Source organism: Prinia subflava, chromosome 16 (assembly GCF_021018805.1).
Source record: "Prinia subflava isolate CZ2003 ecotype Zambia chromosome 16, Cam_Psub_1.2, whole genome shotgun sequence".
NCBI classification, from domain to species: Eukaryota; Metazoa; Chordata; class Aves; order Passeriformes; family Cisticolidae; genus Prinia; species Prinia subflava.
This window is the reverse complement of record NC_086262.1, coordinates 15293726-15436902: the sequence shown is the minus strand read 5'-3', so window position 1 is coordinate 15436902 and position 143177 is coordinate 15293726. Positions and strand designations below refer to the sequence as shown.

Sequence of the window (143177 nt, the reverse complement as noted above, 5' to 3'; positions counted from 1 at the left end):
GCCAAATTTTCCAACAATTTATGGATGTAATTATGCACCTAATTTGCACAGTTATTTTAGACTGATGTATAATATTGGCTAACTGCAAGTTCACCTGGGCTAAAGCAGGGCTGGAAGAACCCCAAATGTTCCCTGGTGTGTTTTTCCAGGGGATGATGCCCCATTTAACATAATCTAACTACAGTGAGCAGCAAGTCAACCCTGCTAATAGTTTCACACCAGCTAAAGCCACGTTATTTTTCCAGGTGAGAACATCCATTACTCTCCAGAGAAGAAATCTCCCCTGACTTTGTAATTTAGCAGTAATGGGCACTGGGCAGACAAAACATCACCAGCGCTGAGTAACTGAGCTGCTGCTTTTGAAGTGCAGCTCACAGGAGCAGCACAGCTTGGGAATGGTCATTTGGGTTTTCCACGTGGACAATACCTGTGTCCACTGGCTCAGCAGGGAGGATTTTGGCACATTTTTTCAGAGCCCACAGCCTCTGAAGGGCGCAAAAGGCCCCAGCCTTGGACAGGCGTGGAAATCCATCCTTGTCACGCACAGCACAGGGAAAAAGAAGTGCTGCAGTTCCTGCTGTCACCCTGCCCCAAGCCATGGGGCCAAATCTGATGTTATTGAAGGATTTTCAGGAAGCTGCTTCAATAACTCAAGATGAAACCTCCAGATTTTTGGCTTTTCCCAGTGCCACCCTGGGGAGTTGGAAGCCGGAGGTCTCAGAGGGAGGGGACTCTGGTGCTGTAAAACCCCCAAAGGCCCTGATGGCAACAAGAAAATAGAAATAAATAGAACAGAGCCATTCTAGCACTGTAATGACTCATCTTGGTGGTTACAAAGCACTTCCACAGCTCAGCTGAGCTGAATAGTTCATAAAAGAGACTCATCTGAAGAGGATCCTTATGAAAGTGGGGATTCCAGAGATTTATGGGGAGCCCATATGGCTGTAAATCACTGACAGGGTTCTTGTGTGACTGCATCATGTAACAGAATGATCACATCCCATGGCAAGATAGAAATGACTCATTTCATTTCATGGTAAGAGAAATCCTGGATGAAATTGAAGTTTTAGGAGCTCGAGCCACTTGTACGCATTCGCTTTGGTTCTTCGGTCTTTAAAATCTGTCAAATAGCTTTGAAGTGAGGTTATTTATTAAAAATATAAAACCAAACTAAGTTAAATTCAGACAGTAGCACATAATGGACATACAAATATCTGACCTGAATGAACATTTCACAAATATAATTCAAATAACAAATGAACAGCACAGCACAAAACAACATCATCATGATTATGGAGCTTAAAACTATTTTCTCCAAGCTTGCCTGCCTTCAAAGATATTTAAAACCTGCTTCTCCTCCAGCATGTATTAGTGTCAATCAAAAATAACTCTGCTCAGGTCAATGGATTTACACAATTGCAAAATTAGTATAAGTGAGAGGACAATCAGAGCTTTTGTACACTACAAAAATCTCTCCTAATAGCAACAGCAATAGAGAAGAAGGAGGTGGGAGGTTCCTTTCCAGGACAGGCTGGGTGGATAAACAAGAAAAACCTGCTGAGCTTGTAAGTGAGGCTTTGGAGGAGGAGCTGCAGCATTAATTTAACCATTAATTCACTCCTTTAAAATTTCCCCTTTCCTGTCTTTTCCTTCATCTGACACATTTGGCAGCAGCTGGGCTGTAGGTTTAAAATGAGAGTGCAGAGATGTGGTCTCCATCACACAGGAGAAAGAAAAGAAATATGGAAGTTTAGAGTTACATCCTGGGATGGGAGCAGTGGCTTTGGGTTGGGAGTGGGTGACACAGGTGTCCCTCCACCCTGGGCTCTGCCCAGTCCTGGGCTGCCCTCTGCAGCTCCAGCCCCACCCCTGGAAGCTGCAGGGTGGCTGCAGGGAAAGGCGCCCTCGGGGGGAACATTCCCACCCCCAGATCCACGGGATCAGCCCTTCACATGCGGGGACTTTTCTGCCACAGGACATCAGTCCCCAAACAAGGGGACATCAGGATGTCACTGATGTGAAATCCAAACCAGCTGGGACCCTCTGGCTCCTTCCCTGACTCTCAGGACATGGAAAACCATGGCCAAAAGGGATGGAGAAGACACAGCACTGAGATCCTTCATTTTGTGACTCCACAGACATTCCAGAAGTGGATTTGCTCAATTCTTGTGGCAGATTGGATTCCCAGATCACAGGAACCACTAAAAATTATCACTAAACGCCTTTTGTTGGAAGCCTTGATGGACTCAAAGACAAAAATAAATAGAGATGCGTGGAGAAAATGCTCCTGTTTCCTGCAGAGGGATTTCCCTGGCCACAGCAGGTCCATGTTTGGAGTTGAGAAATGGTTCACTTCCCTATAGAATAGAGATTGCCCCTGCACCAACAGATATTTAAACCTTGCCAGCCAGAGAGGAAAAACCACTCATTCAGGACAAAATATAACTTCCTTAAAACTGCTGGGACTTTGCCAGCAGCTCAAGCCACAAATAATTTACCCAGAGAATATGAAGTCAACAAGCTCTGGAACTGTGGGAACTGCAACTGTTGAATAAATCATTTGTGAATCTCATTTAACTAAGGACAATTATAATATCCCAAAGCAACAGAGGGATCAGAATGTTCCAGATAAACAGGGATCAGGCTCTCAGCTGAGAGCAGAGCAAGGCTTTATTGAAGTCCCTCCGTCACTTTGGGCCAGAGAAGTAGAACAAGCACTTGAGGAGTTTATTCTCTGGTTTGGTCTCTGCTTCTGGATTATTTAGTGGAGTTATTTAGTGGAGCAGAGAGCAGTTGTGTAGGATGTAAAAGCTCCTTTTGAGCTGACAGGAACAAGAAGAGCTCTCCCACAGGAGACAGGCCCTGGCACAGAGGATGCATCCCCCTGTCCTGGCAGTCCTGCCCCAGGAGTGTCTGTCTGTGCTGCCAGAGTCTCTCTGCCAGCCCAGGACTGCCCTGGAGCCACATTTCTGCAGAGCTTCTCTCTGTGGCTGTGCAGAGCCTCCACGAGCTCCCTCCCAGCTGGCTCTGCTTGGATATTTGGCTTCAGGGTTGCAGGAGGCACAAACCCCAGCAGGGCCCTGCTCTGCCCTGCTCCCAGCAGGAATCCAATCCCTCTTCCCGAGGCTCCTGTCCCATCCCTGGCTCGCTGTCACTGCAAACACAACGAGTCACGTCATGACTTTGGCTCACCACCCACCTGAAACCCTTCCTGAGCCTTAGAATAGGAGCTGGTTGAGTTTTTTACTTTTGCCATCCAAGAGAAAAATCAAAAAATAGAAAATAGAAAGCGCTGAGGTTTATTGACATTTTTATTCTGGTTTCACTCCCTCCAAGGCTCCCCTGGGGAGTCTGTCACAGCTCAGTGGGGCATTTTACCTTCTGTCCTGCTCTTGCTGACAAACAACAAGAGTAAATTTGGACACGTCATCCCAGCTCTGAGAGGGTTTCTCATTTCATTTCTCAGCCTCCTGAGGCTCCAGGAGGGAATCCCACCTCCAGACAGCTCATAAAGTCACTGGTGACACAGGATGTCCCAGTTACTATACAGGAATGTTGAAAGCATTTTATTTTCTCCCCTTTGATTTTTATTGGTTGAGCTCCCAGTGCTCTGTGAGTAATTACACCATTTGCTTTATGTCTTGCTTTTCTAATGACTAATACCAAAATATATGTACAAGCAAATGGAAGTGTATTACTGAGTGATTAACAATGGACAATTAGGATTAATTAAGGCAATTATTTTAATAAATAAGAATTAGTAAAATACATCCATAAACAAAGCCGTGGCACATATTTAGCAGGGCTGATGCAGGCTAAAGAAACAGAATTGTGACAACTGGGAGCAGAGGCAAGGAGGAGACAGAGATGATTAAAGAGAAATAGTTGTGTACATAAAAAATGTAATTAGGCATAAGACAGAATGTGCATATCCAGACTGCTCTACCCCTGGCAAGGGTGTTTCATTTCATGTGTTACCACTAGAAATGGGATTTACACACAGCCACTCCTGTGTAACCATGGCCTTAAACTTCCATCCCTTCCACAGTCATGCCAAGAGGTCACCAAGGCATAAGAAACAACAGGAAAATCCTCTCCCACCCCTTTTTAGGACCTCAGTTGTGCTCATATCAGCAACGGGATGATCTGTCCTGGAGATTCTGAGCTAGGAGTGAAATCCTAACTGGTCTAAACAAGATGATGCTCTGACAACGCTGAAAGCAAAGAAAACACAACATTTCTTTTAAGACTTCTGCACCTATTGGTGACATGCTTTAACACTCGAGGTTTTAGCTGATTTGGGGTGAGTTGAAGTTTGTCTGTTGAAGTATTTCATGCTGCCCCAGATTCCCCAGGTCCCGTCACCTCTGGAAAGGACAAAGCCTGGCGTGGCCACACTGGAGGATGATCCTGCTCCCGTGGCACCACAAGTGAGAGTTTTCCCCGGGGCTAATCTGCCCAGTTAAATGGATATGGTTTATTACTGGGCAGTGTTAACCTTTGGCACAATCAGATCAACAGAAAGAAGCCAGCAGAGCTGTAAAATGAAAGCAAACCTCAAGGTTTGATGTCCTAGACCAGTGCCAGCAGCTTTTCTCCCTACAACAAAGTGTTTGAGTACTTTGGAGTGCTTAAATCACAATCAAACACCAGTAAATGGCTGCTAGAGGGTTTTTAATAACCAGAGTTGGAGGGAAGGACAATGAAACCCCCAGAGTGGTGGACTCCAGCCCCAGCAGAGCCTCCTAGAGCAGCCCTGGGCTGACAAATCAAACTGCATTTCTGTGGGTGCTGAAGGTCAGCAGCACACTCACAGCTGAGGAACCAAAACCCCAGCAGAGACCTGATAAAGTCCACAATTATTCCGTTTGTGTGCTTTGTCTGCTCTTTTTGGCCCTGATTAAACAACAGGTTTAGCAGTCCTTTAGGATTTTCCTGAGCAGGTGCCTCGGTTTGTTATTATGCAGCTGAGTTTTTGGTGGTTAGCAAGATTTTCTCTGCTCTGTTATCAAGAGTTGTGGAGGGGAAAAAAATTAAGAAAGAGACCAGAAAAGTGCATCCCATTGCCCCAAGTCCAAGCTGGAGGCCTCCAGATATTTCACTAATTGGAAAACTGCATGATTTGAAGGATAAATAATGTGTTACTTTAGAGATTAAAAAAAAAAAAAAAAAAAGTCTGCTTCAGTCCATTCTCAGGGAACAAAAAAAAAGGCACAAAATCTTCTTTTTTTTTCTTTAGCATGGAAGAACATTAAAATTATAATAATCTCGCTCTGGAGAGAGATGGAATTGAAAGCATTTTAATTCATAAATATCTGGGTTGTTTCTTTTCTGTTTCAGCTGCCTGAGAATCCAGAGAGGACGAGGAGCTCCCGGTTTAAACCAGGCTGGCAAAGCCAGGTAGTGCAGCTCCCTTGCAGCTCCCAGACATGGTTATTCCCAGAAAATATCTTTTCCTGGCTGCTCTGGAGCCCAGCCCTTCCAGCCTGCCCCTGAGCATGTTCTGGCCACTTGATTGAGCCATCATTTTGTCACATGGCTTTTGTAACCTCTCTTGCCTCACTCTCATGCTGCCAATAAATCACAATTTCCCTCTGCCATGTGCAGGTTTGGAGGGGGTTTGGAGGTTTGAAGGGAAGAAGGGGAGCTCAAGCTTTGCAGTTTGGGGTCAGTGCATAATATTTCACTGTGTAAGCAAATACAGGCAGAGTTTTCTGTCCAGGTTTTCAGGCAGAGCAGTCCCACAGGCAATTTCCTGTCCTAAGTAGTGTTATAATTAGGATTGCCACTGGAATGAAACACTCTGTGCCCATATTATGGTGTTACACCATGTTAGCGTTTAATTGTCACATCTGACAGACTTACACACCCCCACATTTGGAGAAGGGAACCTCTCATATGCTGCTTTTCACAGCCTGGCTTTAAATCCCCTGTGGTATTCCCCACTAAATATTCCCATTCACGTGGGTATCAGCAGAGGAGCAGGGATGGTGGATAAATCATCAGAAAATCTTCTGGTTATTTGTTACCTGTACAAAGGCACACACATTTATCAGCATCTTGGCTCCAGCAAAGCAGGAATGTCAAGAGAAAATGTTTGGATTTGGTGATCAAGGGGAAGCTCTGAAATCCAGCTGTGCCAGCCCAGGAATCCTCCTGAGTTCTGTTCATAAAAGTAAAAATAAAAAGTAAATCAGCTGAAGCTGTCCCCAGACACACACCAGGCTTAGGGGATCACAGTTTGTGTTTCCACTCTGGCAAAAATTCACTCCTGACACCAGCAGCAGCATCCATGGGCGGTTTGTCATTCCAGCTTCCCATGGCTGGCCTTTTAGGCTTGCAGGGCAACCAGGGGATGCTGAAAAGAATAAAATTAAGGACAAAATTCAGAATAAACCACGAGCTGAGTGGTGTGTGAGGAGCTGTTTGTGTGTGGATCATTGCAGGAGCCTCCCCAGTTCATCAGGAGCCAACGGAAGCGCTGCAGCCCCAAATTCCTGTCAGAATTTCATCTGCAGAGGAGGCCTCTGGCGTGTAACCAGATCTCTGCCCTGCTTTAGGGCTCCCTGATCTTTGCCTTCAGACTTCTGGCCAGGATTAATTTACATAGGGCTGGAAACAAGCGTGGCTTGAGTTACCCGCAAGGAACACCAATAAACTTCCTGGTGGAGCTAATAAAGGAAATTGGGGAGGAAGGAACAGTCTATCAATTATCAATAGCAGAAGAGTTGCAGGATTGAGAGAATTAAAGTGTGCAAACCAAGTGGTTGAAAGTGGGGATTCAAAAGGGGGCTTGGAGCTGCCTCTCATTTTGAGCAAAATTCCATTTACAGAGTGGTGGTAGAAGAGAAAAATAAGCCCAGAGACAGAGAGAGCAATGGCAGGAGACAGCACATTTTGGAAAGAAAGGAAAAGGGGATGATTTATTCCTAGCTGGGAGAGGTGGAGGTGTGCCACTTTTCATAAAATGTGAGGGGAAAAAAACAGCTTGGAGGGAGGTGGATTTTCTTGAACCATTTGTTTACATCATTGTTTTAGTGCCACTCCTATTTTACTCTGATCACAAATAAATGAAAATTCAAAAGCAATTTTCACTGGAAAATTAATTCCAATGAGAACAGTACCTCCATATTCAGTGCTGAATCTGACCCAGAGAAAAAAACTGGGACAACATGGAAGAAGACAGAACCCTGCCCTCGTGGGGACTTTCCCCATCACCACCCTCCAGTTCATGGGGTTTTTTACCAATAGCTAAATCTGCTCCATTTCTAAGGATCCCATCCTACATCTCAAACACATTCATACTTTCTACCTAGGATCTAAATTTTCTTCCAAATTGGACTTGTTATCCTTTCTGCAACCTATTTCTGCTTGTTTCCTTGTAGTAGTAGTAGTAGCAGTAGTGGTAGTAGTAGTAGTAGTAGTAATAATAATAATAATAATAATAATAATAATAATAATAATAATAATAATAATAATAATGGATTGGTAAATTGCTTTTCTTTGCACATTCAGATTTCACAGCAGCCCACAAGAAAGATTAAGAACAAGATCCAGGAGAGCAAAAACAAATATTTGGTCTTGTAGCATGCTGAGGCCGTGGATCAGAAAAAAACTGGGCCAGAAAGCCCAAAAATGGGACACAGCCTAACCCAGGCCTAACTCTGAGCACTCTGCTAAGTCCCTTTTTGGCACATGGACTGTGCAGAGGGATTTCCTTGGCCAACAAGCTCCTTCCAATTTGTGCTTTTCAGTAGTCGGAGTCAGGATTGGGAAAGTTGTTTATTATTCAAGCATCTCTTCCAAAGCAAGGGAAACACTGTTTATAAGAGGCTTCAAAAGCCTCTGTCACAGCTATCAAGGCTCTACACTCTGTGCCTTTGCCAAGTCAAATTAGGTTATTTTACTTGATATTAAGTTTGACAAGCAAAGAGCCTTGTGAAAACCAGAATCCCAACTGGGCGTGCCTCCCACAACTCGCTCCGTTTTTGAGGGCAAAAATTCCTACAGTAGCCCTATTCTTCACTCTCGTGTTTCTGTCTGTATTTATCTCGTCTGGAAATTCCCCTCACTGTGTCCCAGACATCTTCTGATATTCAGATTCTCCAAGAATGTGACCAACTTTGTCTTGGCAAACCGGTCTCACCACACAGGGATGGCTCTGTGGGCTTTGGTTTCTATTTAGCTCCACAGATGAGAAATTTATTATCATGCTAATTTGCAGGTCCACTGAGTGTATCAGACTTGTGGGCTCCTCCGTCCTATAAAAACACCCTTCTGTTACATCATTTCCTGGCCAGGCCTGTGCCAAGTCAATTTGTGCATGAAGAGCCGTAGATAATGAGGCTATTTTATAGTAATATTAAGTATTAATAACATATTGAGTTTTTAGAAAGCAGGACAAACTCTTTGAGGACAGAGAGAACATGGAAGATATCAGTCCTTAGTGCCTGTCCAGGAAGAGCTTTCACTGATGTGCTTTGACCATGTTGAAAACAGAATCAGGCCTTTGAGACCCCACAATGGTCCAAAATGCATGGAATTATTTAATCAAATCATGCTTGCACTTTACTGAATAAAGCTGTAAATGTTGGTTTCAATGTTTCCAAAAGTCACTGCCATGGATTTCCCCCCATCATTTCAGGAGACCAGCCCCAGCACAGCTCCATCACTGTCTGGTTTAGCATTCTTATTTCAGTGTGGCCACCAGAATTGAAGCAGAATTTCAATATATTCTTCAACAGATTGAAATGTGAATCTGCAATATCGTGGAAACATGAAATAATTGAATCACAGAACAGCCTGGCTTGGAAGGGACCTTAGAGATCACCTAGGTCCAGTCCCCTGCCCTGAGTCATTCCATGGAGAATATTTCTCCCTTCTCAGACAATTCCTTGTGCTCCAGGAGGAGTTGCTGCCAATGGGAAAAGGAGCTCCAGAGGGGCTGGTGGAGCTGTGTGTGAGGAGTTCTGATCTCCTCATGCCCTTTTCTGCCTGCAGCCCAGCAGAGCTGTTCCCACAAGGCTGGGATGAAGCAGCCTGAGGGATCCTGGACTTTTCCAAGCCATCAGAGGGTCGGGGATGTCTCTTTGCTCTCTGACTCGGTGCTGATGGAGGACACCCAAAAAAAGGGTGACCCCACCACTGCACTCTGGGCACAGGCTGGCACTGAGTGTCTGTGTCACTCCACAACCCCCAAACAGGAGCTCTTTCCTTGCCACAGAGGGGGAAGTGAAGGAGAAACACTGCAGGAGAAAAATCTGTGCAAAGTAGGAGACCACAGTTTTTTAAGGGGTCAGGGAGTGTAAATTGAACTGTCACACTCACGTACAATTGAAGTGCACATAAAAAGTCTGGGAATGTCACTCCATGGACCCCTCAGTAAAGGCAGTGTGCACCCCAGGAGAGGCTCTTTTCTCCCACCCTGGGATAATGTCACTGGTTTGGGATTCATAAACGAGCCCTGCACAGGAAGAGGGGATTATGCCAGCAACACGAGAATCCACCACGAGAAATATTTACAAGCTATAAATCCATCTGCTAATTTCAGGTTATCAAATCAAATCATTGCCTCTCAGCTCTCAAACAACATCTCATCATCATCATCATCACCACCATCATCATCATCACACCAGTAATCAGCCACTGCAGGATGAACTCAGAGTGAAGCTGAATTTCCTGAAGTGCATTGTGCTCCTTTCCTTCACTAAACATTGAATCCCAGCCTCAATTAACAAGATATTTCTTGCTTAGGCAGGAGAGGGGGCAGGAGGGGGAGAGGTCTTCAAGAAATACATGCACAGCTTTCAGGAAGCAGGAATGTGTTTGTAATTTGCAACAGGAGGGAAAATAAAAGGCTGAAAAGAAAGATTGATTCCAGTTTTCAGACTATTAAATCAATGTCAACTTATCAAATCCTTGTATTTCCTGGAAGGAGAACAAAGGTAACATAAATGAATACGTTTCCAGATTTGTGATCTGTTTACAGTTATATTGTGCACTTATTAGCAGTATGTCTATTCAACCACAATTAGAGAGACTACCCTTTTTCCTTTGAGTTTCATGTGTAAATTTGTACTCGGAGGAGCGATAAACAAAAATCAATCTCTACAGGAGCTGTTCAGACAAGCACCCTTCAGACTTTACTACCGACAGCTGTGCTGAAACGCTTCCCCAACCACAGGACAGCAGCTGCCAGCTGTTCTAACCCAACACAGAGCTCTGCCTCGCAGCCTTGTCCCACAGCTCCATCTCCCAGCTCTGAGCCTTTGGGGTTGCTTTTTTATAGAAATGCTTTGTGAGGGTGCAATTCTATCACCTTCAGGTGCCCATCCACCCAGGTGAGAGCACAGCCAGAGCCCTACAGGGGATAAAACCCCGTCCCACTGTCAGGATAGTCCCATATCCCAAATCTGCAGAGCAATAAAAAAAGCCTTTTACAGCACAAAACATCTGCAGTGTGGGTTTCAACATGTTCTGAGTTGTGGCAGAGGTAGAGAGTTTGATCTTTTTGGCTTTTTCTCCATCAGTCTTGTTTTCTAATTTTGTACTAATCAGTTTTTATTGTCTCAAGTGACAGGATCTTTATGCATCCCTGGGGATAATGATCTATTGTGCTCTCGAGCTGTCATTTTGATGAGAGATTGACTGGGTTGAATAAACAGGTCAATCCTAACATAAAGATTATCATTAAAAATCAGCTGTCAGAGGCCCTGCTTAATTTATTCTGACCTCATATCACAGAAAGCAACACGAATCCTTCTGGAAATATGAGGATGGCCCTGGCTCAGTGCCAGCACTGACAAAGATATTTTGATCAATGGCTGGGTAGGTTCCTTTTACAATGAAATCAGGCGTGGTGTGTCTTCACCAGAGCCCAACAAATCATTGCATGCTGCTTGTTCTTCTCAGTCCTTCCTCTGAGGAACAGCATCAGCAGATTGAGTTCAGAGTGCAGCAGGGCTGGGGACAGAGTTGGATTTCACACCAAAATCTTCACTGCTCTCTTTCCCACGGCTCTCTGCTCCTCGTGTTTTGCTTCCCCTGTGATGTTTGACAATAAGGTCTCATAAAACACGAGAGGGAAGTGACTGCATCTCTCAAACTCTGCATTTTGGAACCGTCTTTCACTTTCTAGAAACTCTTAATCCATAGGAAAATGGATGCATTTCCCTTGGGTTTTTTTGCAGAACTAATGTGAATTTCCTAAGTTTCTTAGGAAGAGATTAGTGAGAGAGGTACAAATTTCCTGGAACACTCTGACCAACCTGATGTCTCCACTCCTCACAGGACACCATAAAAACCAGGCAACAGATGAGTGCAGCACCATTAAAAGAGAAAACTTTTCCAGGAGAACTCCACTTGGGCAGTTTTAAGGGTTTTTTTAAGGTGGCAAGAACATGAGATTTAATAACAAAGACCTGGGAGTGGGCAGATGTAAAATGCTGTGTCTGGGTGCAGCCATCAGCCTCCAAATGTCTGGGGAGGATGAATATTTCTGTGGAATGACATTTCTGTGAGAGATTTCTCTGTGCCTGCCTCTTCTCCTGGGTTTCTCCTGCTTTCCTCTGAAGCAGCCTGAGTTGCCATGATAACGAGGGGTTGGATTTTCCATGTGCTGGTGTTATTTCCATGGAATCATGGAGCACCTGCCATGTGACACCAGCTGTGCCTTGGTGTTGGAAAAGACACAGCAAAGGAGGGGGAGCTGGGAGGAAAAGTCCCTCAGGCTGCTGAGGAGGGGATTTCTGGTGAGGTGATGATTCAGGATGCACAAGGATTGCCCTGGTTGTGGAGTGGTGCCCGCCCAGGTGCCTCCCTCCACACCTGGGGAGGTGGGAAGAGACAATTCCAGCAGGGATTGGTGCCTTTGTCTCCTCCATCCTGTGCTTCTCCAAACATATTCTGTGGAGCTCCCAGGTCCACAGGTGATGTCTCTGGTTTCTTATCCTTTACAGCAGGAACTGTTGGGGCTTTGCTGTTACAGAAGCTTCCCATGACTTGGAGGCTGAACCAAACTTTGAGTGTCTGGAAATGGAACCAAACCAAGCACCAGGGCTGTAGATCCTGGTCCTTGTGGCTTGTGCCTGGTCCATCCCACCAAACAGGAGGTGTCCCAGCTCCAGCTTCTCCCTGAATGCATCCCTGGGGGCTGCACAGAAAAAAGCAAAGCCCAGCACTGTGCCAAGCCAGCCTGTGGGGGCGGAGGGGGAAGGGAAAGGAAAGAATATTTCAAATAAGCAAATATACATCCCAGGAAAAGCTCTTCCCAAGAATGTGTAGGGAACTGCCTGCAATCAGTTAATCAGCATAATTGTTTCTAATTAGGTTCCAGAGGCACCTCACAAACAGAGGATGGGGTCTGGGGAGTGCAGGGAGGAAAAACCTTGCAGTGCTGTATTAATGACAATCATAACTCCCTGCACAGCCAGGGAGGCTTCTGCTCTAATTAGAACCATTCTTGCTGAAATGGGAGGCGACATGATTTGTGAAAAAGACACCCTCAGCATGTAATTTTCTATGTAACAAATCTAGAAAGATGGATGCTCTTTGATCTCGATTCTCCTGTTATTGCTGTTCACACTGGGAAGGGCTCTTTAATGAAACAATCTCGAGGTAATTTACCGCCTTTGAAGTCCTGAAATGTGCTGCCAACAAAATTTCTGGTTTAGTGGAAGCTGCAGCAGCAGTCACTCAGGGTTGCTTAATGGAGCACCAAAACTGGAACATCAAGACATCAAAGGTGAAGGTGCCATGTGATTAATAAACGGAGCTATTCATTTGTTTCTGCCTCAGAGGCAATCTGACAATTTATTGTCACCGGCTAATTTGCACTTTGTGAGTACTTGCTCTTGCTGGTCATGCTGCCTATAGAACAAGATAAGTGATGTTTACACGGACAGGGGAGGAGAACAGACCCTTTTTACATCGGGGGAAGAGGAGGGAAAGGAAAGGTGTTTTCCAGAACGACGGTGGAAGCAGCCCAGACTGTGGAATTTTATGGAGGGGAAGCTGGGCTGAGGGGGGACTCGTTCCTGCCTGACTCCTGCCCTCCCCCTGCTGCCTTTGACCATCTCCTTGTTTACACGCAGTTGCCAGGAAGCAAATCCCAATTAAAAGTGGATTACAAGGCAATGAAACAGCATTGTTATGAGGGAAGAGTTACACCAATCCATTTCTTTTTAATTTGATGGCTAATCCAGGGGATAGGGAAGGTGGGTCTTGAAAATCTCTGTTGGTGTCTGTGCTCTGGTCCCTTGAGGAGAGGACTTTCCCCTTGGAAGTGTCCAGGTAGGACCTCCACCCAAAGAGAAATGAAACAGCCCCCCAAAAAGGAGAGGAAAAGGTGTTTTCCCAGAGAAAGTAAAAGCTTCATTCACATAATGAAGTCTGATCACCTTTGTGACCAAGTGAAAACAAAATATTTGTCTAAGAATCCCCGGAATGTAATGGGGATGTGAAGTCTGATAATGCTGCTTGCAACAAGGAGGAGTTTGGGGAATCCAAAACATGAAGAGCAGGGAGAAATAGAGTCCAGATTAGATCTGCAGATGAATTCTCCCTCCCTGTTCCTGCACAATCCCCTTTCCATGGCTCTGCCCTGTCAGGGGAGGGCAGCTGGATGCTGATCTCCCTCCCTGTGGGGCAGAGGAGCAAGGGGCATCCTCTGGAGGATGCTCAGCCTCCTCCTCTGGCCTCAGATATGGGAGCAAAACCTTGGGCTACAGGGGGAATCAGACACAAAGAATTTGGTTTGATGGGTGGAAATTGGTGAATAAATTCTATTAAGACACCATCATAAAATTTATATCCAACTTCATGTTTCCATGAGGCCATCTCCCAAGAATTGGAAATGGGCAACTCCAAATCCAGTTTGGATATTTTCAAACTTAAGACAGAAATCTCAGGTCGGAAGAGCCCAGGTTCTGACTAAAGGGCAAGTCTGATCATGTTGTTTTTTTCATTTGGATTTTTTGTGGTGGGTTTGGTTGGGGTTTTTTAATGTTTCTTAAGGATTTGATCTTCTCCTGTGCCACAAGCACAGATTTCCCCACCCCTTCATGGCAGCTTGTCCAGGGAGAGACCCCGAGGTGTTTGTGGGGTGTATGGGCTGCACAGTGCTGTGTCCACAGGGATATTTCCTAAGGCTCACACCCTGGCCAGAGATACCCCACAGCCCTTGAACACAAACCAGAACCCTCCAAAACTTCCACCTTGGGCTGCCCCAGCAGCCGGGGATGTCCTGCCACGCCCAGCACTGAGCAGCCAGCCAAACTGGTTCCACTGGCAGGGTGAGGTGGTCTCGAATTCACAGCACAAATTAATGTGCCAAACCAGTTCAGGGGAAGATCTCTGTGTGCCAGGCCAGGATGTCACAACCACCACGCTCTGTGTGGGCACAGCAAATATTTATAGGCAACCTTTTCATGAACTGGCTGTAAACTGGGTTCACAGGCAAATGTAGGCAGGGCCTTTGGGGCTATTTTTGGGCCTTACAATGAGGCTGGAGATAGGAGCTCCTTCCCTTCCACTGCTGGGGAGAAGGGAGAAGTTCAGAGCCATGCAAAAAACTCAGGAGCAGTAATTAAAAAAATCAGCAGGAGAACTGCTATCAAACCTCTGCAAGGTATTGTTTCATGAGCTGTTGGAGATGGAGGCAGTAATTTGGCTCTTTGTGAACCCCTGACCACTGAAATCTAAATTCTGCTGCACAAAGAATCAAAATGAACCACAAGCTGCTGCACAGCAGAAAACAGTGGTTGGTGGTTTTTTGTTGGGGTTTTTTGTTGGGTTTTTTTTTTAAAAAAAAAAGGGGGAAAAGAAGTCTCATCTCTTTTCTCTCTGGGGGTTAACATGCAGCATCCTGGCTCCTGTCACTAAGAGGCACGATAAGACTTCAAAGAGTACAGTGCAGGGCAGATACAGGCAGGCAACAAGAACTGGGGCTAATAAGAAGCTTGTAAAAAACCAACCAAAAAAAAAAAATCTGCAAAACAACCCCCCAAACAGAAAAGAAACCTTAATGAGATCTTACATGATACAATCATCGTCCATCTTAAATAACCTCTTTTTATTAGCAGGTTTAAAGGACCCCAGACAGCAGCAAAATATTATCTGAGGTCCATAGCCATGGGCATGGAGCAAGGAAAGTGAATTCGAAGACCTCGCTACATCTGGAGTTTATCAGCTCTTTTCCTGGCTAGTATTACAGTAAACAATTATCTGTAGATCAGGAGACAGCAGGGACTTTAAAGACCCAAATTACAGAGAAAGGGAGAGAGAGAAGGAGAATACAAGAGATAAAAAGGAGCCTATGCATCTTATCGTGCTAATGAAATCAACCTGACAGTCACGGCAGGCTGCGGGGGTATTACAGTGTCTGGCATGGAATGAGCACTTCCAGCACAGGCTCCTGTGTCAGGCAGCAAATGGACACGAAAGGGAAGAAAAACGGGCAAGGCGGGGGATTTATGGGCAGCTTTAAACCCTCCTCGGGCGTGCTGTCGGGAGAACAACATATTCAAATGTTGCCATTAGCATTTCAAGGGGCAGGGAGGGTCCTGCAGCTCGGGGAGCCCCAAAAATGAGATTATTGAGGAAATGGGGAGTGCCCGCAGCCGTGGGGCTGTGGAACCATCACCTGCTGCAAGGGCTGCAAGAATCCCGCTGGTTCCCGGGGCAAATTTGGCTAATTCCCACTGCTTCCAGCCTTTCTCTGCTGGAGTGGCTGCAAACAGCAGCTCTCACAGCAAAGGTTTGGCCCCAAAAGGCTGTTTTCTGGAATTCTGGCAGGTAAAATCATGGTTAGAAATGTAGAGGTGTGCTCTGTGTTCATAAGGGATGGATCCATCGCTGCTTTGGAAAGTTTCTTTTTCCCCCCTTTATCCAGGGGCTTTCTGTGTCTTTCAGATGGAAACAACCAAGGCGAATAATTCTCCAGCTGGAAAAGAAAAAAGGGAAAATGGCCTTTGGAGCTGGGAATGAGATGTTGGAATATTTTGCTTAGCAATCCTTCTGGGGCACTGAAGTTTTATTTGTCCAGTTCTACCTTGCACCAAGAGGGTCTGAAACTCAAAAGGTGTTGACAGGAGATCCTCATGTTCATGGTCAAACCTCCTCCAGCAGAGCAGGGCTCCCCATGGCTCGGAGAAAACAGCTCCAAGCAGTAAAAAAATGCACCTGGGGAAAGATTTCCCTCCCCAACACACCCTGAGAGAAACTGTTCTCTATGACCCACCACGGGATCAAGGCAGTCAGTGTGGTCCTGGACACAATTCCTGTGTTACAGCCAGAAAAATGGAATGAAAACTTCAAGAATTTGTGGAGAAATGTTCTACTTCTTTCTATGTGACAGCAAAATCAGTGTCTGAGTGAGCAGAGTTGTGAGAAATCTCACGTGAAACACTGAAAATGTGAAGTAAAGTCAGAAGTGAAGCTCTGAGGTTTGCCTGAGATGGAGTCAAAAATGAATGAAATAGGAAGGGTCTGATGACCAGGGATGGGGGCAGGCAGGCCACAGCTCCTTGCTACAGGCACCAAGGCACTGAAACAACTTTCCTGAGTAATAAATTCTGTAATCCTTTAATTGGCAGCTCCAGATTTGTACCTGTGAGACCGAATGCAGTTTATAAAAAAAAATCAAGTCAAAGCAGGAAAAGCAGGGGCATTAATGACTTGTTTGTGTGGGGAGGCCAGGAAGGAATCGTTCCTTCCCCCAGATGGGGGCTGGAGAGCCCTGCAGGAAGCAGAGCAACCCAGCACCACTTACAGGCAAATATTCATTTTAAATCTGAGTTATTTTGTCCTCTCATCTCCGTTTCCGGAGGAGGTGGGTGCTGATGCCCTTGGGAAGACAGCACAGGCTGATTTCTCCCCACAATGAATCTCCACATCACACTGAGGGCAGGGCAGTGCCCAGAGGTGTCCCTTGGGGCTGGGACAATTTTCTGAGGATGCTCAAGCCTGTTTGGCCCATCCTGGTGATGAATCCCAGGCCAGCTGGGCTGCTTGGAGCAGCTCTGCCTGTGCTTTCCCATCGATCTCCAGCCTGGAGAAGCAGTTCTGGCTTTGTTTGTGTCATGGGAAGATGTCATCTTCATCTCTCTAAGAGGTTTTCAAAGGGTAACATTTTGTTTGAAGGGAAAGAAGAAGAAAAAAAAGCAAGGGACAACACTAAATTAGGGTAACTCACGATGTTTTTATTTGTCCTTCAGATTGGCAGCAAAATGTGTTTCAGCTCCCATTCCTTCCAATAAAATATTTTTTTTAAGTATGGCTATTGTTAGAACGTACTGTTAAAAAATAGATAAGAACACATTAAGGCTTCTTAAAGAACCCACATTATCTAAAGGGTAAGATTATGTCATTTAGACCTCTGTCTAACCTGTGTAGGTCAAAATAATTTAAAACACACTGGAGGAAGAATTTCTCTTTTGCCGAGGGTCACGAATCTGGATGAAGAGTGATGAAATTTGGGATTATTTTCCATCCTATGTGGGAAAAAAAGGGAAAGTGAGGGGGACATGACAGTGACACAGGAGAGGAGAAAGTCGGTGGAATGGGGAATCCTGGAACACGTTTGCTTTGGAGCAGGTTTGTTTTGCCAGGACTGGCCCCAGCTGCTTGGTCAAACACGCTGGGCCAGCTCCTCTCTCTCTGTGAATCACAAAGAATCTGAACTCATCCATTCCATCAGGACTGTGTCTATTTATAGCCAGGGAGGGCTTGATCCAAGACAGGTGTGCCATGAAGTTCATTTTCCAGACAGGTTTTTTAAGTGCTGAATTTGATAGAAGTCATAAATGCTGATAAATGGTGGTAAACAAGGCTTGTTTTGCCCTCCATGGCAGCTACAAATCCTTTTGTACATTAAACAGCACTTGGTGGAGTTGTTTTTCTCAGCCAGTCAGGTCTCTGGAAACAAAAATCCTGTTGCAAATATCTTCTCTTTCCTCCTCTCCCTATAATAAGGTTTCCATCTGTCTCTTTTTTTCCTGTCAGTGCAGTTTTTTGATTTCCCAGGCAGATACACAATCTGGTGAGTGTCACATCTTCCTTCTGACACCATGCCTCTCTAAGGAGATGCATCACCCTGGGGTGGGCAGGGCTGTGGTGAAGGGATTGTGCTTCCTCAGTGATCAGACTTAAATAAAACAGCCTAAAAATAACCTTTATGGTGTCCTCTCCAAAGTGCACAGGTTGGGTGAGGGATGAGGGATTTTCTTTCCTTGTCAGTTCTTCAGCTGAGGAACAGGAGGGGAAGATGGGCAGAGCCAGGCTGGGAAATCCAGCAGCAAAGGCACAGCTTCTCTCACTGCTCCTTTCCAGGAGTAAAATTCACCCAGTTGGGCACAAAGCTCACTGAAAATTTGAATTTTTTTTTAATTTATTAGATCTAAGTTTAGTGTTTGGATTGCTTTTCCTTAGTGGGCTTCTCCTGGGAGCAATCAGGCCTGATCAGCTGTGGTTTTGTTTTAAAAGCGTGGCAGCAATGAAGGCATTTTTGTCTGAATTATCTCATTATCTGAATGAGATAAAAGACCAAAGTTTGTCCATTAAAGTTCTTAAAGCTTCTATGACAGTTTCCTCAGGGTTAACAATAGGAGCCCTGGAGGAGGAAAAGGAGGGGAGTTTGACATTTTCATCAGAATTTAATTAATTAATTCATTAATTTTCATTGCATTCTGCCTGTCCAGGGTGTGATTCACTTCCATTGCTGAAACGTGCTCAGAGGTTGCACCCCAAAAGTGATTTTATTCCAGAAAAAAGTAAAGTGATCCCTCTGTACCTCCTGCACCCATGGATGATGGATGGATGGAGGGATGGATGGATGGATGATGGATGGATGGATGGATGGATGGATGGATGGATGGATGGATGGATGGATGGATGGATGGATGGATGGAGACAGAATCACTCCACAGAACCAGTGGGAAGGTAGGTGCAGGAGCAGAACTCTGCATTGTTTGGAAAATGTGGATTTTACAGCATGCAAGAGCAGGGGAGAGATGAAAAAGAAGAGGGGAATTCACATCAGTAGAGGGCAGGGATGGTTTCAAGCTTCATTAAGTCGTTTGCAGAGCTGAAATTGTGTTTGGTCAGGATGGCAGGGCTGGGGGTGGCTCCTCAAAGTAAAAGGTTCTTTCTTGTGAAGAAAATGAGCCCTTGGCTGTAGCTCTGACTCACACAAAGCCAAACACAAGAACCTGGAGCAGCTGCCCCTCTCTGCTGGGGAGCAGGAATGGAGCCCCCAGACTGGGCTGGGATGAGGCAGGGATGAATCCAGGGGGACAATTCCATCTTTGCCCTGAGCGTTCTGGGGGTTCAGGGGTGGGGAAGGGCAGCTCAGGAGAAATCTCCTCTCTTTTCCAATCAGATACCGTATCAAGGCTTTAACACACAGCCAAAGGGATCCTTTTTTTGGGCTAATGATGGTCAAATCTCAACATGTTCTCAGTGTCAGCTCGACTTAAAAGGATCCTGCCAGCAGTCAGAGACTTCAAACATAGGAAAAATTGCCATATTCCTTGAGGTCTCCCATCCTTCCCTTTACTGGATCTTCTTTCTCCAAGCACCAAATCTGAGAGCCCTGACCTCAAAAAACACCTCACCAGGCAAGGTTCTTCTCCTGCCAGCTGGAGTCAAAACCCAACCCTCCCCAACCCTAGAGGAAACTTTCACCTTGTATATTCCAGCTTCATTTGTTTTCAAGGTTATTTTCACTGCTGCTGGAGCTTAGGGGAGTTTTGTGCATTATTTACTTATCTTTGATCCATTGTTCCCAAGTCAGACGTTCTATTTCTTTCTGTTTTCAGCCTAAATTGTTTTACATCTCTTATTTTCTAAGCCAAGTATTTTGGTTTTGTTTTTCCTTTTTGGCCAGTGGGTTAGGGGGGAAACTTCAAATATAAAATGTATAATTATTTGGTTTAGGAACATTAGGGAAAATGAGGAATGAAAGAGAATTTGTATATTCAAAATTTTTCTTTCTCTCTGTTATAAATTGGGTTTTTTACCTTGAGGCCAATTGCTTAAATCACAAGAACTCCCAAAGCCAAAACAAAATAAAAAAGAGCCTGGTGCAAGGCAAAGCACAGTTAAATGGTCAGAAACAGAAAAATCATTTTCCTGGTTTTTTAGTTGCCAGCAGGGCAAAACTTCTTCTTTACATTTCATTTGAACTGCAGGAGCTCCTCAGCTCCTACTAAATGAACAGTTCAGCTTAATTGCTGCTGAGGAACGCTTGAAAGAAAGAAGTTTGGTCAAGTCATTTGTTCCTTTTGCATCTTTATCTTCAGCCTGACATGGGTTTAACCTCTGCTCCTAATCCCCGTGTCAGGCAGGTTCAGCGTTAATCTCAGCAAGGGAAAGCAGCAGTTTGGGGTTATTTTAAGAGAAATAAAATCTCTAAAGGGGAACACTGGGCTATGGCAGGACAGTGGCAAAAGGGGAGGGGAAGAGGTTTTTCCTGGAGAACCTCTGGAAGGACAGCAGGAGCCAGGGAGGGAGCCTTGGTTTGTTTTTTGAGGAATCCTACCAGGCTTGCAGAGCTTTGTAGAGCTGCTTCTTATTTATTCCTTCCTCTACCTGAAGGCAGAGAACGCTGTCCTGATACTTCAGGGGCTCTGAAGGGTGAAGAGAATTCTTGACATGAATTCTCTCCCTAAATTTAGACTCTTAAAACAGAAGCCCAGCTGCTCCTGGCTTCCCTTTATAGCCAGAAGGGAGACAAAGATGCTTCCAGAGGGAATTTAACCATTGACATTGTGCCATTCATCTCTTTAACCCTCTTCTCCTGTCCCTGGCTGCGTCCAGACTGCCCAGCTGCACCCATTCCTTGACATCTTCTTGTCCATCACATTCATCTGGCCCCAGAGGTGAAATCCCACCAGGATCCCTAAAGCAAATGTACCTTTAGCCCAAGGGAGCTCATTGCCTCGAGGTCTTCCCGAGGCCAGGAGCTTTGGAGGATTCCAAAAGGCATCAGATATTTGTATCAGGAACAAGAATAGCCAGGTATAATAATCAAGGTCGAAAAAAATAAATAAAACTTTTCAGAGAGCAATAAACCTAACATTCTTCAGGGTTTATGTGAACTTCTGACTAATAAGGGCTTGGAATGAGTTTTGTACGATGGAAATTCTCTGGGATTTGTGTTTTAGCTCACTTAGGCACTTCTGAAATCCCACCCCCTGGGTCTGCTGGGCTTCTGATTGATCCAGGATGACATTTGCTGGGAGCATGTGTTTCTAATCATCAAACAATGCACAAATTTGTTTTAAAAAGTAGTGAAAAAAAGGTCCTGGATAATTTAGAGGGGGAAAAGACAACAAGCAAATAAGAAAAGAAAACTTTTCCCAATAAATAGCCACAAATATTTTGCTCAGCAGGATTCCCTTCCTTAGTTCTGATCTCTGCATTGCCTTCCTGTCTGCTTAAAGAAAAACCTTGGCCCTTTCTCACTTTCTGCTTAGTTTGGGGTTTTTCAGATGGCACCAAAAACTTCATGGATGCCTTGGAGTCTGGAGTGATGGTGATGGGCATGGCTGGGAGATCTCCCACTCCACGGAATACAGAATCCAAAGCTAATTATTTTACAAGGTACCTTGGCCATATTTCTCCAAATCTCCAATTAGGAGCACGGTCTAATTTGGGATGCAGCTCATTAGGCGTGCTTTTAATGACTGCTGCACTCTGAGGAAGTACAAAGCTCAGTCCTTAATAGCTGTCATTGAGGAGGAACCTTGGAGCACAGATACTCATCAGGGCACCGTGGCCATCCTCCAAATGCTGATGGAGATGAAGGGAGTCCCTCCAAAGAGATGTTTTCCCTGAGGACGGGTGCAGGGAACCCTCCAGCAGGAGGGGCAGGGACTGAGCCCAGCCAGGATTAAAGGATGCACAGGCTGTAAAAAGAAGGTGATGCCAAAGAGCCGAGCAGCACCTGTACTTAGAGCACACCAAGTCTCTCCTCACCTCGTGTAAATAGATGAGGTCACTGTCAGCTGGAAAGGGAGAAGCCTCAGAAGTCTGAGCAGTTCCTTTGTTTGCAGTTTTCCCCCCTCCCGTGCTTGCAGAGATCACAGCACCTCATATAAAGGTCACCCCACACCCTGCACCAAGGGGTGACAATTAGAGCACCCCCGCGAGCTTCTAGTCATTGCAAAATAATTGCTGTAAATTTTTACAGAAGCCTTTTGTGGGATTTTCTTTTTTCTTTTTCTTTTTTTTTTTTTTCTGGTGGGGTTTTTTTTCCCTCCTTCTTGATCCATGCAGCTGAGTCAGGGAGCTGGAAGGGGCTGAGGGAGCTCCTGTCACTGAGCACCCAGAGCTGCTTTTGTGTCCCTGAAACCACCACACAGGCAGCACTGTTCTGTCACTGGGGCTGCATGTCCATCCCTGGGACTGGAAATGAGCAAATTGCAGCAGCAAGTGGGAGAGAAGACCAACACAGAGGCCCTTTGTGTGCTACAGGCGGCCTTTTTAAATTTACAAAATGTCTTAGAGCTCTCTCTAAAAGCAGCCAGTTAGTCTTTGCTGGCCTTTTATTGGCTTGGCTTTGATCATTTCAATCAAATTTTATAGCTGCCAACGCTGAAGAACAGTTGCCATCCATGCCACGCTTCTTTCAAGTCCCAGAAACAATCCCAAAGAAAAAATTCACTCCAGGGCTGGGTCTTCAGAGAAGAAAAGGGGCCAAATATTAACACAATTGCATCAATTTGGATCTCATGTGCTTTCCCCAGCCACAGAGGAAAGAAGAATTTACATTATTGTGTGGCCTTCTCTGCTCTCCTCTCCCCTGTGTCCCACCCCACAGAACAGCAGCATCCAGATTTCCTTCCCTCACCCGCTGATGTGGCTCTTGGGGATCTAAATGGCAGGAAAATCACCTGAGATGTCCTGAGTGCCTGAGCACTGAGGGGATTTCAGCCTGCAGAGGTCTCGTCTGGCAGATTTGCAGATGATCTTTGATTTTAGAGGGAGAGGGATGTGTCGCTGATGGCAGTGGTGTCAGGGAATTTATTTTAACATATGGTTTAGGGCTGCTGTGCAGCAGGATGGGACCTTTCTGTTTTCTAAAAGACTATTTTCTTTTAATAATCTCTGCCTGTGCTGGTGGTGGAAACTGAGGTCTAAAATCCTAAAAATGGCTTTGTAGACAAGTGGGGCAACCCTTCCTGGATGGACTCTGTTCACTCCAGACATCCAAACTGCACTTCAGGGAGCTGTGGGGCTGCTGCAAAGGGGGAGCCTCTCACAAACCCCAAGGATGATTCTCACAAACCCCAAGGATGATTCTCACAAACCCCAAGGATGATTCCAAGCTCCCCAGCATGATTTCTGAGAGGCTGTAAAGAGCTCTGGATCCCTGCTGGAGCACCCACTGACACCCCTGGACGTGCTGCTCCACCACAGCATTGCCTTTCCCACAAAAAAATTGTGGAAAAGGAGAATTTCTGCTCAGCTTAGATTGTGGAAAGGGAGAATTTCTGCTCGGGGAAGCAGAAGTTGTACAACAAATTGCACCAGAGTCCCTGGTTTTCTCAGGAAACCTGCCTGATTGAACAGCAGTGCAGTCAATCTCTGATTCCTCGCGGGGCCTGGCCACCCTCCCTCTCAGCTGGATGAATCCCTTCCCTCCTGGCAGCCACAGGGGGAATAAAGTGGGGAAATGTGGTGAGAAGATGCTCCAGTGAAGAAGATTTGAGGGATTTTCCCCTCAAATCCCCTGCACCATTCCCTCCACATGGGTAATGCAGGCCATTACTGATCCAGGCCAGCCAAAAATCTGAATATCATTATAAGGCCTGGGTTGTTTATTGGAGGTTTTAACCACAGACTTGGCCTTGCTCACGGCTTCCCTCATCCTGTGTTAAAAATCATCCTATGGAGGCAAAGAATTCAAAGCTCATCCGTCCTCTGTTTTGTCCTGGTTTGATTTATGGTGCACCTCGGTTCCATCCTCTGTGTGCAACCTGTGAAATCACCCGGAGGAGGTGTGAGGATAACACCTGATGGTGAAGCATTTGTTTAAAAACCTGCTGAGGGCAGCCCTGCTGGGATTAGAGATTGGCAGGTGGGGAGATGATAGTTTGATCTTCATTATCTCCTTCTGATTAAACAAAACCAAAGGCACTGTGGGCAGCAAGCAGGCACCTTTTAAATGTTACACTGCAGTAAACACAGATAGTTCAATCAAACCTCTCTGCTGCTTTTCATTTGAGCAGGGCTTGGGCTAATATCCCACAAACCGCTCTTGTCAGCTTTGAAGGACGGGGAACACATAACTTTTTCAGTTTTAAACGTGATTTTTCTCTAATGTGTGGCCCTTTTCCAGTTTTCCTGCCTCAGAGCACCAAAGATGGGTCACACTGTGGTACAGGCAATGTTCAATGATCTGTGCAAGGGAGAGGAGAGAGGCAGCAACCCTGATAACATGAAATAGATGTAAATTAGGCTAAAAGAACTGCTTTGTTTAATATATTGGCCTTTGATGAATGAAGTCGAGGCACGGAGTGAGTCATAAATGTAATGAAAAAGGAGTGAGCGTGTTTGGGTTTGAAGTGTGGCAAACTCCAGGCCACATTCTGATAATCCAGCAGTGCAAGGTGAAGGGGAGAGGCAGAACCAGACTCCTGAAACCTGAACACCTTCAGATGTTGACCTGTTCCACTGACCCACGGCTTTACAAGGGCTGGAGCACAAACCCCTGAGCTTCACCCCTGTGTGAGGAACCCAAACGTCCTCCCAGACTTTACAGTTCTCCTCCTTTAGCACAGCAAAGCTATAAATAATCCCATTTACATCGCAGGGGCTTTGATTTAATTTTCCTCCTTTTTCCTGCAGCTCTTAAGGAGAGGCACTGGGTAATTTTATGATCACTGAGCACTTGCCTTGCTGTTCAGGCCTGGGCACTTGGAAAGGCAGAGCTTTCATGGTGTAATGTGGGATTTCCCTGGGGAAAGAGGAAGCTGTGTCTCCCCTTTGATGGAATGTTGTAGGTTTTGTTTGTACTTCTTATGGGAGGATTGGGACCTGATTCTTATTTCTCTTAGATTTGATTTCTCTGGTGCTGCCCGTGATGCTTTTATCATGAAATGTGATCTGTCTTTCATAACAGACCTGCTGATTGGATCTGACAGTTGCACAAAGGAGGTTGAATTTCTCCCAGGGATGAGAAAGAAGGACAGGAATTTCTAAAATTAAAAAAAAAAAAAAAATTAAAAAAAAAAAATTGCAAAAGGGAGTCTGAAACCATCATTTCTGTGTGTCCAGGGAGCTCAGGGATTATTTTTAAGCCAAGTAATGAATTTTGATTGGTGCTGGAAGTGTCTCAATGTGTTGGGTGGACACTTTGTGCCACATCACCATGTCACACGAGCACAAATTATGTGAGAAATGACCACTGGCTGGGGAGTCCCTCAGTCCCAGGCTGGGACAGGCAGAGCAGGGAGAGCATCCTGAGAGCCAAGACCAGCCAGGGGGGGATCCCTTGGGTGCTCCTGCTGCTACCCTTGGTGGCATCCAAGGGACCCCCCAGGCCTTTGTGCACCCTCCCTGGTGGCACAGGGAGCTTTCCCTGCTCCCAGCAGGAGTGGGCTGTGCCCCCATTCCCACGAGAGGACGTCCTGGGTGGACTGCTGGCCGGAACCGGCACGGCCAAGCCCACGTTGACTTAAAAAACATTAAAATGATAACTTCATCTCGAGTTACTTTCCTATTCATCTATAGAATTTCTCAATTATGTATGACTAATTTTGCACAAAGTCATTATTTGGAGCAATTTGTCTAAGTATGAGAGGCAACACCTTCAACCTTCCTGGATGGTGGGTGGGGAAAATGTCATAATCAGTTCTGCTTTGGCATGAGTTATTAAGCGGTCACAGGAGTTCAAAGGAGAGAAATAATGAACAGGTAAGTCATTACATGCAAAAATTCTTCTTCTATATTATCAAAATACAAATTAATTACAGATAAGATCAGATGAATTTTCTTTAATGTTAGTTTTTTCCCAGAGATGGTAATGAAAGCACAGAGTATGTGGGAGGAGAGGAGTGGAGATGCATGGAAGGGATGTTTTATTAATGTTGGCTTGATTTCACTGGGAAGACATTGCCTGTGAAAGCAGTAAAGGAATCAGGAAAGGCTCTGGGACATGCAAATAAAATCATTTTTATTGCACTTAGTGTGCTAACTCATGCATGATCTCATTCAGCCTCTCAAAGCAATCATAAAACTATCTCCATGCAACAATTACTCCATCAGCCCATGCAATCAGCAGGTAGGGCAGCTGGCAGTCCCTGCCACAGCAGCCTCCTGAATTCATTCCCCTGTGCTCCTGATACCCTCACAAGGCTTCCACCCTTCATTTTGGAGGGGACAACCATCCCTAAAGTGACCATGGGACTCCCCAGAGCCAAAAAAACAAAAGATCCCCCCTCTCCTCCCTGCTTTCCATGCAACACTAATATTCACATGACAACAAACATTTTCAAAATAATAGTCCTATATACTTAAGGCTAATCAGAGCGGGCGCCATCCAACTTGCAAAGGTAGCAATTTTCCTTCATTAAAGGCAAATCAGGAGAGAGAACTTCAGGATTCCTTAGGGCTAATTACAAGGTGTTAATAATAACAATATAATGGCAGCAATTTTCTAGCTTTGCCCAAACCTATAATCTGCCCTGAGTGCCTTATAGGATTGTCTCTGAGTTTATATAAAGCCAAGTGTTAGCCCAGAAATGCTTGAAGTAATTGAATTTTTACATCATGTCTCTTTCCAGCCTGTTTGCAGCCATGCTGTAATTGCTGCTGGAGAAGGCTTTTCGTTGGGGGAGAGGACAAGTAGCAGCACGACAGCTCGGAACAAACCCTCTCCCATCTTCCCAGGGCACATTTTGTACAGCAGAACAGAGATCCCAGCTCAGAGATCCCCAGCTCCAGCCCAGAGGGGTCCCAGCCCCACTGAAGGGAGGGAAGCAGCCGATCATGGAAGAGCTGGAGACAAACAACAAACAGACAAACGTACAAATTATTTTCTCATCCACCTCCTAATTGCTTGCTAAAAAGCCTCTAGGACTGCAGGATCAAATGGGACACGTTGCTGGAACAGGGATGAGTCACTTGTCAAAAATTTCCAGCCTCAACAGCAAATCCCCAGCGCGGGCAGGGCGAGACGTCCTCGAAATCCAGCCTGGAATGGTTGGGCAGGGTGGGTGCAGCAAGGACAGAGCTCACTGACCTGGGGAGGGGTTCCAAGATCTGCTCACAGTCCTGAAAGTTCAACACAAGCACAAAGAAAGCAGAAATCTGGTTCAGAATTATTCCCTTGCTAAATTTCAGCTGGTCCCACCACGGGTCTGGCTGCAGCTCTCAGCCCCGTGGTGATCACTTACCTTGACAATGTAACAACACAGCCCAGTGTAATTTGGAGAAAATTGGCTTTAGTCATAAACAGGAGACATCAGAGACTCTGTTCTAAAGGGGAAAAAATAATAATAATATATTGGTCTTCTTTTTTCTTTACCAGAGAAAAAGTGTTTACCTACAGCCTGTCAAATTTTAGCCTGCAGCAGAATGATTTATGGACAAATTTGAAGCTTCTTCACAGTTGACAAGTTAATTCTCACTGGGGGAAAAAAAAAAAAAGAGAGAGAGAAAAAAAGAGGAATTATGACAACACTGAAGAATGTTAACATGGTACCTACTCTAATTGAATAAAAGACACCTTACAGAGCTGCAGTGCAAGGCCTTATTCATTTCAAAGCTACTTACAGGCTGAGAAGCTTCAAAAAATTTGGTATTACAAATAGTGGAGTCAAATTTCTGCGAGTTGAGAAGCTTATCCACTTCAGACCTTCCAAAGTTAACTGTGAAATCTCAGACAAACAGTTTTGTCTAGAAAATTTCTAGGACTTCTCAGATGGCAAATAGTGTTGGGTTTTCAGGTGAAAACTGAAAGAAATTGAGAAAAGGAGCAAATTGAGCAGCCAGAGTCACCCAACATAAAAGCAGGGAGGGACGGAGGGAGACATGAGTAAAAATAATGGGGGTGAGTAGAAAATAACTTAATTTTTCCTCTTTCCAGCCTCCCCTCTATTTGGAAAGGGGGAAAACAGTGGTAAGAAATGAAGTGCAGGGCTGGAGCTGAGTCAGATGAGTTCAAGCAGTGGCTCTTTGTGTATCTTAGAAGATAACCCTGAGAGAAACAAGCAGCTCCTCTTTCCTGTGCTGTGTCTGCCTCCCCTTTTCAAAAGCCCCACCAGCACTTACTCAAAAGTACTGCAGACTTTGATGTCTGGAGATGAAAAGCGGTTTTGAGGTAAGAAATCACAGTTTAGTCCTAATCTAGAAGAATCAGTGGCTACTAATGATAAGTAATTTAATTTCATGCGAGCAATTTTTGTCTCTTTATGGGTTTGTTTTATGAGGCACTTAGGAGGTCAAACGGTGCAAAGTGAATAAATGAAGAGTATTTCTGGTGGATAAAGTGAGTCAAAATTACCTTTTCCCCTCCCTACCACCACGGCCTTCTCCCAGTTCACAATTATTTAGTGCATTTTCCCCACTTTAGTCAGATGCAAACCCAGCACTGAGAACATTGCACACTTCACACCCGTTCACCGAAGTAAATTTATTCTGATTTTCCTCCTACACTTGTTGAAAGCTGTGCCAAGCTGCATACACAAACCATTTGCTTGGATTGGTTCACATTAATCATATTAATGTATTTGCTTTATTGGCTTTGGGGGGGTTCCAAGTGGAAATGATTGAAGTGGGGTCCAAAACCAGCTTTATTTCGGTGCCAGGTGCTAATGTGAGTCCCACTGGGCTTCTCCTGTCCCTGTCAATGGGCCTGAACTTCCACATCAGGAGCTTTAAGTGGCAGCTCATCATCTTTTTATTTCTGAGAAATGTTATGCTTAATAATTCAATTATTGAAATGTGACAGGAAAGCAAAACCTTGAGCCTGCAAAAAAAACCCAGTGGTGCTCATCCACAGCACTCAGGGGAGCTTGGGGGATCCATGCAGGATGAAAAGCAAGTTACCCACAGAAATATCCAGGAAATATCCAGGAAATAGATGGGAAATGCTGTGCAGTGAAGCAGCAAATTCAGCTGATCCCAGGGGAAGAAGAGATGGCATGAAAGGCTGAAGAAATCCATCCCACAAACATCAGCTTTATCAACATTCTGCAGCAGGGAAATGTTACCCCTTCGAGGGCTGAGCTCCCTGCTCCGCCCAAGTGCAAAACCTAAATGCACAGAGAATATGCAAAAGAACAGAAACAGGAGTTACTGTGATAAATATTTCCTTTCTTCTGCTGCTCCAGCCTTTTCCAGACATCTGAAAAGCCATTTTTGGCTTCCTTGGGCTATTCTGAGCTTTCCCAGCATTGGGTTTGTTTCTGGAGCAGCAGGATCCAGCAGGCTGGGCTTACACAGGCCCCGCTTTGGGATGGAGCAAAACACCTAAAACCCCCCTGGCTCAGGGGTGCAAGTCAGGGCTTGCAGCAAACACAGCTTTAATCCCAGAGAAGCACTGGAGGTGCAATTCCAAGGCAGAGTTGAGGGCACAGATCTCTTGCTGGAGCTCTGCTGAGGGTGGGAAAAACAAACAAGGCAGTCCAGGCATCCCCCTGCACACACCAGACACATTCAGTGATGCTGCTACCAAGCTTTGCTGTAATTTTCTTTTTGCTGTTCCATCTCCAAGTGCTCTGCAGAGGAGTTTCCCCCATGCAGGGATGTCCCTCAGCCTGGATTCCCCCACAGCAGCAGCAGGATCCAGAACAGAGCTGCTCTGGGCCCACACCAGCACTGAGCTGCTCATCATTCTTCTCCCTATAAAACCCTTTTATAAAAAATATCCTTATACTGAGTACAAAGCTTGAGAGGTAGCACCAGTTTTGTGCCTCAAAACGTGCTCATATCCTGGGAAACAAATGAAAACAAAGCCACACATGGATGGTTTTTATAGGAAAGGTTTCAGCCACCTCCACGCCCGTGGCTCTGTCTCTGTGTTCTGGTTCCTGGGACCTGAGAATGAAAAGATTTTGGAGCTGTGCAAGACAACAGAACATCCCCATGTGCAAAATGATCACAGTTTTAAAAAGGTGAATTCAGTGACCTGTCCTTCCCCTGCCAGTCCCTGCCTCTGTGTCTCCCTGCTTTCTGCACACCCATTTCCTTTCCTTTTCTCACGGAGGTGACCGAGATTAAAGGTTTACTGGGGATGATTATTCAGGAAAATCCCACTTTCTAAATCTGCTTCTAATTAAAAAGGGGTGGGAGGGGAGGAAGGGAAAAAACCCCCTCCTTACTGTACACACAGGCAGCCTAATCCATCCTGCTGACTCTCCTAGGCATGAGCTCCTAGCACAGAATTAATAAACTATTTTCCGAGATTTATGTTTCGTAACCCTCGTCACCCCAGGGATTTTTTGGGATGTGAGCCGTGGATGTCACTTCAAGGAAAGATGGGCATCTGACTTGAGCCTGGACATCAGTTTATTTATGAGGGAGGGGGGCAGGAGTTCAAGCCTTGTGTTCATAACAGGGCTAAGCAAACAGCTCCAGCCCAGCCTAAGCCATTCCAAACACACGGAGGAGCTGGAAACCCAACTCCCCTCCCTGGCTGGGGTTCACGTTTGGGTTGGGATTTCACTCCATTCCCAAATGGCACTTTATCCCTGCTTTTCAGGAGCTTATTTTCGAGGATTTATGAAATGTGAGATGACAAACCTGGTGCAATAATGGCGTGGGGATTTTTGCCCTTAGCTCACCCGAGGAAATGCTCTGCACGAATGGTGTGGAGGTGCCTTCCCAGAACAAGCTTATTTCCCCCAGGAAAAGGAAAATCTGAGCTGTGTGTCATTAAGATGAAAAATTCAAAGAGGGTGGGAGGAGATTGAGAAGGGCATTAATCAGAATGGGTAAAAAAAAACTAAAAAAAATGCAAAACTTTTCTTGTCTGGGGAAAAAAAAAAAAAAAAAAGAGATGCAAAAAATGAAAATAGAAATGAACTCAGAGGAGGACAGAGAAGCCCTACCAGGATTTGCCTATAGGCTGCAACCAGACTTGTGCTGCCACCACACAATTTGCCTTTACCAGAGACAAAAAAGTCCCTGTTGCTTCCTTTGTGTCTCTATCCTCATTATTACTAATTTCTGCTAATAATGCAGAGCATCTGAGCTGTGTGTCCATATTCTCCCAGCCCCAGGAAGAGAGGATACTCATGGATTTTCTGTGTGAACTTCAGATCAGGGGTAAGTCAAAGGTTTCACTCATCTCTAGGTAATTTATGTTTAACTGCTGTGATTTGCTGAAGCTTTTAGGCTAGAGACATCACACGAGAATGAAGCAGTTTCTCCCTCCAAATTCCCAGCTGGCCTCCCACAGCAGTTGCCCAATCCTTGGCCTGTTTTCATTTCTGCTTCCTGTGTTACCAAAGCAGAGACCTCCCTAAAATTGTTCCAGGCCATGCTGGACAGGGCTGGAGCAGTCTGGGATCGTGGAAGGTTCGTGGTTCCGTGGCAGGGATGAGCTTTAAAACCCCTCCCAACCCAAACCATTCCATGATTCCTCACAGACAGCAGCACTTCGAGACACAGCAGAGCTTTCAGGAATGCAAATATCTCAAACTTGGGCCAATAAAATTTCCTTTAAATCCATCATAGTCACCTATCCAACATCCTTTTTCTCCTTGGCTCTTTCCAATTTGTTTTTCCATCACTCGCCTCCTTCTTTGAGTCTCAGGTGTTCAGCAGCCCCTGGGATGGCACCTGAAATTCCTGCAGGGAAAGAGGGAATCCCTGCAGCCAGGAGGGAAAGCCTGGAATAAAAAACCTTTATTTCTGGGATCCCTTATGGAGCTGCATGCTCAGAACACTGGATGGGCAAGAACTAAAACTGAAAATCTGCCATGAATTATCATCGGAGTAAACACACAGAGCACAGGGTGCAAACACCAGGACTGAGGGCTTTGTGACCACATGGCAGGAAATAAAAAAAAAGAAAAATAAGGGGGGAGGAAGAAGAAAAAAAGCAGGAAAACAAAAGGAGAAGGGCAAAAAAGATCAAATAATTCATCAGTAAGAATAACAGCAGCATCTTGGTTTCACACACAGCTCGTCCATCTGATGCTTTGCTCGATGCTTTGCAGCCATTCTCTTCTAACACAGCTACAGGAAAATCAAAACTAAAAATATTTGGCCCAAATCTCTTTGCCCCTACTCGAATGGCAAAGTAGTAGTAAGGTGGTAGTAGTAATGTTGTACCAACTCTGAGGTGAGGAGGGGGAAGAGTTCAGTGCAGAGGCAGCAGAGCTGGTGGTTGCACCCCACAACCTTGGACACGTTCGTGTAAAAACAACAAAACAAACGTGGGGATGTTTCCATGCCTCGTGTGTTGGCATAAATATCTGCCTGCATTCATAACCCACCTCTCCCAAAGACACAAAGCTGTCTCTGCTGATTTACACCGTGGATCTGGAATCTCTGCAAGGTCAAAGCAACGGAGCTGAGGTCTGTGGAGCTGCTCCAGATTTACGTGAGTCTAATAAAGATCAAAATCTGGCCCTGGGTATTACCCTTCCTATTCAGCAGAGTATTTTTATGTTTCTGTTATCTCCTGCCTTCCTACATTCCTGAAGAGCTTTCCTCCTAACATACTTGGACTACAGGATTTGCTCTAATCACCTAATCTTGGGTCTTTTTTAAGAGAAGGGAGAGCTGATAGCTGGGTTCCATTGCAAAAATGACAGCCTTTTATGACTGGGACTATCTAAAAACCCCAATCTCATTCTCAGCCACTGCTCAGCATCTCATTATATTCATGATATCCTGCAGAAGTTCCACTTCACTCAAATATTCCACTGAGAAACTAAAAAGGTAAATTATTCAGAGCTGGGGAGGAAACCAGTTCTGTCTGGAAACTGCACTTCCAGCAGTAGCATCCTTCTCTGTGTGTGAGAGATGAACTTGGCATTGTCCTTCAAAGCATGAATAAACCTCAAAATCCTAATGGTCAGTTCTTGCATTAAAAAAAAAAATCCTAGTTGGGGGTTTTGGTTTGGTTTGGTTTTTTGGGGTGTTTTTCCTTTGTTTTTATTGCAGGTGATGCAGGGATCAGCTCGTGCATTCTCCGAGTGCCCTGTTAGCAAATGCAATTTGGGAAGTTTCTGCCATCATTTTTTCCACAAATTCTGAAAGTTATGAAGCAGAACACATGGTCTCTAAAGGAGAAGAGGAACCAAAATCGAGATTTTAGATGTTCCCATTGGAAAATATAACTCACTTGGTATCCAAGGCATAGATGTGACATCCCCAAGGCCTTCAGGGGTTTGGTTCCAGTGGCAGGTTGAGATTCCAAGAGTTGCCAGAGCCTGGGCACTCATCCACTCACTCACTCACCCATTGCACCACTTCATTCCATCTGCAGAAACACTTCTTTGTGCTCTAAAGGTTACTGGAAGCTTTTAACACACCTGATTTTTATAGTTCTTGGAAAGGTTTTAGAGAAAAAAAAATACAAATTCGCTTCCATACTTTGTTTAAGGATATTCTGTTCTGCCTCAGCGCAGGATGATTTCTTTCATTCCACTTTTGCATTCTGCCAATCTGTCCATATCTAAGTGAAATAATTGTGGAAAAGCTCCATTCAGACATAGCCCCTTTCACCACCAAGTTTAAGCCACGGCTGAACCTGAGATATTTCTGCAGTGTTTGTGCTTCCAGGCTGTGAGTGCCAGCTGGCTCCAGGTGGAAAAACTACCCAAGAAGAAGGAACAGAAAAGTTGCAAAATCCTTTTTGAAGAGTCTTCCCCCCACCTGAATCCTGATGAAAGATGTTTTATGAGTACTGAAGGAGCTTTTTAAACACCCGACCTCAGAGTTTGGGCACAAATAAAGGAGGGGAAGGGGAAGCAGATTGATTTGGGTTGATGCACGGCCAAAGGGGAACAAAGCTCCTTCCAGGCTGATGTTCCCAGAGACACAATGAAATAAAAATGTTATCTCCCTTTTAGCTGTAATCTCTGGTTAGAACGTTTAATCAATTAGCATTGCTGTTGTCAAAACTTGCTCCCGACAAAGGATGAGAAAAGCTGCCCGAGGGGGATCCCGATCCCAAAGCTCGCAGGAGGTGGGAGACTCATCCCTGCAGGAAACCTCCTGTTCTGGGTGTCGGGAGAGCCCCGAGCCTGCCTTACCCAGCTCCGGAGCGCCCAGAGAGTGTCAAACAACCCTGCAAGAGGAAAAGCCGAAAGCCAAGAGTTGCGAGTGTCAGATTTCACTAAAAAAGTGTCTTTTTCTTTCCCCATACCCCCTTAGAAAGCAGAGCGCTTGTGATCTTTGGAGAGGGGGCTGTTTAAAAATAAAACCCAAAACACGACGTGTTTGGAGCTGTGAAAAACTTGCTGGGTGTTTTCCTTGCTCCATGAGTCACCTGGGGTTCAGTCTCTCCGAGCTGGCCATTATTGGAATTCCAACAAAAATGACAAGAATTCCTTTCCTTTTTTTTTTTTTTTTTTTTTTTTTTTTTTTTTTTTTTTTTTTTCTCCCCCATGAAGTTTATTATCTCTCTCATTAACACAACCTTTGTGTTATGGAGTTCTCCGAGGTCTTGGACAAGAACAGGATCTCATTGTGCTAAGTACTGTGCAAACATATAATGGCTAAAATAAACAGGCAGGAGAGCAGGAGACAAAGAGGAGCAGGAAGAAAATACAATTGCTCCCATTTCATACACCGGCCCCAGAGAGGTCACAGGACTCTTACAGCAAAGGACAATGTCCAGGGCTTAAAAATTCACCCAGATTTCCCATGGGAGAGCTCCCAGCATTAAGCACAAAAAGGAAATTTCCTTCCCAGCTGCCTAGCTGCTTGAGAAGGCACAGTGCTGAAATCCTGATTGTTTCCTGGAGGGTTTGTCCCTGTCCCTGTCCCTGTCCCTGTCCCTGTCCCTGTCCCTGTCCCTGTCCCTGTCCCTGTCCCTGTCCCTGTCCCTGTGCAGAGCTCACCCATCCCCTGCTCCGTGCAGGAAATGCCCCAGCAGAGAAATCTGTACATTGATTTCTCAGCACCACGGGCACGGCTTGGCTGTGGTGTAATCTTGGGACCAGGCCAGATGGGTGTATAAACCGTGGATGTTTCTTCACAAAATCCACTGTAAGTCATGATAAACAAATGTGCTTGGATGGGGATTATTTCTTTGGGGGCAGAGAGGCTTTTGGTGGGTTGTTTTTTTTTTTTTTCTTCACATTGTTTTATATGAGGCTGCTCCACAGCAAACAAATCACCAATTTAGGACGAGGAGAAAGCATCTCCCCGCCTCGAAGCTGCCAAGGAGCAGGCGGAACCCTGCAACCCCCAGAGGAAAGGAAAGACAAACCCGGGGATTGTTCTCATGTCAGAGCTGCAGAGCAGCGAGATTTAATGTGTTGGAGTTTTTAATGAGTTGCAGAAAGAAGTGGACAGTGAGGTGATGAAATTTCCTCAAGTGCTGACAGCCCAAGACGTTCTGAGTTAGTTATGGGAAATGCTGGAATATGCATGTTAATTGGGATGACTGTTTGGGGCTGGATTGAAGCGCGCAGCGTTCTTGGAAAGAACTGGATTGGTTTCATGTGCACCTTTTTGATGTGGTGTTCATTCCTGAGCCACCACTCCGGCTCCCCAACACTGGAAAAGACAAACAGCCACGGGGAGTGTGGCAAGAGCAAAGCTGGAGAGGCCCAGGCTGGATCAGGAGGGGTCTGAAGGGATCTCTGATGCTTGGAGGAGGTCCTAGGGAAAAACAAGGGAAAGCAGGAGCCACCAGGAGCTGGAGCACTGAGCTCTGAATCCCTCAGCAGAAGGAGTTGACAGCTCCCCTGTTCTTTGCAGAAAGCACCCAAATTTCACACTCAAAATCAGAGTTAAAGCTCTGAACACAGCCCCACGTTGTTTCCTACCATCACATCACTCAGCTCAGTGACTCTTACGTACTAAAAAGAGAAATTAATTAAAACTGGCTGTATATCTGTCAGCGGGATGGGATGAAATCCTGACAAATTTCAATTTCAGCAGAGCAATGGCACAGCCGGGACAGCCAAAGCTGCAGCCTGGACAGGAGCAGCAGGGCAAGCCTGGGATGCCCTGAAATGAAAGATCTGCACGGTAGCACTCCCCAAACAGCCTGGAAAAGTGACAGCCACGCAAAATTAAGCAGAACATGATGGATTAACGCAGGCTGGGCAGTACAGTGGAGTCATTCAGCTGCTCAGAGCTCTCCACAACAACAGTTTGGGGAATGGCTGGCTGGGCTGTGGAAGAAGAAATTGAAAAGGCTAAAACCATAACCAAAAGGCTGGAATTCACACTGGGGATGCAGACTAGGAAAATATTTACTGCTTATTTACTATTTTGTTCGTCGGGGGGTGTTATTCATTCACAATCCTCCAATTCCAGATTGTAAAGATGCAAACAGGCAAAGCAGCTCCTTGAATTGATGTTGTTTTACCATTTTCAAATCAAATATTAAAGTCTCTCAGAATAAGCTGATTGTGCTGCAGAAAGCTTTGTCAGAATTAGGAGCCCAGAGCAGTTTTCTGAAGTGAATCATACCCCAATTTCTGCAGATTTCTGAGAGAGAGGCAACAATCCATTCCTGAAAATCCAGCGTGTCCCCATCCCCATCTTAATGTCAGCATTTCATACATGTAAATCCGAATTTACTGCCAGGCAGCAAAGTTTGAAGGCCCAAGAAATAAACTGAATTAGAGCATTTGTGCTGAATTTGTGCTGAATTAGAGCTGGCAGTGGATGATTAAAAGAGCCACATCCAAACCTCAGTGCCATGTGTTACTCATTCCTCTCCTAGTGCAGAGACTGTTGTGTTAGGAAAGGGTGTAATAAGGACACGTCGTCCTAGACATTGTGTTTCCTAACATTTTGTTAACTGGACACATTTTTGTGGGTTAATAATCTCTCTTGTTTTCTGATGCTTACACTCAATTGCAAAAGCAGCTGAGAGGAAAGAAAAAAAACTGCAAAGAAAGACTGGAAGAAAAGCCAAGAAACCCTTCTGTGGAAGTGTAGGTGTTTGGACATGAGAGCCTTTTGGCAACTTCAGACGTTGGGTTTTTGTTTTTCTAGGTGTTTAAAGAAAAGCAATTACCTCTGTGATGACACTTAATATGCCAAGATTCAGCCTTGAGCAATTTTTTATGGCTGTGTTCTGAGCTGCAGAAAGTACAGAGCACACTGGATCCTCTGAGAGATGTTTCAGTGCAGCAGTTCTGACAGGAAAACTGTGGTCAGGCTGGCATCTGAAAATTCCTGAAAAAAGACAAATAAGAGAGAAAAAAACCACTGGTTTCAGGGGGTGGAAATGCTGCATCACTGGCTGCAGAGGGATAATAAATGGGCTGAGATTCTTGGCCTGTTTGAAGCTTATCTTTGAATTTGGAGGCAGATTTTCCCCCCCTTGGTGTTTGTTTCTTTGAACAGCCAACGTGAGGGGATGGAAGGAGCAGGAGGGGATGGAAGGAGAGGGAGGAGATGTGAGAGAGGCAGAACGTTTGAGGTGTTGGGGTTCCTGCAGACCCTGGGCAGCAGCTCTGAGTGTGGCAGGGGTTTATTGCTGCTCCTGAGCTCAGGTTGGGATCCACAACCCATCCCCACAGTGGGGACACCTGGGACCTCCTGGAGAGGGCTGCACCCCAAATTCCTCCTGGGAAAATCCCAGTGCCTTGTACCTCTTTGATTCCAGAGGGGCCTGGGATGGGTTCCCTTATCCAGCAGCAGCTGGGACAGGATTTTTGGCAGAGCAGGAATGACCCAGCCACAAATCCCAGGTCTCAGGGATATTTTGAGTGGGAATTTTGTGCTGCTGTCAGATTCACCCTGGTGTAGATCAGCATTAAACAGAAAACCATCTAGAGCTGCTTTAGAACATATATATGACATCAGGAGGTTTTGTTAATCAAGGAATTAATCAACAGAAATAAAACTTCAAGATGGTCTAGGAAAAAAAGCAAATAAAAGATGCCAATGCCTGAAGCACGGGGGATACTGGGGAATTTTCCAATAATCTGACATTTACCCTTTTCTTTGTAAACCACAGAAGGGGAATCATCGTGCAAAATCAGGGTTGGGATGGAAATTCCTCCCCCATCCAGCTGGATTTTCCCCTGCACATCCTGATCAATATTTCCCTGCAGTTTCAGTCACTGCGAGCTGTCATTCCCTGAGCCCACAAGTTCCCACATCCAATCCTGTTTCCAGATACGCTCCTGCTGTTTATTTTAAGGCTATGTCTAAATGTAGCCTTCTAATTGCTTCATGGAAAAACAAGTTTACTTTATGGTTTGAGGGTGTAAGGCTGGGGATCGTGTTACTCTGTATTTGTCTTAGAGTGACTCTTTAAATGGCTGTGATAAGCTACCAAACCTGCAGAGCTGCAATTAAGATGTTTCCAGAAGTCAGTGCTGTCAGTCAGCACAAGGTGCAACAGATTTGCTGTGGAAATGCTGCGCTGAGATGTTGGGAAATTTCCAAAAAAAATAAATATTTGGGTTTTTAAATCCGCCCCTTTTTGGTTTTTTCCCAGCATCAAAATATCAGGAGTTTGGTATGGTTGTTTTGTGGGTATTTTCAGTTTATTTTTTATATATGAGTCTCAGCTTTGAATAAAAATATGTTTAGAAATATGATTGAAAGTTTAGAAATATGATTGAAAGTTTAGAAATATGATTGAAAGTTTGATGCTTTAAAAAAGAAAGGGTTTCTTTTAAAGTGCAGTGCTTGTTGAATTGTGTGTTTGAATCCATGTCTATGACTATAGTAAACATAAATACAAAGTGAGAAAAACAAATACAAATTGATTAAGTATTAATACAGAATGATGAAAAATCCTAAATTTTTAAGCAGAATAGAGTCAGCAAAGTGAACGGATATAGGGGTAATGACTGATTCTGTTAAAAAATTTGCAAAATCCAAAAGGAGAATTTATTTTCAGCTTTTCCAGAGTTTGGGATGGGGAGCAGCAGCTCTCGCTCTCGCTCTCGCTCCGCTGCAAATGAAGATATTTATTCCAGGTCGCCAGCAGAGCCGAGGAAGATCCTGAGCCCTGGGCAGGTGATGAACGTATTTATTTTGTGATGTGATGAACACATTCATTTTCTGATGTGATGAACACAATTATTGGTGATGTGATGAACACATTTATTTGTGATGTGATGAACGTATTTATTTTGTGACGTGAGGAACACATTCATTTTCTGATGTGATGAACACAATTATTTGTGATGTGATGAACACATTTATTTGTGATGTGATGAACACATTTATTTGTGATGTGATGAACACATTTATTTGTGATGTGATTAACATATTTATTTGTGATGTGAGGAACACCTTCATTTTCTGATATGATGAATAAATTTATTTTGTGATGCTCGGTGTCAAACACGGCAGAACCACCGGGAGCGGGGCGGGAGCGGCTCCGGTGCCGCTGCCCGGAGGGTCCCGCCCGCAGCTCGGGCCCGGCCCTTTCCCTCCTTCCCTTTGGGGGATTCGGCTGCTGTCGCGATTTGTCGCTTCTCCCGCAGCCCCTGCGAGCCTCGGAGGGTTCTGCCGGCTCCGAGCGGCCGGGCTGGGTCACGCCGGCCTCGCTGAAGGGGAGCCCGGGCTGGATCCTGCATTTCCCCGGGGTGAGGATGGGCAGGTCCGGCTGTGGATGAGGGAGCGCGATCCCAAATCCATCCCATCAAACGGGAGCCAGGGATGCGCAGCCCAGCTTCTGTTCCCACCACTGGTTGCGGCACTAAGGGGAGACAATAATCTTTGGATTCTCTTGTAGTTGTGTTAACCAGCTTTTTAATTAATTAAATAATTTAAATTTTAATTGAGGGCTGTGTCATGTCAGCAGCGGAGGGTGTCTGCACATCCGTGAGCACGGAGAGATGCACGTCCCTCCTAAAAATGTGTCTGGGATCAGATCTCAGGGGTTCCCCTGCCGCTGTTTGATGAAGATAGAACTGGGAGAATATAAAGAGAGATTGTTCGGAGGTAACCAAAGAAACCCTGGCATTACCCGTCTTTGAAATCATCAGCTACCTTGAACACTGGTAATAAAACTCATGAAAACATGTATTTTCAGAGTGCAGCAACTTTCTTTAAAGACATCACTCCCCCCCCGTCCCCCCCCCAAAAAAAAAAAATAAAATCAAAACAACTCTGAATACCCAGAGTGAATTTTAGGGCTGAACAAGTCGTTATCAGCTTCTGGCGTTCCCCTTTAAACACAGGTATGTTTTTCCTTTTAATCGCAGATTGGATTGTTTTCAGATCTCAGTTTTAACAGTCTAGAGACTTCAGTGGAAAACAACAACCTAAAAACTAAAAACATTTTCTCTTGCGCCATTACGAACACCTGCACTCAATAAAACAGAATTTCAATCATCACTCTTTTTTTTTTTTTTTTTTTTTTTTCTCCTTGTACCAAGACATTTTACTTGAATTGTGGAAGTGAAAAACTCACTGTCGTTTGCATTTCTACTTTTTTCATTCCTGGCACCACAAAATCTGAGAGGTGGTGGTGAAGATTTTAATTATATAATTCTTAATTGGAAAACTTAATATCCCTCTGTTTATACTTTCATACATTTTGAATTTTTTTTTACAGAAGTGCTGTTTGTTTGTTTTATAAAATTTGGCCCGAACAAGCCCCTAGAAGAGACAGTTAATGAAATTACTCGGTGTTTATGCTTCTCCCTACAGATTGCACAGAGCAGGCAGGAGAATACACACACGAAGGAGTGCCTGACTCTCTCAAATCCAACTCTGGATGATCTCATGTTTCTCCTGCCTTTTTATATTGTTGTTGGAAGGCTTTGCCGAAAAAAAAAAAAAAAAAAAAGAAGAAGAATCATAAATAAATAATAGAGGAGACAAGAGTTGATTTGCCTTTCTGCCGGAGACACAGAACCTGTGGAGGTTGGGAAGTGCTGCTGTTCTGTGGGGTCTGTGCCAGTGTCACCCCACCAGGGGACAACCTGCAGCACCCACGGCCTGAAACGAGCCGGGGAAGGGATGGAGGGAAACTGCAGGAGGGGGAAGAGGTGGAATTGGCTCTTGGAAAGGCCTTTTTGCTCCCCGTGGTGTCAGAGCAGCCCTTAGAGACAGCCACAGCTCAGCACCGCTCCGAGCCCAGGAGGGACGGGCCGGGAGTGCTTCCCCCGGGAGCCGGCACTGGGATGGGATGGGATGGGATGGGATGGGATGGGATGGGATGGGATGGAATGGGATGGGATGGGATGGGATGGGATGGGATGGGATGGGATGGGATGGGATGGGATGGGATGGGATGGGATGGGATGGGATGGGATGGGATGGGATGGGATGGGATGGGATGGGATGGGATGGGATGGGATGGGATGGGATGGGATGGAAGCTCCCAAGCTCTCCCCTGGCACCCGGGCAGGGCTCCAGCGCCTGCCGAGCCCAGCCCAGGGCTGCAGGCGGGTTCAAAGGGGCACCGGGGGCGGGTGTGGAGCCAGCCCGGCCGGGGGTGCCGGGCAGCGCTGCCGGGGCCGCTCCTCGCACGGTCCCAGCCCTCTGCAGCCCCGGCCGGCGCTGGGGCAGGTGCCGGGCTGGGGGAGCTGCCAGCCGAGGCAGGGACAGGCGGTGTGACAGCCACGGAGCGTCCCCAGCACCGAGGGAAGGGCGGCAGTGATGCTTTAAACACCGCCCGGGTGGGCCCGCAGACCTCAGCCTCGCTTCTCTTCGCAAACCACGGCAAATTCGCATTTGGATTCCCTCTGGCCCCTGCAGCACCTGCGGGGCTGTTCCGAGCTGGATCCCAGCCCCGGGGGGATGCGGGGGTGACCCGAGGACAGCGATGCCCCGTGATTCGCTCGCTGCTGTTTCTGAAGCTGCTTTTCTTGGAGGAGAGAACACTTCGCGTTTTGCTGCGAACCGAGCTGCAGAACGCGAACGCACACACAGAGAAATGGGATTTTGCAAGCTGGCTTTTCCGCCAGGAAAGAAAAGCAAATGGATAATCGCTAACAATAATGTTACACTTGTAAGAAAGAGTTGCTAGAGAGAAAAGCTGCTTGTGTTTCCCAGAAGGCTTCAGCAACTTTCATATTTATTGGGTATAATCTGCCTTTTGCATTATCCTCTTTGAATCCCACCACACCAAATAACTCCTCTAACCGTGCCATGAGCTACTCCCTCCAAGGGCTCCTGCCACTTTCTCCTTTATCATTAACAGGTAGATGCCCATGACAAAGAATTTCCCCTCTTTTCCCATCATCACAGATCTACTTCATCTCTACCTGTTTGAAACATGAAACCGGGAAACCAAAATCCGGCTGAATAAACAAAGAATTTCTACTTGTGAATTATGGATTTACACATAGAAAAAAATGTTTTTAAACAACAAATGGAAGTGCAGAAGAAGCAAAGGGCGCTTTATGTCTGTGCTGCTGTCTGCCCTGTGTTTGGTGGGTTTAGGTGGTACTGGTCGTGCTCCGGTGGGTCTAGAGGGAATTTTGGATCCTGCAAAGCCTTTGTTACCATATTAGAGCTTGGGCTGATCAGGCCAGCTGTAATTGGAGTTTGGCTTCGCTGGCCCTGCCCCAGGAGGATGGAGAGGCAGAGAAATGTTGGCACTGCTCACCAGGGCTGACCCAGCTCCCCTGATTGCCCGAGCTGGAGATTTATCCCTCCACACAAAACTGTTAACCTGATTTTAAGATGATTTTCTTGGCTCTCGTTGTGCCGTAAGGAGCAGCAGCCGCCTCCCGAGCCCTCTCCTGCTCCCCCTGCGCAGAGCAGGGCTCTGGAATCCAAACTCTGCAGATCCGAGCCTTGCCTGGGCTCTTATCTGCTGAGGGCCAAATGAAAATTCATTACTCGGAGCCTCCTGCACGCCGGAGCTCTGGTTGCTGTCTCAGCCTCTGTGTTGTGGCTGAGAACCATCTGGAGTAAATCAAATGAAATAAAACCTCTATTAACTGAACCTTAAATATCCAGAGCTCGCCGTTATCACGGTCAAACACCCTGACACCGCAAAAATCTCTTTGCTGGGTACAAATCTCTTTTTCCCACTACTGTCACCGCTCTCGGGAAGGGACACTGGGCTGCATCCATCCCGAAATGTCCTGCAGCACCCTTTGATGCAGCACGATTGGAGAAGTTGACCAAAACCAAGCCCCTGGCAGGATCAGGGTCCAGCTACAAACCAAACCCTGAAATCCCCAAAACATCACTGGGCATCGTGGTCTTGTTAGCACCACTTTAAAATAAAATAAAATAAACCTAGCAGTGAAAAAAACTATTTGATTTGTCTATAGAATAACCGAGATTTTTGCAGATGAGGAGCAGTGGGGAGGTACTGTCCAAGGAGCATTTCAGTGGAATGAATTCTGGATGTGCAGTCAGAGGAAAATGTAGATTTTTAATAAAAGTGCAAAACACTGAGTCAGTCTTTTACATGGCACAAAATTCCTTACAACAGAGAACAGAAAAACCTTCCCTGAAGTGCTTCCTCCCCAAAATCTCTGCAAGCAGCCACCTCAGATTTGCAGACTTTTAAAATTTTTTATGTCTTAGAGACTACAAATGAAGTTGTTTAAAATGTACTTTGTAAGTGCATAGGCAAAGATGGTTCTTATTTTAGAAAGAGGGTTATTTTCCAGGGGGAAATTACAGAAACATGGCAGACTTGGATATTTCTAACGACCTTACATGTGTAGAAAGACAGAAAATTGTATTAACTTTCTGTTAATATGAATTATTTTCTGTTAACTAGGGATGGAGGAGTTGGAGATTCTTCTCCTCTCTGATTTCTGAGACTCTGTGCTAAATAAATCTGTAAAAGAATCCGCATGGATTTAATTCCATCATTTTCTAAACGAGCATCTACCATCTGTTACATTCTAAAGTATGATTTATTCTGCTAGTTCCAAATACATTTATACACAAATACATTTATGGGCACAAATAAAAATTGTTGTTCTGCTTACAACGACTTGGATCCCACATAATGGGCGGAGGAATTAGGAGCATCCAAATAAATTCCCCAGCCCTGCGGACCGCGGCGGGGACGCCGATGGTTTTCACTCCCGGGCTAATATCAGCTCGAAATGCAATCAGAGGAATTGCGAACGCCGTGAAAGAACCCTGAATGTAATTAAATAAAAGGGGGGAAAAATCCCTGTAACCTTGGAAGGCTGGCTGGAATCCGGGGTGGAACGCAGTGGGCGAGAGGACAGGGATGGATGGAGAGATGGAAAATCAGGGATTTTCGCTCTCTCCGGGTTCCTGCGGGGATCCCCGCGGCTTTGGCTGCAGCCAGCCCTGAGCTCGCAGCCTGCACGGCCGGGGTGTCCCTGCCTGGGGACCCGAGGCACCGCACCCCCGCCAGAGCATCTCCCACACTCAACCGAGCCCCGAACAGCTGCAGAGTCACTCCCCGTCCTCGTTCTACAGCGTAAAAATAATAAAAGTCCTCGATCTCACTTCAACAATATTTTTTGGGGGGAAAAAATACGAAAAATTATATTTTCTTTGAAGAAGTGAGTTTGGGGAAGTAAAGCAATCAGCCGGCTGATCTCAGGGAGTCTGAGATCATCCTCGCAATCAATTTGTACCAAGTCTGAGCCTGTAACTCGGAGCTGTTTATTGATCGCTTTATTGCAGCGTCCAAGATAATAAAAAGAGATGGGAAATTACGGGAGACAAACGGCAGCCGCGAAGCTGCGATCGTTCAGGGGGCTCGGGATGGATTTGGAAAATGAAAAGCAGAATAGGAAAAAATAACTGGCAGGAGAGAATTGTAATTGTGGAATTGCATCCAGCGTTGGACACATCTCCACACCGCGAATGCGCTGCACAAATAACAGGATTTTCATAGGGGCTGCCTTTGGGCAAGGGGCAATTCCGTGTATTTCACATCCCTCGTTCCCTCTGCATTTCCAAGGCTGATGGAAGGCAGCGGGCAAAACACCGAAAACGAATATATCTGAAAACTGATAAATAAAAACAAAACGCGCCCGGGAAAATAAATCCGGCCCTTGTTTGTGCGGGAACGTGGGAATAATCGGCTGCTCCGATCTAAGCCAAAGCAGGAGCTTCGAGTCTCCCTCTGCACGCGTTGTTTCCCCGGCCGAGGTGAATCACGCCGGTTCGTTCATCGCCCAGACAGGCAGGAAGGTGTGTGCGATTATCAGGAATCCTGCAGCGAGTTCAATGGAAACCGTTGGGAAACAGAACGGCAGAGTCCGGGGGAGAAAAGAAAAAAAAAAAATTTAAGGACACGGATAGCGGTGTGGGGTTTTTTGGTTTTGTTTTGTTTTTTGGGTTTTTTTTTTTTGTTTGTTTTGTTTTGTTTTGTTTTGTTTTGTTTTGTTTTTTTGGTTTGGTTTGGTTTGGGGTTTTTTGGGGGTTTTTTTGGTGGGGTTTTTTGTGTGTGTTTTTTTTTCCCCTTTCTTTGCCTCGTAAAAATAAATAAATAAACAAACAAATAAATAAATAAGCAGAAGTCACCCCTGACGTTCCCCCTCTCTGGGAACTCTCGAGGGTTCGTCCCTCTGCCCTCGGGCTGTGGGGGACGGGGCGGGAGGGTGGCACGGGGGTCAAACCCTAAAGTGTTCTGCTCGCATCTTTCCCGGTGGTGGATTGGGGGGATGCTGTGGCGGCTCCAAGCGGTTCCAGCAGGTGCCCGGGGGTTCTCTCCGAGGGCCCCGATCCTGCTCTTTGGGGGAAGCAGCTTTGGGGGCTCAGGGTCCCGCCCTGGCCTCCAGGGGACCCTCCGGGGCCCGGGCTCGCAGGGCAGCCCCGGGGTCCCTCTGCGAGGGGCCCTGCATCACCTCCGAAATCCCCGTCTCCAAGCATCCTTTTGACCACGAGCTCTCTGCATGTAAATTTAACCTCTCTACCAGCGCTTTCCTCCCTCGAACCTTCCCCTTGTGTTTATTTAAAAAGTCATTACCTTGGGGAAAAGAAAAAAAATTGTTTTCAATCCTTCAGGGCAAAACTGTTAATTGCTTTGAGCAGGAAGACATCTGATCTCTCCCAGCTATCCCCTGCCTCTTGCCAAGCAGCACAAATATCTGCTGGTAAATCAAATACCTGCGCAGAGAGAGGCAGAGCACAACCCCGGGCGGGTGCGAGAGGAGCCAGGCGCTGTCCGAACCAGCGGATGGCACCGGGGACCGCTGCAGGGGGACACAGGGGACAATTACAACATGTGGCTGCACTCGGTGCCACTCGGCTCCTCCGCTCCCACCTTCCCCGAGCACCGAGAGCCGGGACAGAGCCCCCGCCCTGCCCGGCTGTGCGGGGGATGCTCGGGAAGGGTCCCCTCGCAAACCGCTCGGAGCTGGCTCGGCAGCCGGGAGCTGTCAGCCAAAAAGGGAATCCAGAGGTGGATCTAGAGCGGGGCGTCCGTAGCCAGCCCTGATCCCTCAGGATCTCTGATGTTCAGCTCGCTTTAATTCCTTCCTAGCGTCTGGAGATAAACGCGCGTTGCTGTGAATACAACGCCTCTCGCTTGGCTCCGGGTCTCATCTGGGGCAAGGCGATGAAACCATAATCTCCCAGCCTCTGACACATCAAACATTCCCTCGTTTCGGGACAAAACTCACACTTGATGCACGCTCTGATCCCATTTTCCTGCCTTTCTTTTTTCCAGTCAAATCGGGACCCTTATTTTCCTTCCCTGAAGGGTGTCCACACGCCAGCCTCGTGGTTAAAACCCCCTCCTGTTTCTAGAAAACGGATTATGAACCAAATCGATCAGAAAAGGAGGGGAAATGCTCGGTTTTCCCTCCCGAGAATAAACTCGCTCCCGCTGCCCAGGGGCGTTTTGTCCCCCCGAGGTGTCTGCGAGGGACAGGGGCTGGTGCTGCACGGGGACTGGGGACACGGGACAGCGTTGGTGTCATGGTCCCGGCGAGTCCCCTCCTGATTTACACCGATAAGGGGAGGGAGGGGGTGCTGGGCAGCCCCCTCCCCCAAATCCAGCACCCCCGGCTATCCTGGGAAAACGCTGCTGTGGAATTTCGTGGCGGGGATGCTGCTCCCGGCTTGGTGGACGCAGGAGCGAGGATGCTGCGGCAGCGCCCGCCCGACACCTCCCTCCGCCCCCAGGCTGGGAAAAGCGAGCGGAGCTGGGCTGGGGGCAGCCGGGAGCCCGGGGGAGGCAGAGGGGGAGGCGGAGCTGGCCGGGACGGGCCGTCGCTGCTGCTGCTGCTGCTGCTGGAGCCGGTCAAACTGCACAGCCACTTCCCCCAGGAGCTTCCCTTTCATCTCCCCGCTCCTGGCGCCTGCCAAACAGCCTCAGTTTGTCTGCAGCGTCTCTCTTCCCCCTGCGCTCCCTCCCTCCCCGCCCCGCTCCAGCTGAGAGCCCCAGGACCCGGAGCCCGCCCCGGCTCACGGGGCTGATGCTGCAGGAGGGCGGGGGGGAGCCAGAGGGGCACGGGGGGCTCGGGGGCTTTCTGGACACCCCCGGGACCCGGCTGGGATCCGTGCAGGCGAGGGGCCGCCCCCAGAGCCGGCTCGGTCCCGCCGAGCCCCGACGGGGACCGCCCGCCCCGGGCCTGGGGTCCCAGCGGGGACACAAGGGGGGAGCCCGGCGCAGGGAAAGCCCCCGATTCCCGCCGTTCCCTCAGGCTGGGAGAATTCCCTGCTAGTCTGAGGCTGGGCGGCCGCTCTGGGATCCTGGGTAGGGGGCAAAGCTTTAATCGCAAGAAATTTCTCTCTCCAAAGCCCGTCCTGGAGAGGTTTCCGTGCGGACATTGAGCGCCGTGCGCGGCTTCATCCTCTGATGTTTGACTGACAGCGGGAGGATGAAGGACGGGAGGGGTGAGGGACGAGAGGAGAGAAATCTCCAAGTTCAGACTTTAGACAGAAAATGCTCCAATTCCGCGATGGACTGAGGCTGAAAAGGGAAAACACCATGAGCAAACCCTGCCATGCTTTGCTATCCCGGGCGCCCCTGTGGCACCCAAAATTCAGCCGGAGCAGGCTGGAGGAGCCTTCACAGCCCCGACAGCAGCTTGTCCCCGGTCCCCTTTCTCCCTCCGGCCTCCCCAGGGATGGCAGCGCACAGGAGCCTCTCCAAGCCCACGGGGACGGAGCTTGCACACCCGGGGACACAACCGAGCACCTGGGGAGAGAACCTGCACCCAAGGGACGTGCTGGGTGTCACCGTGACCCCGAGCTGTCGTTCCCCAGGCGCCCTTCCAGCGGGCATTGACTTTGGGGGCGCGGTGCAATTATCTGCGGCATTTTCAGCAGCCCCACAATGGCTTTCCGCGGGCGGTGCATTGTTCCTGACACGCCGGCATTGTTCCCGCGTGTCCATCAATTCTCATTTACTTGTCACGGTGCAGGAAGCATGGAGAAGGGAAAGGAAGGGGAGGGAGGGGGAGAAGAGGGACAAAATCAAACCCCACGGCAGCAGCAGAGCTTTGCAAGGCCGGGGCTGCCCGGCTGCTGTCTCCTGAGTGTCTCCCAGCAAAGAAAAAGATTCTGCAGGGAAGGAGAAGTGACAAACTGGGGGTAGCAAGAGCAGCTGGAGAGGCATCAGTTTGTGGCATTATTTTCATCCTCGGAGAAAAGCCCCAACCGGGGCCCTGCCGGCTGAAATGTTGCAGCCAGGCCGGCTGGAGTGAGGCACAGCAAAGCAGCATTTCTCCTGGCAGATCTTTAATCCTTAACCCACCGAAGTGTGCAGTAACACTGCCAGCAATCAGCAAGGAGTGTGCAAACCCTGCTATTAGTGCCACTGATGAGCGGGGTTTTGTAACCCGGCTTCTCGTCCGTGTCCTCCCACTCTCCTTCCCACGCGGCAATCCCGTGCCCGGTCCCAATTTGCTCTCCCCGGCACTAGGCGAGATCTTATCAGGGCTGGGGCTGCTCGATCTCTGGGGCTGCTCGATCTTTGGGGAGGGATGAGCAGGGTGGGAAGGGGTCGGGAGCACCCCTGGGCCCAGCGCAGGGCTCTCCCTGCAGCCCCATCCTCCAGCTGCGAAAACTCAATTTGCAGGGCTAGGGACTTCCAAGGCTGCTCCGTGAGCTGGCAGGGAAATCAGGAGTCCAAACCGAGCAAGAGATGAGCTGATTAAACGCTCCGTGTTTTATGGAAGGGATATTATCCAAATGCTCGTGGACAGAGTCCTGCAGCCGTGCAGGACCGAGCCCGTAGCTTTGAGCTGCCCCTGAATTCGGGGCTTGGGGAGAGGAGCTGTGCCTCGCGTCTTCTCAGTGGTTTTTAATGCTTCTAAAAATGACCCTCACTTATAAATTATAACAGCAAAAACAGCTCCCAAACCTTGCGCACCCTGGACGTCAAAACAAAATAAAATTTAAAAAGAAAGAAAAAGAAAAAGAAAAAAAAAACTCTAAACAATTGAGAAAGTTGCGGGCACAGCACGAAATAATGCCCAGCGCAAGATTAAAATAATTATGAAAAGAACAATATGTATTCGCTTTTATCCGCGCTGTAATTATAAAAGCTTTTTAAAGGATACTCGTTATTCATACCACTGGTAGGAAGTCAAAAAGTGAGAGAATCGCTTTCATAGTACTGGTTTGATATGGCTTTTAATTAAGGGCTGCGTGCCCCTAATTTATTAAAGCTCATCTTTTCATCACGTGTGTAATTGACGCTGGAAAAAAAAATAATAATTACAGATCTAACCTCTGCAGAGTGGTTTCGCCCGACTTGGGTCCTGCTGCCGTGGAAACGCAAACAAGAAAAAAAAAATCGGATGGAAAAACAGCGGCGCAAAGAGCGGCGCCCGCGTTTCTCCGGGGGTCCGCACCCCGCATCCCGAACCCCGCATCCCCAGACCCCGCTCCTTCAGGAAAGGGACTCGTGTTTTGGAGAAAGGACTCGTTTTTAGGGGAAAGGGACTCTGTTTGGGGGGGGGAAGACTCGTTTTGAGGGGAAAGAGACTCGTTTTTGGGGAAAAGAGATTCGTTTTTTAGGGAAAGGGACTCGTTTTTTGGGGAGATGGAGGGAAGTAGAGGACAGACCCCGGTCCGGGAGGGTCGGCGGGGCAGGGGACGGGGATGAGCCGGGATGAGCCCGGGGGTGCCGGGATGATCCCCGGAGTGCCGGGATGACCCTGAGGGTACCAGGATGATCCCGGGGGTGCCGTGACGAGCCCAGGGTGCCCCGGGAGGTGCCGCGCCAGCGGCGGATTGGGGGAGCAGAGCCGCGCTCCTCTGAAGTTCCCTCTTCGCCTCATCATCAGCCTTAATTACCGCGGCGGGTTTTTATACATATATTTTTTTTCCCCTCGCTCTGCTGTGATTACAGCCCTGCACGGCTCCTCGGCGGGCCGCCCGTGTCATTAACCCCGTGTCATTAATTGCCACCGGAGCGCGGGGAGGGGGGGGGGCGGGCCGGGAACTCCCCGCGAGCGGCGCCGGCTGGGCCCGCCCCCTCCGCGCCGGCTCGGCCAATGAGACGCGGTTCTGTGTGACGTCACGCGGCAGGGCGGGCGCTGATTGGGCGGCGGGGCGGCTCCCCCGCTCGGCCAAGGAGGACAGCGGCGGGGAGCCCCAGAGGGGGAAAAGGGGGGCGGCCGGGCCCGCTGGCCGCACTCGCCGGGCAGCGCCAGCCCCGCCGCACCGCCATGGCTTCCCCGCACAAGGCCAAGGACGTCTTCTCCTCCGACGAGGAGGGCGCGGCGGCCGGCGCCGAGGAGCCCCGCAAAGTCAAGGTGTCCAGCCTGCCGTTCAGCGTGGAAGCGCTCATGTCCGACAAGAAGCCCCCGCCCAAGGAGCCGCCGCTGCCCGCGGCCGGCGGCAGCGCGGACGGGCCGGCCGCGGGCTCCTCCAGGAACCTGCTGCTGGCGGGCCACGGCTCCCGCGACGCGCACAGCCCGCCCGCGGCGCTTACAAAAACCTTCGACACCGCCTCGGTCAAGTCGGAGAACTCCGAGGACGGCTCGTCCTGGATCCCCGCCGAGGCCGGGAGATATTCCCCGCCGCCGAGTGAGTGCTCCGGGGGCGGGCGGGATGCGCTGCGGCGCCGAGAGGAGGGCGCGGAGATAAATGAATTTAGATCCGATGTTTTATAGCCTGAATTCCCATCGCAGTGCTCGCGGCAGGGTTGGATGGGGCCCTGAAGGGACCGTGTCGTTGCCTAGGGAAGGAGATGGTTTTAAGGTCCTTTCCAACCTAAAATATTCCGCGATTCCGCGATACTTTCATAGGTATTCGTATGCGTGTCGTTTTTAGGTATATGTCACATATTTATTATTATGTATTTATATTATCAGATATTTAGAGAGTTAAATGTTTCCATACATGACTACACGGCTGTCTGTGAACACAGATCGCTTTCAAAGCCTTAGAAAGATCAGAAATCACCAGGGACCGGTTTCGTGTCCCACTCACGGCCCCTGGCAGCCAGCTCGCCAATTTACATTATCCCTTTGCAACAACTGGGATTTCTCCCTGAGCCTTTCTCCCGTCCGCGGTGCGCACCGATCTCTCCAGCTCGGGAATTGTCCCTTCCAGCCCGGAGCTGCGGGTTTGTCCCTCCATCCCTCGTTCCAGAGCCTGCCAGAGTTCCCCGAGCTGCTCCTGACCCCTTTGTCCCCCGCAGGGACACTCGGTGCGGAGGTGACATTCTGAAACCCTTGGCGGTCCGAGCCGCGTTTCGCTTTCGGTGCGAACCCTTATTTTAAAAAACAGGGGAGATAAAAATTTATTTTAAGGGATTCAAAGTCCCAAATCATCCTTCAGAAGAAGGGGAAGGAGCATCCCGGCCGTACACCTGTGGCAGGATTTATCCGCTCTCCTCCGCGCATCCCGAACTTGCCCGGTGGAAATTAAATACTCTGCTTTATTTAAGTTAGAGATTTTACAGCTCAAACTGTCTCACGGAATTTGCTCCTCAATCTAATATTGCCAGAGGAAAGTTTAGAAAGTTTACAGCTTTCCTTATTCTTTTGTTTTAACAATAATTTCGATTTGGCTTTCATCCACTTCTTTTTCTGTATGATAAAGCCGAATTAATTTGATTTCTCTCGTGCTGGGAGAGGACGATAGAAATCAAATCAGGAGGAAGGCATTCCCTGTGCAGCTCCAGTTTTCAATTTTCGTGTATTCCCAAATGTGCTGGAAAAACATGAAAAAAAGCTTTTGCTCCTGCTTGGACCCCATCTCTAAACCTGTCCAAAACCCCAGACGTAGACACGGCCTATGAATCTCCCTCTACATTTTTTTCCCCTTCGAAATTCCTCCTCTTTCTCTTTTAAAACTGTTTGTACTCGGGATCGGCAAAGGAGTTTTGTAAAGGACTTTGGTAGCTGAGAGTTCCCGTGGTTTCAGAGGGATTTGGGGAGAAAACTGAGGATCGGGGAAGGGAAGGAAAGGTCCTTCGGCCTCGAGCATTTTCCTCATTCCCCTCCTCGGCAGGAGGCAGTGACCGCAGGAAAACCCCTGCCCATGGAGAGTTTTGACATTAAAAACAGCCCCGCGATTTATTATTATTAATATTAATATTACGGGTGGGACGAGCTGGGGGAAAAGCTGTAAAAGCTTTTTGAGAAACACGGAGAGAGAGCCCTCTCCAAAAGACGATTTTTTTTTGTCTGATATTGTGCAGGAAAAGGAGGGTAAGGATTAAAAAACCAGCGAAACAAATCAGTGAGGGTTTGGGGACTGGCACGGGATAAACGCAATTCCGGGGGCTGCGGTCCCTGCTGCTTCTCAGAGCCTGCCGGTCCCTCGGGGGCCGCGAGGGAAAGAGCCTGGGAAGGCCGGGATGGGGAAATTCCTCGGGATGGGAAAATTCCTCGGGATGGGAAAATTCCCCGGGATGGGAAAATTCCCCGGGATTTCATGGAAAAACGCGTTGGGAAAAAGGCATTGCTGTTCCCGTGCGTGGCGGGAGCCGGGCCGGGTCGGGCTCACCCCGGAGCCGGGACAGGGAGCCACGGCCACCCCAACCCCGGTCCCTGCTGGAACAGCCGAGTCCTGGCAGGGCTTCGCTCTGGGCAAAGAAAGGACCTGGGTTCAAAAATAGCGGCAGGGAGTTCAGGGTCGGTTTGCTGTAGTTTTAATTTAGTGCAGCTTTAGAAGTGAATCTGCTGTCACGGTGAGCACCTGAATTATTAAAATGTCCTGGTGAGATCACAGGCCAGTATTTGAAAAGCTGTTTCCTAGAAAAGCTTTTGTTTGTTTGTTTGTTTGTTTTCAGTACTTCAGTATTTTGTCTTCTAGAGGAAGAACAATAAGAGAAGTTTGATTATTTTCCGCTGTAACTTTATTCTCCCTTACTTTTCTGAACTTTAGAACAATTCCCTCGTGTGATTTTTTAATTGCATGATACATGCTGAAACAGCTCCTTAGTCTGGTTTCTTTTAAAAAATAAAAGAGAAAAGTGAAACGAGTAGAGAAAACCCAAAGTGCAAATACTGACAAGGGCTTGAAGCAGCCACCACAGTGTGAACAAAATTCAGCAGCCTGAGTGTCACTGTGTGCAGCCAGGGTGACTTGTCCTGTGCCCCAGGAGTGAGCAAAACACAGCCAAATTACCCAGCTTTTGAAGTCAGCCGCCTGCTTTTTAGTTATTCTTTAGATTGCAAAATTGTTAGTGAAGTGCTAAATTAATCTAAAGGCGAGTCAGCGCTCTGCCATCCCGGGAATATTGCCTAACCTGGCTGGGGTTTCAGGCAGGCACAAAAGGTGGTGGATTTTCTGGCTTTTATTGGCAACAAAATGCTGAGGTTTTGTCTGGGGTTTGTTTTCTTTTTTAATTGGCAAATGTTATAAAAGCTGAATGTTGAATTAAAAGAGGGCTGCTTTCTTGTTTGAGTTTTATACCGGTTGATAATCAGGAAACACCCACTGAAAGTCAAAATTAATAAGCAGAGGAAAACCTTGATTTGGAAGAAAAAACAGCGATAAAAAAAAATGTCCAGATAGCAAAACCACAAAAACTGCCAGACCTTCTTCAGCTGCCCCTTGTGCTTAGTGGGGAAGTCCTGGGGCAGGGCTGGGCTCTCCTCTTGCCCCCCTGCCCTTTTGGGAACCTCCTGCTCTTGTGGAGTTTGTGCTGTGCTTTCCTGGAGCTGTGCAGCAGCCGGGGCAGTCGGTCTGTGTGCTCTAGACCCCTGTGAAGCGACTCCCAAAGCGACCTGAGAATTCTCTGTCCCTTTTGAAACCGCTGAGGCAGAATTTCCCTTCCCAGCACGTCAGCTGAAGTGCTGTGAATCGAAGTTTGGTGGGGAAAAGATTTGCAGAGCCCCTGGCCGGAGGATGCCGTGTTTGGAGGGGATCCCCGGGGCACCCCCCAGGCGCAGCACCCTGGGGTGCCCGTGCTGCTGTGATAACCGGCCTCTCCCTTCCTTGCAGGACACCTGAGCCCCACTGCCTGCACCCTGAGGAAGCACAAGACGAACAGGAAGCCCCGAACGCCGTTCACCACCTCGCAGCTGCTGGCCCTGGAGCGCAAGTTCCGCCAGAAGCAGTACCTGTCCATCGCCGAGAGGGCCGAGTTCTCCAGCTCCCTCAACCTCACAGAGACACAGGTCAAAATCTGGTTCCAGAATCGGAGGGCCAAGGCCAAGAGACTGCAGGAGGCCGAGCTGGAGAAGCTCAAGATGGCAGCGAAGCCCATGCTGCCCTCGGGGTTCAGCCTCCCTTTCCCCATCAACTCCCCCATCCAGGCTGCCTCCCTGTACGGCACATCCTACCCTTTTCACAGACCTGTGCTTCCCATCCCGCCCGTTGGACTCTACGCCACTCCCGTTGGATACAGCATGTACCACTTATCCTAAGGAGATCCCACAGACAAAGCCTCAGACAGACAGACAGACTTCCTGGTGGATGCTGTCCAGCCCTGAGAAGGCAGAACCCCAACCAGTGCTGGCCATTCCTTCTGCACGCTTCTATCTGGCATCCTGAGTTGTCTGGGAGTTTGCTACGGGTTGGGCGTCTCCTGAGAGTGCTCTGAGCACTCAGAGTCTGCTCCTCAAAGCAAAAAAAACCCAAAAAAACAAACAAAAAAGGCATAAAAACCAACAAAAAAAAATTTGAGTAAATGTAGGGGTTTTATCCAGTGCAAGTAAAACTAGGTCAAAAAAAAAAGAAAAAAGAACGGGTGAAAAAGCAATTTTATCATATGGAGGCAGAAATTCCCTGACACCTCCCTGGCAGGGCCCAGCACGAAATCAGATGGGTGTGTGCCCTTGAGCCACACTCTGGAGGTGCCATCACCTCACAGGGGGGCAGGGGGGAGGGAAATAAAAAGGTCTGCTCGAAGTTTTGTTGTTTGGTTGTTTTTTTCAAGGCAGCAGAGCCCCTAGCTAGAGACGTGTAAATAGAAACTAGAGCCGGTAGAGTCTCAGTGAAGTTCAGAGCCAGCGAATTCCTGCATTTCTGGGAGGAGGGCAGAGTTTTGCATCCTGAACCTCGGGAGATGAGCAGCATCCCCTAAATGCAGAGCCCAGCTTTCCCCACCGTGGCTCCTGTGATGCCTTTCTTTGTGTAAATAGCTTCAGCCTCTGTAAAGCACTGGCAGGGGAGGTGAAGAGCAAGGGAGGGTTCTTAGGCAGGCTGGTTTTTATCTCTTCCTATTGGCATGCTTAGAAATTTTTGGCTCCAGCCAGGTAATCTTGGCTCTGCGATGCTCTTGGAAAACCAGGAGAGAGGGGAGAAAGTCATGGATTGTTCCCATAAAGGATTGCTGAATTCTTCTGGGGGGTGTTAGGGAGTTTTTATTATTTCTATTTGCCACAGCCTGTGTTAAAGACAAGAACCCCCCGAGTTTTCTTCCATTCTAAGGATGCCAATAGAAGTGACTCGTGCTTTAAGCCCTTCTAGAGAGAGATCCGGGTGTCCCAGTCAGCCCCAGGAGCAGGACAGAGGGGTGGTAGAGACTGTGTGACCTGCCTGTCCCCGTGGGAGCTCTGGCAGCAGCTTCCCCAGGCTTCTCCTTGTAACTCTTGTATTATTTGTATTACTCTTGCTAAACTCTATGAGGAAGTTACTCCCAAGGCTGTGAAGCACTGAAGTCAGAGCTTCTCCTGGATTTATTCTCTTAGCATGCTGTTGTGGAGGAAAGAAACGAAACAAAAAAAAAAATCAGAAAAGAAATGGAAAGAAAAAAAAAAGCCACGAGGTTTTGCTGGTTTTGGTTTGGTTTTGGTTTGTTTTGACCCAGGCATTGATGCCACCTGGGACCCACTAGAGATTAACTTCCTCTCTCCCTTTTCCTCACCCCCGATCTCCCATTATAGGAGAATCCCTTTGAAAGGGATGCCTTGTACAATTTTATATATTTTATTGAAGATTTATTATTTCTTATCTCTTATTTCGAATTAAATTAAAAAAGAAAAAACATGTTTAATCGCGTGTGGCTCTGTTAGTGTTTGGAGTCCTTTGAAAGGTGCCTTCTCTCCGTGTGTGTTTTGCACTGCTGGGTCAAGTTCAAAGGAATGTTTGGGTTGCCTTTATGATGATTTCCCCTTTCTCAATCTGATTTAAAGCCAAATTTGCAGCGCATGAAGGTGAATTACAAGTCAACATTTCGGAGTCAAAAGCCAAAGCTTTTATGAGGTTTCCTTGTTTTTAACAACCGCTTTTAGGCGCCTCTGTTCTTTACAACTCCGTGCTCCGGTGATGTTTCCATCACTTTCAGCTCGTGTGCCTTTCACTTTCCTTTGGAACTCTCCCCTCGACTCCACCTCAGCTCTGTGCTTTAGAGGGAGATGGGCCTGAACTCCCGAAGGATTTGGGGGAAAACTGGGACAGACAAAACCTGGCGGGGCCCTGCAGTGCTCCAGCTGCATTTCAGGGCACCAGGGTGCTGCACTGTCCCCCAGGTTTGGGGCCAGGCTCGGAGAGCAGGTGCTGGAGCTCGGATAAGAGGAGCCGGCGGGACTCTGGCACCTGAATGCCACCACATGGAAATGTCACAGGGGTTAGGAGGGGGCCCGGGGACAAACCAGGTGTGCTTGGCCCTGACTGGGTGTGTTTGCCCCTTCACCAGGTGTGTTTCCCCCTGACCAGCTGTATTTGCCCCTAACCAGGTGTCCTTACCCCTTAACCAGGTGTCTTTGCCCCCCAGCCAGGTGTGTTTTCCCCTGCCCGGGTGTCTTTGCCCCTCCGGGCCCTCCCCCGGGCTCGCTCTCCCGGCTCGGGGCTTGCGGCTCCCGCGGGCCCCGCGCTCCCGGCCCCGCCGCTGGAGCCCCGGGAATTGCCCGGTCCCGCCGGCTCCCGGCCTCATCCCGGGGCCCTCGGCATCCCTCCGGCTCGGGGTGAAAAGGCTCGGGGGATGAGACACTCGGCCAGCTCGCCCTGCTCACCCCTCTCCCGATTCCCAGAAAAACCCCTGGTGACCCTCCCGCTTCGCAAACGTGGGGAACAAAGCTGGGGGAGAGCCCAGTCTCCACGCGGGCTCTTCAAATTAGAATTTACCGCCGCCTAAAAACGGGAGAAAAGCACTTTTTTTTCGCTGATTCCCTTTTCCCGAAGCATCATCCCCAAAATCCATGGCAAGGCGAGGTCCCCTCGGCCCTGCCCTTTCCCGGCCGCTGGTCCCGAGTGCTTCCTTAGCTATAAATAAACCAGCGGTGTTTTTGAACCTTCGGTATAAATCAGCTGTGTCAGGGATTACAGCTAAATCTTTTTGCTGGAAATTCTTTGAGCGCGGGAGCTTTGCGTGTGTTATGCTAGATCCCTAAATGGATACAGATTTATTGCGGCACACGAGAGTGTTGAAGGAAAAGCTTCCAAATCTCGGTTACAACCTCAGCTCTGGGAAAGGCGGGAGGGATCCGTGACACCTTCCCGGAGCCTGCGGATGGCATGACAATTCACCCTGCTCCCATTATTAACTTGTTCCAATTAAAGCCTTCAGAAAGGCCGAGTTAATTGAGTATTATATTTTATTAGGAGGGAGGTGTCAAGCTTTACTCATGAGACTTCATCATCGTCCTAATGGGAGCTGCCCCGCAGGCAGATCTGTAACAGAATAAATTACAGCGAGGCAGGGAAATCAGAACGCTATCATTAAAAGCGATGCACTCACTGAAATTCCTCCCCCACTTTCGCAAGAGGCTGGGGAGGTGTGGCTTTAATTAGTTATTTTAATGCAAAGTTAAATTGTTCCCAAAGTATTTTCTGACACAAAGCAGATGCGATGATTAGAAGTTGAGTGAGACTGAAAGGAGTTGGCATCTGTTCCAGGTACATCTATATATTTTAAATTCCCAATAGAAAGTGAAAAATAATTAGAGCAATAAATAATAAGCATTAAAAACAACGCGATAAATTATCCCGATCCTTAAAATCCGGACTTGCTGAGCGGCGGCTCGGGCACGGCGCGGCTCTGGCGGCACCTCCGCTCACCGGGGATGGATTTGTTGACACAAACATTTGGGATTTTCTGCCTGGCTCCGGCCAAGCGTCCATTACCTAAAGCCGCGGGTGCTCCGAGCCTGCATTTCATGTTGTCACGTTGCCTTGTCAAAGCCCGCAATTCCTGCTTTTTATGGAAAAGGAAGGAAAAGGAGGAAAGACTGGGCTGGCTGCGAGCGGCGAGCCCGGGAGAGCCGGGAATTCTCCCGGCTGCGGGCACCCAGCGAGGCCGGGGATGGGGATGGGGATGGGGATGAGGATGAGGATGAGGATGAGGATGAGGATGAGGATGAGGATGAGGATGAGGATGAGGACGCTCCCGGCCGGGCACTGGCTCCCGGCACCTGCCCCGAGGATTCGGGTCCCCTCCAGGCCGGGCAGAGCAGCATCCCCACAGCAGGAGCAGCATCCCCCCAGCAGCAGCAGGAGCCGGATCCCGGCTCGCAGCCCTGTCCCGAGCCCTTGGCTCCCTTTCCCCGGGGTTCACAAGCCCCCCCGAATCTCCGGGGCGCGGAGCTGGCTGTTCCACACCCCCACACTGCCCGTGCCCCTCACACGAGCGGCACCGGCGCTCCAAAGCCCCGTTCGCGCACACCTGCGGCTCTGCAGGATTTTGGGCTGAGTGCTGGGGATGCCCTGCAGGAGCAGGGGAGCCCAGGGAGGGGATGGATGAGGAAGAACGAGCAGAAAGGGTCAAACTCTGGGGCCCTGAGCCTTCGGAAGAGGCTCCGAGCCCCGCACTGTGCCCTGGCTGCCCACAAGGAGCCGGAGGGTCCGCGGGGGATCCGCTGCCGCCCCTCTCAGAGCTGCTCTGAGGGAGAAGGGAGCATTTTGCTTTCTCTGGAGTGTACTTCCCCTCTCTATTTGTCCCCTATTTAACATCCCCAAAGACTAACGTGGATCTCTTTATTTAAAAAATAATAAAATCATTAAAAACACAAGAAAATAAATCTCCCCAAACAAATAACGCCCAGCATTCCCCAGTGTGTGTCCCTCCCGTTCCTACGCTCACTGTCAGCCACCGAGACTCCAAAATGCCTTTTCCGGGGGTCACTTTTGGAATTAACCTACTTTCGGCAGCGCCCACATTCTTGGCGTAGCAAGCCTCTCTCGCAAAATAAAAACAAAGTGGTTATCCAATCTCTTTTTTTTTTCTTTTCCCTTTTTCCATTCCAGAGCAGAGGGGGCATATTTTTCCAGTGAAAAGCACGAGGGATCTCAGGGAAACTGCGCAGCTCATCCCAGCGCTGCGAAACGCAGGAGGAGCCGCTCCACGGTTCACGCTCCTTTTCGCTGCCGCGGGGAAATTTGGGGTCTTTTGTTGTTGTTATTGTTGATTTTTTTTTATTATTTTGGTTTTTGTTTGAGTCCCCTCGCTGTGCGTTTCCCACCGTAATCCATGGGGCTTTTGGCGGGGGCTACCAGCAGCTCCCAACTGGTTGCACGCAAGGAATAAAAATCTTTCCATCCATTATATTTCAGTCTTTTAACACCCGAGCAATTCTGTCCCTGCTGTTTTAGTGGAAAGACCGGTCTATAAAGCTGCAACTGCAGTATATTTTAAAATGCTACCATTTTTAAAGGGGCTCGGAATAATTCTGCTTTGCTTGGGAAGAAAAAGTCTCGAGCAATGTATGCGCGATTAAGGTTTTATAACACTGTTCAAGGAAATTAAAAACATTCTGTGATGTTCTTGCTGCAAAGGCAAGTCTCTTTTTTTTTGGCAAAATGTTTTGTATATGTATTTCTTAGATTGCTGTGTTTTGAATAAGCAAGAATCTCGTAAAGAGAAAAAAACCCACGTTCCTTAAAAGTATGCGCTACCCGTTTTATTAAACTGATTATGCCAGCGTTCAACTCAAAAGTTTGTTTTAAGTAGGAATATTTTCCCAGACGTGTAATGGATTGCTTGAAAACAGAATTCTTTGCTTTTTAATGACCTGTAATGGCCAATTCACTTCTACTGCGCTTATCAAGGTGCTGTGTTAAATAACAAACCGGTTCTTGAAAACAAAAAAGTCATAATGAAAAATAAGCAGTCAGAATAATCTCCCATCTCCGAGCCAAAAAAATGCAATAAAATTAATTTAAGACTGTCAAAACATCAAAGCTGAGAAAAGGAGCTGCTAAAATAATGTCTCTTGATAAGGAAATAATAAAAACACACCAAAAAATGTCTACTCAATAAACTCCACTGGATTTGGGGGTCTGTGCTATATTTTATTTGGTGATGAAAGCACTTTGATGTCACTGTATTCCAAACAATTATTATTATAATTTTAAACAACCTGGTGTTTTCCATTACTAACGGCTTACGCTTTGAAGTTACACCTCATAATTTCTTAAATTAAATAAATCATTTTAAGTTTGCACTGGGAGCCTTTTAATAGCAGAGAAAGGAATATCATTATCTTATTGAGAGGCAATTGCAGTGGCTCCAGTTTGGCTGTAGCTGGGGGCAAAGTGGTGCACTATAACAGACATACTTTATTAGCCTCCCATAACTCTTGAAAGAACATTTTTATATTTTCTTTGATTCCCCCCCTCCCCCTCTTGTTTTAAAGCTGTCCCAACCTTTAATTACTGCCTAATATGAAAAGCATTATTTTTTAATGCTGTGTAATTTACCAGAGGCAATAGGCCAAGTTAACAATTGTTTATTAGGGTTGCTGTTTCACACAGGGCAAAGAATGCTGTTCCAAACCCAACTTTTCATGGGTGGTTGCACTAATTAATACAGTGTCTGAGGCTCCTAGGGGGTTTTTAATATTAAAGCCTATGGGGCGGAACGGTTTTTAGAAGTCCAGCTCCTGCTGACGTTCCCTCCTCCCCTCCCCGGTGATTTCTGGGGCTTTCAAGGCTGTTTTGATCCGAGGCAAAACTCGGAGGGGAGAGCCCCGGGAGCCGCCCCTGCCCCGCGGTGCCCGGCGGGGGTGGCACCCCCTGCCCCGAGCCCGGCCCGGGGCGCTTCCCCCGAGCTTCCCCCTGCCCCGGCTTGGATCCCTTTTCCCCTTCGCTGGAATTCGGGCTGGGGCGGGCGCTGCCGGCGCGGTGGCTCCGGGAGCAAGGCGGGACCCCGGGGCTGGCACGGCCGGGACCCCGGGGCTGGCACGGCCGGGATCTCAGGGCTGGCACGGCCGGGACCCCGGGGCTGGCACGGCCGGGATCTCAGGGCTGGCACGGCCGGGACCCCGGGGCTGGCACGGCCGGGACCCCGGGGCTGGCACGGCGGGACCCTCGGGTCTGGCACGGCGGGACCCCGGGGCTGGCACGGCCGAAATACCCGGGATTGGCACGAAGGGATCCCGGGGTTGGCATGGCCGAGACCTCGGAACTGGCACGGCCGGGATCTCAGGGCTGGCACGGCCGGACCCTCGGGGCTGGCACGGCCGAGCAGGAGCGACCCCGCACCCCCTCTCCTGCTCCGGACTCGGGCAGGAACCCCTCGGGCACAGGGCGGGTGTGACCCGGGGGCTGCCGCTCCCCAAAACTCCGCACGGCTGATCCATGAGGTGTTCCCGGAGCATCAGCGCAGCCCCGCGACCTCTCCCGGGGCTCTGCCCGGGAGCTCGGAGCATCCCCGGGCCCCCAATCTCCGCTAGGGAGCTCGGCTGCCGGGGCTGCCCGGGGGTGCCCGGGGGTGCCCGGGGGTGCCCGGGGTGCCAGGGGCTGTCCCCGCGCTGGGCGCTGCCCCTGCCGCCCCTGCCCGGGGCAGACCCGCACATCCATCAGGGTGATCGATGGGGGTTACTGGCTCCTGTTCTCCCGCCAGTTTATTTGCTTAAACTACCGGGCAAAAAGCGTAATGACGGAGCAGACAAACACCCTAACAAACAGACGACAGCTTTATGGATGGAGCCGCGCTCCGAGGGCTGAGCGCTCTTAAAATCCGGGCTCCGCCGCCTTCAGACGTTCGCGCTTCGGCTCGGGTCGCTTCAGCCTCTTAAAAAACAAAAAAACCAACAAAACAAAACAAAACACCAAAACAAACAAACAAACAAACAAAAAAACTCCAAAAAAACCCCACAAAAAACCAAAAAACCCCAAACCAAAACAAACAAAAAACTCAACCAAAAAACCAAAAAACAACAAAAAAAAACCCCACAAAACAAAAACAAAAAACTCGAAAACCATCTCCCCCCCAAAAAAACCCACCCCAAAAAAACCCAAAAAAGACCCAGAAACAAAACCCAAACTAAACAAAAACAAAACAAAACAAAAATCAAAAACAAAACAAACAAGAAAAATAAAATTTAAAAAAACCAAAAACAAACAAACAAACAAAACCAGAAAAAAAAAAGTCAAAGTCCAGCCTGGCTGAGTTTTAGAGGAGGAGACACTTAGGGATTGATTTTATGGGCTGAGCAGGGCTGTTCTCCCCGCTCCCTTCGCCGTTAGCTCAGCTCCTTTGCAAATCTAATCTGCTCGGCTCCTTTGCTATTTTTCATGTTGGACCCATGCGTTTCTCCTCTAAGCCTTTCTCCTTTTTGATGTAGCGAGTCAATTGAAGAATGTTGGTCTCGGTTATCAATCACCCAGCTGGGGCTTAAAGGGCTCGGGCTAATCAGATTTAATTGCTCATGTAGCGCCACTCCTGCCCTGGGCCACGACCGACTTGCTCAATTAAACCCCAAATACCTGCAATCAATAAATAAGGAATGACAACACGTTTAAGGGATTTATCCAGCAAAGGAATTGAGCTGGAAAGAGATTACAACAGAAAAAGGCCCTTTTATAGTTAAACGTACACCTCTCACGGGGGGAGAAACTCTGTTTAAGGAAAGAAATAAAAGGAAGAAGAAAGGAAGAAAAGATAAGAAAGAGATCTTGTTCTCTTTGCAAAGAGAGTGATGCGGGCTCTGCCTTCCACGAGGTCGTTCTCGATCGTTTATTCTCTTATTTTTGGCCCAGGAAAATCCGGGATCTGCAGCTCTGTCCCCTCCGGCCGGACGGGTCCTCGCTTTTCCCGTCCTTTCCCTGCCGCCACTGCCTCGGCTTTCCTGTCAAATCCGTGTTTTCTGGTTAAACCCCCAGGCTAACGGAGCGAGGAGTCATCGTTTCTGACGCCGGGAAAATGTTAGTGCCGATTTCCTCAAAAACGGAAAAAGAAAAAAAAAAAAGAAAAAAAAAAAAAAAAAAAAAGAAAAGGGGAAAAAAAAAAAAAAGGAGGGAGAAGATTTCCTTTTGCAGCTTCTTGTTCGGAACACGGTAGTAATTGGCTGAGATCAAATAACACTGAGCGAGCATGAATAATCGTTTTTGGCATATTTGCAACTCCTTTTTTTTTTTTTTTTTAGAACTTCTCTGAAAGTGGGAGATGTAAAAACAGGTTGCAATTATATCAAAACGTGTTCCTTTGGATCATCCAGGAGCGCTCCTGTCCGTGATTTCCGCACCAGCAGCTGCTGTCTTTTATTTGGATTAGGTTGTAAAATCAGATCTGCTGTCAGTGCTGGTGGAAAGAGCACCAAGGGTGCGGGAAGGGTGCGGGAAGGGTGCGGGAAGGGTGCGGGAAGGGTGCGGGAAGGGTGCGGGAAGGGTGCGGGAAGGGTGCGGGAAGGGTGCGGGAAGGGAAGGGAAGGGAAGGGAAGGGAAGGGAAGGGAAGGGAAGGGAAGGGAAGGGAAGGGAAGGGAAGGGAAGGGAAGGGAAGGGAAGGGAAGGGAAGGGAAGGGAAGGGAAGGGAAGGGAAGGGAAGGGAAGGGAAGGGAAGGGAAGGGAAGGGAAGGGAAGGGAAGGGAAGGGAAGGGAAGGGAAGGGAAGGGAGGAGGGATCCGGGCACGCTGCTCTTGCTCTGAGCTCCTGCAGCACCCAGGGGGATGTGCCAAAGGTTTTGGTCTGCAGAGCTGAACTGGGGACCCCTCATGTCTCAGAGCACTCCAGGGGGAGAGCAGGAGCCCAGCAGGGACCAGGGTGAGGTGGGTGCTCCATTCCCCCAGTCCCAGAACCGCAGAGGTGGAGCTGGAACTGCTGCACCACCCAACACAGCAGCTCCGGGCAGGATTTGAGCTGGGTGAGCAGGGAATTGTCCACCCAGGGAATTGCTCTCCCTCTGCTCTCCCATCCGCTGGGAGCTCTGAGCTCTGCTGCAGTCAAACCTGGCTGCTGGGGGCTCCGCTGTGCCCATCCCCTGCCCTGGCTCCCACTGGGGTCCGGGCTGTCCCCAGTGCCAGCAACGGTGCCACTGCAGAGCCACGTTTGGTGGCTGCTGCGTAAGAAAATCTTTGTGGGAAGGGAAGGTAAAAATCTTCATAGAAGTCAAGGTGTTGATTAAAAAAACTCCTCAACTGTCAAGGGGGAATTTCTGTAAGGACTTGTGTTTGTTTGTTCCTTAGCTTGGTTTCCTAAGGAAGCCAGGATTATATGATCAAACTGTTACAGCCTTTTGAACTCCTGGGCCAACTCCAATCAAAATTGACACGGGGGCAGAGGTCTCAGAAATAATCAGGTTGCTGTGATTTTCCTGAAAATAGACTGCTGGATAGCAGGGAGACAGATCCTGTTAAATCCCTGCTAAGGCTGTAACTAGATCTCAGCCCTTAAGAAACACCAGAGAAGCCAAATGGGAGTGGGCACCACATCCAAATACCCCAGCAGCTTTCACCTCGGCTCCCAGAGACACCACGAGTAAGGTGGTTTGTGCTTGAGGGAATTCTCACTGCATTTATTCATCTTTGCCACTTTCTGGACCAATCTTCCCTCTGACTTGGAGAACATCCAAGTCAGATGGCAGCAGAACATCCAAGGGTGGATTTAGGCAGAGTTTTTGGGGCGGTTCCCATGCTGGGGGATGGCAACAGCAGAAACAATCTCAGGGTCTTTGGAGGAAGCCTGAGCTTTGGTCCTGGCCCAGGAGCTTGGGGGGGTGAGTGGCCCATGAGTTTGTACAACAGAGCTTTGCCCTCATTGCTCTCTGTGTTCTCTTTTTTCTGAGTGGAAAGCCAGGTTGTATTTTTAACAGTTTGATCCAAATCCTCTCAAGTAGCGAGGAGAAGAATGATGAAAATCCTCCCAAGTTCTTTGATGAGTCTCAAAGCAGGCTCTAGATATTTTTTTTAAAGTAGCCAAATAGTTCAAGGAACAAATTAAACAGTTTTATTGAAACTCTGCACCTTAAGCTGATAGCTTTGCCTGAAAAGCAGATCTATTAATTCACATTTGACACGACAAATATTCAGCTAGGTGCTGCATGGCATCCTTGCTTTTGAGATTGGGATAATTCCACATTCAGGCAGAGGATGCCAGTGGGAAGGGAGGTGGTACTGGGCAAACAGACCCATCCCTGGGAGTCATTTGACTCCTAATCCAGAGAGAATCATCCTCCACTGCTCCAAGAGAAATGAGGCCTTCCCTGGCAAGCCCAGTGTGGAATGAGACATTTCCTCCCTGCTGATGCCAAGTCCAACTGGGCCAGTTTGGAATCAGCCACGTTGCCAGCTCAGGGCTGTGTCAGAATCTGAGCTGTCATTTATTAAAATAAATGGGTTTGTTGTCATTGAAAAGGCTCCCAACACAACAGATTTTGTGAGCTGGACAAAACTCAGGTCTTACAGCGCCCTGGGGAGAGAGAGGTTTTTTATTGCACTGTTAACTCTAAGGAAGCCTAAGGAAGGATTTCACCAGCCACAGGTGCTCAAGAGCTGAAGAACCTCATGGAATGGCACCTCCCTATAGCATCAGACACTGCCAAATTGGGCATAAACAGAAGGAAAATGTAGGAAAAATAGAACAAGGGAAAACAAATCTGACTGGATTCCTTCCAGCTGCCTACATATACTCCAGTAACCCCCTCTGGCTGATCCTTTTTTCTCAGATTGGACCTTTTTCCTTATTTCAGACTTTCTGTTCATTGGGGAAAGGAAAGGAAAGGAAAGGAAAGGAAAGGAAAGGAAAGAAAGGAAAGGAAAGGAAAGGAAAGGAAAGGAAAGGAAAGGAAAGGAAAGGAAAGGAAAGGAAAGGAAAGGAAAGGAAAGGAAAGGAAAGGAAAGGAAAGGAAGGAAAGGAAAGGAAAGGAAAGGAAAGGAAAAGGAAAGGAAAGGAAAGGAAAGGAAAGGAAAGGAAAGGAAAGAGAAAGGAGAAAGGAAAGGAAAGGAAAGGAAAGGAAAGGAAAGGAAAGGAAAGGAAAGAAAGGAAAGGAAAGGAAAGGAAAGGAAAGGAAAAGGAAAGGAGGTGAAAACAGGGAATGCCATGAAAACCTGTTGTAGGCAAGATTGGAATTATCTAAGAGCTTTGTGCAAATGCAGAAAATGGACGAGAGAGTTGGAAATGCCACATGGAGTTAGCCAAGGGCTGGCCCCACCAGGACATACAGAAATTGGAGTGGGAACAAGTTTAGGAAGGAGTAACAACAGCCAAAGGTCAAATTGGACAATTTGAAAGGGGAGTCACCCACGAATTTAAAGATATAAATTCCCCTCCGTTCCTGAGCTAGGTACTTTATACCTGATTTCTGTCCTCCAGGGCACACAGATGAGAAATTCTGAATATATTACAGCCAGCTTTGGGACTTTCTAATGTAGACTTCACATAAGTTTGTGTGTGATGAGGGAAGGCCCAGTCCTCCCTCTCATTTCAACCCCAAACTGGGCACTGTGAGAGCACAGTACCTGCACAGTGCTGGGTTTGTGTGTCACATCCTCTGACTGAGAGATTTTGCACATTTTAGGAGAGAAGAAACTGTCCATAAAACTGTTTCCCAGCAAGATTTGGCCTGTCCAGAACAGCCAGAACATAAAGAACAGCTACTGGGAAGCACCACGTGCTGATGTTGTCATAGAGGAAAAAATGTCTGCTTAGAAACCCCAATCCACTCTCCTGAAGGGATGTAATTTACTTTTGGGAGCTGGAGGCATGTTTTCTGCTCTGGAGGAGGACAGATCCCTGGAATAAAGTCAGGAGGAATGAAGTTCTTGTATTCCTCCAAGCTCTGGGGATCCCACTTATCAGCAGCCTGTCTGAGGGACCAGGTGCTCCTTTCCTGGGAATAACAGCAAGGTGGATTCCAATCCAAATTCCCGTGAGCTTCTCAAGCCTAGGAAATCAAATCCATTACCAGGGAGAGGCAGAAACCCTGGATTAATTTTCAGTGTGGTCCTGGTCTCACCCTGCCCTCCCTTCTGCCCCGGGAGCAGCCAGGCTCGGCGTGATGGAGCTGCTGGGAGACGTTAGAGCCTCCAGCCTCTGCCCTGCCCTGCTCCCAAAATTTGGCAGGAGGAAAGGAGTGTCTGTGCCTGAGCTGCTGCAGCTCAGGGGCTGGAGAGCACCAAAAGCCAATTAAGCATCGCCTCCAGGAGGGAAAGCACCAAAGGGAGACTGGAGCTGTCTCCTCTGGTGTTTTTAGGAGGATAAATCTGTGTGTGTGTACATTTGCTTTGCTCTTTGTGAAATGAAATACATTAACCTTGAGAAATGCAAAGGGGTTTTCACTCATCCAGGCCTTCAGCTGGTGCTGCTGGGCTTTTCCTCCTGCTGTCACAAGGGCATGGAGTCACCGGGGCTGCTGCAATGGCACTGGCACAGGATATCAAACATTCCTGGTGTGGAATGCTCTGAATTGATGTGACTGTTCCTCATGGAAAAAGGCAGAAGGAATTATAGAAATGACCAGTGCATCACTGATTTCTCTTTGTGGTTTCTCAGAGAGCATCCTCGCAAACAAAGCTTTTTTGGACTAGATTTTAAGGTATTATCAGGCAAGTGACAGAGATAGATGCAGCAGAAAGGAAAGAATATCTTCTTTTTCCAGAAGGCAGCTCCAGCACAAAAAGATTAAAGAGTTCAGGCCAGTCCCATGGAAATCTCTGGCAGAGTCCCACCAGCTCAGTCCTTGCTGGGCTGAACCTTTTGATGGCCAAGCAGACATGCAGGGACCCTCAGTGTGCAAGGTCCTGCATTCTACTGCATGTGAAGCAAACCTCACCTCTCTGCTCTCATTTACTTTCTCCAGACATTCAACAGCAGAAAAGCTGCTGAGAGCCCTTACATTAATTAGAGCTCATTGCTTTTGCTGTAATTGCTTTTTTCTGCACCAGCAGAGCACCAAACCCTAATAATCCAAACAAAAATCAGTCTATGGCATAAAATATAATCCCTCTCTGGTGTTTGAGGAGAGCTATCAATTCATGGACTCAGTCTGGTTCTGCCTGAAGTCAACAGCAAAGCTATTAATAATGGCAGGATCAAGTCAGTTCACTAATTTGCCAAATTCCCCATCATTAGTGTGAATTAATGAGATCCTACTGGAGCTGCCTGTTGGCTGTGGGTGAAACAGAGCACGCCTGGCAGCACATCAGCAGCAGGGGGGAGGCTGGGGAGGAGCAGGAGCGCTTTGGGGGGAGGGAGATGAGCAAATGGAAGAGTCCTAATGCAGTCCAGATGGAAAAAATTGACCCTGACTTCACCAGGCAGGCAATGGCCATAGCCAAGCTGTTTCCTAGTGAGGAGGAAAACGAGAGAGGCTCAAGTAGCAGATGAGAAGTCAGCTCAGATAAAATGAGACAGCCATTCCCTTTGCCCCCCAAATGATCTTTTGCTTAAAACATGAAGAAAAATGTGTGTTTTCCTGCCCCTTCTCAAAGCTGGCCCGTGGTTTTCCTCCTCTTGCTTGCTTTAAAGCTCTTAGAGGCAGCAGTGCCAGTGCAGGGAGTGGAAGGCTGTGCTCACTCTCACAGCCAGTCCCATCCAGAGCTAAAATTGTAACAAAAATCTCATGAAGAAAACAGCTCCGTGAGATTTACAGTGCCAAGAGGGTCATATAAAGTTTGGAAAAGCGTCCAAAGAGATGTCAAATGGAACTTAATTGAACTTGGCTGTCATCGCTGAATAGGACACATCACTTTGAGCTTAATGGGCCCTGCCAAGTCCAACAAGAGATATTGTTGCTGTGTTCCTTGAGCTGGTGATGGGGGTTTAAGTGTCCATGAGTCACCGGGATCGCAGTTATTGCCTGAGAAGAATGTGCAGGGGGGAAAGGATGTTCTTGTCTGCCCCTGTGTCTGCTTTTGGTGCCATTGCACAGACAATGCCAGGCTAATGCTGCACTCTGATCTTTTAGTGGCAGCAGCCCTGTAGAAGCAATTGGGGAATCAGAATATTTTCAAAAATCTCTTTTATTTGTGGTGGCCCAAGAGGCGAATGCAGACACGTCCCTTTGTGGCAGCTGGGAAGCCTGAAATTAATGGCTCAAATGAAAGGCACGGAGCACAACAACAAACCTGGTTTGTCTCATTTGGTGGCGTGATGAGAGTGGTGCAGAGCTTTGATAACACCTTTGCCTTGTTCAAAAAGGACTTTGGGAGCAGCCAGTTCTGAGCTGGGTGCTCATCATCGACCAGTAAAACCCCTGGGGTTGTTTCTGCAGCCTCTTTGGCCAGGAATTCTCTGTGCTTCAGGCTTCAGGGCAGGAATCTCCTCCTGAGCCAGGCCTTACATCAAACCAGCCTCCAGCAGGGTGGGAGCTGTGGGGTCCCTGGGCAGGGGAGATGAACTTTGCAGCCCCCAAAGGCAGCTCAGCCCCGTCAGCCACTGCCACTGGTGACATCAGAGCCACGGCCACAGCCAGCCAAAGGGGAATATTTCATGGAATATTTCATGATGGCAAAACACCAATAAAAAATGGACTGTCATAACCCACTCCTAAATAAATGCTGACTGCCTGGGCTGTGCTCAGCGAGAGAAAACCTCTTAAATATGATCCAGACCCACCAAATCTTGAAATACTCAGTGAATTCCCTTGAAAGCACCAGGGAGTGATCAGCCATGCCAAGGATAAGCAAACACACTCTTTTCCAGTTGTCCCACATTAGAGAACATTAATTATCTTATAGTCAAACAGTGGGGCAGGATGAGATACCTAATTGGGAATCTCACCCATTATTTGAAGCTTCTAATTTGTACATCTGTGCCTGTAGCCATCAGATGACCCTTGTTTGAATTGTTAGTCAAAATAAAACATGTTAATTTTATCAGCATTTTAAAAGGTGTCATTAAATGTCCTCTACTTAAAAGGAAAAATAAAAGAAAGGAAAAAAAGTCTCTGCAGGCAATGAGCTGCAGTCCCAGAGATAAGAAATGCTTCCCATGCTCAATCCCTTTACTTTGTTGTTCACTTCTAATGGGCAGTTTGGTGAAAGGTACTTTCCAACACGCATTTAAAGCGATCCCTTCAAAAGATAAGCAAAGCACAGCTGTTCATTGAACCCAGCACTTCATGTGGTGCTGGAACGTATATTTAACCAGGAAATGCTACTGTAGGCTCTCAGTGTTTGGGGTTTTTGTCGTTGTGATTCATCATCCTTTACAGAAGTGGCCGAAAATTACAGGCCAACCCCGAGAGCAGAGCAGGAGGTGCTTGGGGAAGTGAACACCCAGAGATCACTGAGAGTGTTTTCCACACAGCTCCTCTCTTGTGCTGCTCCTTTTGATCCTTGTTTACAACACAAGCTCCCTTTCAGAGGGAACAAAGCTCCTGCAGGGATGTTATTGTGCAGCTCGTGTGCTGTAGCAGAACTACAAACTTTCTAGGAAGGGTTAAAGTCGGGGCCAAACACGAAGTGTGAGCACACACAGATCCACAGAGAGCCAGAGCTCACCGCTGCCTCTTCAAACTCCGCCAGTGCCAGAGGGAATTCACACATGCAGAACTCTGCAGTCATTTTTGGGTTTAGTCTCACTTTCATGTTCATGGAAACTCTCCTCCTCTTGCCCTGGATGGGATGCTGAGCTTCCTGACAGGACTTTTGGGGCAAATCAGTCAGGTTCTCTGTGCCAAGAAGGAGATGCTTCCTCCTGCCTTACAAAATCCAGCAAGTGTCAGTGTCCTCAGAGGTGATGCAACCCATCTGGGGAGATGGTGTGAGGGAAAGGAAACATTTTTCATGTTATTCAAACTTGAAATCTTGTCCTTCACTACAGCAAAGACCAATTTGTCCCACAGGAAGAGCCAGGTCCTGTGCTTTGCTCAGACTGCTCAGGCCCTTTGGGATGTGAGAATCACACAGAAACCTGATTTTTATGGCAAAATCCCCTCAGTGAGAGGTGCAGGAATGCTGTGGATACCCCAGCACAGGACTGGGATTGTGCCTGTGTAGGTGGAGACAAATGAGTGTGTGGGCTCTGAGCAGGGGCCAGGAGGGGCCTCAGCCCCCAAACAGAAACTCCTCATTTTCTTCACTATTTCTTTCCCCTCCCAACAACATTAACAGCAGTTTTCTGTGTTTCTGTGGATAGTCCAGTCTATTCACCTCTATTCCCAAGGCACAGGGGATGTCACATTCTGGGAGGTGCAAATATTGATTTTCCTGGGATAACTGTGGATCTATTCCATGTCAGAACCCATAAGCTCAAGCTTTTGTTCAGAGCTTCAATCAAACCTGGGCATTTTATAGGTAATTTATCATTTTGTAAACCCCCAATTTTCCATGCTGTTAGCAGCTAAACCAGACTAATTTCAAGCCATATCATATTCCTTTGAAGGATACCTTGAGAAAGGAGTGGGGTTTGTCTTGCCTTATAAGCTTCCTTCTAAAATATTCAATGTTTTTTATTTTTTGACCTTGAAATATCCTAAGATTCAAAGCAAAGCAATGCCATTCTAAGGATACTGCAGCAGTCCACGCTGAGTCCCTGCTTCACCCTCCTGATTCACCTGTTTTTTTAATAACAAAGAATCAGTGAAAAGAAATCACTGAGTGAAAAGAAAACTTGCTGAGAAGAAAGTCCTTCATTTCTGCTGTTCTGCTGCTGTCTGGAGAACAACCCAGAGAAGCTCCACAGCCACCAGTTCTGTGTGACTTTCCTACCAGCAATGAATTTTTCTCTGTGCAGACATAATCTGTATTCATCTCACTTCTTCTGCCTGAGTTTTGAATGTTTAAGGAGGCGCAGAAAAAATGCGACATCACATTTTGGTTGCATTTAATCTGGCCACAATCCCCCACAAGTACAGCTCTGCCTCAGACAGCAGCAGGGGAGAGCAGGGCAGAGCCCACAGCTGACATTTATGGGAATCATTTGCCCTGCAGAAAATAGGATTAGCAGTGCAAGACCCAGAATTAGGGAGGCACGTATGAACCCACAGGGTTCGTGGCAGGGAAAACCCCTCGGGTTCATCTGCAGCTCTGAAAATGATGAAGCAGTTTGGGAGAACAATTGGGTGATGCAAGAGCAGCTCTTGGGAGGTCAGGGTGTCTGGGGCAAGGGGGAGAGAGACAGCAAAGTCTTTCTCCCCAGTGACACTTTTCTGCCACAGTTTGCCCAACAACTGGGCAGGACATTGAGGAGAGAGAGGAGATTTCACAGTAGCTGAGGTTGTGAGAAACTTCTTTACCTGAGTATTTAATCATGGGAAACTCAACTGGAGCTGGGGTTTTGTTGAGAGTTTTAAATAAGTTGAGTTGGTTGACAGGTTCACTGTGATCTGCAGAGTCTGACTGATGGTTCTGTGATTTTAGTGAGTTTTGATCTCAACAACACTGAGGGTTCACCATGAGGACAGCACAGGTGAGGAAGGAAGAAGAGAAATAAAAGACAATTCCCAGGTACTCCTTGCTCATTGAGGAGAATTAAACAGCTTTGTCCAATTTTGCTTTCCAAGTACCAACTTAGCTCTAATTACTGCATCTTTTGTAGGCTCAGTGGGCTTTTGTCACTTTGTTCTTCACCACAGTCCATAAAAAGTCCCTGCAGTTACTACTGAATGGAAAAAAAATCACATGAGGAGCAATGAAGAAGAAATAAATAGACTGAAAATCAAAAGGCTTCCTTTGGTTCCAGTGAACCATGATTACCACGAGCCCTCATGCCAATTAAAACATCAGGTAGAGTATCAGCCACACCTCAGCTGCAGGGATGTAATGTTATCAACAAGATTTTTGCCATCACCTGTAGATTATGTTTATTCCCTTTAAAGCTGTTCCATAGTGTTCTCCATTCAGGAGGACCTCTGAGAGCTTTGGCTCCAGAAAATGCCAGCAGCAGGTGACAAACAGACAGAACACTTGGAATGATCCCTTCCATCCCTTCACGTTCTGGGCCAAGCCTGCTGCTGCCTGTTTGCATCTGTAATTGATTGCAGGAGCTGCTAATCATAGGTGCCTCTGATAAAGTTTAGACATCTCTTTGATTCAAGGATGCCATTAAGGAATTAGGCAGCAGCAGGGGAAGAGTTTGTCTCTGCAATTAATCGCTCCCGGGGTTTTGCAATCCTGGGATTGAGCTGTGGTGCAAAAATCAAAGACTGGCTCAAAAACAAACAAACAAACAACAACAACAACAAGCCCCAGCTCCAGGGTGCCGTGCTCTGCTCATGGTTCATGCGCTGGTGGGGGCTGTGGAGGTTCCTGTTCATTCCTGTTCCATGGGTGCAATTTGGAAACAAATGCTCAGCACCCATTTCAGCTACTGGAGCTTGTACGAGACCCGATGGAAAAGGGATAAGGGAAGCAGCGGGATAATTAGATTTCCCTCCAAGTTACACTCCAACAAGGGCTGGGGAGTGGCTTCACTCGCTCCTAGCTTTGGCCCTGTTGTGATTAAGATCCTGACAAGAATTGCCTGATGCTGTTAAAATCCACCATAAATTTGGATTCTTGTTCTAATCATGTCATCCCTTCAGGCCTGGCATTTCTTTAGAGCTGGTATTTAGAATGTTTGGGCTGAATTTGTTTTGGGGTAAAGCCGGGTGAAGAAAATGTCAGAGGAAAATATTTTTGAGTCTTCAGAGATGGCTTTTCATCTGGAATTGAACTCCAGGAACTGGACTGGGACCTCCTTTGGTTGTCAATGAGAGGTAAAACAAAGTTCTTCTCCAGGTGCACTGGGTTTTTAAAGCTCTTCTGATGTTTGTCATGTGAAAGAATTAAATGCAGCAAGACAAGACAATTCTAATTCAGGCAATTACTTTTCACTTAGGCCAAGCTCCTCCCAGTTATTTAAAGTGAATTTTCAGACTGGAAGGTCTCTGAGGCAGGAGATTGCAGCAACAGTGGGAACTAATTTAATGCGAGTTTTCTCATGTTCTGTGCTGGTTTTTATACAAGGTGCCATTAACCAGCTATTACCTTCCACCCCAGAAATAGATGCATTCCAGCCCAATATAAAATAATTTGCCTTTTTTTTTTTTTTGCAGAGTTCATTGAAATCAAATCCTAACATGTAATGTTGTTGTTGTTCTTGTTATGGGAAATGATCCTGCCCTTTGAGTGCCTTCTCTTGCCCCTGGGGACGTTGCCATCCAGGTGACTGTACCTGCTCCCAGCACCAGCCTGGGAGCAGTGGGGAAAATGGAACACTGAGGTTTTCAAATTCCATTCCGGTGTCTCGCTGCCAAGGGAGCCTGCCGAGCTCAATTCAAGGGCTAATCCATGACCATCACTCCACTCCAATAATTGCAGAACATTAATGAGTCTGTTTCCTTATTACAGAGCTCAAAATAAGAGCATTGGCATTCCGATTTAGCAGGGAACTTTTAAAGTCTTAGCCCAAGGATTGTAAGAGGAATGGATTTTTTTTTTAATTAACTTTGCATTCAAAACTTGTGTTAAACCATCTGTTCTCATGCAAGGAGTGAGGGAGGGGGACCATAGCCACAGATTTTCATCAGCGAGCTGTTAAATTAGTCCCTTTACTTCACAGAGCTTGTTTTATTCAATCTGCCTTTATTAAGAACACAGGTTTGACTCTGCAAAGAACAAATTCTTCTGGTTCTTTAAGGAAAATGGTTTTAAGCAGGGTTTTATTAGGTTGCATTACTGGATAAGCGATACAACATGTTACCAGCGTGAATCATCTGATTTAGAGTGACAAGAAAGGAACTTAAAAAATACCCAGAGCCAAAACATTGCCTGGCAAGGGCCGACAGGGCCAGATTGGATCTACTTTTGCAAAGTTTTGCTGTTGCAATTGGTAGTAACTGTCTTGGGCTTGTAGATATTTTGACTAACCCTCTTTGCCATCCCTAAATTAAGGAGGAATTAGGGCCAAACTAAGCCTAACCAGACTGAGTGGTCCCAGGGCAGTCAGCAGGGCTGCTGGTGGAGTGGAGCATGATCTGGAGAAGGTCCAGCATGATTTCATCCTCAGAGACATCCATGGGTCACCTTTCCCTCACCCTACAGCACACTTGTCCTCTTTGCCTGCCTCAGAACAGCCCCTGTGAACCCCTGGCTGCTTTGTCTGACTTACAAACCTCTGCCTTTGGAATTCCACCCCTTCAGCCACACCAGGGGAGACAGAACCCACCTGAAAGGGACCCCTAAAAATCCTCATCCCATTTCCACTGCCTGCATCAGAGCCTTGTGTCTGCAAACCTCTGATATTCTGTTGAGGGACCTGACAGGTAACTGGGAAGAGGCACAGAGAATATTGATAGAAACAGAAATGGGGTTTCTTAATGAGAAACACCAGCAGAAACCTGGCCCTGAGTCAAATATTCAACTACCATCAGGTCAAAGAGAGTCTTCTGCTTGCACTGGAGACAGAGGGAAGGTGGCACGTGAAGATCTGCAGGTTCAAAGATATCTCAGGTAACCAAAAAGGGAAACTGAATATTCTCACTGAAAATATCATAACGAAATAGAATTATTTCACCTGCCAAACTTGGCAGTTTTCAGTGTAAGGATGTGTCTTAGTTTTGTTGAGAGATCTCTGTCAGGATTGGGCTCTAGCCTAGAATTAGCTCCTTTCCTCTATTGAGGTCCTGAGATTGAAATGAGCTTTTACACCTGAAATAAACTTCTAAAAGGACTCCTGAAATAGATGACTAGAATTGCTAAACCAAAATTCCCAACTAAACCAAAATTTCCCCCTTTTTAAGATGTACAATCCTCTCTGTTGAATTTTCAAACTGCTCCAGACTGTATTGAGAACCCAATACCTCTGTGGTTTCAGTCTCCAAACTGAACTATAGAAGTAGAGGGAAGGTGACTCCCTAAAAATCAATTTATAACCTCACTGCTGTCCTCCTCAGCAGGTTTTCCCCAGTAGGTTCCCCCTGTTTATCCCAACTGAGTCTTTCTGCCAAGAGCCTGCAGAATGCTGGAGCTGGAAAGAAAACTCCATAAATGTTTTGTTCCTCCTTTCACAGCAATGAGAATAAAAGGAGAAGCCAGTTTTGCAGCAGGACTGTTCCTTTGGGATGAAATGAAGGATGCTCATACCACTAACAAGGGTCACTTGTTTAATACCCTCAGCACCTGAGGCTTGGATTTTATTTGTGGAACAAAACCATGGTCAAGCTATGGACTGAGGACTTGTCACTGAAATGATGTTGGGACCTGTCTGGGCAAAAATAAAAAGTCTCAGTATTATCCCTTAGTTGGAGAATTCTCCCAAAATATTGGTTCAAATTAAATCAACACCAACATTTTTAATGCTTAATTTTGCATTCCTGTTGAGAAAACAACCCTTGGAGTGAGATTTTTACATGAAGTTGCATTCAGAATATGACATACATATATTCATGTTTCAGACTCCGTAAGAGAAAGAGAAAAAGGATAAGAAAGGCCAGAGTGCTCCAAGCACAGGGCTTGGATTTTAAGTCTGAGCTCAGGAACTCAGTTTTCTAACACGCAGTGGACAACTGCTGCCTCAGTTTCATGAGCAGCCATGGAGTTTTCCTTTTTGGTGGGTTTTAGTCATTTGGGGTTCTCAGCTCTGCTGCATCCCTTCCCCCAGAGGGAACAGAGGAATCCCATCCCTGCCCCTGGAGTCTGTGCCAGCAGCCCAGGAGTGCCTCAGGAATGAGAGGCTGTTATTAAAGGAGTGATGACTCCTCATTCTGAGAAGCCCTGGACATTTGAATTGCTCCTCTTTTCCCCAGAGTGTGTTGTCCCTCTTGGCACAGGGGAAAACCCTGAGAGCAGCAGGGCTGAGCAGCTCCAGTCTGCCACAGCAGGTTGGACTGGAACCTCCATTTCGGTAGCCATGGGATTCCTGGGAATCTGATGAGCTGGGAATCCTGTGTAAAACCACAAATCCAACCCAAACTCTGCTCCTTTGGCCTCTCCCTCTGCTCCATCCACACCCAGTGCCATCTCCTTGTTCCAATACAGAATAACAAAGGCTGCCAGCCCCCTGGGTTGTTCTAAACATCTGTTGAGGTGGAATTCGAACCTTGCTATGAATAAACCATTAAAATGACATTAATAAACACCGGAAAGCAGTAATGATGTGTTACTGCCAGAGGAGGGCCAGTTAAACGAGTTGAAGGCTGACACAGTTTTCCAAGCTCAGGGTTGCACAATGTGCTTGTTTACCTGGAACATTTCTTCTTTCCCTTTCCCTCCTCAGACACACGCATGGGGGATCAAGGAACAACAGTGAACTGGACTCAGAAATCCCAAATACAGGCTACAGTCTCCATTCCTTGCAGTTTTATCTGTAAGAGCACAACTGTAAATATCTTTTATTTGTAAAGCCTCTGATATTTGAAAATGAGGGTACTTGTGTCTCACCTAGAGTTCCAATCCCCTTGGTTTATCCTCCTTGTGTATATATATTCAGCTCATTTCTCCATTCTAGGACTCATTCCTGTACTTTCCCATGAATCATGAAAGGCTGAAAACAAGTTTTTCTCCCCTAGACTTTGTAAATCTGTCCAGAACTCTTTTGTTCCTCTTCCCACTGAGTCATTTTAGCCCTTTCAGTTTTACCTTGGAAGCTTTCCTTTCTCTTTACTTCATGATGATGACTTCTGCTCTTTAGTTGTGTAATACAGTCAAATGTTGAAAGTCAGGAATTACCCTAAAAACACAGCTGGAATTAGGAATAAAGTTTGAGATGCCTGAAGAGAACAACAGCAGGGTTATGTCTGACTGATCTGATAATTCTTATTCATGACAATTCCTACAGTGCTCTGGAATCAGCTGCTCAGAGAGATCCTGCCTGAATTTGCCCTGTGTTTGGGGAGCAGATCCCTCAGGGTGCTGAAATCATACAGTGGATTCAAGCTAAACTGGTGTTCCAGCTCTTTTTGACAAATCTAAAATCTCTCCACTTCCTTTTTCAAAAGCTGTCTCACCATCCTGATGTGGAAGGGACTATGAACAGAGCAGGAGTAAAGAAATTGCACTTCAAAAAGAACTTACCCTGGCCATCACCTCACACACCTAGACCAAGACAATTCCCAGGGTACAGATCCATCCATACTTTCATATCTTGCCAATTCCAATGAAATGAGGATAATTTCGAAAAGCATAATTATGTTTTAACAGATCAAAGATGAGTGTATTAAGTTGAACTAATTGCAGTGAGGAATTTTGACCTATTTTCTTTGAAGTCTTACAAAAAATGAATTAGGTGAGCCAGTCCCATTTGCACAGGTCAAGTTCAAGATTCTTCATAACATTTTTGCTGCCAATTTATGATTTTGCTATGGACACCAAATAAATTAATTTTTGTTTCAGGATCAAACAATTATTCACATGAGGGGATAGGAGTCCAAATAATAAATATCTTCCTATTTCTGATGATTGCCTGAATCCAACTATTCCTTTCTGCTACTCTTGCTTCAGGTTTTCTCCCACTGATATCCATCTTGAGGTGGATGCAGATCAGCAGCTTCACACAGATTTATTTATTCATTTATTTATTTACTGGTTAGGATCACAGAAGGCTTCTCTCCAATGAAGCAGTGTTTAAGAATCTTTTATAGCTTATAAGATGCAGTTTGGACCTAGACAACAAATGTTATCTTTCCCTCCACAGATTCAATTGCAAACACGTTGAAAAACAAAGGTGATTCTGTGCTTGGGTCCCCTCAGCTCTGTGCCAGAAAATGGGCTGGAAGCTCAGAGGGGAAGAAGAGGAGAAATGAGGCTGTGGAATGGTTTCTGTCTTGTGGACTTGAAAGGAGATTGGATTCATCGTTGTGAGCCCTGTTCACAACTTTCTGAGGTGGCAGTCGCTGAGTATGGGAGTAAAACTCTGCTGTGCAGTTCCTTCCCTGTCCTCTGTGGCAGCTGGTTTTGGAGATTTCTCTTCTTTCTTCACCAAGTCTTCCTCCTAAATCTTAGAAGCAAAATCCAAGCTTCAGCTCAGAAAGTGCCTCTTTTTTCTTGAGGCAGCAGGGAACTACAAAAGGAGAGGGGACAGATGCAGTGATTTATCTGGGCTGTAATTTGCCATATCTCCACAGCAGCTCCGTTCTTTGGCATGAGAGGGACAGAGAGAGGCAAGAGGCACGGCCTGGACCTTCTCTCACAGTTATACCAGGAAAGGATTTGTCTTTAGCCATGGGCACAAACCATTCAAGTTACACAACTCCAAATTCTGGTCCAGTTACACAGAGGGACCATCTCTCCCTCTCTGTTTTCTACCTCATCAAAAAGACTCCAAACTTTTCTACTCCCATTTCCTTCCTCGCCTTCCTTGTCTCCATTCCCTTAGGGTCCTACCTTCTACTGACTGACCTTCACCAACAGCAACAACAATAATTATCCTATAATTAGACACTCTAAGTCACGTTGTTCCTAAAGCTGTCGGTGTGGGAAGGAAGTGAGAAGTGCTCTAGGTAAGAGTTTAAGGGCTCCTTCTTCCTTGTATCACCAGAGGTATTTGTGCCAAGTCCTTGGCACTTCATTAAGTGGCTGTCGGGGTTCTCTTCTAATTGCATCTCCTAAGTAGCTGATTGCAGCTCATGACTCAGTGGTTGTGTCTCCAGACCACAGAGATAGAGAGTGGAGGACACTCAGGGATTCAGATTTCAAGTTCCTGCTGCCAATTAAGGCCAAATTAAATCCTCCAAGGCCATCGTGCCGCCCACGCAGCGTTGGGGGTGCACCTCAGTCTTCTGGGTGTCATCCCAGAGCCTGGAATGCACAGCTTTGGTTCAGGTAAATGTGTGCAGCTTGTGTGAGATCCAAATACCAGCAAATCCTCCTTGGCATTAGAGATCCCTCTGAAACCATAATTCTCACTGTCCCATCAAAACAGGTGGGATTTTGAGATGTTCTTGTCAAAATGTCCCAGCTCTGCCAAGGTTTGGAAGCACAGCCCTGGATTAAAGACACAGAAATTGTTTTATCCCCTCTTTGTGACATGAGCACTCCACTTAAATTCATTAGGAAAACATTGCATACAAATGCAAAGACCTGCATGAAATCCTTACAGCTGGGATGAGGGGCACGTCCACATTTCACTTTTTCTCCTTGTCTTTGGTGTCCTGTGGGATCATCTGTTGCAGAGTAACAAATCCCTCAACCCTGGCTCTGACTTGAAATGTGTACCAGGGTTTCCCTTCTCACTCATTCCATGGCTGTTTCTTCTTCCTCCATTTGCCTAGTTTAAAAAAAAAAAAGAAAAAAAAAAGTATTTTCCTTTTATTCCTTCAGTTCCATTTTCCCTGGGCACAGAAAATGGAGCAGTGCCTGTAGAAATAGACAGGATGGAATATCTGACTTTCCCTCTTTGCTGTCCACATTTCACTGTCTTGCTGCTTGGACTGGTTATCCAAACCTCGGTGCAAACATTACTAATAAAATCACACTTTCCCATAATACTCTACCTCGAATTTCTCCTGACTCTTACTCAGGCTTGGTTATTGATAAGCATCAGGCAAAAGAAGGGTCTCTAGGTTAAATCTATATTGCTTTGAATTTCCCTTCCATGCTTAACATCAGACGCCACCAACACATCTTGAACTGATTTAAGGCCCTGGGGTGTTGCTCGGTGCCATTCAAAACACAGCAAGCCACTTTCCATGTGCTGGGGCCACTAGGGCTCGTTAGAATGGCATTTTTAATAAAACTTAAGTGTAACTACAACATTTTGCGGCTCCACTCTCCAGATAAACCACTACAGACGTCATTCCCAGCTTCACCTCCCCGTTTACACACCCACCAGACTTTTGACCAGCCGGCCAAATTCATTCTGGGTGTAAATCTACAGCAATCAATAACATTCCTTCTGCTTGACACTTCTTGTGGGCAAAAGTTTCCATAGGCTTGTTTGCGTATGTGTCTTTTTTTCACTTCCTATAACAAATTAAGTCTTGAAACAAAGCCCTGAATGTTATTATTCAGGTGAGGCAATGCAGGAGCATTAAAAACACTTTGGGTTTAGATGCAGCTGGTCTATGTTAGAGTTGTTTTCTGATCCAGAAAAGGCTGGGCTGTTATTAATGCTTGAAAAGTTTCCCTTTCATTGCCTAGAATAAGAAAAATATATTTATCCAGTGCAATTTCTTCTAGGGAAGAATATCTTCAGGGTTCAGAAAAGAGCTCTGTGGTGCTGGCTAGGATGTGACAGGCAAAAAGAGCTTAAAGCCAAAGGATGAACTCATTATCTGTGCCACTGGCCAAAATCAGATTCTGAAAAATCATTTACAACTCACAGAGACAATCCTAACCAGCTCAGTCTGAGCAGAGTTTCTTGGGAAGCTTCTCCATGGGAATTGGGGGGAACTGGAGGGGAATGACCCCACCAGGACCTGCAGTTGCTGGAGCAGGAGCCCCTCCAGCAGAGAGTTTTGCACTGGTTGTTGCAGAGGGTCAAGCTCTGCATCTCCTCTGATGACTTCTCTTAGTAAATCCCACTGTGCTTCTGCCTTTAGTTTCCTGCCACACTCTGGTGTCACACCTGGCACAGGAGAATCAATACCTGGATTCCTTGGAAGTGAATCCCCGTGCAGTTTGTGGGATTTGGATAAAGAGCCTGAATCACACTTTCTTCACCTCTGGAGACTCCCATTTCAAGCTCCACAAGCCCCTGGGGAGAGAATTCTGCTGTTCCCAAGTGGATTTTGATCAGCAAAGACCTCTGTGAGATATTTCTCATCCAAGTACCATCTTACTCTTCCTGATGGAAGGCAGGATCATTCCTTTACCTCCATCAGCTCCTGGCAGATCCTGTGGAGTTTTGTTTTTTGGCAAGGGCTGCGTGTGAGAGCACAGACAGCTCCTAGCAGGGTTTTAACCATTACAGGGATCAATATATGAGGCTGATTTTGTGGATGTGTTATTCCCACCTCTTTCCCATCACAGGCCTGTCCCTGCTGAAGGGAAGGGAGGTGTGAAGTGTGTGGCAGTGCACACCCCAGGGCAGCAGCCAGCACCACCAGCCCCAGCTCCCAGCGTCTCCACGCGATGCTGTTTAATACCAGACCAATGAGGTGAATAAAACCTACAAAAGTTTATAGTGTGTAAATTACTGTTGCACCCTGCCCTCTGCCTCTGCGCTGAACTGAGAGGGATAAATGGAAACAGTCCCCTTCCCTGCCATGGCAGGAGGACTTCCAGGAGCTGGAGGAATTCCTGGGCAGTTGTGTAGGGGTGAAAAGCAGTGGGAAATGTCCCAAGCAGTTCTGGCTCTTGACACCTCATCCTCTGAACATCCCACGCCCAGGCACTTGTGGAAAGAGGCTGTGCTGGAGAGCCTTGGCTTGAAGCCACAACTCTCCAGCACCCAGAGCCACAGGGTTGAGCAAAACCGTGACCTTTGAGGGCCAGCAAGGAGGCAAAACAGCAAAGTGGGGTAAAAGCAGCTAATTTGGGATTTGGGCAGGGTACAGAGGGAGCACAGCAAAGCTCTTGGGAGTGGGGCTCTGCTGGAGGCTGGGCACCACCAGTGCTTTTGTTTTGCCTCTTCTTGGCCTTCAAGAATGTCCCTGTTGTGTAACCTGAATAGCTGCTGGCCATCCCGTACCTCACAGATTTGAGAAGACTGGAAAATTCTGTTCCAGGGGATCTAAAAGTGCTGAGGGAACGTGCCATTGGAGACAGGCATCTACAACTCAGCTCAGCACATGAGCAGCCCTGGCAGCTGCCGTGTTATCTTTGGAGCCACTGCTCGCTCTGTCAAACTGAAAACACGACAAAACATTTGAGAGAAGGCTGAAACTTTTATGATCTCTTGGGGGGAAAAAAAGAAGTTTCAGATAGTGTAATCTGATGAGTGTGGAACAGATGGAGAGATAGACAATGCCTGTTAGAAGATGCATCTGCATGTCATAAAATGAGAGAGAGAGAGATCTGGCTCCCTGCTTTACGCTCAGATCTGCGAGCACAGATTCCTTTAACCATTCCTTTAACCGTTCCTTTAACCATTCCTTTAACCATTCCAAACCCTGCTGCTGGAAATAGGACCTGAGCAAGGGGCAGAGGCACTTCCTGAAGCAGCTGCTCATTCTCCACCTGTGTGGGAGAAGCACAAAGTTGACACTGGGTCCTCAATCAGATTTAGCAAATTATTGTCTTTGCACACGTGATTTCATTTTTCTGTGCCTCAGTTTCCCCGTTTGTAAGAGCAAAATCAGTTGCATCATCAAGAGTCTGGTATTGAAAAAATGTTCTATCTAGGGAAGGGTTTCGCTGTTCTCATATTTCTGGGTGCGTAAGAGGTCACTGGAAGTTTAAGGAAGTTTACTGAAGTGTTAGTTAAAAGTAGTTAATGATGAAAAAAAAAACCAAAAACAACTCAGAAACATCCAGGGGCTATGTTTCAAAAACAAACGATGCACAGCCATAGCAAGCAGCAACTTTTGCCTACACTTGCTGAAGCGAGGTGTTTCTAGTGCTACATTTGGGGCTGCTCCTGCTGAATCCAAGGCAATTGTGAGCACTCAGAATGTTCCAGGATCAGAACTTAGATCCATTTATTTCAGTGCAAAGGGAAGGGGAACTCCGGCAGTGGGGACTGCGTGCAAACTCAAGTCTCGCACACAATCCCAGGGTTGTTCTGCTGAAAATGGGCACAGAAACATCAAGTTAAAGGTCATCGCCGAGTCTTTCATTTCCCTCCTCTGCTCTGCCCTGGCTGGAGCCCGGGATTTGGTCTCCAGGCTTTCTGGGAATAGCTCTGGTCGTGTGCCGCGGCACCGGCTGCAGTTTCGCTGATGAGCAAAGCGCTCCTCGTGTAGACACTTTGCACAGCCAATTAGCAAAGTAATTGAGAACTCCTCGGGATGAAAGGTGTAATACACACACACGATTATTCACCATTTTCATTACATGCCGTATCCGGGAAGCTGCTGGAATGGAATGCAGCGAGGTACTCGGATGAGGTAACTGGGAATGACCTGCTTCTCCTCATTTACATCTGACTCAGAGCCATTTGAATCCTCTGCTTTATGTGCGATATTGCCTTCTTACTTCTACAACACCCCGGAGAAGACGAGGAGAGCCAGCAGGTCTCTGCCCTGCAGAGGTTGTTTTATCAGAGAGAAAATGAGTGGAAGGTAATGCACAATAGGGAGGAGATGGGTGGAGAGCGTGAGATGGTTGGACTGCAGCATAATCATTATTATTAAAGCCCTCATGGATATCATGGGAGAAATTAGTCTTAGGTAAGGATTTGAATGGAATGAGACCAGCTGCTCAGCAGGCCAGAACTGGGAGGCTGTTTAAGCAGAGAAGGGTGGTGGAAGGAAAAGATTGGATATACTTACTAATATATAAATATATACACATTTATATATGGCTATATCCAGATTTTATATAGGGTTATATAGAAGATGATGATAATACTCAGCCCAGGTTGTAAAGACAGGGCTAAAATAGCTGTCACACCTTCATTTTGGAAACAGCCCATCAAACCTGATCTTCTTGAGGTTGCTTGTAAATTTTTAGGATCGGGTTTTCAGAGCAACTGGGTAAAACCCAGCTGCATCCGAATGGCACCGTGTTGAAAACCTGCCTCTCAAACTCTCGTGCTTCAGGAGGTTGCCTGGATTGTGGAGAATGGGGAACTGATTTGCTGCCTGTATTAGACTTTTTTCGGTATCCTCATCCTGCTTAAAAAGTTAAAAACACTGAGCTGCCGAGCTCCTGAATCCTTTCCCTCGGCAGAGCACGACATCCAACACTAAAGCTCTCTCTTGTGGTCCTGCTGTGCAAACACAAGTCCTTCGTTAGCGGCAAACTCGGCTCAAAAACTACTTCAGCAAAACGCCAAGCTCGTCAGGAGTTGAGAAATCACGTCTTAATTTTCTGTTAATTAAGCTGACAGTTTCTGTTCCGAATTTTAAACGGAGGATGTTTGTTAGGGAAATTACTGGCAGCTCTTACTCTTCTCACACCAAACGCATTACCAGAAAAAAATCCCTTCTTTTAAACAAGAGGTTGAATTTTTTGCTGCTATGGCAAATATATTCAAAAGGCTGATTCAGGTGCTTACAAACACAACCTTCCCATTGTGCTGGAATATCCAGCTTCCACTTCCAAGAGTCATTTTGCCCTGGCTACCTTTGATTTCCCGGGCTGAAACCTCTCCTTTGCATTTACGTGTGGAGCCAGGAGGGCCGGGAGAGCCTGGGAAGGGCAGGGACACGGAAAACAAGCGGGCACACTTTGGATTTGCAAAAGCAGAACCTGTTCCCCGCAGATGAAAGCTGAATCACGGGACGTTTTCCTGACAGCCAGCACTGTCTGTGCTGATTAAGGAATTGTGTGATCAGATAGAGAAAGTGGCAGGGAGCTGCTGTGTCATCTCCTGGTGGGGCTTCTGCCGCTGGGGATCGGCCTTGTCTGAGCCACTTTGTTCTTGGCACCAAGCTGGGCTCAGGTTTGGCCTTTCCTTGTCCTTGGCCAGAGGGGAACCCCGAGTAAAGCTTCAGGAGGAAATCTGGATTAGTTTACAGATGCTCCCTAAACGCCTGGGGGTGGATGGAAAATCTCATTTCTCCACTGATCAGGAGCGGGGAGGTGAAAGGATGGAGCTGCCTCAGGTGGGGAGCTCATGGCAGGGTGTCTCACTGGGGAATATCCTTTTTGGGCAGGGCTGAGGTGCTGCTGGGTTTGCTTTTACTCCTGAAAAATGAAGGGGTGACAAAAAAATCTTCCAAAGTGACAGAGCCACGAGGAAAGTATGAATGTTTCCCTGCAGTAACACAACAAACAGGACCTTGAATCTGCAGGATGAGTTACAAGATCTGGGAAAACCTCTAAGCCCGACCAAAGGGGCAGGAAAAGGTCTGAAAATGGCACATGAGAAGTTTTTGGGAGGGTTCAGGCTTTGAAGGTGGATGGGGGAAGCAGGGCTTGCATTTCTTGGCTGTCATTTGGAATCAAAACCACCCACCAGTGTCCCTGTCCCTCTCCCAGGACCTGCTGGAATTCCCCCCATGGACTTAGTGACTGCTTTAAAATCCCCACAGGGGCTCTGATCCCAGGCCAAGCAGCCTCAGCAATGATGTTTTTGTCCATTCCTGTTCAACAGAGGAAAAATTACACCTTTATGATGCATTCAAATGCAGGACTCTCTCCTGAGCTTATAACTGACTACATAAATCACATTAATACTGTGACCCCAGTTGCTCTAAAACAGAAAATTTCATGGGAAGTTTTGAAATCTTAAATCTGAAAAAAAAATCTGAAAAATTCTCTTTTTCTGGAGAGTTCAGGGGAAAAAATAGCATTTTCAATATATATTTTTCAAGAGTTTTCTGAGAACTGGAGTGCCAAGGACTTACTGCCTTGTCTTCCTTTGTACTTTTTTGTTATTTCACATCACAAAACGAATGGTGTTTAGATAATTTCCCTTTTTCTGCTTATTGTTTACTGCATATCCCAAACATGGCCAATTTTGGAAAGTCAGAGAGTGACCAAGTAAATAAAATGTCAATAAATACTAAGATTATTTTCTCTCTTGATAACAGCAATGGTAAAAAAAATGGTGCAGGTTAGTTTTTGACAAACAAGACCCAAATCTTCTAAAGCGAATTTGTTTGTTTTCAAAAAAATAGTGTAAAATAGAAATAAATGCCTTTAAAGTGGAAAATTCCAACCAGCTCTCATTATCTAAACTATGGACAGTTACCTAGAGATGAACAGAGCTGATTTTTTAATGCAAACCCAGGCAGGACCAGGCTGCACTTTGCCTTACTGCAAAGCTGGTCATTAAAACTCTTTTGATTTTGAATGAGGCTTTTTTTTTTTTTTTTTTTCCCTCATTGTTTCGAAAGAAACAATAAATTTTCCTGGACAATTAGAAAATGACAATCCTAAAGGACTGGAAGAACAGGTCTGCTGAATGAATCCAGGCATACCTGTGACCGCTTTGGTAGAAAGGAACAATTCTAAAAAACATTTTTGCAGGGCTCCATCCTCTGAATCATCGGCTGCTTTTAATGGCAACCAACACCAAAATGGGCTTATTAAGGGTGAGGAAGCCCTGAGCCTCTGCCAGGGCTGGATTCTTTTTCTTGTGTGGATGCAAAATGCAGTGGAGGTGTTTGGGAATGGCTTAACATGCAGGAGCTTGATAGTGGGGTTACAAAAACAGAGCTAACAGGAACGCCAAAGGAAAACTGGGAACGCTGCTGATGCCTCTGGAAAATCAAGGCAGAATGCAAGGCTTTCTTGATTAAATTTCTTTAAAAGTTAGTTTACCAAAACATCCAGTTAAGAAAAGAAATGTGGAAAAATATGAGCATCCCCCATTATTGTGACAGGGTTTCTCTTCCCTGAACTGGGAGTTGAAATTCTCAAGCCTCGCCAAGAAAGCATCACACCCAGACACCAGTGCACAGCCAAGTCACCAGGTCTGTCACCCTCTGAGGGCTCCAGATCAAGTTCTGTGATTTTAAGTGGGGATTTTCAGGAGGAAAGGAAAAAATAAGCTTTGAACTCCTCAAATGCCAAACGTGTTTGAGAGCAGGTTGGGTCTGTGCTGCTGTCACCAGTGGCTGCTGCTCTGGGGAGCCAGGCTGGGACTGGCAGGCACAGAACAGGCACAGAACCCTCACGGCTGCTGAACTCTGCTGAAAATACTCAAACCCTACCCAGGCCGTGGAGAAATGGGCAAATTTCTCTCCTGTTATGGGTTAAATCTCTTCATGTTCCAATCTGTAGCTGGGGAAGTCAACTGGAGCTACCTTCCAATCTCTTCCTGCAGTTACATATACATGTGACAAATATATGTTGTTCCTACAAAAACCCCTCACTAAAACAAAGGAAAATCAAATCAGAACTAAAACATGCTATTATAATCAATCCAGTCATTGTCTATTTGTAAATATTCCTTCCTGGCCTAGCTTAAAGCATTTTTTCTTCCTCGTGGCAGAAAATCTCAAACCACAGAGATGTGATTTTGACAACTCTTGTTCCCATTCTTTTATAAAAGCCTGAAATTGTTGTCCCAAGACCTACTCTATAATTTCCTGGGAAATTATTATGAATGGCAGGGTTAACAAAAAAAGCTTACAAAGAGATTATTATAGCTATTATTAATGTATATATTCAGCCAGAGGTTTGGAGAGGAGATCTGGTTTTTCTTCTTCATCCTGCAACACCCCATGAACAACTCGCTTGTGCTGGTAGATTGTCGTGCTTGCTCAGAAAAACTCATACTTCATCTTGAAAAACTAATCTTTGTGTTTTGCCAGAAATGAAGGAAACTGCAAGCAAACAGCTGTAAAGTTGAGGAAAGGGGATTTAAATTTACCAGTAACAGTGTCTTCATAACTGTTGACTTTTGAAAGCATGAGAGGAATGAAAGGGAACGTTCCCTTGGTTTCATTCCCTGGTGCCATTCCTCATCATAATGTAATTTAAGTGCTGCCTTTTATATTGTTGCTTTGCAGGTTGCCTGTTTTTAAAGGTACACTGTCACATAAAATCAAACAATGCTTTACCTCTGCAGTGAATAACACTTCCAACTACTAAAACTGATTGTTAAAATGTCATGTCAGTCCGTTCCATAAATCACCGCTGAAATCCTGACCTTGCTGAAATCAATAGAGGTTTGCCACCAGCTCCCATGGGGCCAGAATTCAGCCTCCGGGCTTGATGGATATCCAGAGTGAACAATATCTCCAATTACTCTCTTAGGTTGGGCAAGTGCATTCCTTGTTCCCATTCCTTCCCTGCTTTCACAGTCCCTCACATCTTCAAGGGGGCACTTGGGCTGCTCAGTCTGAGGGGCTGCCAAGGGTCGGGCTGATCGATGGTGCTGAGGAGCCTCTTCCTGCAAACACTTCAGCACATCCAGAGCTTTATCATCCCTCTGGAGCCACAGCCCAGCCTTGTCATAAATGACAGAGCTGTGGCTGAGGTTATTGCCCATTTTACATCCCCCTGTCCAGTGCAGGAACAAAGCACAAAATGTTTTCTCTTTCCATTTACTCAGGGAGTGAGTAATAAGCTCGGTACTTATTTCTGTTGCTTAAGACAATGAAGGGAAAATATTTCGCTCTTTGTTTTTGCCCAAATCACTCTAATTGCCTCCTGGAAAGTCCGCTTCATAAAAGGAAAACACATTTGAAAGTGGAGCTGGTAAGTTCATCACTCAGAGATTGAAAAAGCAGCGTTTGTTCCTCTAATCAAGCTTTCCAGGTCAATGTGTTCACCGCAGTGTGTTTACTCATGCTTTGTCTGATTTAGATTTAAATAGTTATCACGTATCTAGTTAAGACTATTCCTTAAAAATGAGAGAAAAATTTTCAGATTTTACCTCCCTGTAGCTCTGGCAAGTTTTGGCCCGAACTTGGCAGGTTTTACTTCATTGCACACAAGATTTAAGAGGGGGAGTGGGACAAGGAGAAAGCTGCACATCACATCAGGGCATTAACCCTGGGTCTTCCTTTAGGGCTGTCACCCTGGCAGCCAGGGGAGAGGATTTTCTCTCCGTGCTGCTGCTGAAGAAGGGAATGAGAGCAGCCCCAGAGCCATGTGGCAGGCGAGGTGCTGCAGGCAGCGCTGCCAGGACTCCTGCAGGTATCGGGGCAGGAGCAAGCACTTCAAAATCCTTCTCAACACAAGTCCCAGGGCTTATTTCATTGCCTTCCCAAAGCCTGGAATCAAACACGGAGTGTATCGGATGTCTCCAGCAGCAGCTCCACTCATGCACTCTTGTAAATCTCCCTCGTAATCCCCCTGCTGCTGACACTTTATTAGCCAGGCATTCCGGGCTGTGCTTTACTGGGGCACCTCTAAGTGATTGCAGATGGGAGCTGTGCTGCCTTCAGATGTGCTACCACAGAGCTCTCTCCGTTTTTTCCGTGCTCTGCCCCTTTTTTAGGGTGGTTTTAACCCTGTTGTGCTCAGGGTGTTCCTCACCTCAGCCAAGGTGCCGAAGGTGGGTGGGACAGCCGGGTGCTTTCATGGATGTGAGGTTACTCCTCTCTGCTGATCCAGGGAAATTGAGAGCTCCCTGCATGGAACCTCCAACAAGAAAAGCTGCCCAGGGTGAGGAGACATGCCAGCGTTCCCCAGGGAAGCCGGGAATGGCACGGAGCTGCCCAAAGCAGCAGAGATCCCAGGGGATGGATCCACAGCTCGAGTTCCGTGCTCCAGGCCACAGCTCCGCTCTCAGCAGGCCCCTTCAGCTCACAGGGAAAGGATGAGAGGAAGTTTCTGGATTAAAGGTCACTGTGAATGCCATGTTAACAAAAAAATACAATTTCATCCAGGCCTAGATCTGGGTCTCTGCTCTGAGCTGCCCCACGTTTTCAGCTCTGGAGGATGAGCTGTGGTTTGCCTGTAACCCCTCCTGCCATGGTGGCCGCAGTGAGGGGAGCACAGGCAGCACTGCCTCGTTTCCCATCCAGGATTAACCCAAATATCACTGCACACCCACAGGAAAGAACACTCAAAAATCACTGGTTTATCTCCCTGTGCCTTTCAATGAGCAGAACTTTGATGGATACATTCCTGTTGGACACAAGCTGGAGATCCAAGCTGCCCAAATGGTCTTTCAATTTGATGTTGCAAACCCTGCCTGATGAGCCCAAGGTCTGTAGTGTTGGGCTGGAAAAGCTGTAATTCCCACATCCTGAGCAAAAAGGAGTGGGCAGCCCCCACAGTGTTAACTTTGCTTTTCTGTTCAAGTGAAAAGCAAATCAAAGCTCTGCACTGCTTGTTTTTCTGAAATCATAAATGCGACATGGAATGTGTTTATCCCTGTGATGACCTTGCTCAACTGAGCTAATGGGAACTGCAGATGGGTTCTGCAGTGCTTCAGAATTAACAGCTTTTTGGGAGGAATGGCTTTTAGGATTTCAGGTTGGAGAAGCAATGCTGGCTAAAGGAAGTGGTGTTAGAAATTCCGCAGAGATGAGCAACTTTTCACAGCACTACCCAGTGAATATGTTGCTCCAGCATATTCAGAATCTTAAAGAAGCAATTTTAAAAGTCAAGGCATGGCACCTGTGTCTTTTAAACCATTAATTTATTTAATTGCTTTGCCTGAGAAATGTTTGCCACAACCACTGAAACAATGTAAGGCAGGCTCATAATTGCTTAGTGAAACGTGTGCAAGTGTTTTTATAACAGCTATTTTCCAGAAGCTCTGATTTCTCTGGTTAAATTGAGTGTAATAAAGACAGCAAGTCTGTGACAGACAAGTTGTAGCACCTGTGTTTCCAGATGGGACACAGGAGGAAAGGTTTGCTCATCCTCACTGTTAACTGAGCTCTGTGAACCCACATTGCCCAAAATAAGCAAGTGCGTATCAAAGCAGAGCTCTGGGAATTCCTCTAGTGATTCATGCTTTTTCCATCCATCCAAACAAGCTCTGCTAAGCTGCTCGACTCCATAAACTGGACTGCACAAGTAATATGATGAAAAGCATCATAATTTATATCCCAAAGAACATATGTCTTCCATATTGATACTTTAGCAAGTCCCAGACTTTGGCTCAATGGTTTGGCCAAGTCAGGCACTTGTGTTGCTGTGGTTAATGTGAATTTGTTCTCTACATATGGGCAGCAGTTCTCAGCAAGACTCGCTGCATTATCATGGAGGATTAAATCCACATAAATTAAACATGCAGCCAACAGTGGCTCTTTTATTAGGAGAACACTGTTTGTGCGTGATCACAGCCAGATTTTCAAAGGCAATCAGCTCCCAGCTAGATTCCAGAAGGAGCAGGCTGATTTTTAAAGCAGCTCAACATTTTGGATGCTGAGCTCCTGAACATGAGGATCATTCTATTCCATCCATAGCTCATGGTAATATATTGGCTGTGAGATCTTCAGACATTCTTTATGATCCCATATTTTGCTCTCCTTGAAGACATATTTCTTCAGGTTGAGAGGGGAAAAACTTTTTCAGTGTTGCAGGAAATCAGGGAGCTGCTTGTATCTTCTCTCTTCTTATGAGATAAGTGCTTCTGATCTCTGTAACCAAAGGCATTTTCTGGAGTTGTGAGCTGGGTATTTTATAGCTCACAGCATCTGTTGTCCTACCAACTTTCTGGACCAAATGTATATAATAGACCTATAAAAAACAGAATTAGACTGAACTTTTGCAATGAGTTGCTTTAAACCATGAAGGTTTATGCTGCTGGTTAGCAGAACTCATCATCTCCATGTCAATGGCCCTTAAAAGCTCTTGCTCACTGGTGATTTTTCTTCAGCTGAAAAGATAAAAACTTCATGTATTTGGTGTGAAATACTCAACTGTATTTTCTCCTAGGCTGTGGTTTCTTTAATATTCCCTTTTGGGAGCAGCAAATTTCTGTAAGATCAAAATTTGCCTCTCTAGGGAGCAGCTCACTGAGGTCACACCTTGAATGCTGTGTCCAGTTCTGGGCCCTTCACTTCAGGAGAGACTTTGAGGGGCTGGAGCCTGTCCAGGGAAAGGAACAGAGCTGAGGAAGGGTCTGGAGCCCCAGGAGGGGCTGAGGGAGCTGGAAAGGGGCTCAGCCTGGAGAAAAGGAGGCTCAGGGGGGACCTTGTGACTCTGCACAGCTCCTGACAGGAGGGGACAGCAGGGGGGATTTGGGATCTGCTCCAAGAACAGGGACAGGAGGAGAGGGAACGGCCTCAGGCTGGGCCAGGGGAGGCTCAGGGTGGACAGCAGCAGGAATTTCCCCATGGAAAGGGAGCTCAGGCCATGGCACTGCCCAGGGAGGTTTGGAGTGCCCATCCCTGGAGTGTCCAAGGATTTCTGGAGGTGGCACTGAGTGCTCTGGGCTGGGGACAGGGTGGGGATAGGCACAGCTGGGACTCGATGATCTCAGAGCTCTTTTCCAATTTCAGTGATTCTGTGATCTTTTAGAAATTTGACAGCTCATTATGGGCACCTACATGTGACAGAAGTGAATAATGGCAGTGCAAAGGTAAAAAGTAACATAATCCATTTTGCTCAGGTGTTTTTGAGGCTTTGGGGGGTGTGGGTGGGAATTTCACATGACTGAGCACTGGTCCTGCAAGACATTGCAAACAGGTCCCCAGCATAATGGATCTTAATAAATCTGCTTCCTTAAGATTTTCCATAATTATTGTTGGATCTACTTTTGCTCTCATGTCAGCAGAAAATGAGGCAAGAAGATTGAGGTCCTGCTGTACCTGGGAAACAGATGTAAATTTGTTTTGTTTATTTATGCAGGTTTTAATTGATGATTTCATACCTGAGGAACACCTCCCAAACCCATCCTCTGCCACACCAGCAGATCAGAAAATGCCATGTTCCTGTGGAATAATCTCAAAATGAGAATTATCCGCCAATTTTTGAGGCCTTTCTCCACATTTCCTGCTTTTCTTCCCCCCCTGTGGCCCCTGTTGAGAGGAGCTGGGTAATGCCTAACCTAAATGTTGCTTTAGTCACACACCAGCAGTCACCCAGAAACCATCGAGCGTTATTAAACTGCCGTCATTTCTCGTTGGGGTCCATCAATTATCAAGACTGATGGGGGAAAAGTTCAGCCAAGGTTAGAGCCTGTGTGTGTCTCTGGCCCACGGGGAGCTCTGTATCATTGCTCTGAGCCAGCAGAGAAGGCTCTGTGGGTTTGGTTGCTCCTGGGGCCATAAATCCAGGGAATGTGAGAGTTCCAGCGATTCTCGACTCTCCTGTAGGAATAAGGAGGGAAGGAGGAGAATCACCAGCTAATGTCAGCAAAAAGCTTCTCAGAGCAGTTCCCTAACCTGCAGTGCATCATTTAGTTTGTCCCTAAGTTGATCCATTTTTAATCCTTATTTGTTTGCTCTTTGTTTACAATTCCCTTTTGAGGTGTTTTCTTCTTTTATGCACATTTCTCTTCCCATCATTGTTGTGGCTCTTCCATTTGTCTCTGGCTCCACCAGACATTCCCAGGGCTGTGGGAGTGATGAAGATCAGGAAGGGCTGAAGGTGAACAAAGTGAGAGGGGCACTTCATCCCTTGTGCCAATGCCCTTCCCAGCCCTGCAGTTCTGCCCCTCATCCCTGGCTCTGCTGGAATTATGGATCTGGGAGCACATCAAACCCACTTCCATACAGCTCTGGAAAAAGAAAGGGGCTTCTTTGGTGACCTCAGGTATTCACCCTCCAGGTGTTAATTTAATTTTTTGGTGTGGCTTTTACAATTAGAGCAGAATTTGGCAGTAATTTGGAAGGCAGTTCTGGGTCTGCACAAAGGGATTCCAGCTTCCACCAGGTTCACCCTCACCTGGAGATGGAGTCTGGTTCTGCCAGCCTGGGTTTGGCTGCACTCTGGCTTCTACCCCGTGACTCAAAGTAATAAATGGGATGGGATTGCGCAGAGTCAGAGGGTGAAGAAAACAAATATCCATTTTAAAGTCTTAGGGGACTGCCTATTATTATAATGAGAAAGTGGAAACCTAATTAAAACAAAGGTTATGAAAAGCAATTTCACAATTTCCTTTCCTTTGCCAATAAAAACATTTAGATTATATATGACAACCTAGCATGTGCTCAAAAGCCAGAATCCAAAATGTCTCAATATGAAGATGTATTGGTAGAAAAAATTTAATCTCATCCAGCCTCTAAATTCAGATGTGAATCATGAATTCCTGCAAATTTCCCTTAACAGCTGTATGTTAAAACCTTTCCCCGCTGTTATGAGTCTGTTCATTTTTCAAAGTTATTAAAGGATACACCCCCTCTAATAATTCTCAGATCATGGTGAAACACAAAAGGTTTATGTATTTCAACAGAAAGCTATTTTGCATTTACAGTTCTGCACTAGAGAAGGGCTTGTTATTTCCCCTGAGGCTGATCAATACTAGCAGGAATAAAAATGGTGATAACTTCGAAGTGCACTTTGAAAAAATTCCAGGACTTCAAACCCTGAACAAAATGTAAATGCAAACTTAAAATAAGTTAAATTAAAAAAAAAAGTGATTTGAAAACTTCTAGCAATCACCCTTGCCAAACCCAATAAGGCCTTTTTAATGTGGCTGCAGTGACTTGAACTGGATCAGAACAAGCAAAGCAAGGAATCCACAAGAATGAATTCATTTAATGCAGGGAGAAGGTCCTTTCCTGACCTGGTTCTGAGCACAGTCAGCTGCCAGTTCTTCAACCAGCTCCAGAGTGAAATGAGCACTTTGGGGGATGGCACTTGGAGCTCTCTGAGTCCTGAGATTTTTGATTTAAAGGATTTCCCTTCTAAGGACAGATATATCCAAGCAGGAACACACATTTTTTTTCATAATTTGGTGAACAAAACCATATGGGCTTGAGTTTGTTGAAAACAGTACATTTGCTCAATTTTGTTTCTTGTCTTCAAAGTTATTTAACACTTACTTCTTAACTATTTAAAATTACTTTTTTGAAGAAGGATTTGCCAAACTTAGCAGAAATTGGTGCAGCATCCCCATATTGGAATTTTGCACTTTTTTTTTTCCTGTGAAGATCAGTGTAACAATGATTCTCACTCATTATAAGCACCATCATTTTTCTTCATTGAAGAAGGAAAACATAAACTCTAGAACATTGATCCTGTCAGACATTTGATCCCATCCCCTTCTCTTTTCCAGAGCTTTGAGGACATATTAAATTATCTATCTCCTTAAAGCAATCGTTCCTCCATATCTCTGGGCTACAAGTAACCATTTTGTTTATGCAATTGCTGCTGATTTTATCTCTATCAGTGCCTGCCACTTCCTCAAATTAGCACACAGGTTGTGTGTTGTGTCCCTGAAGAGGAGCAAAAGAATTGATGATCACTTGGAAAAGGTTTGGTTTAAGCAAATCGCTTTGCTCAGAGGGAATCACTGGGTAGGATCCGTTTTCCAAGACAATATCCAAGTGCTTTTACCCACAAAGCTGTCCCTGCTTTAAGGTTTTCCCCAACTGCAGCAAATAAAGCAGAGATCTTGGAGGCCACTCCTTGCTTTGATGTTCATCCCCACAGCCGTTCTGTGCTGGGTATCAATGATCTGTCCACACAGAGCAGCTCAAAATGCTCACAGAAGCTCTAAAACTCTTTTTTCCTTACTCTGATTGTTTGACTTTGCAGCTTCAATAAGCTCTGAGTGTGGGGAGCAGAGCTGATTTTTCTTTTTTTGGCGAATTTCCTGGGCAAACTGAAAATGCAGGAAAATCCGAGTCCTATTCATGTGGGTGGGAGGTGATCCCTTGGGATCTGCCACCCGAGCCAGCAGCATCCCTGAGAGCTGTAGGATTCCAGCATCCTTTCCATGGACCAGGACTGACAGAAGACAAAGCATTTCTTGGCTTGCTATAGGGTTTTTTTGGGAGCAGGGACCAGGAGTCCCCAGCTGAAGGAGAACCAGGGTATTTCCAGTGAAAACAAACTCTTTATCTCCTCACCCCTGTCCCTCCAACAGCTCAAATTCCAGAATTATGTATATGCATTCACCCAAATGATGGGTGTTAATTGTCAATGAGTCACTTAATTAGCCCCATATGACTGCAGATAAAATGCCCCCGGTTTTGGCAGTGGCAGCAGCACAGAGCCATGATGCTCTGAGGGCACAGCAAGGCTGGGTTGGTAGGTAAAGCCAATGTTGTTTTTTTTATTATTATTAAACCAGCTGATGCAATTGCAATAATCTCCCAGTTGCACATAAATGAGGTTTTGGCTTATCCAGGAACTGTTCCAATTGATTTAAAGTTGTTCTGAAATAATCTACTTAATCAAGGCCAGAATGCTTAGTACCATATAAAATAGATCCCTATCTCTGAAAATCTGATTACTGGTTTATTCTGGTTAGAACTTAATCCATGACACACAGTTTGTATTTTATCTGGAGGAACAGCCCAGTAGCCACTCTAAGCCTTTTATTGGCCTTGCTTTTAACTCAAGTATTTTAGGTTTTTTCACCCTGTGGGCTCCAGACCAGGTGGTCTGGACTTCCTGGTGTCCACACAAGGTCTGGGCTGTTGTCCTTTAGTCCATCCTGACACAGGTTCCACCAAAGAGGAGCCTGGAGGTGTCCAAGGAAGGCCTGGATGTGGCATTCAGTGCTCTGGGCTGGGTGCCAAGGTTGGACTCCATGCTCTGGGAGGTTTTTTCCAACCTCAGTGATTCTGTGAACCCTCATCTTTCAACCCTGGGTTTGGACTCTCTTTTCTTCGGGCAGAAAAATCTGTCTAGAAAACCAGTTTCCAATGGAACTGTGTCCATTAAGGGTGCCCAGTCTCAGGATCTGGCTTAAACCCACTTTGGATTGAGTTTGTTGGTTACTAAACTGATACAGAAATCAACTGGATGCCAAACTGCTCTTTGAAATTACTGGAAATACGAGTGGAGTGCGTTTGAAAATCAAGAATTGAAGGAGTATCTTGAAAAGTTCCTTCTGAAAACAAAGTCTTCTGCTCTGTTGTCAAGCTGACAGATTGAAACAAGCTCCAGTAATGTCTGTATCAGGGGCATTGTGTCATGTAACTGCTGCAAACTCCTTTAAACAAATTTCTGAATGCAAATAGGTTCGTGGAGCAAGAGGGAAGGTAAAATGAGAGAATAATCTGGGATTACTGAAACAAGCCCTGCAACTGTCGAACCCTGAGGAAAGAGAGAGCTAACACATTTCATCTAAACCCTCCCATAAAAACTGTGGGTAATTAGAGGCTTAGATTTATTGAAAACAATGAAAAAAAATCATAATTACCTTGACATATTTTTCATTCGCTGTTAGAAAGTGATCCCAGTAATTTGGTGTTCAGTGAGCAGGGCACGTTTTGCATTGTTGTTCCTCCACTGTGCCCTTCTGAGCAGAAGTGCTCCAGGGGAGCCCTGCTGAACAGGTCTGTTCTTTTCCTTTTTAAATCTTGCAGCAATTAGCAAGCATTTCACGGCCCATTTCGGTCCCATAATGTGACTTGGCAAAATGGTGCCCAAATCAAAATAAAAGGGTTTCGAAATAGTCCTTGCTCTACATGGGAAAGGTTTCCTTCAAATGGCAAATGTCCTGGAATGAAATCTGCCTCAATTGAGGAGAACGTTTCCTTCTCAATTAGTTTTACCCAAACCCAAAGGAGAAACTGATCCTGGGAAAAGCCTCTGTTAGAAACCTCTGAGAAAGTCATTGCACAGCAGAGGGGAAGCTCAGAAACCTCTGTGAAAGTCATTGCACAGCAGAGGGGAAGCTCAGAAACCTCTGGGAAAGTCATTGCACAGCAGAGGGAAGGCTCACAAGACACCCAATGATCCCTCCTGTGCGTGAGTGGATGATGAAGGTGGAACAAACCAGCAAAAGCCCATGAGGGCAGACATCCAAGGCCTGGGGCAGAGCTGGGGCAGCCCAGCCGTATGAGAAGTGGTCATATTTCAAAATAGGCAAGTCCAGCATAATCCTGTTTATGAAATGCAGGTGGAGCATAATTCAGAGTTTGTGGCTGGAGCTTTAAAACTCATTATGTTTTGGTTGTGTGCTCGGTGCAGAGCGGCCTCCTCGCACGTCAGTGTCGGGATGCTCTGGGTGAGCAGAGGCTGAAGTGTGCAGCTCTGGGGTTCTGATGGCTGAGCTCAGGGCAATTGTCCCCCCTGGAATCTGTCAGCAGCCTGGATAAGCTGAGGGATTTGGTTTTCCAGCCTCAATGCACATCTCCTAGCACAGGCATTTTATGACTTTCTCCTGAGTGAGAGCAACGTGGTTTGGGAGATAAGATCTGCCTCGGGAAGAGCAACCAATGCTGGGATGTGACAGCGAAACTTCAGAAGTGCTGACAGATGAGAAATATTTTGTTCTCCCTTTTCCAAACTGTGGAGCAGTTCAGATCTGTCCCTGTACCTGTCCTTTCCTCCTGGGGAGCCCTGGTAGCTTCATGCTGAGCAGAGGCTCTGTGCCATATCCCCCAGTCATGCTGGAGGCTGAGGTTACAAATTTCCTCCCTGATATATAAAGATGCCACCACAGAAATGTTTCTGGAGAGGTTGCCCAGAAATAACTGCACCATCAGACTTTCAGGGGCTTATATTTTTTGAAGGAGTCACAAGACACTGTGGGAACCATGGAATGGATTGGGTTGGAGGGGACCTCAAAGCTCATCCCATCTCACCCCTGCCATGGCAGGGACACCTTCCACTGTCCCAGACTGCTCCAAGCCCTGTCCAACCTGGCCTTGGGCACTGCCAGCGATCCAGAACAGCCACAGCTGCTCTGGGCACCTGTGCCAGGGCCTCCAGACCCTCACAGGGAAGGATTTCTTTCTAATATCCCATCTAAGCCAACTCTCTGTCAAGTGTGAAGCCACCCCCTCTCATTCTGTCACTCCAGGCTCTTGTAAAGAATCTCTCTCCATATTTCTTGTCAGCTCCCTTCAGGTACTGGAAGGGCACAATTAGGTCACCCCAAATTTACTGCCTTCCCTCCAAAAATGGCTTTTCCCCAGTTCCTGCAAAGGCTGTTTTGCTGGGATCCATGTACGAAGCCTAAAGCAAGCAAAAAAAAAAAAACAAACAAACATAGCCTTCAATTAGAAAATTATTCATAAACATTCTTGTATGGGAGATGGGATGGACAGGATAGAAAAGGAGGAAAAAAAACCTCAAGTGGCAGATGAAGCCTTAAATTCACAGAATTTAAGTAGAATCTTGCAAACTATTGTCAGCCTGGAGGCTTGGGATATTCATTTGGAGAGGAATGCTGCTGGTGCTGGATATGTCAGACTCTCATTGACTTCTAAATCCAATGATGTTGCTCTCCAAACAAGCATGACGTGCTCAGAGAGTGCCACAGTGCACAGATTTAGGTCAGATGGAGAGGAAGAGGAGCCCTGGCTGCAAGTTTGGGGTTTGCTCTCACTAAATGAGCTGGCTGGGATGTTTGCCTTTGCTTCAGCACCTGCCTGTGCTGTTACAGAGCAATAAATGCAGCTCTTGCATAGGTCAGGAGATCTGAGAATGAGATCAAGTTTAATACATTGCACAACTCAGTGCTCCTACTGGGCTATTTAATATTGGTCTGGAAGAGCTACAGTGCAGCAAAGCAATCCCTTTGCCTTTGTTTTTTCTGGATTTGAGCCTTTTGCTTCTTGTGTTTTTCTAGCTGTTCTCGAGAAAAACCAATCTGGGGCAGTACAAAATTAATATGTGACCTACAGCAGATGGGGAATGTTCCTTGTGGGACGGGGTCACCCTGATGCCCAGGGCTGTTTGTAGGGAAGGGGTAAAGCTCCCGTCTGGTTTTCTACTCCAGGGAAAGCAAAGTCTGTGTGCCACTAGAGGGTGCATCGGCTGCAAACCTGTTACTGAAACCGGGATTTTGTTCACAAGCTGCTCTGTTTTGTAGCTCTGAAATTAATTCGAGCAGCCTCAAACTATCTGATGTTTAGTTCTCAGCGTCATTCAGCTCACCTGAACTTGCCCGTGGTGGGTGGCTTTGTCAACAGCAGATAATTTATTTTGGCTCTCCCAATTCCACTTGCTTGTTGTCTGTTGCAGAGCCCCAGGCAAAGCAAGATTATTTAAATGTATTGGAGAGAAGGATTTGCTGTTGTGGCACCAGAGCCTCGGTGTCTCAGCTCCCTTTGCTGGTGGGATGAACAGACAAGGGTTGAGGGCAGAAGGTGGAGATTGATGAACTCAGTCCAGAATGAAGCAGGTTGGGAATTCCAGCTGCCTGCTCTCCTGCTTGTCTCAGCCTAGAAAAGTCCTGGAGCAAAGCATCCTTCTCTGTCTGCACCTCCTTGCCAGAGAGATCTTCATCTTTTGCTCTCAGGAATTGTATTTCTTGGAGGGTGGCACGTTTCTATTTATCCAAGGAAAGGTTATTACAGCTTAGAGGACTGAAAGCAAATGGGAATGTTTACATTCAGGAGAAAAGCTTATAAGGACATTTTGAGTTATATCTGAGACGTAAATTCTTCCAGCCCAATAGGTCTAACCTTATTCCCTGCTATTTTAAGCAGTTAAATAATCCTGTTCATAAAACAATCAAAGCCCCACCTGGTTCCCTGCACTGTGCTCCATCCAAAACACTGAAAGACAGGCTGCAAATTTAACAGGGTGAAATAATTCAGGTTTGATGCCACCAGTCTTCTTGTGCTCCTGGCTCACAGAACAGATTCACCAAAGGCCCTGTCTGGCTCCCCAAACAATATAGGGGATGTTTGTGTGGTAAGTGCAGTTCTTTTCCTCTCCAACCCATGGTGGGAAGGATTGTGCTCCTCCCTGGGTGCTGTAAAAGCCACGGGGCAGCCAGGACAGAAATTCCCCGATATTCTGACAGCTGCCCTCCCTGAGACCTGCGAGATGGGTGGGAGCACAGAACTGCAGGGAGGTCCTGGCTGATGCTGCAAGAGCTGGGGAGCAGAGGGAGGTGTCCCTGGCACTGCTTAAACCTTGATAAACCTTGAAACCTCGTTTTTTGTGTTCTCTGTTCAGCCTCAGATGTGACAACACAAATGCTGGGGTTGCCTGTCCCCTGTCCTGGGCCAGAGCCCAGCAGCTGAACCTCCCTAACTTGGCTGATTTGGATATTCCTGTCCTTGCAGGTGAAGGTGGGAGCTGAAATGTCCAGGTGACCTGGCCTGGAGAAAACCCATCCTCCTGGCTGGCTGTGAAAAATGGATCACTCAGGACACAGACTCTTAACAGGTCAGGACCACAATGAGAAGTGCAGGGAGAGTGAGGGAGGACGGTGCCTTACAGATCTGCTCTGCACACAAATATCCCATCAGTGCTGTTTTCCAGGATGGGATTTTCCCATCTGGAAGACTTTTACTGCATTTCTCTGCCCTAAGCAGCTTTCCAGGCTCTGTCCCAGCAGGTGTTTGGCTTTCTGTGGGTGCACAAGGGTAATTTGTGCTGCTCTGAGTGTTAAAATGACACAGAAGGGTCCTTACCCTGTGCAGGACCCCCCAGCTCCTCCTCTGAAATCTCCCTCTGTCAGAGCCGAAATCCAGCAGCAGATGGCACCAGCAGGATGGAAAAACGGGCTTTAAATCCCTGTAATGCCTCAGAATTCCCCAAATGTTTCACAAGACACAGCTCAATAAAAAGCCAAGGCACCGGTTCCTGGCAGAGGTGAATCACCCAGAGTGGCTCAGGATGTCCTTCCCAGGACTGGGGACACGCTCAGGAAAGCAGTGCAGGGATAAAACACAAACAATTCCAATTTCCAGGCACATTGGAGCAGTTTCTAAAGCAAACAGAGGAAGCTGCTGGGAATTCCCTACAAATTGGACACTGCAGACTTCAGTGATGCTGTACTGGGAGGATTCCTGGTGCTGTCTTTCCTAGACAATGCATCCAAGTTGAATTTCTGTCTCAAATATTGACCAGGACTCATTTTTCCCATTTCACACCTATGGCCATAGGGAATATTTGATACAGGTAGAGCTCACAAGATTCTAGTTCTGAAGTTTTTTGTACTACAGAACCATGGTTTCAGATTTTTTTTCAAGAATATGCTATAGAATGGATAAATAATTGTATAAAATATTGAAGACATTCATACACAGATAAGCCAAGCCAGGACAGTGTTCTGGAGTCTTTTTTCTTTCCTTTTGGTTTGGACACACACAGGAAAGAAGTGATCACTTGGATCCTTGTCCTGCAGTGTTTGAAGTGGAGGAGATGAGGACAAAGAAATCAGCTCTTGTTGCTGTGCTTTCCTCACTAAATATGACTCTCATTTTCATAGATGGTGACAGAAGGAGACACAGGGTGAGGGTGCTGCAGTTAAAAATCAGCCTCCAGTTTTAGCCACCCTTTGGGAAGAGCTGCTGAGTGCAGGTTCCTGCCACAGCAAAATGCATTTCTGCTCTGCTCCCCAGTTATTCGTGGCTCCCACTTCGAGGGTGGAACAGAATTTTAGCAGGTGGTGCAGATGGTATTAAAAGATGCTTTTTTAGCTGTAGCTGCCACCAAATGGCCTCTATTTAAACATTTTTATTTTCTTTATCTGCCACTTACATGCCCCTGAAAGGTTTTTCTGTACAGGTCTTTAACCTGATGCATCCAACCTTGTTCTGGTGTGGGGGGTGATTTCATCTGGCAGCGTGGTCTGACCATCGCATCTGAAGATTCCCTAATAAATTCTATATTCAACAGGGTGGACACAATATTTTTAATTGAACTAGTCATTGAATCACTCAGGGAGCAGCTTTGCAGTGGCTGTGCTCCAGAGATAGTAGGAGGAATATTAATGTGCACAAGAAAAGGGTCTGTTTCTCCAAAGATTGTACAGAAGGGGAAGACCTTGTTTTCCACATCTCTTTAACAAAGGTGTTTTCAGCGAGAATTGCAAATGAGCCGCTCTTCCACGGAGGCAATTTGCATCTCATTAGCCTTCCGGGTTTGTTAATTGTTTTCACCTAGAGGAGGTGGAAGAGTTCAGTCTTTGTTTGGAAAATGACAATTCTTTCAGCAAGTGGCACATTTTATTTGTGATAGGTGATACCATTTTTTTTAACATTTTCTGTGAACTGCTACCAATTTTGATGGAGATGATGATGCCCTTTCAAAAGAAAATTGAGACCTTTCCAGTAGCTCGCTCAACATTTCATTTCCTCGTGTTTCTTTGTATGTGGCTTTTCCAAATACAAGAAATATTTTCCTTTTGTGTCTTTCTTCTCTTCCCTCCCACCAATTCCCGGGATAACATTTGGCACCACACCCTGCAATAATGTTTTTCCCATCACCTTTGTAAGGCTGTAACTTCACAAGAACTCAAGAAAAAGACTGAAAATTCAAAAGGCTTTTAAAAATCTTTGTCCGTGTTTGAAACTCTGCTGTCCTGTTTGCATTTTTATCTTTATTGTGTAGGATGGAGGGAATTTTGGCAGAACAGAAAAGGCAGAGAGGAAGAAGGGATGCAGGGGCTCAGGGTGTGATGAGATGACCCCAGCAGGTGCAGTTTAACCCTAATTCATCACTTTATTCCCATGGCTCTGCCTGGGATGGTTCTGCGATGTTTTCCAAGTTTCTTTATGGATTTTGGTCCTGGGGCTCATTTTTGTGGAGCCAGTTTGGGTTTCTCTAAACTCCTGATGCATCTGGACCAGCACAAGTCTGGGGTCTGTGCTTGAAACCACGAGCTGGGAAAGACAGCCAGGGGAATTCAAAGATGCTCCCGATGAAATGCAGGGGGTGAGAAAAAAAACCCTTTAAATTCCTGCTGATGCATGGACACTTCTGAGTTTGCTCCTTTTAGTTTGGGACTTCTCCCCATGCTGACCTGAGGTTTGTGTGTGACTTCAGAATAGACACAGCACAGCCTTTGTTGGTTTTTTGCTCCCTGTTGTCCATCAGCAACACAACTAATGGTGGATTAATCTTTACCTGACATTGATTAAAGTGTTAATTAACGAGACTTTTACCGGAATGAAGCTGAAACTCATGCCAGCAATTATTTCTGCAGCTGCTCACACCTTTTTGGTGTTACTTGGAAATCTTCGTGAGTTGTCTGACACCTCTTCTACTTCTGTTGTCTTAAAGATAAAAAATAATACAAGAAAATACCCTTTTGGCTCTATTGTGTTTATCAAAAGAAGAAAATGACACTTAAATTCTCCCTGCCCTCCTCACTGTCAAATCCTCCTCCCATCATCAACCACCACGGGCAGAAGATTTTATTTATATTATTTATTTATTGCCTCAAGTGTTGAGTATCTCAAAAGGAAATATCTTATTGCTCGCTAAAAATAGTAAAAGCTGTGACTTTTTTTAGAAAGCTGCCAACATTAACATCTGTGAGCTTTTGCCACTGACACCATTTAAGTCTTTACTTCTTTTAGTGATCCACTGCCAAGTTATTTATTTCCACAGTCCCATGTGTATGATTTTGTCACAGTTCCCAATTACATTTTCTGGAGATTATTGGCCTGCACATTACCTGCTTGGATCAGCTTAATTTTCAGATCCTGCTGGTCTGTTGGTGATTGAATATTTGCCACAGATCATATGATTAAATATGGAAAACATCTGGTTGAAGGAGTCCAACAAAAATCTGAACATCTGGAAAATATTGGTAAAGAAGCTAATTAAGTTTGTCAACTTACAAATTGTTCTAGCAGGAAGTATTTAGGGGTAGCAGATAATTGAGATTTCATTCCTCTGGCTGCCTGTCCTTGCCTTTGTTTATTTTGGTACAACTGGAAGGGCTATTTTACCTCCAAATACTCCTTTGGACACAAACTGGGAGGGAGTTACCAGGGGCTGTGCTGCAGCAGGTTATACTCACAGTGGGAGGAAAGGAAAAATAGATTTTTTTTATCCTGTTATCTCCTGTTTTAACCATTTTAAAAATCATCAAAATATATTCAGCTTCCACACACCCCTCTGCTCCTCTCAGGTGAAGGTTTTGCTGCTGCTCCTCAGCTCTCCCACGATTTGCACTTGGCCAAGGCAGTGATGTTTCTTCAGGGAAAGTTTTGTAGCGACTCCACCTAACATTGAACCTGTGGGGTCATGGAGAATATCTGCATTTGGATTCTGTAAAACACCAAGAATTTGACCTTTCTCTTCAAAATATTGCCTTGCTCAAAAAATCCAAGACTGGGAAAAACAGATCTTTCACATTAAAAAAAGCCTTTTTTGTGTGTCAGAGAGAGATTTTCACAAGCCATAATGCATTGAGACCTCAGTCATGACAGATCTCGGTAGTTTTTGCTCTGAGGGCAGGAGACAGCTCTGATTTAGTTTTCCAAACATTAACTCAAAGAAAACAAGTATCTTTTAAAAAGTCAAACCAAATCCTTAATCCTCTTCAGGGGGAGAAGAGGCACAGAACAGTCACATGAAGTTCAGTTCCTTTGTGGACTCAGATCTAACCACGACCATCACAGCATTAAAAACCGAATGCATATTCATTTCTAAAACCCTGCCTGTTATTTTCTCCCCATTTCCTATCAGCTTTCTTCATTTTCCAAGGTGGTGATTTGCTCTACTTAAGTCTGACCACATCGTGCCTAGCTCAGGGCCTCGGTGCAAATGAAGCTTTTGTCACCGTGAGTAACACCCCTTAGATGTAAAGAAATTAAACATTAAGGGCTTTGCAGTGTTACTCACACAAAAGAGAAGATATTAATGAATAGGCTCCTTTGAAAACACCCTGCTGCAGTTAAACCTTTAATGACAAAGGGTTTCTTTGGAGTTTCTTGTTGAATTATCCACAGTTTATCTGTGAGCCTCCTGGCTCTCCAGAAACGGGGAAAATTTCACATTGAATAAAAACAATTCCCGCATGGCTGCCTGTCCTACCCACCAAAAAAAAGAAGAGACATGAATAAATTAATGTAAAAATGAATGTAAATATCAAGCTAATAGTTCAAATACACAGTGGAATGGAAGAAATGCCTGTATTTGTCTCCAGCAGCAAACACCCTGGTGGCCAGATTTGACAGCAGCTAATTGAGCAGTAATTGTTATTAATGTCTCTTGTCTTTGCTGTCCACAGCAATTCTGGCTGTGCAGAGCTTGGGGAAGCAGTGACAATTCTGAGGTTCCTTGAAGGGATTGGAAATGTTCTTTTCCCATATATTGAGAAATATGAGCGTGCTTGGAATGGGTTAAAGGGGTTAATTGTGACCATCAGCACTGTCTCTGTCCTTGGTTTTCCCCAAACACCAAAATTCCCAGCCTGTGCCGTGTGCTCAGGTGTCTCTTTTTGCTCTCAGGAGCTTGAGGAGAACTGGAAGGGCACTGGGGGCAGAGGGGGGTGCTGAGATTTTCCAGAGAAGCTCCAGAGGTGTTGGAGCTGCATGTCCTGGGTGCAAGGGAAGGAGTTTTTTGCACAGAAAATTTTGACTGATGGTAAAAAACATCACTCCCATCTTTTCCCTATCCTTTATCCTGTACTTCTGTGGCAGCTGATTCTTCTGGGCATCCTACTTTGCATGAAATCAGGAAGAAAAAAAAAATAATACATTTCTGCCCTCCAAATTCCTGTGGAAATTGGTGAAATTTTAGCCAAGGGCTGCAAAGGTTTCGAGAAAAACACACACACGTGGAAGTTTCTACATGTGTGACTTTGGTAGCTCCACTTGCACACGGAGCAGTTTGGAAAGGGTAACAGTCTGAATAATTCCCACATTCTGAGGGATTACAGTCAGGACAGAGTGTGGTTTCCAGCAATGACAGAGCTGCTTGCTGAGAGGAGGTTTCGACCTGCCGCTCCTCAAAGGCTGAAGGTATTTAAGGGAGATTTAGTTTATTGTTAATCTTAGGTGTGCACAGGTATAATTTCCTTTTTTTCTGTGCCAGCTGGGACTGTGCAATCCTCTGGTGCCAACTAACCCAGCCTTTCCTACCTCCAACTCTTTATGAGCCAAGTGGCTAATGAGGAAATTTGAAATTATGCATAAAAACAGAGCAAGAGTCTAAGGAGAAGGGCCAGATTTGGAGCTGGATCCTAACTGGGTTTGTTTTTCTGTGCTGGCAGCATTTAAAAAATGCAATCCAACTCGGTAAGGGCCATAATTACAGCTGTAAGTCGAGGCAAAGTGACCAACTCTACATCTGCAGGTAACAGTGGGATTGAAAAGAACAAGCAGTGTTTACAAATCTGCTCCCTGGATCATTTTCAGTGCTCTGAAAACACTAAAAAGGAAAAAAAAAAAAAAAAAAAAAAAAAAAAAAAAAAAAAAAAAAAAAAAGGGGATTAATTCTCACGTATAAAAGTGAAACCTGAAGTGAACCTCGATGCTCAAGTCTGGGTTCTCATTAAGTCTCCTAAAAATTCAGAGAGAAAAAAAATCCACAGCAAAACCTCTGCTTTTATCTTTCAAACCTTCATTTGTAAATAAATATGAACCATATCCTTTGTAAACCCAACTGCGAGTTGGAGGCCAATTAAATAAAGTTAAGTTACATTTCCAAAAGCTTCTTCTGTATTTAATGTGAGATTCAAGAGTTTCTACATTTCCATTATGTCATTGTGGCTTCTATGGCTCACATGTGATAAAATATATAAAGTTTTCCTTTCTGTTACTTGAAATGACTTTTCATTCCTTTTGTTTTACTTCCTTTGTTCCCTGTGGATTTTATCCACTTGATAGAAATGGGAGAAATTGTTTTGGCTTCCTCTTGCCCTGTGACTCCTAATTATCCAATATTTGTACTTTCCCATCCGTTTTGGGATTGGTTGGGGCGTTTTTCCCTGCCTGTGTTTTGGATGAGGAAGAACATTTCTATAAAAATCTGTTCTTTGCCTGGGGCTAAATGGCTCGGATACACTGCTGGCTGCAGATCTGACAAGGAGAGGTTTTGAACCATCAGCAACTTTCCTGAAGCTGATATTTCCCTCTGAAGCAGGGAAACACTTCACACGGGGATTCAGGTGCTCAGGCAATTCCCAGGAATGACAGCATCTCTAAAAGTCGTTGTTATTTGAAGAGACAATTCAATCATTGCTGCTTTACTGTACAAAAGCTGTGATGTAACTTGGAAATTCCAGCCTCCAACCCTCTTTTCTCTGCCCCTGGTGCTTGCCCACATCACCTGGTGCCAACAGAGCCACTCGACGAGTTTTAGGGATCCAAATCAAACCTGCAAATGCTGTGTCCCCAGTAAGCTCAGAATTATTAACACGACTAAAGGCAGGTCAGGAGAGATCCAGGGCTGCCCTGGCACAGCTTCCAGGAGGGAATTCTCAGTGTGTTACTGATCCCCACACAAATCAAGTGTAGTAAAAACCATCTCCCTTCTCCAGCTTCCAGGCAATTGTGTTCCTTGGAAAACTGCTTGGAGGTGGATTCACCTCAGTCCTTCCCAGCTGTGAGGAGCTGGGACCTGAACCCTCTGAGCCTGATATTTGCTGAAATCACTGCAAAACTTTCCTCCCTCCAAGCTCCTCCCAAGTTTCAGCTCAGGACTCACTTCCCACCAGAAGGGCCTTCCTTGTCCTCCTTGGTGCTCTGAGCTATTGAAAGACAATTCTGGGGTTCTGAAATGCCAGTTTGAAGCCTCTGTGTACAAATGCTTTCTGAAGAAGTGTTTTCCTTTCAAGACATCGCAGATTTTTACGGTAATGCTCAAATCCTCTGCCAAGCAGCTCCCTGGGAAGTTGGATGCTCTGGGAGCAGCTCCCTGGGCACTGAGCCCTCCTGACTCAGAGCAGGAGCCAGAAGGGTAAAGGGGCCCATGGAAGGCTCATTCCAAAGGGTTGTTTGGTTTTTCATTAAAAAAGTTCATCGATTTTGGAATTAATTCTCCTCACTCCCAGTGTGCTCTCCTTCCCTCCACAGCCACCAATCTCCAACTCCCTGCCAAGAGGAGGATTTGGACTGTGGATTTATTATTTGCCTTGCTAATTTTCCATGCAGATGGCACAGGAATATGACAGCCAGTGGCTCTGGAGTTAATTGTGAAAGGTTTTTTCCCTCTGGAGAAGAGCTGAGTGTCAAGCAGCAGCAGTGTGGGTCTGTTTTCCACCAGGGCTCCTCACAAGGAACCAACCAGGACAATAATTTCTGTCTGCTCAGCCTGTTCTGAAATCACTATAAAATTAAAATGCAGACAGGAGCCAGAAATAAACATTTATTTATCTCCCCAGTCCCACTGGACTTCAGTCTACCATAAACAATTACTGCAGCTATAAAAAAGCAAAGCCCTCTATTATCAGCTGATCCTCCCATCGAGGCTGTATCTGCCTGCTTGATTTGAATTTCAATGCTATTGTTTTGCGTGTGTTGAACTACAAAGAGAAGAAAAGCTTTTTGTTATTCCTCTTCATCAACTGATCTAATGCAAGAGGACAATTACTGGTAATTATTTTTGCAGCAATTATGCTGGCCCAAACACCAGAAGTGCAAGCACATTCCTTGTTATTTATTACAGAAAGATCTCAAACCACAGCCTGTTTAGAATGCACAGCATTTCAATTCATGAACTTTGATGAAACTTATTTTAATATAGCTTTGTTTTCCTTATTAAACGACAAGAAAGAATAATTACAACAGATCTGGTAGTGCTTTAATGTTGCTGAGTATGTTCCAGCAGTTAACATTCTCTGTATATGAACAGCACGGCTGCTCTAGAGGGGTTTTCTCAACTAATTCCAAATCTGTAAAGCCTGAACTTTTATCAGATTTTATGCCTGGACCTGAAAACAATTAATTCTTTCCTACTAGTTGAATTTATCTCAATCTGCAAGGAGCCAGTTGTCTTTTTATAAATCTGCACCTGACACAGGTTGTTGCACACTAAATTTAATAAAGTTCTGTGATGAGAGAGGAGATATCTCTGCTTTTCTAAGGTCCCACTGTGGGACCTGTTCTGTAGTTTGGATCAGGAATTTCTGGGCTCTGTCCCCTGCCCATGCTGGGTATGAGCTGCACCTCCTGCTTTTCTGAAATGCAGCTCCTGCCCTGCTCCTGTCCAGCTGGATGAGCTTGGAAAACTCATTCCCCACAAAGATGGTTGGAGCTTGAAAAATATCATGTAGAGATTTGTATTATATTGTTCAAGAAATTATTTTGCTCTGAAATATTTCTGCTTTGGGTTTTTTTTTCTGCTGTCTTTCCCTTGGTATTACCCCAAATGGATTTTCCTGAGAAAAGGAAAATGATAAAAAACTTCGGCATTTTTTGACCTGTGCAGGGTTGAGTTGGACTTGAATGATCCTGGTGAGTCTCTTCCAGCTCAGGAAATTTTGTGATCCCTCAGCCCCTGCTCCTGCCAAAGCAACTTTTTATCCTGAAGAAAATAATCCAGACTGAATTCAATCAGGTTTTAAATATATCAGAGCAGGCTGGGAGAAAAGTTCCTCCAGGTTTGTGATGCAGCTTCTGGAGATGAACTCACTTCTCACTAATAAATGTTCATTTTTGACAGCCACAGCTGCACATGAGGGATTAGCTTCTGCATTAATGTTTGAATATTGATATTCATAGGATAAACATTTGCCTCCTGTTCATAACATTTATATGTAACCCGCAATTTCTGCAGTGTCTGAAACAGAACAGACTCTTTCCAGAATGCCTTTTTGAATATTAAACTTCCAAATGGAGTTAGGGGTGTGGTCCTGTCTTCCACATGGATTTAAAATTTTGGTGAAACTTCAGGAAATGCCTTACTATTCCTGCATGTCTGTAACAGCATTTATGATACTTGGAGTGTGTATTTTTAATAATTCTTCTTCTCACTGGTGATAATTAGGATGTGCAATTCTACCCCAGTCTAAGGTCACATCCCCCAGACAGATTGATTGCGGAATGTTTTACTTGGTGATGGACTTGAAAAACAGAACAGAACAAAACAAAAAACAAAACAAAAGCAAAACTCAAAACTTTCAATATTCATTTTCTAATTATTGATTTACTCTAAACCAGTACTTATTTTGGACTTGTGCATTTTAGGTCAGCACACAAATGCCAGTCTCAGTTTCCCCTGGTATTTTACATCTCCCCAAGCACAGCTCCCATTTGTTGCCATTCCCAAGTTTTTCTCCTGAGCAGGTCCCAGAAACTTTTCCAGATTTGTTTGTAGCTTTTTTGCTGTGCCCCAGGAGAGAATGGGATGAGAAAATCCCATGGAACCCTGTGTCTGAAGCAGAGGCTCTGAAGAAAGGTGAAAGGCTCATTTCACTGACTTCATCACCAAGCCTATACAAATTAAATTTCTACATTACTCACAGGATGACTTGCAATTATGTTGATTAATCATATGTTACTGAGAAAATGGAAACTCATTTAAAACAGGCATTATTAATCTATTGTGTCATTTTTGGTTTCTTAAAGCTCTGTTCCAGGGACAATTCCTCTCTCAATGAGCTGGTTAATTCCATTTTGCTTCCACCTTGTTTAGAATTAATTTTTAAAAAGTTGTTTACATGAAAGACAATTAATTCAACACAGTTCTTTAAAGAAAGGGAATATGTAACCTCATTTAGAAGTGTAATATTTCAATACTGATACTCGAAGTAGAGATGTTTCCCAGAGTAATATAAATATGTTAATGTTATTTGACCTTTGGTTTGTTAGCAGCAAGTAACATGCACATTTAATTTTGAAAAGTATATTGACCCTTGAACCATCTTCTAAATAAAAGTGGAACTAATAATGAAGAGAACTTTATGAGATACTATTTATTGAGCTAGCAAAGAGGTTTATTTATCTAGGAAATGGCACCACCGAACTCTGAATCTTGGGAAACAGGAAAGTCTTGGACATTGACCCCCAGAAAATATTTATGGCATCACTTTGGCTGCAGATTTTGTGGGGCCAGGGTGTTTTTTGTGGTCAGAAAAGCAGAAGTCTGCAGGGTTGTTTCACTGGCAGGATTCAGTAGTAGTGTCCTGTTTTGAACTGAGCAGAACTGGCTCTGCAGCAGCCTGGAAAAACTCAATATTGTTCATTCAGAGCAAAAAGGACTGAGCAAATTAATACACATCAGTACATGTGTAAATAGGGATTTGCTGGAAGGTTTTATGAGATTTTCCTTTGAGATTTGCTCAATGAGATTTTCATTCTCTTTTCATGGTCCTTGCTCCTCTTCTGCCTCCCCTGTGCCAGGCAGAGCCTGTGCCCTGCCCTGTGGGGCAGCCCCAGCTCTGGGTGGGATAAACCCCAGAGATTTTCTGGCTCCCCCAGAACCCACCCGGGCTTTGGTGGGAGCAGGAGGGAGCCCTTGGAGAAGGAATTCCTGGCTGGTATTTCCCAGCTGTGCTTCAGCTCCCACTGGAGTGCCAGGGCTGATGATGGGACCTTTGTGTTTGCCAGAGCTGAGTCTGGGCACCACTTCAGCAGGCAAAAATATCCATAAAACACAGAGGCTGACCAGGGGGTTTGTTCCAAAACTGCTCTGTCCAAGGCAGTCACAGACAGTGATCCTGTGTTACTTTTAATTAGTATATTCCTACGGGATTTTAATAAACTATTTACCAATGGATTGCTCTGTCACAGGGCATTATCAGCTCTTTGAGCTTCTGCTGCAGAGAAGGTCAAATGTGAAAAGCTCGTTCTAAGACTGAAATAAAACATGCCAAGAGTAAAGCTTCATGGCATGATTAACATTTTCCTATTCAACCTCGCTGAGAGATTGCTGTTCCATCCCTTTATTAATGTGCAAGTTCTCTTTTGCAACCCAGTGATGCAGCCTTTTGTAATTTGGCTAATAAAGAGAGTTGTTGTTGTTGTTTAATGAAAAGAATGGTAATTTATTGACACTTGGCTCACACAATGCCGGCAGTGTAATGAAACCCAACAAACTAATTTCGGTCCTCCCCGTGCTCTCCATGCTAATTAAAAGCAACAATCAATATGGGTGAGGCATTGTCAACAAGATGAAAAAGCCTGAGCTGTGGCCAAAGGGCTGATGACAGTTTGCAAGGATGAGGCAGATGGGCGGGAGGTGCAAAAGAAACCAAGAATTACCCAGGAGGCAGAAGCTGCAACTTTTCCTGGTGGGGTTTTTAAACTTTCATTGGAGTATTTCATGGATTTTCTTCTTCACTTTGAACATGTTGTTCGACAATCCCTTAATGAAATTTGTTTCTGGACGTGCTGATTATTGAGGCTCTGATTTGAAAAGAATCTTCCTAAGTCAAGGTGTTAAACTTTGCTAGTGGGTCACATGAAAAGGAGTTTTCCTGAAGGCAAACCCTCCTGTGACTCCTGTTTCCTCTGAAGATGGAGGTAAAATCTCATTGCTGCTGCTGGGGTCTGATTTTCTTGCTCCAGATGTGTCATAATAAACTTGCAGAATTCAGGTTGATGTGAAGATCAGTTCCCTGTTCACCATCCCAGAATCCTGCTCAGGAATTTGAGCAGCCACCTCACTTTTCTCCTTCTTTTCTATAATCAAAAATACTCAGTTTATCTTCAGTTCCACAGATCACAGTAAAAATGATGAACACAATAAAGATCCTTCAAAACAGCAGAGAGTGTGAACACTTTGGGCATTTTTATGCAAGTTTTTTATGTGAGTTTTATTTCCCAGTTTTATATATAAATATATTTATGTGAATGTTCCTTGCAGCCCTCAGAGGCAGGAGGAATACTTAGTGAAATACAGCAGCTGCAGAGCAACACAAACAAGCTGCTATAATTCAGGTATTGCCAAAATCCCCCTTGTTAAATGATTTCTCAACCCTCATCTATTTAGTTACCCTTTGGGAGCTGGCTGGACTTTTGAGTTTATTCCCTGAACTTCAGCTTGCAAGCTCATAGAAGCTGTTCCAGATGAGGGTGAAATAAATTCTGGCAAGAGGAGGCTCCTCTGGAGTGTGTTTTGTCATCAGTCTGTGGAGAGACAAAATCTGGGTGATTTCAGCTTCAGTAACTCGCCTGACTGGAATTTTGTTAACCAAGGGGAAGGGTTGGGGTGTCCTTCCTGGATTTGTTGAGTTTTATGGGGACTAAACTGTGCAGGGTCTCATTTTGTGTCTCTGTGGGTTGAGGTGTGTGCACAGATCCGAGGAAGGAGGAAAAGCAGGATGGAAAGCCAGGATGTGTGAGTGGCTCTTTGGGAAGACATCCCTGTGGCTTTTATGGAGTTACATCAGAAAAAAACAGATCCTGCCTGACCAGTTTGGAGAGGAGATGAAATTAAGATGAAATTGCCATCCATCCTCCCTCGAATCAAGGCTCCAAACTACACCAGGCTGAGGGGAGCCTTCGGGGAAGGCTGTGGGGACAGAAAAGGGGAGGGCAGGGAGCAGATGCTCATCTCAGACCTTGGCCAGAAGGATGAGGAGAGCCCAGTTCCACACTGGGGTTGTGCAGCTGCACCACAACATCTCCCACAGCGGATGGGAAATCAGCCCCTGCTCACAAAGGCAGCGAATCCCTGGATGAATTCCCCAGGGAATTCGTGCCACTCTTTGAGCGTGGTTGGAGAACTGGCGTGCACAACCCACAGCTGGAAATAAAAGGCTGTTGGGACAATTTTATTTCTGCTTGTAAATCACAAGCTGGAGCCTCAGAAGGGGTAAACACAGAAGTGTCTGTTGGGGTCAGTGCAATCAGACCAAGGCAGGGATGCAATTGAGAACCCAACTTATTTTTAGCATTTTTCTGCCCTTCACAATGATGTGACCAAGATGAAATTCCACTTCTCCACACACAGATGTGCCTTCCTCTTCCAGGTGGGAAATTTTACACCATCCTACAGAGTGGAAAAATAAAAAAGGGTGTTGAATATTGCCCTGAGCCAGTGGGATCCTCAGTGTTTCACAGGACTGAGCCTGGACAGAAGGAGTGGCATTAACATCCCCATGATTTGCAATCCCAGTAATTCTTCCTGCTCCATTTGCAGATTGCCCTGGTTAATGGAATAAATGCAATTCCACTTAAGGACAGAAAGAAGGAAATAGGTAAATTGCTTCTGGAGAAGCTGACCTCTGACACGCACATTTCCCTCACAGCAAAATGTTTGCTCAGAATATAAATTTATAGTTCAGTGGCATCCAAACAAATTGTTGTTTCCTCTCGTTGTGTATCAGTTAAAAGAGAAGTTACACTTGAAGGGGGTTTAATAAACTGGACAAGCCATGACTTCAAATATTTGCTTTAAATACCTGGAACTGTGTGATCAGAATGACATTTCTCCAAAATTTCAGAAGAAATCACTACCAAAGGTGGGGCCTCTACAGAATTTCTTTCTCGTGAGAGCTCTCATGAATCAGGATAATTCTGATAATAAAATCCAACCTTCACAAGTACAACTTTCCTCCTTAATATCAGTTCGTTTATCCGTGAAAATGCCAGTGATAAAAAACAGCTTCTAAAATGAAATTTATTTCTCTAATGGTTACTGCATGAATTATAAATACTCTGTATGCTCAGAAAAGGAAATGAGGCTGAACAGTACAATTTTGAAGCCTCCAGCCCTGCTGCTCATTGCAGTCATTTCGTAGTTGCATTTAAAGTATATTTTTCTGCATCTGAGAATGTTTCAAAGATTGTTTTGGCTGCCACTGAACTACATAGAGAGTAAATTTTCTGCTTTTGTTAAGGGATTCTGTGCATTCTAATAAAGGGCTGACTCTAGAACAGAGTAAATATTTATGTGCAAAGTGATATTCCAACTTTTTATAGAGAGATAGAAAAATTGCTCTGAAATATGAATTTACCAGAGATTTTACTTTTTTTCCTTCACATTTTCTAGCTCTGGAGGACTCCAATAATCATAAAATATCTCAACAGTTTCACAGTAGTTAACAGAACAATTTCTTCCTGACCTTTTGGATGCTGACTTTGGGTTTATCCTCTGCAGAGCAGCATTTCCAAGCACAGGGGTTTTGTCTTCCCAAATGCTGCTGCCAGCTTTCCTGGGATGTCAGGGCAGGGTCACCTGAGCCTTTGAGGGGATAAAAGAGGAATCCACAACAATCTTGGAGAGGAGCAATCATGGAGAGGGAAGAATTCTTATTTTTAATGCCCAAATCCTTGGAATTCATGAATTATTCACACCACAGATAACTCCTGCTGATGATTGGTGTTGTTTCACTCCAGGGCTGGAGTTCACCACTCTCCACCACTGCCTTGATTGTGCTGCTGTTAAATCTTGAGGCAAATTGGAAAATCAGTTGTTGCTCCTCAGACAAACTCACCCCGTCCTGAGGATTTCCACAAACACAAATTCTGTCTGGTGAGTGCTCCAGGGGGATTTGTCTCACTCTGACAAATCATCCCCTTTCTGCCATCAGTTCTGGATAAATGATCATCAAAATCTGAGGAAAATGAAGCTGCTCTTGTCTGTCAGCCTTTTGGCAGCCTCTGGATGGAACCATGAGCAGGGAGAAGAGGTGCACAATTCAGGAGCTGCTCCTCATTTGTGTGTTTGACCAAAGATTGCCTCCATGGTATGGGAAAGTATAGGAAAGCAATCTAAAGGCAAAAGAGTATTATTTTACTTTATTTTTAATCACCAACTTTTACACTAGAAATAATTTGCTTAAATTTTCAAGATTCTTCTAAGGAGAAACTCCTGTTTCCCTCATAAATGGCTTTAAACTACCCCAGTCTGCAAGAGTAGTGTTGTTTTGATATTGGTGATTATTATGTTCATGCTTCATTGCACACAAAACATTTAAAGCTTTGTAAACTCCCTCACAAGAAACACAGATTATTCTGTTTACAGATGGATGGGTAAGAGAGTATCTCAAACAGAACACAGCTCAGAAATCCCCATCTCTTGTCCCTTTTAAATATCAGTATCACTCTGTTGATTTCTGTGGAGTTATTCCAGGGTTAATCCAAAGCAAATAATTTTACAACTGGGCTCACTGTTTTTACACTGATTTTAAAAGAATGGGCAGCTCTTCTCAAAGTAGCAAGGTCTATTCTAAATATTCAACCTCTCCTTCAGCACTTTTGATCCCAGGGACTTTATTGGTATTAAATTGGAGCTCAAAATGTTGTTTGGAAATGTTGTCAAGTGCATCTGCATTGACTTGGTTTGAGAGCACTGAGCTAAACCTCAAAATCTTCACCCAAGACGAGATTTGGCTGCCAGTGTTACCTCATCTGCTTCTAATCTTTGATTAAAATAGTTCCGTTTGATTCTTTTCAGTGACATACAAATACCACACCCAGTAGGAATGCCCAGTAGAGTTTTTCATGTATTCAAATACTAACTTTAAACATTATCTTTACTGGCCTTATCTTTAACAAAACTCGAAGTTTTAAGCTCCATAAGGAGAAAAGCAGGGTCTCATGGAGTAAATACTTGGCAAAAATGGTGTTGTTAAAAATAGCAAAGCAGTTGGGGTTTTTTATCAGGGTGTCAGCAACGATCCTGGAGCCTACAGGGCTAAATCCTGTCTGTACTGAGGGTGGCTAAATCCTGTCTGTATCCCAGGCTGTTCCGAACACTCCTTGCCTTTTATCCTCTCTTGGGCTTGGTAGCTGTGTATGAAATCAGCAGTAGCCTCACAGATTTCCCAGCTGGTTGCATTACAAGATTGCCAAATTGCATAAATGCTCTTGCTTTCACTTGTCAGAAATATAATCCTAAAAGAACCTGAGATCTGAGAGAACTCACACATGGGTGGTTTTGCTGGTTTGCTTCACCAGAATTGTCCTTTTTTTCCTCTGATTATTAGCCAAAGGTCAATCAGTGTGGCTCTTTTTACATTATTTTTATTTAAATACTTCAGCACCAGCATCTCAAACGCATCTCAACGCACACAGAGTCTAAAGAAAAGCAAAGGTGGTTTTCACATGGTGTTTGCCATAAAGGCAGTGGCACATGGGTGAATTCTCATGGATAAACCAGGTTTTTTAGGAGGAAACTCTCTCCACTTGAGCCACCAGTGAATTTGTGTGTCACAGACACAGCCAGCACAGAGAGGGGAGAGATGCAGCAGGAAAATCTGAGTTTATGCACAGAGAAACAGCTGGTGGTGTTACCATATTACACTGAAATATTTAAGAGAACCAGCAAGAAGTCGGTATTTAAAGAGGAGGTGCTGTGCTGGAAAGGTTCCCTGTTTGATCTAATAAAAGGAGTTTCTCCCTGCTAATCACACCTCTCTTTTATCCTTACCTTTCTGTGCCTTCATCAACACAACTGGAACTTGCATATGAATGGGATCATAAAAATATATGAGCTTAATCCACGTCTTAAAAATCAATTCTGTTCTTACGCAGTGTTCTTCAGCCCTTTATTAAAATTTATGTGGCCACCACAAGTTTGAATCACCTGTTGGGACCTCTGTAATCTGTGTGCAGTTGAAAACAGAGTGATTAATTTCACACTCAGAATTTAATCTTCTTTAATTTCCCAGATATGTAGTCAGTACTTTGGGCATTTTTGAAATTTCAGCAAAATTTTCCTTTCTTTTTTGTCAGACACTGCTGCATAACAAAATTAAGTGAAGTCCTTCTTACACCACTGTGTGAAATGCCCTCTTTTAGCTCTTCATTTATACAGATCTTTACCAAGTGTTTTATTCTCCGCAGTGAAGAAACAAGAGTGGACCAGAATCAGTTTGCTGGGCTAACCTGGTTCCACAGAGGATTAAAGCTGAAATTTTAGACGTGGTTGGTTCATTTTCACTGCTGAGCAGATGATGCCTCATTGCAGAGCATCACTTTGCTCCCTGTGCTGTGTGTAACACCGGGAGCTCTGCTGGGAACTGAGAGCTGGGATGGAAAAGGATCCTTTGCATTCCCAAAAGCATCAAATTTCACTTTCCATTCAGGTTTCTGTTATTTGTCCCTCTAGAAGCTGAACTGTGTCCCTCGGGAATGTTGTCCCCAAGAAGATGCTGCTGCCTGGGGCTCTGCTGCCATCTAGCCAGCTTCCATCCCAATTCCCAGCTTCCAGCCCGATCCCAGCTTCCATCCCAATACCAGCTTCCATCCCAATTCCCAGCTTCCAGCCCAACTCCCAGCTTCCAGCCCAGCTCCCAGCTTCCATTCCAGCTCCCAGCTTCCAGCCCAGCTCCCAGCTTTCATCCCAATTCCCAGCTTCCAGCCCAACTCCCAGCTTCCAGCCCAGCTCCCAGCTTCCATTCCAGCTCCCAGCTTCCAGCCCAACTCCCAGCTTCCAGCCCAATTCCCAGCTTCCATTCCAGCTCCCCGCTTCCACCCCAATTCCCAGCTTCCACCCCAATTCCCAGCTTCCACCCCAATTCCCAGCTTCCACCCCAATTCCCAGCTTCCATTCCAGCTCCCAGCTTCCATCCCAATTCTCAGCTTCCATCCCAATTCCCAGCTTCCCTACCAGCTCACTTCCCAGCTTCCATCTCAATTCCCAGCTTCCATCACAGCTCCCAGCTTCCATCCTATCGCATCCCAATTTCCAGCTTGATCCCAATTCCCAGCTTCCATCCCAATTTCTAGCTTCCATCCCAGTTCCCAGCTCCATCCCTTCCCGGGCACACAGCTGGATGCCCCGGGGCCGGGGTGGCACCGTGTGACAGAGCAGGGCTGGTCCCCTGCCATGCCCCAGAGGGGTGGCAGCGCTTTCTCCTGCTCAGCTCTCAGCAGGGGCAGCGCGTTGTGCTCAGCTCTCGTTCCATTTCCAAATGTGCCTCTCAAACCCCAAATGTGCCTCTCAAACCCCAAATGTGCCTCTCAAACCCCAAATGTGCCTCTCAACCCCCAAATGTGCCTCTCAAACCCCAAATGTGCCTCTCAACCCCCAAATGTGCCTCTCAACCCCCAAATGTGCCTCTCAAACCCCAACCGTGCCTTTCAAACCCCAAATGTGCCTCTCAAACCCCAAATGTGCCTCTCAGACCCCGACACCTCGGAGCTGGCAGAGCTCCACGGAGCAATTTGGGCTCTTTTCACCTGAACATCAACATCAACAGTTTATCAGCTCTGAGAGGAAACCATTCCATCTGTTGGCTGAGAAGGCGTTCAAAAAGCACAGCAACGCTCTAAAATCCCAAACATACCAACCCCAAACAACAGCAAAAACCCTTTTAAGAAGACTGCAGGTGCAGAGCTCCTTTGTAGAGCAGCGGGTCCTCAAGCAGCAGCTCCTCAAAGTGCTCTGTCAGGAGGGCTGCAGGAGAGAGCGACGTGCTCAGAAAAACACACTCACTGAAAGCAAACCAGAAAATGACTGAGGAAAGAATATCCATGGAAATGTGTCATGGAAAGAAATCCTGCATCTGTGCGTGCTTTTAAAGGAAGCACTCGTTTCAAAGGTTTATTTTAAAGAACTCTCAGCTCTCCAGGAGTGTGTTCATTCACTGTTCTACATCTTTAGCAGAACAGCCAGCGGGGAAAGGAGTGGAAGATGTTGTTGTGTCTGGAAAAGTCCCCCAGTTTAGCTGTAGCAATCTCTGCCAAACATGTAGGATTAGAGAAAGCTTCAAATCCACCAGCAACTCCTTTTTATCCTTCTCCTTCCCCTCCCTTTAGGGGCAGTGGTGGGGTTTGCCTCCAGCCCTGGGTTTGGATCCCATGGGATTGATTCCTCAGCAGGAACCCAAAAAATCTCTTAAAAGCCTCTCTGCTGAGTTCTGGGTGATGCTGGGCCCTGCCACCAATCAGGGGAGAGGACAGGAGGGGACACTGGCTCTGATCCTGAGAGCACCAAGGGTCTGCAGGGCCTCTGCTGACTCCCAGATCTGCATCCAGGGATTCTTGGTCAGGAAAGCCACCTGGAAGTTTAATCTGAATTTAGGAAGTGTTGCTGCCCTGCCCTGTGCTGCTCTTCAGGCTGTCCTTTTGTATTATCTGTGCCCTTCCTGTGTTTTCTCTTCCATTTCTCAGCACATTCTCACCAAATGCCTCAACCCCCCGTAGTGCTGCAAAGGGAAATAAAGAACCAAAAATTGTCACAGCGATTCTCTGCATTTAATTCCCCCCATAAAACCATCACCCACCTTTTGAATGGAGCAGAACATTCCCGTGCATCCGAGGTGGATTCGGGGGAAGGAAACACCTGGATTTCCACTAGAGGGTGGCGTTGTAAAGCTCAAATAGGATGAGAGAATTCCCAGGGCAGGGACGGGCTGGGGATGGGGCTGGAGGAGGAAAATGCTGCTGCTTTGGGGGGTCAGAACCTTCCTCATTCTCCTCCCGGCACCCTCAGAGGGGCACTGCACAATTACAGGCTGTTCTCATCTCCCAGCTTGGTGAATCAGAAGATAAATGGGAAAACTAATTCAGTGTACTGTTTCCTTTAAAATCGAGTTTATTAGGGGAAAAGCAATTTACGCCACCAGAATTTGTCAGCTGTTGTCCTGATCTTATAAATAATTTGGGGTTTGGACAGCTTTATTTTCTGCTTTAATTTGGAGGATTTAGGTCTTTTCATCCTTGAGAATAATTTGTACAGCAGCAACACTTAAACACTAGGAGATAGAGATAGTAATAAATATTGAATTATTATTTAGATGAAGCTGAAACAACAACAAAACCACCCCATTTTTATCAGACTCATTACAAGGAGTTTGCATGAAGACGTTTCTTTTATATAAATGAAAGGAAGATTTGGAAAGTTTAAGCTTGAGCTGCCAGTTGAGTTTCTGTACAGAGGCCTTGCAAAAAGAAACTTCATGAAAATTTCATGAAGGTCTCACACTTTGTATCACACTTAGGATGAAAACACAAAACATTATCATTTTACATAAATTCTTCATTTTGTTAAAATAGAATTCATTCTTCTACACATTGCCACGAGATCTGATAGCACAAACCCTTTTTCCACTTGATTTTCTGCCACTGCATTATGCATTTCTGAGTTTCCACTGTGTACAGGATCTGCTGTTGTAGTCACTCTTGAAAAGACACGCAGCAAAAAATTATTTGTAGCAAATATACATCCAAAGGGCTACACTCTATACACACCAGAAATCACAATTCCTTCAGCTGAGTCTGCAGCTATTTCCTACAGTGGCTTGTTGTCAGCAGAGAAAAATCCTAAAAGTTACTGAGATGCTGTGCTAAGAAAATCCTTCTCTCTTGCTTGCCATTTTAAGAGAAATCATTTACTGTTAAAATTTTGAGCTTCACAAATTACAGACTCACGTATTTCTCTGTTGAAATATCTGACAATTGCACAAGAGGAGTGGGTCCAGTCCTTCTGTAGGGAGAGCCTTCCCTCTCTAATGTCACAGCAATGCAATCAGGCAGAGCAGGACAGATACCCTGAGAATCAGAGAGGTCTCTCGTTCTCACCTTGAAAATTCTGTTCTTTTCTCTTGCTTTGGGTGTAGAAGTCGGTGTGAGGGTGGAGGGAGGAGTAATTACAAGTTTGGTTACAGCTCCTTATTTCCCTCACAGCAGCTCCAGGCACAGCATGGAGGTACCTGGGGGACAGATTTGAGCTGGAATTGTTCTTTTTCCAACTCTAGTGCTCCTGCTAACGCTCCCTGTTTCTAACAAGGGGGTTGGGGTAAAGATGAAGTAGACCCAGCTCTGCTAGGGGTGTGTCCACACAGGAAATATCAGAATATTTTGAGTTGGAAGGGACCTCCAAGATCATCTCATTCCAGCCCCTGCCATGGGCAGGGACACCTCCCACTGTCTCAGGGTGTTCCAGGCCCTATCCAGCCTGGCCTTGGGCACTTCCAGGGATCCAGGGACAGCCACAGCTCCTCTGGGCACCTGTGCCAGGGCCTGCCCACCCCCACAGGGAGGAATTCCTTCCTAATATCCCATCTGAACCTCCCCTGTTTCAGTTTGAAGCCATCCCCTCTATTTCTGTCACTACAGGCTCTCATAAACACTCTCCCACCCTGTCACTGTGGCCATTGCTAATCCCCCACGCAGCCTCTGATGCCTTGGTGCAACCAAATATAAAAAGCCCTTGCCCCTGGCAGCCTCTCCATCCATCCTCCATGTCCCCAAAACTCAGCCTTCTGTGCCCCAAGGCTGCTCCCAGCCCTGCAGGTGGATCAGGATCTGAGGGAGACCTGAGAATTTACCCACCAAACCCCCTCCCTTTAAATCCCCTTTGGCTTCCCGGTGCTGTCCAACACTGATGTGTCAGCCTTTCCCCCAGACATCTCCTCACCTCATCATTCCCTGCTGCTCATTCCTGTTTGAAATCTGTTCTGGTCCAAAATGGATTCCAGATCATTTTTGACACAAATGTTATCCAGCCTCAGTCAGGTTCTCCAGAATCTCCTCTGAATCTTCACTCCCACCCGTGAGTGACCAGACCTCGGTGCTGCCATCTCCTTCTAAAGATATTCTTCATTCTCCCTCCCAAGTCTCCTCATCCCCAGCCCTGACATCTCCCTGACAGTCAGAACCAGAGGATAATTAAATTAAATGAGTCTGAGGCCTCATCAGCACCTGGGACTGATTTGAAAAGGGAAAAAACCTCAGGGAGGATGGAGCAGCAGAGCTGGGGTGGCACTGGAGCTGCTCCCACGTTCTGCCCATTTAACTTTTCATCTGTGGTTATTCTGTCAACACCAGAGGATGGGTTTTAATTGTTTTCTCAAACATATATGGCAACACCATAGCAACTTCTCCTCAATGCAGCAAATCCACTTCTCCAGTAATTATTACCCTAATTAACTCTCAAATGTTAGCAATGCTCAATCTGCTGATTAAATTTCAATTGAGTTTTGTTACTCACCAGAATTAGACCGATGAAGGCAGTCTCTAAATTAAGATCTGTTTAATTGTTCTTCCCTGAATGCTCCTGCAGAGAAATGTATATATTTGTATTCCCAGTCATTTATGAGCACACACCAGTGCTCTGCCACACAATTCCTTACGTCAGGAGCTCACAGGATGAAGCATGAAGACAGCACTGACTGTGAAATGGCTCTCAAAACTCAGTTTGCATAAATCTCTCTTCTTCTTTCCCCCCTTATCTTATACAGGCAGCTCTTCCATCAGATTCCAGCAACATAATTGATTTCTCTGCTCTCCATGTAGTCCTCTGTGCTTGACTTCTCTGTGTTTATAACCCACAACTGCTTAGATGTGGTGTTTATATCTCCTGTATTCTTTGCAGCCTTGATTTTCCTGTTTGAGCCAAGACTTTGCAAGCTGGGAGCATTTCTGTAGGTCTGCTGGTTACTATGGGATGGGGGATTCATTCACCTGAGCTTTTCTGCTGTTGACACCCAGAAGATCAGGGCATGGTCAAATATTTGGACAAGGAACCACGTGGGAATTTTAGCCACCATGAATCTAGATCTCATGGATGAGCCAAAAAATTTAAATAATGTTTCATTATTGTTATTGTTGGGTTTGGAAAACTGTCTCCAGCTGTTTCCAGCTGTTTATGTTCCTCCCTCCCCTCAGCAGCTTCTCTGGACAAACTGATGCCTTTTGGGGACTACCTAAAAACAGAGGCCAAACAAAATTAGGAGAATAAAAATCAGTTCTATTTATTGAAGGGCCTTCAGGTACATTTCAGGCAGATGAAGCCTCCCCCATGAGTTTTCACACTTTTATAAGTTTGGTCCATTTGAAAATTGGGGGCTAATCTTCCAATTACAGCTTCAGGTAATGAAGTCATTCACCCCTAATTTGCTCCACTTTTATTTACATTTCTGGGGCCTGAGGCAGTGAGGTGTCCTTGATTCCCAGCCCTGGAGAGGAATTGTTCTGTCTGACCAAAATGGGGAAGCAGCAGCTCACGCTGTGTGTGGAGTTTGGAGTTCTGCACTAAAGAACTGCAGCATTACAAAGAGATGAAAAATAGAAAAGCTAAAATCCAGAGGCATCAGAACAGCTCCGAGTCCATCAGAGCTGACAGTGAGTTCTGCCTTTATGAAAACCGAGCCAGGATTATGCACAGCCCCTGGAATTGTCTTGCCTGTTCTCTCCACCTCCTTCCCTCAGGTGACAAACTGTGGACTTGGAATTACTGGTGTTACTGCTGTTTGCTCTCTCCTCTCTTTCAGTAACTCCAGGCAGGTGATTTAGGGCAATTATGCTTTATTACATCCATTTATCCTCAATACTTACCTGTCATTTTGGGGCCTCTATCTACTCAATCACCCTCACAGGTACAAAAAGCCCCAGTGTAGAGATGTCTTCTCTGGAGTCCTGTCACAGCACAATTTATCTCTGGGACGGTTCAGTGACATCCTCAGCTTGCACAGCAGCTCAAATTCAAATGAGATTTCAACAGTGCAGTCTGACAGCAGCACAGCAAGGCCATTCAGTCTTCTTTGGACTGCTCTGGAAATGCCAGCAGGGCTTGAAACTGAACCCTGGGGGAAATGAGGTTCCTTCAGGCCAGCAGCACACTCAGGACCACATAAAGCACAGGAGGCACTGAAGGTGGGCTGAGTTCCAAGGCAGCACCTGAGTGTCCAAACCTTTGGCTGGTTTTGTGTAGCCTCTGTTCCAGGCACTCTGGCAGGCAAGGCCTTTCCTGGCTGTTTTCAAACTCAAGTGTGGTTGGAAGTGCATAAAGCCAGGGATGTGCTGGGTTCTGAGAACAAGGTTTGTGCCATCAGCCTGGCCTGGGGCTCCCTTCTCACACCCTGGTGCAAAGGGAAGATCCAATTCCCTCTGCTCTTACCTGGCTCACATCAGGGAAGGGTTTCCTTCACCACCACTGATTTATTTACTTGTTTATTGTCCTTTCTGTGGTAAATGTGGTCTGCTTGGATGGGCACAAATCAAAAGTGGTGCTAATGGAGCAGTGATATCTCTGGGTCAGAGGAAAGGAGAACAAGGATTTTGTCAAGCTTCTTAGTGCTGGAATTGCAAACAGGCAGGGGACAAAGCAGGCTGATATCCCTCCCACTTTGCAGACCTGGACTGCTGACCTCCTCTCTGATTTCTGCTTCATATCTCCTCAAGAAAAGTTATTCTTTTAAAAAAAACAACTAATAATCATATATTTTTTCCCAAAAAAAAAAGGTACCAGACATTTAAAATGTGCTTTTCACTTGACTTAAATGTTACAGCGGAAACATTCTTATGTGTCATGATTGTTAAATGGAAAGAAAAATGTCAAGGCTAAGTCACTGCCATCATTTATCTGGCTCAGGGCTGCCTTTGAACTGACAGGTGCCAGCAGTGGGGTGCAGTGTCCCTGCTGCACAGCTACAGCACCAAGTTTTGTGTCCCTGGGATATGGCAGATACCTGGCAGCAAACACCTTTCCTAGCCAGGATAAAAAGTTTGTCCCTGTCTGTCACCTCAGAGAGATCAATGGCCGATGACAAAAGCACTCTGAAGTGAAATCTAGGTGGGATTAATGTGAGAAATAGGAAATTATTGGCTCCCTACCCAGCACTCCCACCCTGACTGAAGGAATCTGTCCTCCTGTGTTGTGTTTTGGTGAAATTGCTGAGGACACTGCATTAAAACATCTCTCAGAAACTCTTTCCCCCTCTCTCTCTGGAAAGGGAATTTTGCCTCTGTGTGGCCTGCAGACCTCACTGCAAATATTCATTTCTTAGAGCCACTCAATTAATTAACAGCAGCTCTCTGTACACTGAGGATGAACTGAGAGCTGCTGAGAAAAGATAAAGCTCTTGGTCTGTTCACCAAAAAAAAAAAACCCTTCCACTTGTTTTTCCTGAAATTCCAAGCCTGACAGTTGCTTCCCTTTGGAGGCTCAGCTGAGGCTGAAGCTCCAGACGTTGCATTTTTAACGTGTTCAGCTCGTTGGGACCTTGTTTAACCCCAAGACCTCCTTTCTCTCAGAGATATTGATGCAACATGATGAGTGCACTCCACAGGAAGGAGGGATCAGTCAGCAAAGCTCATGAGCTGGCAGAATCCAGGAGCTCCAGGGAAGAGCTCATGAGGACTCTCATTTTTTGTTTTCCAGGAGGGATGTAATTATGAAACGTCACTTTGCATCGTGGCTTTCTTGGGATTAAACACCTGAAAAATTCCTATATCCTCATGGAGAGTCAAAAGCAGCAACACATCAGCTCTTTTTGGAAGGCATCCAGCTCCTAAAACGGTGATGGTTTAAAGTGTATGGAGCTGTGGTTTGAAAGGTTCAGGGTTTTTTTCCTGTGATTTCAGCCAGTGATTTGTGGCTCTATTTTGCTGAGTTCTGGAGTAAACGAGCATTATAAAACAGCAGTGAGAGAGAGAAGGGATTTTTAGTGGCTAAATAAAAGGGTTTACCTTAACTGCTGAATAACTGGGCTTCTGGGGAGGAGGGAAAAGAGAAAGAGAAAAAAAAGACAGCCAGAAATGTTACAGTAGTTAACAAAACTATATACAGACACCCCTGGCATGAAGGTTTTACATCTCAGCCTCACAGACCTTGGCTGAACGGGGAGCTGATTAGAAAAAAAGGTACTTGAAGTATCCTGAATTTTAACAAAAGCAGATACAGATTCCAGATTAAAACCCATCCCAGTGTAAAGGCACGTGTGTGTTTGTGATTCCTCTGCTCCAAAGGTGGGGTTTAATTCCACCCCATGGGGGGAGGCTCTACCCACATTTAGCACCTCAGCCAGAGCGGGTTTGTTTCCCCACTGCTGTGTTAAAGGATGTGTGTATTCCCTTCCAATTCCCCGTGTTTTCCACTTTGTCTTCAGCACAGCTCTCACAACTCCTTTGGCAGGAACTTCTCAGACAGGAGCACTCCTCTGTTGGAACCCTGGGCACTGAGGATTTCAGGCTTTTTGTGCTGACAGGCACTGACCCTCAAGCAAGTACTGCATTTGACCTGGGGCCATGGAACAGACTCCCAAAATTGAGTGACAGCTCTGGGATTTTAGGTGTGTGGTTTGAATGGAAGTGTGTGATAGCATAGGGTGGAAAATTTAGGATTTAAGGGTTTAGTATATAGTGATATATACAGAGCAATACAGAGGATTTGGGGCATAGGCTAAGTTCTTCTTCTTTCACCTTCTTCTTCATGGGTTTGGGTGGTTTCTTCTAATTGGGTGAAAAAGTCCACATTGCAGACCCCAGGTATTTGGTTATTGGTTTAAAAGTATAAATAATAAAGGTGTCATCTCGTTATTGGGTAATTAGTGCCTAAAAGGCCTTGGGAAGAGTTAGAGACAGAGCCATTTTCTACCTTGTTAGGTAGGGCTCACAACTGGTGAGGCTGTACTTCGGATAAGATTTAATAAACATCTGAGTCCAAATACGAAGCTGCAAATCCAGTGCTTTAATTCTGGCTGTAACACAGAGAAAAGAAGATAAAAACCCCACACTCCTTCCTGACTGAGCCAAAACATCTCTGCAGCACAGGACCTGTGACCCGACTGAGGTGTCCCAGACTGTGCTGAGAGCAAATCCTTCTCCTTACAGAGGCCCTGAAAATGTTTCCACCCTGCTCAGGGCACAGCCTGAGCCCCTGCAGGCAGGACAGGGCTGCTGTGCCAGGGAGGAACATCTCACTCAAGTCCCTGCTCCTTCCTGCTCAGCACTGCCACCTCCACACAGCCCCAACCCCTTCCCTTTGCCCCTCCAAGAGCCAGCCCAGGTCCTTCACTCCAAGGTTTCAATTTATGGGATAATCAAACCTTCACCCAGGCAGGTAAATCGGGACTGGTGTCTGCAGAGATCCTGCAGTCAGCCCCGGGCCCTGTGGAGGATGTGAGCAGAGCTGGCTCTGACTGAAGGGAACAGAGTGTGCTTTGCTGTGCATCCTGAGCTGAATCCCACGAGAGTAAAACCTTGTTCTTGGAACATTTGGACCTGGGAGCCGTGTTTCAGCCAAGATGCTGATGCTGGATGAGACAGACCAGGCTCCAGAAGGCTGAGCTGTCTCTCTCCAAAGAGAGAGGCCAGCTCGCTCCTCAACCCACTGACACTTTCTCTGAGTCATTTTCTCTTCCTGGCTAATGACTTCTCTAATTGGATTTTTTTTTTTTTTCAGTGGTTTTCCCTACTCAAGCTCAGGCTTTGAAAAGTTCACAGAATGCTCCACATTTCTCCTGCATTATAAACCTAATCTAATCTTTTTATATTGACTCACAGACCCTTTAAGGAATGCATCCTGTTGGCTCAGAATTGTCTCTCTTTGCCCATTTCCTGACCAGTTTTGTTCAGGGCTGCAATATCTGCTTATTTCCATATGTGTGTTCTAAACCTCTGACTCCTACGAGCAAGAAAGTCCCATTTTTCAGGTGTGATTGTTCTGAAATTGGCAATGCAATCTTAATGACTTGAAGAGAAGATAAAAATATTGAAACCATGGCAACCTCCAAAATTTCAAACTGATGCCCAACTTTGTTCTTTTGAGAAACGCAACCTGTGCACGATGCACAAAGGAACCTCAAGCAGATGCAGTCCATGAGTGGAGGAATTGGCTCCAAACAAACTGGTAAATCCAGCTTCTCTGCTCATTTTCCCAGCTAAAAGTGATTTCCAAGACAGCTTGTTCTCCTCCAGTCACACCTTTTCTAGATCCAGCACCTCCACAGCTTCCTTTCCTTTCCAGGACTCTCCCAGCCAGTTTTCACACTCCTGACTTTTTTTACGGATGTAGCTGAGTATAAAGATTTTGTTACAAATTTAGTGGCTCTTCTTTTGATAGGTTCTGCATGGTAAAGCAGAAATGTGAGTCTGGTTCGGTATGATGATCATATTGAAGGGAGAGAACACACTTTGCACATTCTTGGGTTCATAGGTTCAGCAGCACGAGGTAGATGACATTTTTATGTGGTTCAGGTTTCACCTGCCAGCCCTGGTCTTCTCAAAAGGTGAATTTCCAGGCATGAGATGTCCCACATTTCACAAGTGTGAGAGACAAATATATAAAATATATGCACTACAGGAAAAACACAGGATCTGTTTCAGAAACACCAGCCTATAAATAAATTTTAACTGAATATAAGTTGGTTTCTCTTGCTCCAGTGCTGCCTTTCCCCCTTTTTGGCACCAGGTGTAGTCTCTGAAAGCAGCAGAACGCAGAGTGCATTAGTGTCATTTCACTGATGATGTTCAAGGAATAATTGCCCCTGAATCAAATGCTAAAACGAATCCTACATTAAATGCTCACCTCCAAGGATGCCTGCTGATGACTTCTGTCAAATAACCAGCAAGAGCCTGTCACTGGAAAGCCTCCAGAGAAAGTGAGATATGGGCCTCCTTCCCACTCTCTGCTGGTTTTATTTGGCCTTGAAATCAGTGTGTTTATAATGGTGGATGCATCTTTTTGTTGAGCCTTTATCAAACCAGCTCAGTATGGAAGGAATCACGTGTTGAAGGTGATGTGTGCAAGGCTGGCTCTTCAAGAAAGGCCTTTTCCACAAAAAAAATGTAACAAGAATCTCAGAAAACACAACAAAAAATAACAACCCCAAATTTAGCTCTTTCCACGCTCTTTTCTGCTCCCACTTCTACCTTTCACACATTTTGGGATGTGAAGAAGAGTGAGGTCAAGAGAGCAGGACAAGAGGGGATTGTGGCTGCCCCAAGGCAGGAATGCTGAAGAAAAAGCAGAAAATTGTGTTTTTCTACCCAGATTTGTTCCCTGGAGCGTGTCCATGGTGGGGCAGAGGAGCTGATCCAGCTTTGCACTGCTCAAAAATACAGAGATTTGTTCCTTCAGAAGAACAAACACAACAATTTCCAGCTTGATCCAGAAGCCTTCCACACAGATATTCACATCAGAATTCCTGTCAACCCGTGGTGCAGCACCTCCTGGACCTGCATTGGTGATGATTTCTGGAAATTTCCATGAAACCAAGAGGTGCAGATAGGAAGAGTGACCCAGATCAGGTCAGGCAGGGCTCGTTCACACTTTGTCCCTTCAAGAGATCCCCTGGGCCATGGAATTCAGTGGTTTCAGCCCAGGCAAGGCCACACACCACCAACACCATAACCCCAGCATGTGCCAGGTCCAAAATCACCTCTTAATATCTTTTAATAAACCTAAAACCCTTAACACAGTGTGTCAGAGGAAGAGAAGTAAAGGCCAAAGGCCCTGCAGCTTCAAGGCAGGGGCAGCTTTGCATTTTCACAAATATAAACCGTGTCTGTCTGCTTAAATACACAAAGCAGGGAGATAAACACTTCTGCAGCTAATAGCTTTTTTCCCCTGAAGCCCTTTCTTTACTAGTTCCCCTCTGTCAAAAACTTGTTCACCTCTGATTTTTCACAGGATTTTAGTTTTCAAGAAAAAGGGGATATAGGGGTCTCTAAGGAAAAAAAATTCTAAAGTGGAAATAGAGTGAAATTAGAAGCCACAGGCTGTAGGACCAACAATTTTTGCTCTGAAAATCTTCTCATAAAAAAAGGCACAACTAATGATTCACACAATAACTGTTCTCAAGTGCAATTTTGTCATTGAATGAAAAATTCAAGAATGACAATTTTGGCCTAGATATTCACATGTGAGGAAAAGCTGCTGGTCTTGTTCCACATCACCAGCAGGTGGGAATTCCAGGGCCTGGATCCAAACCTGGGATGGATGGATGGATGGATGGATGGATGGATGGATGGATGGATGGACACTGTCCCTGGTAAAGATAAAACAAGAATCTCAATGTTGGACTCAGCTAAAACCCTTCTTTTTTCTTTCTTTCTTTCTTTCTTTTTTTTTTTTTTTTTTTTTTTTTTGTTACTTTTATGTAACTTGGTCATCAAGGGACTGTTCTCTTGAAAACTGTTACCCCTCAAAAGTCCTGTGAGCTTTGTTTAGATTCTGGTGAGAGTTTTATTCACATTCTGGTGTGAGTTTTATTCACATTCTGATGTGAGTTTTATTCACATTCTGATGTGAGTTTTGTTCACATTCTGATGTGAGTTTTATTCACATTCTGATGTGAGTTTTGTTCACATTCTGGTGTGAGTTTTATTCACATTCTGGTGTGAGTTTTGTTCACATTTTGGTGTGAGTTTTGTTCACATTTTGGTGTGAGTTTTATTCACATTCTGCTGTGTGTAGTTGGGAGCAGCATTATAAGACATCTTGAGCTATGACTAAAGTTCCTTTTGATTTAAAAGAATGCAACCCACAGAGGGCAAACAGCAGAAAGCAAAATGGGAAAAGGAGGTCTCAAGACAGTTCTTAGAAAAAATTCTGGCTGAAGTCCTCCTTTACTTATTTCTTCTGACTGCAAAAAGATTTAATGGAGGTCACTGGCAGAGATGTGACTGATGGACACTTGTTAAACTTGGCTGCTTACTAGAGATTTCTCAGACAATAAATAATCCATAACATCATCATAAAGCACTCATTCTCCAAGCTGGAGCAGCTGAAGCTGCTGCCCATGAATACAAATGGGAAGTGCTGTCTGCTGGGAATTGAGCAGTACCTTGCAGCCAGGCAGTTCCCTTTAAATTCTGCTTGAGGAGAAGTTATTTAGTAAACAGAACTTTACAATTTGCATAAAGCTGATTCAGTTACAATGGAAAGTCAGTTTTGGCTGAAAACTTCTGGCAAAATATTTTCTTGGAGTTATTGCTATCTTCCCAGCCAGACTGATTTCATTTACAGTGTGATAAATTCTCTGAATTCTCTGGAGGTTTTTTTGCAATTTTTCCCAACAAAACTGAAATCAGCATCTGATCCTTTGTATTTAATTTTAAAAAGCAGCTCAGAAAGAAAAAGATCCTCTGGAAAACAATGTTGGTGCATTTTTATTTTGCATTGTTAATGAGGTGAGATGGCTTTGTTAGAATGTCCCTGTTCAATGAAACCAAACACCTCCCACAGACAAGAAATGGACTTCACATTTTGTTATCAAAATTTGCTTTATCATTGTAGGGCGACTTGGTGAAGAGCTAATAGGAGAACACAGGAAAAGTCAGATAATGCAGTAAAGCAACAGAAGTTTGAAAGCTATAATGGGAATGTGAGCTGAGCTGTGGGGATGATTCTGCACCACAGATTGCTGTCATGTTCTAATGAGATCATCCACGAGGAATCAAACCAATACACCGGCACAAACAGCAAATAAGTCAATCAACACCAGTCAGAGAAGTTATGAAAACACTGTGTACTCAAACATATGCTGCTTCAAAATTAAATCATGTCTTCTGCTGCTTAACAAACATTTGACAAAAGAAAAATGCCCAACAGCGGGAGATGGATAAGACAGGAGCTTGGAAAATCAATACTTGTCTAAAATAATGGCTCACATTGAAGGTGAAATACCCATAGAAGTGGTATGAGAAAGGAGTAGAAAATAATGTCATGGGGTCCAAAAGTGGGCCTGGCTTGCGTGGCTGTGATGATATTCTGCTGCTGGGCTGCTGGGCCTCTGAACCCCACTGGAAATTAAATCACACAGAATCAATTGGCTTGGATAATAAAGTGGAATGGGAAAATGGAAGTGTTGGAAAAATGAGTGGGACACAAATATAAATGTTCTTACTTAGAGGATCTGCTCCAGGCAAATAAATGACTGAGAGTGAAACTGCATGATAAAGGCAGATTTCTTATGGGATGGAATTTTGGGGGAGGGAGAAATTCTCTATTTAGGAAAAAATCCCTCCCTGGCACAGGTGCCCAGAGAAGCTGTGGCTGCCCCTGGATCCCTGGAAGTGTCCAAGGCCAGGCTGGACAGGGCTGGGAGCACCCTGGGACAGTGGAAGGGGCAGGGAGTGGAATGAGATGAGCTTTAACATCTCTCCCACCTCAAAATTATTCAATGATTCTGTGAATGTGGAGCTGCATCACAATCATTGAGGGCAGCACAAATAAATGGTAAGAATAACTCTCAGCTATTCCGATAATGGGTGCAATAATAAGGAATTAAGAAGTGAATTAAACCCCATAAACTGTGACAAAAGGAGCTTCGAGCTGTGCTTTCCAGATAACAGCTATTTTTACACACCCATTTTAAAAGGTTAATTTGAAATGTTTGATTTCTGTAGCAATGTGGCAGCACGATTATCTGTGCACTGTTGTGGTTTGACTCTTAAAAGTAGGAAATACTTGGTAAGCACCAAAGTAAATTAGCCACTTCTCACTTAACCACTGCTCAGCCCACAGTTTACAGAATATTTAGACTCAGTGTAATCACTTGAGGGAAACATTGCTGATGTTGTTCGCTCCCAGAAATGCAATTGAGGAGCTTAATGCTAAAAATTGTTAAATGAGTATTGTGGCAGCATTTTATTCCAAATCACGAGATGAGGGAGAATTTAACAAGGAGACAAATCCAGGGGAGCAGCCTGAAGTGTGTAACACAAACAGGGCCTTGATTCAGAGCCCATTAGTGTGAGGGAAGTCTCTTCAGGGACTGTAATGGCTTTTAAATGAGCTTTGTATTGATTTTCAGTGAATGTAGGAAAGTGTTCCTCCCAGAGTCCAAGGAGAAACACGCTGAACCTTTTCCTTGCAAAAGGCCACTTTAAGGAAAACAAATCACTTTTCCCATTTATTGGAGCATCCTGTGATAAAAGTTTTAGGGCAAATTCAGATTAACTCCTCGGAAACTTTGGAACTGCTAAAGAGCCAAGCAGGTGTTTACCAGAGAACCCAGTTCCATGAGCAATTCTGTGGGAATATTTTCTGAGAGCCTGGTAAAACCTGATTCTCATTTAGTTCCATAGCTGAGGTTTATTTCATCCCATATTCTTTCACAACCCCCTCTCCTATGTGAATAGAAATAATAATGTTTGGTTTGTAGGTGGTATTTATAAGGCATTTGAGCTCCATTTAAGCAGCAGCTCCAATCCAAAGGGTTCATGAGTTTAGTACAGATCTTCTTTTTCTCCATTTATTCACATGGATACAGCACCAGGAAAAAAAAAAACAAACTGGAGTTTTGCAAGTAGCTTAAAGAGGCCCATAAACATAAATTGTGTGTCTGAACCTGGATGTGGAAATACATAAACCTTAACCCTCCTGTTTGTGCTAACAGAGCTTTTCTGCTGGTTTGCCATTTTCAGCAATGTAACCACTGAGCCTGAAGGTTCATATCTCTGAAACTGGGGATAATTCTCAACTTTCTTTTTTTTTTTTGTTCTGTAGAAAAATGATCAATGGGCAATTCATGAACAACAGCAATAACCTTTTCTGAGCATTTATTTGGAGCTGCTTGCATTTTGAAGTCAGAAGAGCCACTCCATACCTATATAATGGCCCAAGAGGACCATCCTTTAGTGGTTAAAATCACTCTCTTCTAGCTGAATCTTCAATATATATCATTCTTGTGAATGCACATTCTAACCCTGCTGGAGGAGATGCTAGCAGGTGTAAAGCCACATTTCTTCCTTCATTGTTTTGGTGTAGTGCTTTGGGGAAGATTTAGTCCTTCCCTGGGGAGCAGGGGATGCCTCCAGAAGCTGTAAATACTTGACAAACAACATGGGGAAGCTGCTTCCCTTCTAAAGCATCTGGGAGAAGAGCTCTGTGATTAAGATGCAGATCTGATGTGCAGTGAAATCTGTTCTTTGTCACATTTGCAGTTCGTAAGGTTGATGCTGCTGTCACTGAAAGCTTAATAACACTTGATGCACGGTGGCATGTTTATGTGTTGGTTAGCAGGGTCCTGAGCAGCCTATAAAATCCATTCAAACAACACAAAGAGTGTGTTTTCTCAGATCACTTATGAGAAGAATTTGTTCTGTACACAAATATACACAGTTTTGCAATGTTTGAAGCCTTCCTCCAGATGTTTTGTGTTTTCTTCCTCTTTTAAATCAGGACACCTGCTGGGAAAACATCTTTCTTTTTATAACAGCAAGAAAAGCAGGCAAAGGAATACATATCTGTGTTTCTTTCAGGGGACAGGGTGATAGAATTTGCCAGAGAAAGTGCCTGCCACGTGGTGATTGATTGCATAAGGTACCTACCATCACCCTGAGAGCTACAACCCACAGCAAGGACTTTCTCCATTTTGCCATCTCTATTCAGAACAATGAGAGTTTATTGTTTAATATTATTCATTGTTTTTGGGCTCGTGGGCACTTTGCTTGTTGAATAAACAGTTTTTTCCACTTTTCTCTATGGAGGTTTTTTCCTGGACCCCCTGGGTCATTGGGTTTGCTTTCTAGAGAGATCCCATTTGGAGGTTTTCTCCCAGATTTGCTCTAAAACAGGGAGGGAGAGCTGCCTTTCCTTCTCGGGGTGGTTGTGTGAGCCCACAGGCACCTCCTGAGAGCCCCCTGGAGCTGCCTGGGGCGTTCCCACCTGGGAATGGGGCACAGAGGGAGCCTCCAGTCCTGCCTCCCCAGAGACCTCACCCCTCTCTGACTGTGCAAGCAGAGAGAAAATGAAACATCCCATCCAAACCTCTGCCTCCTTCAGTCACAGAGCCTGGCACATCATCCCCTTCGTATTTTTCCAGTGGTTTGGGGCTGTCATGGACACTGGAAATTGCTGTTCCTCCACCCTGCAGTTCTGTTCTTCACCAAGCCCAGCTGTGTGACACCACAGAGCCCAGCCTGCTCCTGCTGCTGTGTTTGGAGGGAGCTGCTGTAAATTGTTATGAAATCCAGAGAGGTGGAACTCTCATTTTTCCCCCCGTGTCTCTGTAGGTGACAGAGCAGCCAAAGAGATCCAAGACAATCTTCCAACAGATGCAGGTCTTAAAATTATCCAAAATAAAAAACAGCACACAGCAATTCTAAGCTGAACTAAGAACAGCCCAAACCTTTCCCCCCACACATCCCCTGCAAGGATTGCTGCAAAACCTTCTCCCCATTCCCAGCCCCACATGAGGATGGGATAGAAACTCACAGCTTCACCCCCCTGGTGTAAAGCAACAAAACCAACCTGGCAGGGCCAAAAGAGGAGAGAGCTGTAAATAACACGAGGGGCAGCTGGGGCCCAGCCTGGGCGATGCCAAGTCCTGCTTTGGCTGACCTCGGTCAGAGCTGGGCTCAGCTGTTCAGTGGATTCCAGCTGGTTCTCCCCTCTTGCCTGGGAGAAATTTCCCTATTTATTTCCATTTTTCCTGGCATTTCTTGACAAAGCTCTCCAGAACCACAGCCCTCCCAGCACAGCTGGACTGCAACAGCAGTGTGAAAGGAAAGATGAGAGTTTTTTCAAACCAGCACATTTGAAGGAATTTTGTCAGAATTTATGTTCTCGTTTCTCATAGGTCCTTTTGAAAATTACTTCAATTTAAGGTGGAATTTATCTTTCCTGAATATCCATCATGAGTGGCAATACATCTCAGCTGTGACACAATGAAATGTCCTTTGAGAAATGTTAACTTAAAGTTGATGCTGATCAACCAGGATCTGAGCATGGGCATGAAGATTTGGAGAAGGAGAGAAAATGTGGGAAGCTCATTATTCAGATCCCTCAGTCATGTGAGTCTGAAAATTAATTATGAAGTTTCATTTTTGATTAACAAAGAAGAGCAAACTGTTTTAACATATGGTGCCAGATGTTATTGAAGAAAAAAAAGAACTGAACTAAAGCTTCTGTTATTTCTCCAAATATGTTATTCTTTTCTCCTGAACACTTAATTAATTCAGACAACAAATTTTTAAAATAATTATTTTTAAAAAAACATCTTTTGAAGAGACTCCCAGTCCAAGATAGAGCTGTCAGTCTTCTCTGGAGGAGGAGGAAAGTGCTCAAATCTGGATTTCTGAACTGCATGGGTCCACAGCTGGAAATGACAACGTGCAGAACAGAAGTGACTTCTCTTCACTTAGATTCTTGGAGTGAGTCCAAAAGACATTTGTTCAAAGCTAAGACTCCTTTCTCATTCCGGTTTTTTCCCCAGCAAATTTGGCAACAGCAACTTCTGATATGAACTCAGGAAACTTTCCCAAAAGAGAGTTTTGTTTTACATCCCTTAGTGAATAATGAGCAATGTTCACATTAAAGGCATGGACTTGTTCTGCAATGAGTTTTGTTCTGTTTATAGGAATTTCCCATGGGTTCACTGCCTGTTGTTGCTCTGACCATTTGGCAATTTGGTCCAGCTGCCCAGGAGCAATTCCCAAAAGGAAGATTCAGGGAAAGAGAGAGAAATGATGTAGAAAATGTTGAAGTCAGACTGAGAAACAAAGGAGTAACAAGGGCATTCAGCTGTTTCTAGGGAGTTCAGCATGGACTTGACACAGATTTTTGGCTCCCAGGTAACCCAGCTGAGCGATATTCAAAGGTCTTTTTGACCCAGGGAAATTCTTCCTGGTGTAAAGAGAATTGCTCTGTTCTGGTGGAAGATTGGTGTCAGATGGAGGCTGGGATTCCTGTCACATCAAATTGTCTCATGCTGGTGATGGCTGTATCTGCTGCCCAGCTCCTCCTGAGACAAAAAGAAGATTCTAAAGGAGCTGAATGTGTTATCCTGCCAACAGCATCCCATTATTTCCCATTGGGATGTGCCTCCTCTGGAAATCCCTCAAGTTTTCAGCCTGTTGCTATAACGACTGTGCAACCCTGCAAGAGAAGCTGCAAACTTCTAGCCAGGATTTCTGGAGTCCACCCCACTTTACATAACCTTTCATCTTCATTCCGGGATTTCTTGGAAAGGATCTATCTATAACATATTCAGAGGTTTAAAGGGCATCCTGTTCCCTTCCACTTATTTTGGGCAAATTAAAGCCTTAACCTCAGCAAAGATCAAACCAGTGGGTGCCACTTTCCAGGAGAGACGTGCTGGGAACCCAGAGAAATGTGCTGCTTGCACACTCAAATTCACACTGCTTTATTCCCAGAGTGGCCATGACTAGAAGCCAGTGCTCAATAACTGTAATTTCACGCAGCGTTTGCACAAGAGAATTTGACAATTCCATCTCACAACTTTTCCCCTGCATTGTTTGGATAATTACATTGTCAAAAATTACTTATCATACATTTAGCACTTAATACCCATTTATTATGAGTTCATGTAACTGCTATTTAAAGAATAATAGATGCTCCCTCCTTTCTACGCCATTTGATGCCACTTTGATTCTGTAATTGCTGGTTTCCTAGGATATTATGCCACAAAACCTGAAGAAATAATTGGTTGTTTCATTCCAGACAATACGTTCTGGAGTTGCACAGAGTTTTTAACTGGCAGATTTGTAACAGTGCAAGGGAGACGTGAAGGGAGTGAATGCCAGCCGTGGAATGGGATTGCACCAGGCAGCTCCAGGAGCTGCTGCTCCCTTTGTTCCAAGGAAAATTATTCCTTATGCAAATGCTGGGGGGTTTATGCCTTTGGGGGATGCTCTCTGCAAGACTTCCAGTCCCAAGCGAGATGTGAAAATGAGGTGACTAAAAAGTGCTCAGTGCTCAGCTATAATTATTCCTTGTTTGCAGAGAGCGCGCTGCAATCTGCAGGAATAACTGCTGGCTTTGTGGGGGATTGTTTTTGTAAGTGCCTGAAAGCAAAATGAAGGAGTAGCGTGCAAGTATATTTAAAAAGCACTATTTTAGCTGAACTTTTGTCTCTTGTTAACTCTGTTATCAAGGGGTGGTAAAATACGAACACATGTTCTTTTTCAGCGTCTTCACAATCTACATTTATTTTACAGCAAATCCTGTTGTTTGACTAGAAAATGTTGCTATTTTATCTGGTTTTAAATTGTTTAGAAACTTGTAGTTGGAAGTTACTGTCACTTTCCCCAGTGATATCACACAATTGTTGCACACAGTTTTCATAGACTGTAAATAACTGGGCTGAAATTTGTCACAACTTTCAGATTGGTAAAGTGGGTAAGCCAGCAGATAAAAGGTGATGATTGTGGCCATGTTTATTTTGGAAGAAAAAGCCCATGGCAGGAACTGTCACCTTTTGAGTAGCTTTATATGCTTGGCTTCTTTAGGAAAGCACCAAAATCAGGAGGTGGAGCAATCATTGTTCCATGTTTTAAGTTTTTAATTAATTCTCAGGGTGGCCTGACCAGAGACTGACTCATCATCAAATCCATTCTCTGATGACAGCCAGACAAACCAAAACAAGTCATGGAGGTTATAATTCAAGTTTTAGAACAGACTGTTGAGTTTTATGGTCGTCTAATTAAACACAGCAGGGCTACCACCATTATCTTAATTAAAAGAAACTTTCTCACTGCATTCAACAAAAAGTGAATGACACCAGCAAATCAAGCACAGGCTCTGTAATGGGAGTTGCAGCATTCCAGGACCTGCCAAGAAAGTTTGTTGTTTTTATAACCTAAATTTTGTCTCTCAGGAGGATCTGGGAGAGGTCAAGCCTAAAAAATGAAATAAAATCCAGCCTTCACCAGCAAAGCCCAGCCTAACATTTTGCTTCCTTTCAGTGCCTCTGGTTCCAGAGCAAGGAAAGTTTGGCTACACCTGAGGAAGGTGTTTCAGTGCATGATGTGCACAGCAGTCACCAAGAGCTGTTCACAATTCATACCAAACCTTTAGCTCAGCTTTTGGGTGCTAAAAGGGCTGTGAGTGTGGCTACCCCTCCCAAAAAGGAGCCAGGCAGGTGGCCCAGCTGCAGAATTCGGGTTGGATGCTTCAGTCCCATTTCCAAGTGTCTGTTTGTGGGTTGTTTTGACATCACAATTAACTTACAATAAAGCAAATCAAATCTAAAGCTGTGTCTGCATCCCATGGTGATGCTCTGTGTTTACAACCCAGCCAAAACAAAGCTGAATTCCCCCTCCTGCAGCCTGCATTCACAGTTTGCCTTTCTGAAATGCTGATGGCAAAGATGTTTTTATCAGTTGTGTGCTGCTTCAGACTGCAGGTGTGAGTTGGATCATCGGCAGAGATGGTTCCTACAAGCAGCATTTTCTTTTTTTCTGAAAGATGTGGCAGACTGCTGATGGTTTTCAAGCTCACTTGTGTTTGCCTTCTTTGACACACATGCACAAAGAAGGTGCTTCTAGAAAACAAATAAGAATTAAAGGTGGTAGAGAGAGATAAGCAGGGTTGGTGCTCACTGAAAAAAATTCAGCTGAGCCTGCAGGATTCTCCAGGTTCAGTCTGATAAAAGATATGAAACATTTCCTTTTCAAGAACTCCTGCCTTAAATGCAAGAAGGGACCCTGAAGATTAAAAAGTAAATTCCTGGCTAATTCTTTAATCCTAGTGCATTAATTATAAATGTGAGGCAGAATGAGAGATTGAGCCTGCTGAACCAGAAGGCAAAGAGCAATCTGAAATGTTGCTCTAGAGAGGCAGTGTTTATTTTCATTTAATACAGAAGAATCATCAACTTGTGCCAATTTCTTGGTTGTTCTGGAGGGGGCTCCTTTCAGAATTTGATTTTCCAGCTGCTTTTGCTCCTTTTGGAGTGAAGACTGAGCACTGAGGATCCTTATTTCAGTGGGAAAAAAAGGAGTTTTGCTTTGATAAAAAATTATTGTGGAAGGTAGCAACTGATGATCAGAGAACACACGTAGAGACATTGGGAACTGGGCCTGTAAAAGGGGATTATTTAAGCAGTAAAAATCAGTGGAGTATCAAAAATTATGTTTTCAGAGCTGGTGGGAACTTCAAAATATATTCAGCAGGTGTGCAGCCACTGGTGTGTGTTTGAAAGGAAAGGCAGAAAGGACAAAATAGGGTCTCCTTTTCTTCATCATATCTGGGGCAACGAAGCACATTTGTTCTTTAATAAATCTGATATTGGAGTTGTCTCACTGAGGCTGGAGCTTCTCCTGGAGTGAATTCCTGGGAGCAAATTGCTCTGATCCTGAGAAGCTGTGGTGATTTCCAGCAGTTTGTACCAGCTCTGATCTAAATCTTTTCATAAAATGGAAGATATTCCTTTTTATATTTCATTTGTAAGGCCTGGGAGAAGGGGTCAGGGAGTTGTTTGGCTTGGTGGCAAAGCCTCCATCTGATTTAGGAAGATGCCACCAGTTGTCTCATGAAGGCCAAGTGTAATTTATTGGGTTTCTGAGCAGACTGCACTGTTTTGTCCAGGCTGGGAAGGTCTTTCTATCCCACAGGAAACTGGAAGATGGAGACAAATTTCAACAGAAACAGCTGTTTGATATTTGATACCTGACAAATGTGAGCATGGTTTTCTCCCTTTTACCCCCTCACCATCCTCAGTTATTGCATTCACATTGTAGCAAATAATTAGATAACTCATTGAAGTGAAATTCATTTCTAATTGCAGGTTGTGTACTGGGTTTCTCTTAAAAAAAAAACCAAAAATAAAAGCTTGTTCTTTTCAGCCTCCTCTTCTCCAGGCAAAAAAGAGCTGATTAATAAACTCCAACCTCTTACCATTGTGGCCCTGTGCTGTTAATTATGAGAAATAAGAAAAGACCCCTGCACTTCCAGGGGAGAGCTGGTGGGCAAAAGGAAAATTCTGGAAATGAAAGGGCTGCTGGGCAGCCATTGTTTAAAGAGGGAAAATTGGGTGGCTGTGGGTGCTGCAGCTGAAAGGAGCAGCAGGGCTCTGCTGCCTCTGGGCACCATAAACCAGGAGGGAAATACAAACCTGGAATGTGCTGGGAACTGAGGGACGGCTCTTTGCTCATTCAGCTGTTGATTTAAACCTTGAGGTTCGAGCAGAGGCTGGCCTCGTTTTTCTTACTTATTTTCTTTCTTATTCCTGTTTATTTTCTTTGTTATTCTTTTCTGGTTTACTGATGAGGAGTTGATTTTGGCCAGGGGAACAGATCTGCCTGCACAAG

At 45.7% G+C, this 143177-nt stretch overlaps 1 protein-coding gene and 2 long non-coding RNA genes across 4 annotated transcripts; all 3 read left to right on the top strand.

Annotated features, from left to right (window-relative positions):
* The first annotated feature begins 28638 nt into the window (after positions 1 to 28638).
* On the top strand, positions 28639 to 41229 carry LOC134559174 (uncharacterized). 2 transcript variants are annotated; one of them, XR_010082474.1, is made up of 4 exons: positions 28639 to 30119; positions 31189 to 35172; positions 39005 to 39123; positions 40768 to 41229. It is a non-coding gene; the product is annotated as an uncharacterized LOC134559174 (long non-coding RNA). The 2 variants fall into 2 exon arrangements; XR_010082473.1 differs by lacking the exon at positions 28639 to 30119 and having other exon boundaries at positions 30294 to 35172.
* Positions 41230 to 50555: 9326 nt separating this feature from the next.
* MSX2 (msh homeobox 2) lies at positions 50556 to 56374 on the top strand. The gene is made up of 2 exons (XM_063413935.1): positions 50556 to 51006; positions 54379 to 56374. Exons 1-2 carry the CDS (start codon positions 50646 to 50648, stop codon positions 54801 to 54803), a joined length of 786 nt encoding a protein of 261 aa, XP_063270005.1. The 5' UTR covers positions 50556 to 50645; the 3' UTR covers positions 54804 to 56374.
* A 27913-nt stretch (positions 56375 to 84287) lies between these two features.
* On the top strand, positions 84288 to 111167 carry LOC134559165 (uncharacterized). Its single transcript, XR_010082467.1, has 3 exons — positions 84288 to 84554; positions 101940 to 102042; positions 109635 to 111167. It is a non-coding gene; the product is annotated as an uncharacterized LOC134559165 (long non-coding RNA).
* Positions 111168 to 143177: the final 32010 nt, after the last annotated feature.

Bases quoted from the DNA above. Each gene is read 5' to 3' on its own strand.
- MSX2 (XM_063413935.1), top strand. From the start codon at position 50,646: ATGGCTTCCCCGCACAAGGCCAAGGACGTCTTCTCCTCCGACGAGGAG. The intron at 51,007-54,378 runs GTGAGTGCTCCG...CCTTCCTTGCAG, and splicing joins GAGATATTCCCCGCCGCCGA to GACACCTGAGCCCCACTGCC.